Source organism: Leopardus geoffroyi, chromosome C1 (genome assembly GCF_018350155.1).
Source record: "Leopardus geoffroyi isolate Oge1 chromosome C1, O.geoffroyi_Oge1_pat1.0, whole genome shotgun sequence".
In the NCBI taxonomy this organism is placed as follows: domain Eukaryota; kingdom Metazoa; phylum Chordata; class Mammalia; order Carnivora; family Felidae; genus Leopardus; species Leopardus geoffroyi.
In genome coordinates, this window is record NC_059328.1 from 193,949,744 (window position 1) to 194,093,922 (window position 144,179).

General features: G+C 40.1%; 2 protein-coding genes and 1 non-coding gene across 13 annotated transcripts; 2 read left to right on the forward strand and 1 right to left on the reverse strand.

The window, feature by feature from the left end:
• Positions 1 to 13,405: 13,405 nt before the first annotated feature.
• IDH1 (isocitrate dehydrogenase (NADP(+)) 1) lies at positions 13,406 to 32,763 on the reverse strand. Of its 3 annotated transcripts, none has more exons than XM_045481009.1 (10): positions 32,562 to 32,763; positions 31,439 to 31,504; positions 28,449 to 28,633; positions 25,305 to 25,596; positions 22,640 to 22,745; positions 20,717 to 20,894; positions 19,543 to 19,694; positions 17,471 to 17,611; positions 15,971 to 16,133; positions 13,406 to 14,357 (listed from the first exon to the last, which is right to left on the reverse strand). In XM_045481009.1, the coding sequence occupies exons 3-10, from the start codon at positions 28,568 to 28,570 to the stop codon at positions 14,267 to 14,269; spliced, it is 1,245 nt and encodes a 414-aa protein (XP_045336965.1). In that variant the 5' UTR covers positions 28,571 to 28,633; positions 31,439 to 31,504; positions 32,562 to 32,763; the 3' UTR covers positions 13,406 to 14,266. The 3 variants fall into 3 exon arrangements, with proteins under 3 accessions (XP_045336965.1, XP_045336963.1, XP_045336964.1); XM_045481007.1 differs by having other exon boundaries at positions 32,613 to 32,733; XM_045481008.1 differs by lacking the exon at positions 32,562 to 32,763 and adding an exon at positions 31,674 to 31,954.
• LOC123600123 lies at positions 24,298 to 24,402 on the forward strand. Its single transcript, XR_006713502.1, has one exon. It is a non-coding gene; the product is annotated as a U6 spliceosomal RNA (small nuclear RNA).
• Positions 32,764 to 32,854: 91 nt separating the features above from the next.
• On the forward strand, positions 32,855 to 119,453 carry PIKFYVE (phosphoinositide kinase, FYVE-type zinc finger containing). Of its 9 annotated transcripts, none has more exons than XM_045481003.1 (43): positions 32,855 to 33,204; positions 42,415 to 42,595; positions 44,870 to 45,022; positions 45,286 to 45,321; positions 48,512 to 48,630; positions 49,338 to 49,509; positions 54,676 to 54,883; positions 57,068 to 57,157; positions 59,649 to 59,787; positions 61,078 to 61,235; positions 62,440 to 62,551; positions 63,483 to 63,630; positions 64,172 to 64,339; positions 72,508 to 72,567; positions 74,199 to 74,328; positions 74,745 to 74,925; positions 75,574 to 75,648; positions 77,597 to 77,704; positions 82,143 to 82,283; positions 82,893 to 83,019; positions 83,302 to 84,461; positions 88,014 to 88,114; positions 89,389 to 89,460; positions 90,118 to 90,289; positions 92,289 to 92,467; positions 94,069 to 94,182; positions 94,898 to 95,006; positions 95,117 to 95,271; positions 96,855 to 96,945; positions 99,932 to 99,992; positions 101,067 to 101,204; positions 102,276 to 102,396; positions 104,361 to 104,456; positions 106,160 to 106,243; positions 107,329 to 107,426; positions 109,171 to 109,335; positions 111,759 to 111,818; positions 112,484 to 112,660; positions 113,665 to 113,768; positions 114,760 to 114,888; positions 115,971 to 116,232; positions 116,637 to 116,711; positions 117,828 to 119,453. In XM_045481003.1, exons 2-43 carry the CDS (start codon positions 42,424 to 42,426, stop codon positions 117,941 to 117,943), a joined length of 6,336 nt encoding a protein of 2,111 aa, XP_045336959.1. In that variant the 5' UTR covers positions 32,855 to 33,204; positions 42,415 to 42,423; the 3' UTR covers positions 117,944 to 119,453. The 9 variants fall into 9 exon arrangements, with proteins under 9 accessions (XP_045336959.1, XP_045336962.1, XP_045336955.1 ...); XM_045480999.1 differs by lacking the exon at positions 32,855 to 33,204 and adding an exon at positions 38,866 to 38,972 and having other exon boundaries at positions 63,483 to 63,612; XM_045480998.1 differs by lacking the exon at positions 32,855 to 33,204 and adding an exon at positions 38,867 to 38,972.
• Positions 119,454 to 144,179: the final 24,726 nt, after the last annotated feature.

Below are 144,179 nucleotides of genomic sequence, written 5' to 3' on the forward strand. Positions count from 1 at the left end.
ATTTAAATTTTTTTTTTCAACGTTTATTTATTTTTTTTTGGGACAGAGAGAGACAGAGCATGAACGGGGGAGGGGCAGAGAGAGAGGGAGACACAGAATCGGAAACAGGCTCCAGGCTCTGAGCCATCAGCCCAGAGCCCGATGCGGGGCTCGAACTCCCGGACCGCGAGATCGTGACCTGGCTGAAGTCGGACGCTTAACCGACTGCGCCACCCAGGCGCCCCAATGTTGTGTATTTAAACAGTACTTATAACCTTATTCTTCAGTTAACTTTGTAATGATTTCATCCCCGTCACTGTGGCAAGAAACACAGGTCGTCACCCTAAAAATATGGGCTCTAAGTCAAACTACCTGGGTTTGAATTCTACCTTTGCCACTTACCATCTGTGGTGGCTTATATTTTCCCAGATGGCCACAACAGTTCTTCTGTCCCTTATGCTCGTCTTAGAAGGAGATCTCAACACGTCTTAGAAGGAGATCTCAACACGACTCTCATCAAGGTTGGGCGGGGTGGGGGAGGGGCCAGGCAGAGGGCGAGGGGGGAGATTTCTCCCCTTGAATCGGGACAGGACTGTAATTATTATAGAAGTGAAATTGTATGACTTCCAAGATGAGGCCTTAAAAGGCACACATGGACTATTACTCAGCAGTAAAAGGAACCATCAGCCCTAACTATTGATGTGTGCACAGTTGGATGGATCTAAAGGGCAGTATATGTACTGAAAAAAGTCAGTCTCAAGAGGTTACATACTATCTAATTTTATTGAGGTAACATTCTTAAAGTGATAAAACTATAGAGATCGAGAATGGGTGGTTGCCAGGGGACAACTATGGGGCTGGAGAGAGGTAGGAGAAACTATAAAGGGATACATGAGGGAGTCCTTTGGTGGACAGTTTTTTAGGTTGACTGTGGTGATTATATACATCGTAACATGAAATCAAATTGCACAGAACACAGACATACACGCATGTACACATGAGCACACGTAAAAACTGGTAAAACAGAGTAAGATCATAATCTAATTAATAGCATTGGGCAAATGTCAATTTCCGGGTTATGATACTGGTCCACAGTTAAAGAAAATCTCACTACTGGGGGAAACTGAGTGAAGGATTCATAGGACTCTATATTTGCAGCTTCCTGTTAATCTATAATAACTGAAAAAAATTTAAAGGCAGTACAGCTTAAAAATTTTTTTTCTTAACATTTATTCAGTTTTGAGAGGTGGGGGGCACAGAATGCTAGCAGGGGCGGGGCAGAGAGAGGGGAGACACAGAAACCGAAGCAGGCTCCAGGGTCCGAGCTGTCAACACAGAGCCCAATGTGGGGCTCAAACTCCCAAACTATGAGATCATGACCTGAGCTGAAGTCAGCACTTAACCCCCTGAATCACCCCGGCACCCCAAGGCAGTACGGCTTTTACCTGTTCTCTAGAGACGCTTGCTTTTAAAGCCCAGCTGGGATGCAATGGAGGAAGTCCAGGCAATGTGAAGAGGTCATGTGTGGGGTTCTTGATGATGACCTCATCTTAGGTCCTAGCCACCAGACACACGAGTGCGGGAACACAAGAAACGACTTCAGCCACAGCCACTGTCTGCAACTGCACAGCAGACCCCAAGCATGAATCCCTGAGAGCTGCCTAGCTGAGTCCAGTCGAGCTTTAGAACCAGGAGAGGTAACAATGAAGTAACTAATGTGGTCTTTACAAAAATGTTTATTCTGAGAGAGAATGCGGTGCGTGCACACGTGAGTAGGGAAGGCGCAGAGAGAAAGGGAGAGAGAGAATCCCAAGCTAACAGCACAAAGCCCTACTCAGCCTACAGGGGACTCACAAACTGCAAGATCATGACCTGAGCTAAAGTCAAGAGTCAGACGCTTAACTGACTGAGCCACCCAGGCGCCTCTAATCAATGTGGTTTTAGACCACTGTGTTTTGAGATAATTCACCATGCAACAAAAAGATGAGCAGAATACCATCAGTGTGATCTAGGCATGTCTGTGCCTCAGTTTCTTTATTTCTGAAATGAAGAAAATAGTAGTACCTGCACCACAGGGCTATTGCAAACATGAAACAAGTAAGACTCGAAGGCAGTGTTTAGTGAGATTGATAAATATTAGCTATGGTTATTATTACTGTGGATCCAAATTATAACAAAAGGGCAAGGAAGATATGAAATAGCCCATTTCGCTCTGGGTTAGCTCCAGAATGACACTAAATGACTCGTCCTCTCTTATCCCCAGAGATTGAGAGTGAACAGCGAGAACTTGGCAATAGAGTGGCTTCTATCTTGAGCACATCCTTAGATGACCTCTATCCTCTGGTTAGCCTGGGGGATAAATATAAATATAAATGATGGTTTTATTCAGTTATCCCCTCCCCCTCAGCCTCAGAGGAAGTAACTTTTTTCCTTCTATATGGATAGAAACCTTTAGAGCTAAAAGTGTTTGTGGGTGCTAATCTGTTCCTTGCGGTCAAGGGATGTTCTTTTATGGAAAATGTCTGCTGCTTGAACAACACTTGAACTATTTGGTAATACACAGCATTATGAAAGGCCTTACTAGCCCTTTGCCCGATATGTCATTTTGGTTAGAGAGGGAGGGAGCCAAAACATAAGAGACTCCTAAAAACTGAGAACAAACTGAGGGTTTATGGGGGGTGGGGGGTGGGCATTGAGGAGGGCACCTGTTGGGATGAGCACTAGGTGTTGTAGGGAAACCAATTTGAAAATAAATTTCATATTAAAAAAAAAAAAAAGAAAGGCCTTACTTCTTTTGTTTTCCAAGTTGAGCACAGGGTGTGCTAAATAAGATTATCTTTAAGGTGCCCGCTTCAGTATACCATTTATTTTAAAAGAATTACAATCCCACCCTACCCTTATCTCCTGGCTACATAGTTCCTGCCAGTTTCCCTATGGGTCAGGCCAGCAGACAGACAACTTTGGAGAGAAGAATCCGCAAAAAAGGGAGGCAGGATTGATAACGAGGAGCCTGGAGCCCGGGGTCCTGAGACCACCCTACCTAGGGAATCTGAATTTCCTTTCCAGGGCTAATGTCTGGTCAGAAAGTAAGGAGGGGCCGTTTCACCCAAGGGTGCTGACTGCAGCTGCCTGGGAGGGCAGGGGTGTGCTGTAGGAGCCCTCAGGAAGCATTTGGAAAAGTACTTAGACTTCAGACTTTGGAAAATGCCCAATCATTAATCCTTAGGTGGCAGTTCTTGCCCCTGATCTGTTTGTGTTTTTGGAGGTTACCTTGGAATCTGGATCCACTATAGCTAACTCAGGCCAGTCAATCTTGTCAGTAGTACTTAATCCCTAGATAGAAATGAGAGAAAATTGATGTGTGAGACTGAGGGGAAGTGGGGGGATGTGGAGACGAATAGTGGGGGAAGCAGAGGTCTAGACACACACACACACACACACACACACACACACACACAGATGATGGAACAGTTTCTGCATCACCAATTTGAACCCTGTGTATCTGAGTCATCACAAGCCAACATTAAAATATAACCTGGGTTTACTACATCTTCCTGCTGTAGTTGTCATGGTATTGATAATGTATTTACTGATGTATCTTTAAAAATTTTTTTTTAATGTTTATTTTTGAAAGAGAGAGAGAGACAGAGTGTGAGCAGGCAAGGGGTAGAGAGAGAGGGTAGAGAGAGAGGGAGACACAGAATCTGAAGCAGGCTTCAGGCTCCGAGCTGTCAGCACAGAGCCCGACGCGGGGCTCGAGACTGCGAATTATGAGATCATGACCTGTGCCAAAGTTGTATGCCCAACCGACTGAGCCACCCAGGCACCCCTCCTGCTGTATCTTTGATTAATGACCATTATCATTAAGGTTTTCACATCCAAAGTGGCCTTATTTTTTTTAATTTTTTAAAACATTTTTTAAAAACTTTAGTTATTTTGAGAAAGAGCATGCAAACAGGGGAGGGGCAGAGAGAGAGGGAAAGAGAGAAGCTCAGGCAGGCTCCACGCTATCAGTGCAGAGAGCCTGATGTGGGGCTTGATCTCACGAACAGTGAGATCATGACCTGAGCCGAGACCAAGAGTGAGATACTCAACAAACTGAGCCACCCAGATGCTCCCCAAAGTGGCTTTAAATGCAAATGTGCATTTTATCCAGGAGATTCGGGAGCGGGGGGGGGGATATCACAGAGTTGCCTGCAAATGAGGACAAATATCCCAACAGCTAGAGAATCAAGAACTCTTGACTTACAAATGACCCTGCTTTACAAAGGACCACAGCTGGCCCTGCCACTCTCCTGACCTATTGGGAGTTCTTAAAGGAATGACAGTGACACCAAATCCAGTTTATTATTTGAGAGAGTTTCTGGGTCCAGAAGTGGAAGAAAGGAAAGAAGTTGAAAACAGGTTGGAAAGTGGACCTTAGAGAATCTCCCACAAACAAAAGCTGCCGATGCCAGCAGGGGGGTAAATAATACACCTTAAATCGGATCCATCAGGAATTACTAATCATCATCATCATCCTCTTTTTAGAAAGAATGCTATTAGCCAACCAAAACCTTGTGTAAATTTACTCTAGCTGGTGGCCTTTTCCTAAACCCTTTCCATAGTTCTCGAATTTTCCCATTCATTACAACCACCTAAGATGTTTGTTAACCTGGAGATTCCTGGAGTGCTGCCTTCAGAGGCTAGTTCACTAGGTGGAGCCCAGGAATCTGCATTTGTATATCCCATTGGGAGTCTCCAATTAAATTCTCCAATTGAGTGTTCTGCCCATCCTGGTGAGTCCTCTATGGGCCTTTGGTTCATAATTTGGGAAATATTTTATCTAGATGCACGGAGAAAATGGTAGTTTGGCTTGTATTCTGCTACTTACTAGCTAACCCTGGGCACCTAAATTACTTTTATTCTCTGGGCTTCAGTTTCCTCGTGAGTAAAATGCAGTGAAAGATTGTGGTGGGAATGAATTAAAAATGCATGTAACAGACCTCACACACAAATGTGAATTCCCTCAACCTTTACCCCAGCTACAGACTGAAGATTTACTCCACTGCTTCTGCAAGAAATGGTGTTCTAGTTCCAAACAACTGATTTATCCAAACTTTTGAAACGTGGTCTGATTGCAAGCTTGCTACTTGAACCTGGGACAAGGTTAACCTTATTTATGGAATCCCATGTGTCCAGAAACAACTTACTTTCTCTTTTTTAAAAAAATGTTTATGTATGTATGTATGTATGTATAAATGTATTTATTTATTTTTAGAGAGAGTGAGCAAGCGAGCAAGCAGGGGGTGGGGCAGAGAAAGAGAAGAGAGAGAATTCCAAGCGGGCTCTGTGCCTGTCAATGCAGAGCCTGACACGGGGTTTGATCTCATCAACTGTGAGATCAGGACCTGAGCCGAAACCAAGAATCACCCAAACAACTGAGCCACGTAGGCATCCTGAAACAACTTATTTTCTAATGCTACAGATTGTCAGCATAAATGCTGAGGGCATTTATTTTGCAAAGAACTGTCTCTCTACTGCTTTTCCATAACTCGTTTCCATGGGGTATTTCCAATTATGCCTCCCCACCACTCCCACATGCCTGGAGTTTGTCACCCTCTCCCCCTCTCAGAACTCTGTAGGGATTCACTCTTTTCTTTGTATTTCTTTCCTAGTCCACCCTATCTCCCAAAATATTAACTGATTTATTTTCCATAAGGTTAACACATATACTTAAGACATAATCATGCCAATTGAGACTAAAAGTTCAAAAGTGCCTTGTCACTTTGTAGCCCACTGCCTAGGCCGGTGCCTGGCACACAGTGGGCCCTCAGATAGTTTTGTCGAATGAATGCATAAGTTTAGAGTTTCAGTAGGAGCCGGGGTTCTCTTAAGAGCTTTATTCACTTGCTCAGGTGATGCCCTTTACTTTGTTCCCACACCGATAATGATTTATTTCACTGCCTTTGTTCAAAGTCATTCCTAATCAGAGATGGCAGAGAACGTCAGTTCTGAAGATGAGAATGTTGTAAGCTTCATACACATGAGTGAAACATTTATTTAAAAACCTTGGGATGAGGGATACAGGAGTACTGATGCATAGGGGCACTTGCACCCCAATGTTTATAGCAGCACTCTCAACAATAGCCAAATTATGGAAAGAGCCTAAATGTCCATCAACTGATGAATGGATAAAGAAACTGTGGTTTATATACACAATGGAGTACTACATGGCAATGAGAAAGAACGAAATATGGCCCTTTGTAGCAACGTGGATGGAACTGGAGAGTGTGATGCTAAGTGAAATAAGCCATACAGAGAAAGACAGATACCATATGGTTTCACTCTTATGTGGATCCTGAGAAACTTAACAGAAACCCATGGGGGAGAGGAAGGAAAAAAAAAAAAAAAGAGGTTAGAGTGGGAGAGAGCCAAAGCATAAGAGACTCTTAAAAACTGAGAAAAAACTGAGGGTTGATGGGGGGTGGGAGGGAGGGGAGGGTGGGGGATGGGTATTGAGGAGGGCACCTTTTGGGATGAGCACTGGGTGTTGTATGGAAACCAATCTGACAATAAATTTCATATATTGAAAAAATAAAATAAAATAAAATGTTATTCAATTGCAAAAAAAATAAATAAAATAAAATAAAAACCTTGGGATGATCAAGAGTTGCCAGTGATTTTTTTTTTAGTTTATGTTCACCTCGATCTCTAACATCTGAGTGCCTACCCCTTTCTGTGTGAATTAGCTGTTCCCTTGACTTTGACACTGACCTACTCTGTCTTTCAGATTGTTCCTTCTTTGTCCTTCACAGATTTTTCTTCTGGCTTCCTAAACGTGGCCAGCCAGTGACCATCTATTGTTGTCCTTTTGCCCCTTTTTTCCTACAGTGGATCTGTTTGCAAGACTTCAACTATTGTCTGCGCCTCTGGCCCTGTCTTCAATCCTTCCTCAGATGCTGCTTGAAATTCCCCCGCTGGGTATCCTGTCTCCAATTCACTGTCCATGACTGAGCTTGTCTTTGGTTTGGAAGCAGCCATCTTCTTGAGACTTCTCTTTTTTGACGGTGGTCCCTTAAGTGACTCACTCATCCAGCCTCAGAAAAACAGATCTTTAGAATGCATTTTCTTCTTTTTATTTTGAAGACTATCAGTGAAATCTCTGCTGATTAGATAATGTAGAATCTAATATACTGCCACTCCAAAGACATGTAAAACAGCTTCTACCAAGATAGAAGATGTACTGAATGTTGTATATTGACTCTAAAAACACAGTTGAGGGGCGCCTGGGGAGCTCAGTCGGTTAAACACCCAACTTCAGCTCAGCTATGATCTCATGGTTTGTGGGTTCGAGCCCCACATCAGGCTCTGTGCTGACAGCTCAGGGCCTGGAGCCTGCTTAGGATTCTGTGTCTTCCCCTCTCTCTCTGCTGCTCCCCTGCTTGCACTCTGTCTCTTTCTCTCTCTCAAAAATAAATAAACATTAAAAGAAAAAAGATGAAAAACAAAGTTGATAAAGAGATTAAACAAAATGGTTCAGAGCTCTAGACTATATAATACTAATATGTTTACAATAGACATAAACTAAATAAGATAGATGCTGGATGTTTCATTGGGATATATCCATTGGCAGGTTTTTAGGCTGAACAGATTCTGGTAGCAAAGAAGGGAGTTCAACAGTAATCCAACTACCCTCAGAAATCATTCCAATTGAAAGTCATTCCTACATACAGATTCAACTATTCTCAAGTGTATCAGGGCTATTTGAATATATCAATCCACTGCCTTCCAGGCTCCATGACTTCCGATGAGAAATCAGCTGTTAATCTTGTTGAGGATCCCTTCCTTATGCATGACAAGTAGCTTCTCTCTTGCTTTCAAGATTTTCTCCTTGTCACTGACTTTTGATAGATTCTTCTTAACAGGCTGTGGTTATAGCTATTGCAGGACCAGATGACCTCACAGTTATTGCAGTGGCCTTATATCTTTAATGCGCGGCTTTGAACCATATGAGGTTTACATCAGAAAAAGCACACGGTATTAGCTGCATAAAAGAGAACCCACTGACCGGATCCTCCTATGCTATTTACATGCAAAATAGTTAGTGGCCTGCTATACCTCAAAGGTGACTGACACTTCATGTAATTAAAATAACCACCTGCAAACTATTTCAAGTGGAAAGCCTTACGTCTTCTGACTCTGAGAAGGCATCCCATGCGTGTCTTTGTTTCTTATGCAAGCACTAAAAGCATTCCAAATGTACTGAGAATCCAAATGGGTTACTGTCTCATGTACAATGCAAGCAGTAAGATTCAAATGCCACATCTGTATATAAAATCACTAGTGAGTCCACTGCTGGAGACTTTGAGAAAGCTGTGGCGTGCAACCATTTCCCAAAATTGGAGAATTGGATTAGGAGTAAATGTGTGGGCAGGGGAATTCCATCCTTTGTCTCAAATCTCCTCCCATGTTCAGCTTCGAGTTTATGAAGCAATTGCATCTGGCCTGACACCTTTCCAGCAACTGACTGAAGAAGTGAAGCATCACCAAACCAGGTGAGTTAGTCACAACTGTGCTAAAGGGCAAGGATTACAGCACTCATAGTCCAGATAAAGATATTGCTTGTCCTGCCATAGCTTTAGGAAATCTGGAGAATATGTTCATGGAAAATGAGACCCAAGTTAACTCCAAATAAGTTATAAAAGTCATCCCCATTTTAGTAGTAGAGAATCTTACTAAGACACTGTAACAAAGTCAGTGACTCAAAACCCAAACTGCTTGGCTCCTAGAACTAGGACAATGTGAGTACCTGGTATAGCCTGACCTGGAGGGAAGTACCCCCATCTAGAGGTTGTGGGTCTTTGGAGACACTGGTACACGAGAGATTGTCAGGATTAGAAGACATACTCCAATCTGTTTGTTGGGTGAATTGTGTTCAAAGGTATAAGAAAAAAAAGGCATATAAAGAATTTGATCCAGATGCCAGAACCAGATGAAAAACTTTGGCTGAGATCTAAGTTGTAAGTCTGTATGGAATAGTATAAGTAACTAATTTGCAGCAATGTGTAGGCTGCCTCAAACAATAAAAAGAGCCACATGATTGAAAAAAATAAAGTCACTGAGTAATTCTAGCAAATGGGGTGACTGCAACCAGAAGATATGGCACATTTTAAATGGGTGAAAGTAGCTCTACGGTATTAGAATCAGAGTTCAGAGTGAAGGTTAAATGTTTAGTTTCTATTGTACGATGTAAACATTTCAAGGCTTACTTGGGAAGATCACAGTATTAAAACCCTGTGGGACATGCCTGAAAGGCTCTTGAAGTAGGAAGGAAAGTAGGAGAAAAAAATTTCTAGGGATTTGAAAATAGGAAAATGGGATTCAGTTAGAAAATGTCTCTAAGCTTAGTCTCGGAACATGTAAATAGTGCACAAGCACCTTGCAAAACAGAGCAAGGCCCACCGGCAAGAGGGGAATTCTTAAAAAAAAAAAAATAACATTTATTTATTGTTGAGAGACAGAGCATGAGCAGGGGAGGGGCAGAGAGAGAGAGAGAGAGAGAGAATCTGAAGCAGGCTCCAGGCTCTGAGCTGTCAGCACAGAGCCCAAAGCAGGGCTTGAACCCACCAACCACAAGACCATGACCTGAGCCAAAGTCAGATGCTTAACAGAATGAGCCACCCAGGTGCCTCTAGGGTGAGATGAATTCTTATGCAGAGATCACATGAGCGCTTTACACCCAAATACTCCTAACAAGAAAGTGTCATGGATTCATCAAGGTGACAGAAGGAGGGTCCCAAAAGCCAACTAAGGATCCTCACACAGATCTCTTAATTCTTAGTGTGTGATCCAGATGAAATTACAGGGAAAGAGCACCTTCTTAGAGAGACACCTCATAGCTTGTGTTTGAAAAGGTTAGAGACAGTGTGACCAGCATATGTCACTCAGAGGCAAACCAGAGGCTTTGACAGGAGGGTAAGTGGACACTGGAGGAAAAGTTCTTGATTTGCCCCAGGAGAATCGGCCCTGTGCAATTTGTCCAAGAGATTCAGAACAGGTTTCCTAATATATTTGTTAACCTTCTTATTGTGAAATAAAGTTGATAGAGTTAACCACATAAAGCAAATAGTTTATTACAAGGCACTCTTGTAATTATCACCCATGTCAAGAAACAGGCACTGGAAGAACCCTTCAAGCTCTCCAAGTGCCTGTCACAATCATACTCTGCCCTTGCCCCCATTATTACCCAAGTGTGCATCCCACACACTATACTTTAGCCTTGATAACAGAATTTAAAAATATACCCATCTCCCCAAAGGATCCAGGAATTAGTGACCCTAGCACTCTACTGCCTTCATTTGCTTCTAACCCACACCTGTCCGTTAATGCTAGCATTAAATTGTTAAATAGGTCTCTAGCATCCAGAGAGCCATTTTGAAAATGACAGTATTCCAACACATGCTACAAAGCCAGTGGGGGTGGGGGTGCTGTGGGGTCGGGGGTAATGGAAAGGAAGGAAAGGACCAATACATTCTATTGGTAGAAAAGGAAGATCACATCTAAAGGCCCATCTCTGAGACAGTCTCTCAAGAAGTCTTCATACTGCATAGCGAGCCATATCAGTGTCTTTCTCTACTCAAGTGAATTGCTCGCAAAATGCTGTTACAATGCCAACAGGACCTGGTTTGACGAGATTGCCAATGGCCAAATCTGAGGCAATTTAAATATCAAAATATATTATGATAGTGTTAGATTATAACCCATTGAATAACATTTTATTTATTTATGGGCTCAGCCCATATTGATATGACTGAATGAATGTGTGTGTGTGCCTGGGTGGCTCAGTTCGTTAAACATCTGACTCTAGATCTTGGCTCAGGTCATAATCTCATAGTTTTGAGATCAAGCCCTGCATCAGGCTCTGGGCTGACAACATGGAGCCTGCTTGGGATTCTCTCTCCCTCTCTGCCCTCCCCCTGCTTGCATGCACACTCGCTCTCTCAAAATAAATAAGCTTAAAATAATAAGTGGGAAGAAGGGACAATTGCTCTTTACAAATGTAATATTTATAATATATATGACAATTACAGAACACATGATGGAGTTATAAAATCATCAATGGATGTTAAACTATGGGCACACTGTGAGAATGAACAGTATAGTTACATAGCATCTCCCTACATGTAACTTCTGCTCAAGAAGGGGAAAATAGTAAATTCACAGTGGAGAAGAAAGGCCAATGACTACCTTATCCTAATGAGCAAATCCAGCTTCACCAATATTGGGACAAACCAATATATGTCCTTCTCCCTTTTTCCCACTGTAGTCCACTGTGGATACTATTATCACTTCAATGGTATTTCTGCCAGAAATGCAGAACTTGAATCTAATTACAAGGCAACATCAGATAAACCCAAATTGAGGGACATTCTACAAAATAACTAGGCTGTACTCTTCAAAAATGTCAAGGTCTAGAAAGACAAAGGAAGGCTTAGGAACTGTCATAGGCAAAAGGAGGCTTAAGAGATGACAACTAAATGATATGATCCTGGATTGGACCTTCAAAGGAAACCTGTAAAGATTATTGGAGCAGTTGCTGAGATTTGAACAGGGACTGTATCGTATTATATTAATGTTACATTTCCGGACTTTGATAATCATATTGTGGTCACATTAAGAGAATGTCCTTGTTCTTAGGAAATACACACTGGATTATCTAAGAGTAAAGGGGCACAATGTCTTCAAATCCCTCTGAAATGGTTCAGAAAAAAAAAAAAAGTGTGTGTGTGTGTGTGTGTGTGTGTGTGTGTGTGTAGGAAGATGAGAAACAGAATAACAAGTGGTGCAAAAGTAAAAAATAGGCAAGAGATTACGGGACTTCCTCATACTATTTTTCTGAAAGTGTGAAATAATATCAAAATGAAAAGTTACAAACAATGCTATGCTGTCGCATACATTGAGTCTGAGATACCATCCAGAGTTATTCAAGTTTCTTGTTCCAGAGGAATTAGCAGTTTGGATGCTGTCTCCCTAATATTAAGAACAGGGACTATGAAATAAAATTTGATAGTAGACAGGTAATAAAAGTACAAAATTTTTATCAGTATTTGTATAAACACTCAAAGCCATTCTTAGTATTTTTTATATTAGTTTCCTATCTTACCTCCTGAACGGGAACAGACAAGACCCTTAATTTGGAAGAACTTTTCATGATAGAAATATTCAAGTGCAGGATGGGAAACCACTCGTCAGGAGTGACTTGGGAGGACTGTATGTATCTGGGAAAAGTACAGGGGAGCTGTGATTCTAACTGTGAAGATTAATTTTTAAGTATTCTCAGTTAAAATTCTACTTAAGAAACAGTGCTTGCAATTTAGGGAGTTTCAAAGTCTGGAACCCCTGCTTTCTGTCCCTGCATCCTGCCGCCTTCAGTGTTCTGCAAAGCCAACAGTCATTTTCCAGGTAAACGGTTCTGATCCTGATGTTGTTACAAAATAAATCATCAGCCTCTGGATGTATTGGTCAGCAGCTGTTCATTTGCTAATTATTTTAGGACATTAACTGGTTCATGGCCAAATACAGATCCTGATAGACAGACATGGGGGCGGGGCTTTGCAGCCATGATCACTCATCTGATCTTCAGGATGTTTGTGAGTGCTGGAGGGACTCATCCAATCCAATGTCATCACTCTGTTCCATGTGATGCGTTCTTCCTCCATCTAAACCTGCAAAAGGGCAGGTCTAGGAGAAAGAGCCCGAGCTTTGCTACAAGGATTCCTGGCTTCCAGGCCAAAATGGCCATTGATGTATCGTGTAAGCCTGATCAAAGCGCCTCTGGAGGCCTGTTTCCTTCCCCATAGTACATGGGTAATGCTGGGATGCTGACCAGCCTTTCTCCAGGTGGGAAACCTCCTTTCCCTCGTCCCCTGGGACCCACCAATCCCCATCCATTCTTTCCTCTTCTTGGAGACCCTGCTCCCTCCATCCCCAGTGCCATTGCCCCAGTTCAGAACCTCATCATTTCCCACCTGAAGTATTACAATACCCTTACAACTGGCCTTCCTTCCTTGATTGTGGCCACCACTCCCTCCTCCACTACTATCCGTTCTTCATAAAAGCTGTGCTATTTTTTTTAATTAAAATATGATCATGTCCCTCTCTGACTTCCTATTCACTTCACTGGCTTCCTATTAGCTTACATGATCATACCTATACTCCTTACCATGTGCCCAGACTTGATTCCCTAATATTCCAGTTACCCCTTTGTTCTGTCTTTGGTCTTCTTTCCCCTTCACGGTAGGATCTACCTCTTACTGTTCACATACCCATTTTCCCCACAGTAAACTCCTTCAGGGCAGAGACTTTTTAAGATCGAATTCCTGTGCTTAGGACTTAGCATGGTGCCTGGTACCTAAAATATACTCAGTAAATAAAAACCCAAGACTAGTCGTTAGCACTTGATTTTAATTAACATTAACAGTTCAGATGAAGAACAGACTAGAATAGTGTTTAATAATCAACTTCTGAAAAATCACATTTTATAGAAGGGAACTAAAACAGGCCAACAGAAGTCCAAAAAAGGTACAGCTTGTATTATTGCACTTGGAAGAAATACGCTGCTCAGGGTGGCAGAATACTCAGGCCACACAAGGCTGGGAGGATGAGACAAACACAGGGGACAACCCCCAGGTAGTATTTATTTTGGATTACAAATGCTCCGGTGGCCTCAAAAATATTTAACTTTTTCCAAACATTCAAGAAGAGCTCATTACAAAAGTGACTGTGGCATCTCCAACACGTTTTAGTCATACCTATGCTCTTCGTCCCAAATTACAGGCAAGTTTAACATAACAGCTCTACCTCCCGTAATGGGACATCTGAAACACCAAAACCACCCAGCGCCCGGGCCACGGAGAGTGGGGAAGGGAGTGAATTTTTACTTCACATATGTTTTAGGGAACGATACTATGACTAGAGGTTACCCTTGCAAGCACTCTTCATTTTGGTCATTTGTATGGGAACATGAGAAAAAGTGACAATGAGTACAAATGAGTATTAAAGTAATTCCTAGGCTACTAGTAGAAAATAAAATAAAATTTAAAAAAGTCCCTTGCCACGTTCACGAGGGTGGCCTAACCATATGTGTAAGAAAAAGGCTGTAAACTTATAGAAAAGATACACTCTGGCTTCTAAACAAATTACAAAATTGATTTTACCTTTACCCTTGAGTGTTATACAGGAAAATGTAAACCAGTGGACCTAGTTACCAAAAAAAACACATATCCTCCTTAGGTGAGGGACGGCCTTAAAGTTTGGCCTGAGCTAGTTTTATATTCAAGTTTTCTCCGAGTTTGTCCATGAACTCAAACGTATTCAAGTAGTCAGAACGCTGCACACTAATAAAGGAGGAAAAAGAAAAGAAGGTTAATTAGTTGGTCTGTGATCTGGGAGCAAGTAGAGGAAAAGTCCTAGAAATGCTACGTAGGTGACATTTTATTTATGTCTAGAAGAAAACTACTTAATATTAACAAGCTATAAATGTATGGCTGATGACTGTGCCCAAAGCAGATGGGGCTGACCCGGGCTATTGGCAGCAGGCCCGCACGCACCTTCATAGGATGTCTCCTGCCCTGAGTCTTTGGGGGTGAAACTATCAGAGAGGTTCAGTTCAGACTAATGCTTGGGAGACCGAAATCATCCCACTTGTTATTCCTCTTCTTAAAAATAACAAAACCACTGGCCGCAGTCACTTACTGGATAAGGCATGAGCCTCCTTAAAAAGAATAAAACCTATTCAGGGTACAGCCATGCTTTTATCTACATTCCCACAAATTGTTACATGTCCTGAAAAAAGGTTTAACGCTCTTATTTTTATCATTGTCTTACTTAAAAACAATGTATATATAAGGGACTGGCTAACATAACCATGCTGATAGGTGCCTATTTGAATAGGCTACAAAGATGGGGCGCCCACGTGGCTCAGTCAGTTAAGCATCTGACTTCGGCTCAGGTCATGAACTCACGGTTCGTGAGTTCGAGGCCCGTCTCGAGCCCTGTGCTGACAGCTCAGAGCCGGAGTCTGCTTTGGATTCTGTGCCTCCCTCTCTCTGTTCCTCCCCCGGCTCGCACTCTCTCTATCCCTCTCTCAAAAATAAAGATTAAAAAAATGTTTTTTTCAAGTAGGCTACAAAGGTCACAAACTGATAAGAACATTTGGAACACTGTCTTCCTGCTGGAAATTTAGGAAAGAAATAGTGACTGAGTGAATCTCCATCACTGAGGGATACTGACCTGAACTGAGATCTCTGAGCATGCATGGTGGGGACATGAAATGGGTGCTAAATTTTAGTAGGGTTTCCTGAAGTGAGTCATAGTGAGCAACTCTGAGGGAGAGGTTTCTCTGATTAGCAGCCAATCCAGCGGGGATATGGGTTACCATGTTCTCAGAAAAATCCTGGGCAATACATAGACCTTGAATATCTGACTGTTGGTTATGGATAATTATGAAAGGGACTATGACCAGTGGGCATCTAATACTTGTGCTGTTACTTTTCTTATCTGTAAATTGAAGAAAACAATAGCCTTGGAGGTCCCTTTCTTTCAACCGCCTATACTTTCTTGTTAAATAAAAACAGATCCTTGTCATCCAATAACTGTCAACTAGATCAGAGGTCAGCAAACTGCAGTTTGGCCCATGGACTCAATCCAGGCTACAGCCTGGTTTTGTACATAGTTTAATTGGAACACTGCCACATCCATTAGCTTCTGTGTCATTGGTGACTGTTTTCCTTCCACAGTGGCAAAGTTCAATAGCTGTATAGTTTTGAAAAGGCTCTATGTTCCACAAAGTCTGAAATGCTTACGGTAGACACTTTACATATAGTTTCTGTTGACCTCTGAACTAGGTAGTAAATAACAATTTGTATATTTCTGAAAAGCACTGATATTTTTGAGCCCAATAAAGATAAGTGGTAATTTGGCCACGGGGCTCAGGGTATCTCATACTTACTTGGGCAAACCTTTAATACAAGCAGCCAAGTCCTTGGTCATGAAACCAGCCTCAATGGTCTCAATACAGACTTCTTCCAAAGCCTTTGCAAAGAAGCTGAGCTCTTTATTGTTATCAAGCTTAGCTCTGTGGGCTAATCCTCTGGTCCAGGCAAAAATGGAAGCTAAAAAAGCAAAACAAAACAGCACTCAGACCAGACCAAGAGGGATTCCCAAATGTTTCACAATTCTCAAAAACAGAACAATTATTTTTTCTTTTTGTTTAGGTGACTGATTCCATTAGATGTTACCCACATAGGCTATAAGTTTTATAAGAATTGGAAATATTTTGGGGTGCCTGGGTGGCTCAGTCGGTTAAGCACCCAAATTCAGCTTAGGTAATGATCTTGTGCTTCATGATTTTGAGGCCTGCGTTGGGCTGAGAGATTTGGAGCCTGCTTCGGATTCTGTGTCTCCCTCTCTCTCTGCCCTCCCCGGCTCGTGCTCAGTCTCCCCATCTCTCTCAAAAATAAGCATTAAAAAAAAAAAAAAAAAGAGGGGCACTTGGGTGGCGCAGTCGGTTAAGCGTCCGACTTCAGCCAGGTCACGATCTCGCGGTCCGTGAGTTCGAGCCCCGCGTCAGGCTCTGGGCTGATGGCCCAGAGCCTGGAGCCTGTTTCCGATTCTGTGTCTCCCTCTCTCTCTGCCCCTCCCCCGTTCATGCTCTGTCTCTCTCTGTCCCAAAAATAAATAAACGTTGAAAAAAAAAAAAAAAAAAAGAATTGGAAATATTTTACTGAATAGAAACTTTAAAAAATGCCTGTCTTTTTGTAGAGATGTCTTGGGTTTTGTTAGAGCCTTAAAGCACATTTTCACAGTGTGCTTGTAGCACTTGAAGCTTAAGGGATTTACTAATTTGGAACAGGTTACAATCTCTTCTCTCTCTTGTCTATGTTGGCCTCCCTTCCTCTTTCCAAGCTGTAATCTCTTTTTAAAGTGCTGCCCTTGAAACCCAGTTAGAAGGAACTATCTGTGTGGCTTTTAGATTCTTAGCCATCTGGGATGTTTCGCTGTACCAAAGGAAAAGGAAAATGCTTGCTGACAACATTCTTCTCTGTAATGTACATTCTACCACAAAACGGAAAAGCATATACTACATTGTGTATATTTCAAGAAGCATATTCATGGGCGCCTGGGTGACTCAGTCGGTTAAGTGCCCAGCTCTTGATTTTGGCTCAGGTCAGGTTTGTGAGATTGAGCCCCGTACCGGGCTCTGTCCTGACAGTGTGGATCCTGCTTAGGATTCTCTTCCCCACCCCCACCTCCCCTCCTCTCTCTCAAAATAAATGAATAAATTAAAAAAAAAAAATAGCACATTCAAACAGCTCTTATTAGAACAGACCCGATGCTTGGTGAGGACTTTATATACAAAGCATTGGGTAGCCAAAGGAACATGTCTGATTTCCTTTAGAGATCTCCACTCTCTGGCTGGAAATCAACGTAGCACAAAACACAATCTTACCAATGGGATTGGTGGACGTCTCTTGTCCTTTCTGATACATGCGGTAGTGACGTGTTACAGTCCCATGGGCAGCCTCTGCTTCCACTGTCTTGCCGTCTGGACAAACCAGCACACTGGTCATCATGCCAAGGGAGCCATAACCTGTATGCGGCAGAGCGTGAAGTACTGGGTACAAGTGCGGGAAGAACACTGGGTCTCTCGGAGAGGAGAGGTCTCAGCAAAGCAAATAAACATAAGCATGTGTAGTCATCACCGATCCTTCTGCCTTTCAGAAAGACGGTCCCTGCTCCACACCCCAGGATCAGGGAGTCTGGAGGGGCTGCATTTCTTCCTCACTTATCTATCTCAGAAGCACCTGCCCCATGATGGAGAGCTCAGGGTCCACCTGCTTATACTGCACCCTAGTGCTGGGACTTCCTCGCTACTGGGGCTTGATTTTCTTATCTGTAAAATGGGAATAAAAGCACCTCCTTCATCGGGTTGTTGTGAGAATTAGATGAATATACATATATTTGTGAATATATGTGAAAAGACTATATATTAACATTCCTTAGAATAGTACCTGCCACAGAGTAAGAGCTCTCAGTATATTGCTGCTATTCGTATGTGCAGATGCTCTGCCGTTCTGGGAAAATAAAGACTAATGGGATTTGTGTCCTGCCATCTTTCTGCTCAGATTCACGGAGACTGGAAAGAACAGCAGGTTGAAAACAGGATGAGATGATCCAAGCACATCCCTCTTGCCCTTGCTGTCTGTAACAGCCCCACAAACAGTCCTACTCTGTCAGAGAAGGACATTGCTGCTTTTAAGTCCAGAAAATTGATTTTCCATGTTTTATTCATTTTTTTTTACCCTTGAATTCAAAGAACATTTTTCTCCATTTTTGCTACCTCCCAATAGCCTCTGTAGAGTTAATAATGCAAATGTATCATAGGCTGTTACTTTTGTTTTCTGGCTTGATAGTACACAAATAAACAGTGGTTTTGTTTGTTTGTTTGTTTTCTTTTAAACTCATCTTTGAGTATCGTTACAAACTTCTGCAAGGGATTAGTAGCTCCTTTCATATCATTGTGTTGGTCTGAGGCTTTAGTAGACTCTCAAATGTTTACTGGTTGGAGAAGGTCAGGAACCATATCCATAGTGAGTCTGTCGATCTTTAATACTAGGAGACACTCAGTACCACTGTCAAAACTGGAGACAAGAAATGGTGTGAGTCCAAAGTAGTTCATACTCTAGAAAAGAATGCACGTGAGGAAGGCCCTGCTGCCTTTTGACTGTTCAGCTGCACTGAGGTCACATTTATCTCTAGGCTCTGCTCCAGGTATCTCGTCAGTGCATTAATGGACAAAGCACTTCAGAAATCCTATTCCAAAGTCCTTTGAAATATCTTGACAACATCCCTCCAGAGACACTCTTCGCTGCTACAAGGACAGTTAGAAACAGTGGAGAGATTTGGGTCCCTTTCCAAGAAATCCAAGAAAACAAGGAACAGTTTCCCTTATCCACCGTGGAACCCTCGTAAAGCACCACTCCTTCCTCTATGTACTCAGCACAAAGGATTAGGAGGATGTGGAGAAACAGAAGGAGAGTAAAGAGAGTCGTCTAAGTCATTTATCGGACATCAAACTTCTCTTTAACTGGGTTCATCTACTGATTTTCAAACTGGTAGGAGATACTTAACTTTTCATAAGAGAAAAGAAAAAGTAGCACTTCCTGGGGAAAAGCAAACATAATTAAGGTTAACACGCCATTTATCAGGGAAGATTCGAGTTTGCCATGGGTAACTGAAATTGAAGGGCAACTTGGTACTGGAGCAATCGGGGCAGAGAGAGTTTCTGCCCATCTGGCCCTTCCCTCTGGCATGGAGCCCCCGGTTCTTGGAATTTCTGTGAACAGCCCGGGGGCTTCTCTGCTCAATTCCTTGTGTCAGCCGAGAAGATGGAACAGAATGGCCTGCACTGCTAACACTTTGTGATTTTACAAACAATGGGCTGCGAACTAGAGAACTATCCCGCATGACCAACATGATGCAGGCTGAGTTCCACCTCTACTTGGTCCTTCAGCTCCTTACCTTGGGCCACGGAGTCCGACTGCACATCGCCGTCATAGTTCTTACAGGCCCAGATGAAGCCCCCCTCGGATTTCATAGCTTGGGCCACCATGTCATCAATGAGCCTATGCTCATACCAAATATTTTGGGCCTCGAATTGGGATTTGTACTGCCTAAGAAGCAAGAGAGAAAAGGGAATTAAAAAGGAACTGGTTTTGGTAGGGACAGCACCTGCTTCTCTGAAGGGGGTGGGGATGGGGCTAGAAGCAGCATTTTTTAGTGGCAGCAGCACAGACTTGAGAAGCTGATAGACCTAAGCTCAAATCCTGCCCATTTTCTAGCTGTGATCCCCCAAGTCCCCTGCCTGTCAGAGCAATTTCACCTCCTTTGCAGAGATGTGAGAATGTCCCCAGCATTATTTTTAGTTTTCACTACACTGCTGATCAGATTCTAGAGACATAGCTTACTTTAAGAATGTAATAATGTATCTCTCGGGAAACTAGGACAGCTCCTGGAGTTGGTATGGATGGGTAGCAGAAGAGGAATTAAGATGTCTTAAGAAAGATACCTAAAATCCAAGCCCTGGCCTCAACACGTGCACCTGAAAGGGAGTTGTGCCATCTTAAAAGTTAACACATGCTCCCGTGTTGTTCAACCTGAAGCTGTTATAAAAATAGACTTGAGTTCAAATAGTCCCCGCAGAGCTCTAAATCACAACAGGCTTCAGAAAGAGTGAAAACGTGCCCAACTTAGAAACTCATATGTTTGAAAAATCAGAATTCTCTTTCTTTCTTTTTTTTAAAGATTTTATTTTTGAGTAATCTCTACACCCAACATGGAGATTGAACTCAATCCCGAGTTCAAGAGTTGCATGCTCCACCAACTGAGCCAGCCAGGTGCCCCGAAAAATTAGAACTTTCTATCAGTCACAGGGCACCTGCATTCAAATATTAAACAATTCTGGCTCTGAAAAAAATAAATGTGGGACCCTTATTTGAAAACATTTACCTTGTAAAAGCAACTCAGAAGTGCTTTTGTTTCATGTCTGTTAAATCTTAGTTTTGCCCTTAACTTTATGAGACAGAGATGGTTTTCATTCCATTTGTCCCAGAATCAAAGGGATAAGGATGCAAATTCTATACTACAAATGCCAGCTTATTGTAGAAAAAGGAAAAAAGGAAAGAACTGTAGTTACTTGTCATATATTTCCTGAAAGATGTCTTTAAAACGTCCATCATATTTCTTCAGAATAGTGTTTTTGGTGCTCAGATACAAAGGCCAACTCTTAGACAGAGCCATCTGGAAAGAACTGTGTGCAAAATCTTCAATCGACTTATCTTGATTGTACATCCCCATGGCAACACCACCACCTTCTGTTGGGGGGACACCAATGAGAGGAGAAAGGAGAAGGGTAAATGGGGTAGAGTTGTAACAAGTCCAAATCCACCTACCACCACCCAAGCACCCAATCCCCAGCTCCCGTGTCTGGGCCCAGGCTTCCAAAAGTCCCAGCCAGGCTTCAAACGTGAATATTCCATGAGTTCCTGGGGCAAGTGATTGGAACAAAGTCACCTGTCAGTAAGGACATTCTAACTTGTTTTGAAAGGGCAATAGAAGAGAGAAAAACATGGTCTATAGGATCCTGAAGATATCAAGATACGAAAAACTACTGATATGAACCAGAAATACACTCAAGAGGGGGTGAATATCTAGGCTGTCTTTCACACTTTTATTATTTTTTTAAGTTTATTTATTTTAAAAAAATTTTTTTTTTTTCAACGTTTATTCATTTTTGGGACAGAGAGAGACAGAGCATGAACGGGGGAGGGGCAGAGAGAGAGGGAGACACAGAATCGGAAACAGGCTCCAGGCTCTGAGCCATCAGCCCAGAGCCCGACGCGGGGCTCGAACTCACGGACCGCGAGATCGTGACCTGGCTGAAGTCGGACGCTTAACCGACTGCGCCACCCAGGCGCCCCAAGTTTATTTATTTTGAGAGAGAGAGAGAGAGGGAGCACGAGCAGGGGAGGGACAGAGAGAGAGAGAGAGAGAGAGAATCCCAAGCATTGACAGTGCAGAGCCTGATGCAGGGCTGAAACTCACGAACCGTGAGATCATGACCTGGGCCGAAATCAAGGGTCAGATGCTTAACTGACTGAGCCATCCAGGTGCCCCTGCGTTTCATACTTTTAAAATTTCATGTGTTTTAAACTCTAAGTGTGTGCTCCATCCTCAGCCATTGAAAAAAATTTGCATTTCAAATACTGAATGAGAATTCTCATAATTTCCTGGAGGACACTGAAGATTCATACCCCACTGGCAGAAATAATTATGTTACATGTAACCACTAGTGTTTCACAACTCTTTATTAGTTGAACTCTGTAATTACCGGAAAGTTAGAACTTGAATCTGTGCCACTGCCCAGGGCCAATTTAGCCTCAAAATGTGCAAGGCCAAATCCTGCAGGACTAGATTCTATTAAAATGATATTATTTAGAGGAGGCAACAAGAACACAGGCTAAGTAGGCTTTGAGCTTTTGTTTGTGTGAGTGCTTTCAACAACTTCAATAGTGGAGAAAGAGGGTTCTCTGTTCTTTCAGCAAACTTTGGGTGGCATTTGCCATAACGAACCTTTGAGACAGCAGGTGGGCAAGAAAAGGCAAAAGACAAACGTTCACTTAAACCGAATAAATACTCGGACCAAGAAGAAAATTCAGCACATCGATAATGCAACCATTTTCAATACAAACCCTACCAGAGCAAACAGGCAGATTACATGACAGGTGACATGGGATTATTAATGTCTGATTCATACAATTTATGCACAACAGATTCCTGCCAACCTTCCCTCCATGTTTTAAGAGAAGTGCAAGTATCTACCTGTCTTTGCCCACATGCGGTTCCAATTAAGTGGTTAGTCTCTCTTGTGTCTTTATTCCACACCGTGGGAAGGCACGGAAGTCAATTACTTCTCCATGCTAGATTTTGGGTCCTATAGAAATGTTGTAGATTCCAGGTTGTATTTTTGGCAGCCACATAACTAAGTTTTAAGAAACAGCAATGACGTTGTCTAAATGATCTGTAAAAAATGAAAAGAGGGAGCTCGCGACGGACCTACCTTCAAAGTTATGTACCAGGTATGTCATTTTTTTGGATCCATCACTTGACGTGTAGGTTATCTCTACTTTTCCAGGCCCAGGAACGACAAAATCAGTGGCTCTATACTGTGAAGGGGGTGGAAAAGGTATAAAGAAAATAAAATAGCCTTTCAAGAATTATAAGAAAAACAAAAATCACAGAATACAGAGCTGGAAGATACCTGGACAAAAAGGGCAGCGTGGCTCAACCTTCATATATTTGAGAGATGGGAAAAAAAAGGTCCAGAGCTTTCCCAAAGCAAGTTAATCCTAGCGTACGTTGAAAACCAGTATTTATTGGCTGCCTACCATGTACAGGGCAGTTTTCTGAGCATTGATAAAAAGAGGAGAATAACATCAAGCATTTTCTCTTAGGAAGCTTATAACCCAATAAAGACATACGGAAGTGAGAAGCAACATAAGAGCTTTCAAATGGCAGAAAAGGGACTTAGATAAGAAATGCAACACGATGACAGAGAGAGGGAAATGACCATGACCTGGAGGTCAGGGAAGTCTTCCCACAGGGGGGTGACAGCACACTAGCTACAACATTGATGGTGGCGAGACACAGCTAATGCTTTGTCCTCACTATACGACAGGCGCTTTAAGTGACTGACTACAATCATCTCATTTCATCTGAGTATTACATTGGTCCTACAAGGAAGGAACTGTGATATGGTAGAGAGAACACATCTAACACATCTAGGGTCTAAAGACTTGGGATCCGATCCTTAGACCCACAGGACTCAGTCTACTATAATTCATGGTTGTTATTACTACCAACACCAGTCCAGGATTTATCCAAAAGCAGCAGTGATTGCGGAAGTAGCTGTGACACTTTGGTGGCCCTCAGGAAAGGACCTTACGAGGACAGTCATCTTGCTCACCAGAGTGAGCTACTCTAGGGAAACACGTGCCCAGCCCATACTGGGCATCTGTCAACTTTTGCTGCACTGTACCTTCTTTGATGATTTAAATTAGAATAGTTTCACAGTCAGGTACCAGTCAACCCTACGTATAGAGTAACACTGACAACGGCTGGTAGAAGAGCTGTAAATATCTTTTCTGCCGAGAGTGTGTTTCTGCCATGTAAAGTCCTTCCCTATGGGTGGTCATTTATTCCCATTTCTCAAAAGGAAGTACATGGAGGCACCAAAGCACCACGGATACTTTGTAGAGGTTTATGTACAGTTAAATGATTAGGGTTGAATCAACGTGAGGCTTAGAATTTTCAATCTGGACTTTAATAGAGAATGACCATTCTTCCAAGTGACTGATACCAAAACAATTCAGACAGGCGGGAGGAGGGGGATGGGGGAGATGAAAAAGACACCGCTGCGCTCAGAAGAACTTAAGAGCAGTATTCCCAGGATTGGTGAGTTTGTAGCGCTGCGGTCTACATTTTCTCTCCGGGGCCTCCAGGAGGGACCTGTGAAAGGTTTGGCCAGGACGAAGGGGTAGTTTGAACCACAGGGTGGAGCAGAGTGAACTGACCCTCAAGGACTGACCCAGTGACTCTGTCCCCAGGAACAGAGTGGTCAGCCCTGGCCACACTGCTTTTGAGGATGGCTATGTCAAAGCCTCTGGATCTCAGTGTTCGAGGTTCTTGTTTGAAAGGCTCTTTCAAGACATAAGCTGTGCCTGCTTCGGCAGTACGTATACTAAAATTGGAACGATACGGAGAAGATTAGCACGGCCCCTGCGCGAGGATGACACACAAATTCGTGAAGCTTCCGTATTTTTACAGAGGGTTTCTGGAGGGGGATGGGCTAAATGGGTAAGGGGCACTAAGGAATTGACTCCTGAAATCATTGTTGCACGATATGCTAATTGGATGTAAATTTAAAACAACAACAACATAAATAAATAAAGCTAAAAAAAAAAAAAAAAGACATTAAGCTGCTTTTTATGAAAGACTGAAACCTCTCTTTCAGCACCGGGTTTGTTCAGTTGGCAATTTTTCTGTTTAACTTGGCAATGAGCCGACTTGTGTGAAAGTACAGAAACTATACTTTTGTCCCCCATGTAGGAAAAGGAATATTTTAAAGAGAATGCTTTCAACTACTGCATCAGTTTTTCTTTTTATGTATAAAGTCATGTTCAGTACAATCTTTGGTGGTTCTCAATCCTGCCTGCCTTCTGGAATCGCCTGGGAGCTTTAAAATGCCTGAAGCCCATGGAATGAATTCTGATTCAGTTGGTGTAGGGTAAAACTCATGCACTGGAATTAAAACAAAAAAACCACATTTGTTTAAAAAGCAAAACAAAACGAAAACTGAAAAACCCAGAAAGGGATCTTATTGCATAGCCAGGGCAAAGGGCCACTAAACTGGCTGAACCATGGGAAGGGACACAAAAATGGCAATATAATACCGTTTAAGTGCAAAAACAGATACAGGAAGAAAAAAACCCATCTGAAAAAAAATCACTTGTGTTGACACAGGTACCTATCTGTAAGTTTATCTATATTTAGGTATACCTAAATATGCCTAAATATACAGATATACACATACACATTTCTCAATTGGCATCTCGCTTGAAGGGACTAGACACCAAAAGAATAAAACAGAAAATCAGAACTTCTAGGCAGCCACAGGTCATGAAAAAAAAAAGCATGGAAAACCAAATCATGCCAACACGACTTACTTGATCCCCATAAGCATGACGACCTATGATGATAGGTTTTACCCAACCGCTCACAAGACGGGGGATATTTTTGCAGATGATAGCTTCCCTGAAGACAGTGCCGCCCAGAATATTTCGGATGGTGCCATTTGGTGACTTCCACATTTGCTTCAACTTGAACTCCTCAACCCTCTTCTCATCGGGGGTGATGGTAGCACATTTGACACCAACGTTGTACTTCTTTATAGCTTCTGCAGCATCCTTGGTGACCTGGTCGCCGGTGGCATCGCGATTCTCTATGCCTAAATCATAGCTGGGAGGGAAAAACCGTGAAGTGTAACTCTCCAGGCAAACTGATGAGTGATGGAGGTACTACGGTCTATGGTAACTCATTAGTTACCATTCTATCACCACGCACCATTCTATATAGGCATGGTGATGGCATGCGGAGCCTGCCCCGCAGAACGTGATGGCTCAAAACACACCCAAATCTGCCAACCTTTAGGGTCAGCGCACCCTGGACACAGGAGATGGTTGTCAACCAAACAAAGCACAAAGAGAGGCTAAGACTCTGGGCCTCACCTGCCTGTGGTGTGGGAAGACGTCTAGAAGGCACCTGAATAGAAAGCATTGTACTCTGGCCCTTTGTGTGCTCTTTACCATAAAGAGGCAATAATAGCACAGGAGCACACTTCCTTCCATAAAATTAGCATAAAAACAGAAGCCTAAGCACCTTATTTTTTCCTTGGTAAATATTGTGTGTAAAAATAAAGGGGTCAGAGGGTTTAAAGGATTTTTTGTATTCAAGTGCTGGGAGCTATACATGTGACAGCTCACTCAGAGAGTTATAGCTTAATATACACCAACTCCCAGGCCGCAGGTTATTCAGAACTGGAAAGAGTGCTGATTGTTCATCAGGCACAGAGAACAATTAAAGGCTTATCTAAAGTATGAAACAGTTTGTCAAAAACAGGAGAGACAAAACGGTGACATAACAATTCGTGTTGTTTTCTGAGGCTTTAAAAACGTTTTTCAGCTTTCAGAACTTGTGAAACCATTAACACTTTGTTTTTCAGTTCCTTTTAGTTTTTGTTTTCCTTTCCTTAGCTATCCCAACTTACAGTGTAAACGCCAAGGTAGCAATCTTAAGGTATTTCCAAATAAAAATTATTCCAAACTGCTTTGACCTTGGGTAATTCACGGAAGTCTAACAAATCCATGGACTCTCTTATCTTCTGACATAGGAAATGCTGAATGTTTACAAATGTCTAATCCTAACTCAACTAGGGACTGCAGTCAGCACTTTTCACGTTCGTAGGAACCATTTTTCATCAGCAGCATCTACCAGCAAAGTAGTGGAATTTTTGCTTCTCTTTTAATATTTCTAACAGAAAAGAATGAGTAAGTGGTCTGGACCCCTGTATAGCCTGCAGAAAACAAAACAAACAAATCACTCCACTCCCCTCAAAAAGAACCCATGATGTAATAACAATAGCAATTTTGAAACAACTTAAAACTTGTTTGAGCCTCCCAAAATTCTTTACTCTGCAGATAGTCACTGTTCTTCTAGGCATAATGACTGTCCTCAAAAAAACTTTTTTATAATGTTTATTCATTTTTGAGAGATGGAGACAGAGTATGAGTGGGGGAGGAGCAGAGAGAGAGAGAGAGAGAGAGAGAGAGGGAGACACAGAATTCGAAGCAGGTTCCAGGCTCTGAGCTGTCAGCAGAGAGCCTGATGCAGGGCTCGAACCCACGAATCGCTAGATCTGAGCCGAAGTCGAATGCTTAACCAACTGAGCCACCCAGGCGCTCCCATAATGACTGTCCTTTAAAAGTCCTTATGCCCCTAAGGCTAATGAGGCTTAAAGCTTCTTTGCAGCTATTATACAATTTGCAAGAACTCTGCAAATTCACTTATTGCCATGTCAAGTCCTGAAACAGGAGAGTGCTCATAAAATGCTTCTTTAACCCACTTGGATGATGTTTTTTATGCTTCATTTCCTGTATGCTTGGTGGACCTCTGCAGGTATTTGCTTCTTCTCATGGTTGCAATATAGACCTTATCAACGGCTGAGGCTTAGAATAATTAAAAAGGGTGTCTAGTGACACCACGTGAATGAAGTATCTACACCTAAGCAAACAACAGGTCCTCAGGATACAGTCTTATGAATAATTCCGGGTCAACGCAAACACACTTAGAAGTGCCAGCAGTCCGGCTGAACTGTGTCGGTCAACATTTTGCCATGCCAGGCTTCAGCCACGGCCCCGTTGGAAAAATTCTGTCTCTACCTTGTTCAAATGCACACAGAGCATGAGCAAGGTTATGAAAATCACAGGGAACAAAGCAGAAAGAATTCCACAGAGACTTTCATGCCTATTTCCAAACATGGTAAAGACAGGGCAAAGGCTCATATCTTTAGAACACGAAAGGTTTAAGGGATTGTCTACTGAAAGGTGGGGGTTGTGTTAGATAATTTCAAGGGTTCTTTCTGTGCTACAGTTGTGTGAAAAGGGCAAGAGCCAAGGAATGAACAGGGGGAGAGGTCCACTGACCAGTTAAGCAGAGTGATAGAAAACAGCGATAGAAAGGACAAAACTGTGTGAACTACATTTACTTTACTGTTCAGTAGAGACTGTACCTCTATTATTTTCCCTTCCGCTGATACCTTGTGCTACTCTTAACCACTGATTTATATAAATAGAAGAGGCTTAGAGCTGAGAATCTTTGTTCCCACCACGATTCTTTTCTGTGGAACAATGACAAGTCCAGTTTTTCTAGCAATATGTTAAAATTAAAACAGAAGAGGGGCGCCTGGGTGGCGCAGTTGGTTAAGCGTCCGACTTCAGCCAGGTCACGATCTCGCGGTCCGTGAGTTCGAGCCCCGCGTCGGGCTCTGGGCTGATGGCTCAGAGCCTGGAGCCTGTTTCCGATTCTGTGTCTCCCTCTCTCTCTGCCCCTCCCCCGTTCATGCTCTGTCTCTCTCTGTCCCCCAAAAAATAAATAAAAAAAACAAAAAAACAGAAGATTCATGCATAGGCATCCCTCCCTCAATAGTTTTATTCCTAAGATACAGCGCTAGCTCTGTGAAACAGCTAGTTATATCCTGAAATCACTTAGATTATGCTTTCTGAGCTTGCTGCTTAGAAGACTGATTCATTTACCTGTGTAGGTCCAGTTCCACGTAGGGAAAAATGAGTTTTTCTTTAATCAACTCCCAAATGATTCGTGTCATTTCATCTCCTTGCATCTCTACCACAGAACCGCCACGGATTTTTTGAGACATTTTGACTTCAAGAAACCTCTCAGAAGAACAAAAGATAGGACACAGGTCTTCTCCTTTATTTCACTATAGTATAAAAACAAATTCAAACATTTTGGTGACTCCTAAACACGAAACTGCATAAAAAACTAATAACAATATATTTACCATTAGAATTCAGCATGTTCTCTGTAAAAAGCACTGTTATGTGCTTCATGTGTGGTTTTTGAGCCAGCCCTCACAACCCTGTAAGCTGGAAATTATTTTCCCGCTTTGACAGAAGGAAAATAACTTTCTCAAGGCCGTCCCACTAGAGCATGGGGGAACCAGATTCTAACACGTCCTTAATGATGTAATCACCATTCCTGATGGGTCATCTTATAAAATGAGATTATTTCTGCAATACCATGTTTATTTGAATCCTTCCATCCAACTTCTCATTTTACTGTACCGTCAAAATGAGCAAAATGATAGGTGCTAGTATTTCCCCTCCTTTAAGAGGCTGTTTTATTTAAAAACAAAACAAAACAGGGGCACTTGGGTGGCTCAGTTGGTTGAGCGTCTGACTCTTGATTTTGGCTCAGGTCATGATCTCATAGTTTGTAGGATCAAGCCCCATGTCGGGCTCTGTGTTGACAGTGCAGAACCTGCTTGGGATTCTCTCTCTCTCTCTCTCTCTCTCTCTGCCCCTCCCCTGCTCATGCTCTCTCTTGCTCTCAAACAAATAAATACACATTAAAACAAACCAACCAAAATAAAACAACTATGGTTGAAGGGATTCAATGAGTTCTTTAAACCACGTTTAAGACTAAAAGTAAAATATGAAAAATTTCTGGTGGAATTATGTTTTCCTAGAGACAAAATGGATATTGGGGATGTCACACTAAATATAGAAGTGATTTCTCAATTCAGAAAAATCTGTATATAGAAGGGCTGCTGCCCAGGACCCAAGCATGTCCTGTCCTGTTCCTCAGTATCCTAACTCCTGGACTGTTCCTGGGCAAATGTAAGCTGCCAGAAGGTGGGACAGAGAAATGGAAATTTTCCAGGAAGAGAGGTCTTCCTGGGATGTGAGGGTAGCAAATGCAAATTAATCTGATTCCCAGAAGGAACAGGGTACACACTCTGGAAGAAGTCAAACTATGAGGCTTAACGGAAAACCGTGTCCTGGGTGTGTTTCCAGAGAGGAGGAGGGGCCCTGAGTCCACTGCAGGTAGGTATCTGTTCCCTTTCATGATGCTCTAATGGAAACTCTTTCCCCAGGACAATATAACTGAAAATTGCTTTTATCCTCTGAAGTTATCAATAAGACTGAGGCCTGAGAACTGTTTTAAGCAACTATTAGGTAAGGGGCTTATAAGTGGTATCACTTGACAAAGTTGAACTGAAGTAATTTGACCTTTTTTTTTTTTTTTTTTAGTTTCTTTATTTTTGAGAGAGAGAAAGCACAAGTGGGGGAGGGGCAGAGAGAGAGAGAGAGAGAGAGAGGGAATATCCCAAGCAGGCTCCACATTGCCAGCATGTAATTTACAAGTGTAATTTATAGTGGAGCTTTATATGATTCAGTCATGCTGAGCCCACTGCCACATCTGTCCTTGTATTTAAAACAAAACAAAACAAGAGGCAGCAAACTTATCTTAGTCTTGATACAGTTCCATGGCCACATTCCTACATAATATTGTATAAGAGTTATGACTTGGCTATTTTTCCTTAATGGCAAATACAATTGATAGGTCATATAGCATCCTTGAAATTTTGATACTGAGTAATTACATTTTTTTTTTTTTTCAACGTTTATTTATTTTTGGGACAGAGAGAGACAGAGCATGAACGGGGGAGGGGCAGAGAGAGAGGGAGACACAGAATCGGAAACAGGCTCCAGGCTCTGAGCCATCAGCCCAGAGCCTGACGCGGGGCTCGAACTCACGGACCGCGAGATCGTGACCTGGCTGAAGTCGGACGCTTAACCGACTGCGCCACCCAGGCGCCCCTGAGTAATTACATTTTTAAAACTACTTCCTTCTCAGTCAAAACAAACATTTACTGCAGTAATTTTTCTGTATCTTATAATGCATAACTGAAACATTTCAGGAGTTCCTCACATTATCCATTAAAATTTTACCACGTCCTAACTAAAAAAGTAAAGTCTTTTTGGGGTGCCTGCATGGCTCAGTAGGTTAAGTGTCCAACTCTTGATTTCAGCCCAGGTCATGATCTCATGGTTTGTGAGTTCCAGTCCCACATCAGGCTCTGCACTGACTGTGTGGAGCCTGCTTGGGGTTCTCTCTTTCTCTCTCTCAAAATAAATACATAAACTTAAAAAAAAAAAAAGGTAAAGTTTTTTTTGTAGACCATTGTTTCTTTCAAGGTCGGATAATATTTCTTTTAGACTTAAATTCCATGGGGGTAGGCTTCAGGCCCCACTGGATTCATTTCTCTAACCCTTGCTCCCCAGATTCTCCGTCTCCACCCAAACCCTGACTTCAGAAGGAAGGACTTTTCCAACAGGCCAGTTTAGTGACTCTGAAAGCAGCTGAATTCCCATCTCCTGACACACTTGTGTAATTGCACAAGATACACCTGGACTAATAACAGAGTAGTTTAAGGAGAAAGTTGCTTGAGCTTAATTTTCTTTTCATCAACCCCAAATTTTTAGCCACATTTTTTTTAAAAAGCAGAGTTCATGAACTACAATAATTTCTCGGCCAAAAATAGTCTCTTGCATAGAAGAGCTGCGCTGAAAGAAACAAGGAAGCAGTTGCAGTTTGTTGTTGGAAATATCCCTGACTCATTCCCTTGCAGTGCCTCCACCTACTCAAGACCTCCAGGACCAATTAAATGCAGCATTGCCACATCAAGAAGTACAGAAGGGGAGAACGTACTAATTCTTACCTTTACAACTTCTAATCACCCCAACTTCCTTCGATCTTGCAGACTCAGATGAGTGCAGTTTATTTCCTAAAACAAAACAAAAGAGGAATAGAAAAACTTAACGATCAAAATACGCCTGTCAGGAGGACTTAGCTGTTTTTAATACCGGCCAGACAGCCCAGTTTATCTGGTTTAAAGTACAGAGCTGAGTGTACCCAGTGGACCAAAGGCCAGTTTTAGGTGCGCGGGCACCTACCAAATAAAGGTTAAGAGCGCACAAATATCTCTGCCTGCCCACACACTGGAGGGCACGTCAGTGGGCGCGTCCCGGGTTCGTTGTCCCTTGGCTGGTCTTGGGGTTTGCACGTCCTTAGGTGACGCTGTGACCAGCAGGCTCTAGGCCTGCATGCGTCCTAGTGGCCGTTGTGCAAGAGGGCTGCAACCACGCTTGCTCCGCTCCTCTCTCCAGGTCTGCAAGCCCACCCCTTCCTTCTGCTGCGCAGGAACCTTTAAACCTCTGGCGGCAGGAGCATGCCGGGGGAACTGGAGATCCGCTTGGGGGCGGAGGGGTCTCCTCCACCTCCACTCCACCCCCTCCACGCCCCCGAGAGGACGCTTCCACTCTACCGCACTGCTAGTTCCAGCCACCTGAGTTCGCTGCACACGCCCAAGTCCATGGCTTCCACCTTTCTTTGCATGCAGCTCCCCACTGCCGCACGTTTTCTTCTCCCTAAACCCAAAACTTAGTCTTCCACGCATACTGGCATTCTCCCACCGCTCGATTTTCCTTTCTGCATGCAAACCCGGCCTTCTATGTGTCACTGCAAGCAACTCTGTGCCGCTCAATTTCACCTTTCCGAGACCAAGAGCGGGCCTTCTCCACATTCTGGCATCTAGGACCTTCTTCCCCACGTCTCTTTCCCATACACAGGGATCCAGCACCTTCCTCCTCCCCACGTCTCTTTCCCACTCCCAGCCTGGATTTTCCCCGCTTCCTTTCGACCAGGGCTCGCCGCTAAATTTCTCCCTCCAGACCCAAGATCTGAGCTTTCTTCCTTTTTTCCCCACTCCAGCCATTGGCGGGCTCTCAGAGCCTCCCCGCAAAAGCCAGGGGTCCGAGCTGCCCCTCGAAATCTGCGGTTACCTGCAGGAGAAGGTACGCGGGAGATAAGCCGGGGGCGCCACAGCCACTCACACGTTGAAGCTCACAAGGGTCTACACTGGTAATGTCTGCTGGGCCCCAGCTGTTTCGGCTTCTGACACCGCCTCCGCACCAACCCAGGAGGCGGCCGACAGGGCGGAGCCTTGGCACCAACACGCTTTTGTCCCCTCCCAGGCCCGCCCCCTCAGCCCACCCTCCCGGAGCCCCGCCCCCTCCACACCGCCAATCATCGCGCGCCGATCGCTCTGGGTGGGCAGGGCCGGGTCCCGGAACTTCTGGTGCGAGATCTGCTGCTGCTTTCTCTTCGCTCGCGGTGTGGGGAGGGGTCGCAGCGCCCCCTAGACTCGGCCCCGGAACCCGGCCGCGGAAGGACGTGAATGCCATTTGCAGTCCTGCGACCAGGGAGCGCCAGGGCTGTAGTCTAAGACCCACGCCGCCTAGGGCCTTGCGGAGTGAGTTTCCAGGTTCTCAGTGACTGCAAAGGAAAGACTTCCGGCGCTACTTGGGTGTGCGGTAGACCGGACCGAGCCTTTGGCAGAAGGAGGAGTGTGGGCGGGGGTAGGCAGTATGGGGTTGCTTTGGGGGCTTCTCGGAGCAACTAGAATGCAAAGAATTAAATACACAGGTAGGCATGCCACGGTAAATTTCCGCTACTACGTCTTCAGAACTTCTGTACCTATATTTCTAATTACTGCTAAGTACATACTATCAATAAGCCCAGGTGTCATTTGCATTAGAAGATAAATATAGGAGATTATTGTCTGGATTCCAGTGAAGTTGGAATAAAGATGTGAAGCCTTAGGAAACACTGGAATAAAAAAAATTCTGTCAGCTACAGGAATTATTTTTGTGTATTCCTTACTCTTGAAAACATGGGGGAGGGGCATTTTAGACAGTGATTTGTAGTGGTTGTAATGCTTGTATATTACTGCCCAGGATTCAGTGTCCCAAAACTTATTTTAAAAAATTTTCTCGGGGCGCCTGGGTGGCTCAGTCGATTTAAACAGCCCACTTTGGCTCAGGCTCAGATCATGATCTTGGGGTTGTGGTCCTTGGGTTCCAGCCCTGCGCTGGGTTCTGTGCAGACAGCTCTCTGTCCCTGCGTCGTTCTCTCTCTCTCTCTCTCTCAAAAATGAATAAACATTAAAAAATAAATAAATAATAAAACATTTTTTTCTCTAATATCGGATTACAATTACTCTGAAGATAAACCGGTATGAAGGTCATTACACAAGGTACATTTTGAACACTAGAGGGCACTGGTATTTTTCCCAAGAGAAAAGTAAAGGTGGGGGGGGAGGGGATACATAGCATTGCATGTGCTGATTTTTTAAAAAAATATTTTATTTTCAAGTAATCTCCACACCCAAGGTGGGACTCAAACTCACAACCCCTAGATCAGGAGTCACATGCTATGCCACTGAGCCAGCCAGTGCCCTGCACTTGATTTTTGAAGTGGATTAATGGAAAGTAGCTGTTACCTCCATTTATTCTTGTAGAAATGATTATAGAGGTATGTAAGCTTGTATTTTCATCTAGAATCTGAGACCCAAAGTCACCTGAGATTGTAAACTTACTCTCATTTTATATCAGGTTCACCCTTTGCCTACTACTAAAAGTATATTCTTTCTTGTTTCAGAAAGGATTTAAGGAAGCCTTCAAAATAACACAACATAGCACGATAAAACACATTGAATATATGTGAGGAAAACGAGGAAAAGATAGAATACATATAGGAAATTATACAGAACCAAGATGAATTGAATCACAAAATGTATTCCAGCAAATCCTAAACACTTCTAGAGATGGGCTGCAAATTTGGCTCTGAGCCACTGTGGGACACTTATGGATGGGAATCTCAGCATCCTAAAACAGTGTTTCCTAAGCCAATAACACAGGGACTCCTTTTTCATTGAAAATATTTTCTTGTAGATCCCTAGAATTGATTTTTTTACTGCATATATGTATATGCAAAACTAGGTATATATATGCTCCTTATGCTGATAGCTCTTATACAACTAAAAAATAAATTTATAGACAAAATGACTAGAAACAAAACTATAAGATAATACATTACCCATTGACAACATTAACTAAACGTAACACATGATGTTTGCTTACATTCTTGCTGTTTTGAATTTAGCTTGCCTATTCTGGGTGTCGTGTGAGAATTCATTTAGCACACCATTTTTCTGTTTTGTTAATATTGCATGCCTTGACATCATTTGTTTTTCACTTGGCCAATGAAAAAATCTGGATATTTTAATAGGAGCTGGTCCTATTTACTGTTGTACACACAAATAGAAACATGGGCTATGAAATTTCTGTCAGTATTTGGTTATGAGACACTCATCCAGATAACAGGATTGTCAGAAATAGTCTAAGGCATTTGTGTTTTCATTTTGATGATCTAAAAAAAAAAATGCAGTGAAACATTCTACCTTGTGGAAATTCACTTTATTGACATTTATTGGCCATGAAGATTATGGGAGAAAGGATAGTAAAGGTGATTTCTGGGCATGGGGTTTGGGTGACAGGGTGCCCTTCAACAAATACAGACAGAGTCACAGATTTTCATGAGTTGAGTTTAAGATGTGTTAAATCTGAGATGCCTGTGGGACAGCCAGATAGAGATGTTATGGAGGCATTTAGCTGCATCTGCAGTTCAGGAGGGGTGTCTGGGCTAGAGAGAAAAATCTGAGACTCTTTAGCATTGTTATGGGCTAAAGTGTGTGTCCTTCTTTCCCTCAAATTCGTATGTTGTAGCACTGATCCCTAGTACCTCAGAACGTGACTGTGTTGGGAAAGAGGACCTTTAAAGAGGTAATTAAGGTTAAGTGAAGTGATATTGGTGGACCCTAATCCAATCTGACTAGTGTTTTTTTTAAAGTTTATTTATTTTGAGGGGGGAGGGGCAGAGAGAGAGAGAGAGAGAGAGTGTGTGTATTAGAGCACGATCATAGAGCACTATCAGTGCAGAGCCTGGCATGGAGCTTGAACCCACAAACCATGAGATCATGACCTGAGCCAAAATCAAGAGTCAGACGTCAGATGCTTCACCAACTGAGCCACCCAGGTGCCCCTGGACTAGTGTCTTTATAAGAAGAGGAAGTTGGGACACATGTGCATGCACGGAGGGATGATCATGTCAAGAGGCTGCAAGAGGGTGGCCATTTATTTGCGAACAAGGACAGAGGCCTCAGGAGAAAGTAACCCTTGCAGGCACCTTGATCTTGGACTTCCAACCTCCAGAACTGTGAGAAGTAAATTTCTGTTGTTTAAGTCACCCGATCTGTGGCATTTTGGTATGGCAGCCCTAGCAAACGAACAAGCATGTGTTGATAGTCGAAGCCATAGAATTTAAGAGGTCATAAACTAGAAGTATACAGTAAGAAGAAAAGTCTACCTCAGTGAGAATTCTGTGGAATACTCAATACCTTTAACAGCTAAGTGGAGGAAAAGTGGCCCCCAAAAGACAATGGCAAGGATTATCTAGGAGGTGGTAGAAAAATCAGCACAGATTGATGGGAAATAAAGAGAAAGTTTCTAAAAAGGAGGGGGTACTACAGAGAGGGCAAGGAAGACAAAGCCTGAAATTAATTTTAGCAAGTGGGAAGACCTCACAAATGCACCTTAAGAAGCATAAATCTATCAGAATGATTCTGATAGAAGCCTTACTATAGAGGATTGAAGTTTGAAAGGGAGGTGAGGGAAGGGAGACAAAACTTTTTCAAGAAGATTGATCATGAAATGAAGAATGCTCTAGAAAGTCTTGGCATAATTTTTAATGATTGCCTAATTGCCCATCATTTGACTATATTACTTTCATGTTATTTGTGTTCATTGGAAATTTGTTTCCTTTTTATTTATTATTGTTTTGAATAATTGTGAAAAACATATTTAGCTATACTTTGTACTCGACTCCGTTCCTTAGGCACGACTGATAGAATTGTAATTGTTGGATCAAGGAGTATGAACATTTTAAAGGCACTTGTTAGATCTGTCAAAGCATTTTCTAGGAGGGATATACCTATTTATGTTTTCATGTGCAGTGAATGTGAGTGCCACTTTCATTACTTCCTAGCCATGAAAAAAATTTCATGATTTTTTTTTAAATGTTTATTTTTGAGAGAGAGAAGGAGAGGGAGCATGAGCAGGGGAGGGGCAGAGAGAGAGGGGGGACACAGAATCTGAAGCAGGCTCCAGGTTCTGAACTGTCATCACAGAGCCCGACGCGGGGCTCGAACTCATGAAATGTAAGATCATGACCTGAGCTGAAGTCAGAAGCTCAACCCACCGAGCTACCCAGGTGCCCCTGAATTTCATGATTTTTAAAAATATCTTTGTGTTCCTACTAAAGAGAATCAGGGATCCTTACAGAACTAATTTTAGATCAAGGATAGTTCAAGATGAGTCTGGCATATTTTATTGGGTAAAAAAGTAAGGAAGTGCTCAAAAAGTGATGAAGGCATGTCAAATGTACACAGGAGCTGCTTGAAGGGGCTCTCACTGGGCAAATTAGGGACAACTTGACTATCAAAAAGAGGGGTGGCAGTAATGAATTATAACAGTGTAAAAAAAACACAAGTCTGTACTGATACTGTTAAAAGATAAACTGAGGCATATTAAAATTTCTAAGAGTTTATTTGAGCAGGAATCGGACATTGCCAAATGCAAAATGATCGGAAGCACTCCACCGACAGGAGCTAGGGGAAAGACTTGTAGAGGCAGAAGCAAAGCAAGAACATTATTTGACTGACCACATTTTAGGCGGTTGCATATTTAGGAAAGCCTAGGTGGCTGTTGGTGATTGGTTGTCCTTAGGTTTCAAATTCATAACCTTTGACGCATTCTAGGCTTCGGTTTTGGTATACTTACAGAGGCTACTCAATCATTAGAACCATCTCATTCTGGGGCCTTCTAGGTTGGTTGAGCATCCCAGTCTTGATTTCTACTCAGGTCATGATCCCAGGGTCCTGGAATTGAGCCCCGAGTTCGGTTCTGCACTGGGGCCTGCTTGGGATTCTCTCTCTCACTTCATCAGCCCCTCCCCAACACATGGGCATTCTCTTTCTCTCTCCCTAAAAAAAAAAAGAAAAAAGTCTCAGACTAATGGCCTGATGGCCTCCTTGTTTAATGAATTGAACAATACGAATCAATATAAAAAGAAGAAAAGGAAAAGTTATTTTCAGTACACATACAACTAATACATAATACAGGAAGGAATATAAGCATAGTACCATCATAATAATAGACTCAGAATCATAAATATGTGGGAGGTTTGTTAGAGGTCACACCCAATAGCTTGTGCCTTTTGACTCAGGTGAGATTCTCTGCTGAGATCAATAGTGAAGGTAATGGGGCACGAGGAACGGTGTGATGTGGAACAGTAGTGACGGAGGGGCGAGGGGGGCAGACTACCCACTCTGAGGATGATTGCCGAGGGACCCAGCTGAAGATGGTGATCGGGATTTCCCCGTAGTGGTATCAGCCTTCAGGTTTTGACGCCATTCTCCATCCGCTGAGGAGGGCAACTCGAGGAAAACTGGGTAGGGATTTGCCAAAACTCTTGAGGAAAGGGCCTGGAGAATTGAATTAAAATAGCACCTCACTTTGGGTTTCATTAACTTTCTGACCTCCCTGCCAAGTCCCACCGTTGGGGTCAGCAGGTTTTGGCGTGTTGTCTTCAGCTAAGGGCACAACGCTCACAGCGGGACAAAAAAATGGATTAATGCTAGCCAGGCTGAGCAAGACCAGGCTCGGTAATTTTCTTGGCACCCAGTCTTGGCAACACACAACTTGAATGAAAACACTAGCTGTAGAGCTCCCATGACTTACTCTGGGTAAGGCGCTGTGCCAAAGGCTTTACGTGCCATGTTTTCCTTAATCTTCAAAAAAACTGTCCGTGAAGTGGGTATTGTTATCAGCCCCATTTTACAGTTAAGAGGGCAGGGGCCTAAGGAAGTTAGTAATTTGCTTAAGGTCACCTGGCCAGTTATTGACGGAGTCACTTAAGTGTGACAACCGTCGTCGCTCTCCTGAGTGTCAGTCCCTAGGAACGCTGAGCGCGGTAACATATTACGAGAGCCCATGTCATCGAACACATACGGTAACCGCGGTGGCCCAGCCAGCACCAGTCCGGTGACCCGACACGCGTGATGCTCACGCATGCAGTCGCCCTGCCTTCCTCTGGGAAGGAGGAGGCGGCCTAACCAGCCAAGCTGTCGAGGACGACTCTATCTGAACTCGACTCTTTTTGCCTGGGCGTCTGATCCAAACGTGGCGCGGACGGGAAGAAGAGGGCGGAGCCGGCGGCCGGGAGAATTGCGGATTGGAGAGAAGGAGGGACAGGGGGCGGAGCCTTCGGGGGAAGGGAGAAGCCGCATCAACCATGTAAGTGGCTTTGCTTCCTGCAGCAACCGCCGGCGGCCCGAGTACCCCCGTCGCTGCGCTCCGGAGCTGGCTTTCCGCGCCTGAACGGGGTGAAGCGGCGACCGGGGTGGAGGGTGGCCGGCGGGGCCCAGGCGGGAGGCGCAGGTAAGGGAGGGGGCCTGGCGCGCGGCCGGCTGGCGCTGAGAGTGAGGAAGAAGGCCGGTTTGGGGAGCTCCGGGGCCAGAGCCGAGGGGAAGGCTGAAGTGAAGGCGAGAGCTGAAGCTTCACCACCGTGGCTGGAGGCCGGACTGTGGCCGAGGCTGGGCAACGAAGGGCAGAGAACCGGTACCCGCAGCAAGCCGGCTCCCCGATTCCCCGGTTGCCCCTGGTCTGGGAGCCGGGTGCGGCTGTTCTTGAAGAGGTTTCCTTGGAAACATTTGAAGTTCTCTTGCCCCTCTCTTGTCCCACGCCTCTCAGCTTATTTCGGAGGTGCACAGTCCCGTTCCTCCTCCCTCTCTGATGGATCAGCTCCTAGTCTGTGTGTCAGAGGTGCATCCGTAGACTGAAAAAGAAAGTTCTTGAGCTGCAGAAAACGACACCAGTAGTGGGTTTTCAAATATGAACAGACCTCTTTAAAAATATTTGTTTCTTCTACTTGAGTCCATCCCATTACTACCTATGTTTCAAAGTCTCTTGAGGAGGAGACTTGATTTCCCATTTAGTATTTTACCTTTGCTTATAATGTTCCCAGCAAAAGGGTGAGGATGAAATGCGATGGATGTTTTTAGAGAATTAAGATATGTCCAATATAGAGATTATTTTTAAGATATTCAAGAAATATGAGAAGTGCTAGAATTCTGTAGAAAGCAAGTTATTTATGTTTATCTGAGATGTGTAGGTATGTGTTAAATTATCATTTATTGATTCAGTGCATACTCTGTTTTAAAACCAGAGGTAGTGGTTTGGTTTTGCACTCTCTTATTTCAAACTTATTTGAATCTCCTTTTCTGCCACTCCAAAATTTTCATTCTATCAGGATTCAATAATAACCTTAGTTGTTTGTTTGTTTGTTTTGGTTGGGTTTGGGCTTTTGACAAAGATTGGGCAGGTCGTCTGTTCTGTGGAGCAAAAACAACTTTCCCTTTTTCTTTTCCTGTGGGCTCCCATTTTCTGCTTTCTGGGAAGAGTAATGTGGATCACGTTGTGGTCTTCCTTTAGTGTTTCTGTTGGCATGTTGGTCAAAAATTGAACAAAATCTTTGTTGATGGAAACTGACAATTCTAGTATTCAGCTGGCCTGCATTATTAGATCTGTCTTGAGTATTTTTAAAAACTGTATTTAGAAATTATTCACTGATACTTGGATTTTTTCATCCACTATATTTTGAAATTGGCTAGTGGATCTGGCCTGTGTTCTACACGTAATACCTGATTAGCCTTCGCATTGGCTTCATCACCGAGATAGTGTGTGGTGGGGTAGCCTTGAAATAAGAGGCAAAGTACTGGCATTTGGAAGGCCAGGTTAATATTTCTAATTGCCTTTCAGCAAGGAGGCCTAGTTTACATCCCAGACAGTAATTAAGCTGCCAGAGAATAAGAGTTGTAAGGCAGTTTTTTCAAGATCCTGGTGTCATTATGAAATTGTTAAGATTAGCTATGTGATTGTGTTTATGTTTCAGAGACTGCACTTGCTGAGCGTTTTCATGGTAATTTTTATGCTCACATCTCCAAAGCTTATTAATAGTTTTGTGTATGGGTGACCCTCAGTAGTAACGCTGAGATTCTTCATGCAGATTGCTAACTCTGCTTCAGATGCTACTTATGTCACAGTAGAATGTGGACTGTTTTTCCAAGCCTGAGGGTGGTTGTTGCAATCACACAATCCTTTGTCTTTAGTACTCTTTTTTCTTCCCCTTTTTCTCCCCCCCCCCCCCCCCCCATTTTGAGTTGACACGAATTCGTTTAGCAGCTTGCTTCAGAATCTTTTATGCTGGAATATGGATTGTCATGATAATTTAGAATTGTTGACTATTCTCCCCAATAGAAGGTGGTATTGGAGACCCTTTCTGTCTCCCTCCATCTCCCTCACTCCCTCCCACCCTCTCCTCCTTTCTCCCTCCTTCCTCTCTCTTCTCCATCTCTCTCCTTCCTCCTTTTCCTCAACACTCCTTCCTCTTTTTCTTCCTCCTCTACTCCCCCCCCCATACCAATAAACATTTATTGCCAAATCATGTTCAAGTCCATGGTTTCATTTCTGCTTTAATCAATTAAATTATTAATCAGGAATTTAGATAGGCTGGAATTGAAGTCTGTGAAGAGCTACAATAATAACTTCGATCTAAAGAGGAATTCTGGGATAAAACTTGGGGTGTAATTACAGTTCTACCACTGACTCGTTGTGTGACCCTCAAGAAAGTCACTTTAGGTTCAGTGTGCATTGGTTGCCTCAAAGGCAAAGTGTAGTAAGGCCAGCTCTGTGCGCTTTCCAGGATTTTTGTAAAATTAAAACAAGGTGGTAGATACGATTTTGAAAGTGAAAAGCGTTTTGTGGGAGTGTGATGTCCTCTTTGTAAGATATAAGGTAGATGACAAAAATCAAAAGTCATCTGTAGTACTTTAATGACTATAGCTATGCATAGTTCATGGTTGTCATTAATTTGAAGTGTTAATACGGCAGAAAAGAGACATCAGTGTTTTTCTCTACTCTCCATCTGGTGACGTGCTTACCTTTACTGCTTTGGTTGAACTATCATTTTTGGTTATTTTACAAAAAAAAGCTCTTTAAGATCTTCATTTTAATGTCTATATGAGGTTATGCTAAAGGGAGAAAAACCAGATTCACGTGCCTAGGAGGAGAGATGACAGGAACAGCTTGTTGATTTGAATAGTTCTTGAGGAGATGAGGCACAGTTTGAAGAAATCTTTGAGGTTGTACAGAAGTGTCATTAAGGGATGACTGTTTCATCTTCTTTTCTTGGAAATATTTATGTTTTATATTTTTAAAAGAAAAATTGAAATAAATTAAAAATTTTTTGAGGAATTAATATGGTTGTGTAAAACGAGTTTTCCTTATAACTTTAAACAGCTGTCGAGTTATCTCTTTTTCCAAAAGAAATGTTAAAATGGAAAAGATATAAATTATGTGAAAATGCTTTTTATTTCTTTTTTCCTGCTCACATTTGTACCTTACCTCCAAATTACTAATAATTTTTATATTTTCTGTAGATTAAATAGCAATGTTGAAAATTAGATTGGCTGTGTAATCGTAGTTTCAGTTGTCTGACACCCTTCCTCATGATCTAGACTGCAGTGTTTTTAAGCCTTAATTTGCAATATATACTAGATTTATTTACTCTTTGGTTTCAGAGATCAGAGTTTTCAGAGTCAGATTTCCAGATATTTAGGTATGCTGTTTGGAATCAAATTTTGGGCTTCCTTAGGAACTCCTATCTTTTGTTTTTTAGACTCATGAAATGGCCACAGATGATAAGACTTCCCCAACATTGGACTCTGCTAATGATTTGCCTCGATCTCCTACTAGTCCTTCTCATCTCACACACTTTAAACCTTTGACTCCTGATCAGGACGAACCTCCTTTTAAATCAGCGTATAGTTCTTTTGTAAATCTCTTTCGATTTAACAAAGGTAAGACTTGTTCTTACGGATCAGAGAACCTGTAATTTTGATTTTCTAAAATTCTCTTGTTCAGCTCAGCTTTCATGCTGTGTCTTTGCAAGAATGTGAAATATCAACAAGGAGATAGCTTTAATTATCGGTCACTGGGGTTTGCTGCTCAAGAGAAGAAAGCTAGGATTTTCCCTGTAATCTTATTAGTTATTGGTAACTGAAGGTCTGAATTGAAAAATAATGTTCAAAGAGATCCCTCTTTGAAGGTAGCATTTTTTTTTCGTTTCTTAATATGTTTCAACTTTCTTAAGTTCACAGAATGGACTTTGTTTTTATGGGGGTAAATAGCCAAAAGATTTTAATTAAAGCCATAAAACTAGAAGACTCAGCACCTGGGAGGAAAGATTCCTATTTTTCCAAAATTGAAACTGTCAGCACGCTTCTTGACTTAAACCTGTTAGATTAAGATGTAAGTGTAATAATATCAAGTGAAAAGATACTTTTTACCTATTTATATAAGGAAATTTAACATCATGCAGGACTTTTATTTAATCAACAGTCTGTATTCCAAACAAATGCATTGCCCTCAAAACTCCCGGGATCAGGTCCAGGATTACATACTGCATATAGTTTTCATCTATCTTTTGTCTCCTATTCTCTGTCTTGTGAGATGGACAGTTTTGTAGAGAACACGCCAAATATTTTACAAAATGTTCCTTAATTGGGATCTTGCTTATTTTTATTTCTTTAATTGAAGTATAGCTGACGCCTAATGTTACATTAGTCTCAGGTGTACAGCATAGTGATTTTGACAAGTTATGCCCCACTCCCCCAAGTGTAGCTGTCATCTGTCACCATACAGCGTTACTGCAGTACCATTGACTATATTCCCTATGCTGTATCTTTTATATCCATGACTTGTTCATTCCATAACTAGAAGGGAAAAGGTACTTTTTAAGTGAGCTCTTTTGAAGTAAGGTATTTTTTACCTGGAAGAAAAATTTTAAAAAATAGGGGCGCCTTGGGTGGCTCATTCAGTTAAACATCTGACTCTCGACTTCAGCCTAAGTCATGATCTCACAGTTCCTGAGTTGGAGCCCTGCGTTGGGCTCCGCACTGACAGCATGGAGTCTGCTTGGGATTCTCGCTTTCTCTGCTGGTGTTTTCTTTCTCTGTCACTCAAAATAAGTAAATAAACATAAAAAAAAAAATTTTAAAAAAATGTGGCCTATTATCTCTGCTTTATATTTGGCTGTATTATTTGAAATGCATTAGAAAGTAATCCCTCTTGTAAGGAACTTGAGGGTTAATAGTTTAATTAGTTCAGAAGAAATTTTAATAGTATTAACAGACTTTTTTTTTTTTAAAGTTTGTTTGTTTATTTATTTATTTATTTATTCAGAGAGCAGGGGAGGGGCAGAGGAGAGAAGGAGAACGAGAATCCCAAGCAGGCTCAGCACTGTCAGCACAGAGCCTGACAGGGGGCTTGATCCCATGAACTGTGAGATCATGACCTGAGCCAAAACCAAAAGTTGGAACTGACTGAGCCAACCCAGGTGCCCCAGTCTTAACTGACTTTTATTAGTAGTCAATTTAAAGTTCTGTGAAATCTCCTCCTGTTAGTCCATTTTTAAGGTAATGACTTTTTAGAAAAATTTTATTGTTTGCTTTTAGATTTACAGAAAAATTGGGAAGATGGTACAGGATTCTCCTATACCCCCACACCCAGTTTTCCCTGTTATTAACATCTCACGTTAGTATAGTGCACTTATTACAATTAATGAACCATTATTGACACAGTATTATAAACTAAAGTATGTGTTGTATTCATTTTTCAGTTTCTACCTAAAGTCCTTTTTCTGTTCCAGGATCTCATGTGGGATTACACATTATATTTAGTCATCATAAGACAATAATCTTTTTGTTTATTCAGCAAATATTTATTGAGTACCTATTATCCACTATCACTGTTTTAATAGTGCATGGGATCTATCCCATAAACAAAGCAGATAAAAAAAATTTTCGCCTTTGTGTGAAGCTTACATTCTATTTCCTTTAATATGCTCAAGGTATTTCTAATGAAAAAGTGAAACAAACTGAAGATCACATGCCAAGGAAGAAATATTGGCCCATAATTTTGCCACTTTCTTGAATATCTTTTTTTTAAGCTAATTTTTAGTTATCATATATTACGTATATACATTATCTTCAGAACAGTTTTATCTATTCCTTCTCTTTGCTGAACTCTGAGTCTTAGTTTTGCAAATAATGCCAAGCTTTCCTTTGCTACAGAGCGAGTGGAAGGGGGCCAGGGAGAGCAGCCGTCTCTAAGTGGAAGTTGGACCAGCCCTCAGCTCCCTTCAAGAACACAGTCTGTGAGGTCACCTACACCTTATAAAAAACAGCTTAATGAGGAACTCCAGCGGCGATCTTCAGCAGTATTAGGTGAGACAGTGTTCTTATTTCATTCTTCTCTGTGTGTTAGATTTTTCCAGACATTGTGTTTCCCAGGTTATTTAGTGACTTAACTTTTCTGCTGTTTGGAATAGTCAGGTGCTCTTCAGGATTCATGAAACTGTTACCTAGATAGTGAAAGAATTTGTTGATACCTAAAAAAAAAAATTCTTAAGCATTTTGTTAAATTTTAACTTAGGCCAAGCACAGATATCTTGACTGTTTTTTTGATTAATTACTTGCTTGGGTTTCAGAAGAGAACAGTTTGCAACATCCCCAGGAGAATACAGGTTAGTTTCAACTTTGTGAATTAATTCTGCATCTGTTCTTGGGATGGCTAGTGTAATGTGGTGTGCATGCCTCTGGCTGCAGAACTCTCAACTCCGTTAGTGGGCTGCCCCTTGCTCTTGTCCTTCTGTCCTTGTTGGGATGCGGACTGTCATTGTGGCTGGATAAGCTGAGCTCTTGCCTGTTTGTTCTCTGTCCTGGTCTACTGTAGTCATCTCCTTCATTTTCATGCTTTTCTGATGAGTATAGGCTGGGGATCAGTGTCTGAATGAGAGACTAGACAAAGTCAGTTCTATGTTAGATTCTATGTTAGACTTCTATGTTAGTCAGTTTCTGTTAGATTTTTAAACTCAGCACAGTGGCTTGCCCAGCTCAAGGGGGCAAAAGAAAGGCAGTGAGAGGTGACATAATAGAGGAGGAGGGGGCAGCATTGGAAGTCAAGTGTCCCTGAACACCAGATCTTGTCTTGTCTGGCCAGTCTTCCCCGTGAGATCCTTGAGTGAAAAGTGGGCAGGCACAGGTAATGGTGGTTGGCGAGAGAGCTCTTCTAGCTAGTTCAGACTCAGTTTACGACCTCCTAAGGACTGGAGTGGGGCGGGCTGCATCACCACTGCAGGTTTCCCAGAGCAGTGAGCCTCTGCCTGGGTTACATCACCCATTTGGAAGGAAGAATCAGAAGGTGGGAAGTGGGGGAGAGAGAAAGGAGGCCATCCTTACTTTAACCTTTAAGCTCAGTAAGCTCCTTTGCTTTTGAACCTGACCTCTGGCAACACTACTGTTTTTGTGGAGGGGTCTGACTAAATCCTATGCTGAATTAAGCATAGAATTTCTTTATTTGTCAAATTGAGGAGTTGGGCTAGAATCTAATCTCTTAGGGGTTACAAACTGACAGCCTACCACACTTGTCGTGGTGTTTTGATGAACCTGAATTTAAATATCACAAGGTGGAGCTTGTAATGTCTAGTTTGCTGCAATCTCCACTACTCCTTACTTTCTTTTATCAACTCCGTTTGATTCTTTGATTCTACCTTAGCTGCTAGAAGCATTTAAGCTTCAGAAGCCTGAGACTGACCAATCAAGTTCATTTTTCTTTCTTTCTCTCTTTTTTTTAAATGTTTGCTTATTTTTGAGAGAGAGAGAGAGAGGGAGAAAACAAACATGAGCAGGGAGGGGCAGAGAGAGTGGGGGCCAGACGATCTGAAGCGGGCTCTGCACTGACAGCAGAGAGCCCCATGTGGGGCTTGGACTCACGAACTGTGAGATCATGCCCTGAGCTGAAGTTGGACACTTCACCAACTGAGCCACCCAGGTGTCCTCAAGTTCCTTTTTCTAACAAAAGGCTGCAATTCCACAATTTACTTGCTATGTGACTTTAGGAAAGTCATTTAATTATGCAGTATCCATTTTACAGGAGAAACAACTAAGGTTATTTAGGGCAGAGTGCTAGACCAGATTTCCTCTCAGATCTCTGTCACCTCCATCGGATACCTGTGATTCTGTTGGTTCCAGGAACAGTGCCGCTCTTCCTTCTCCGGTGAATGATGCTATTAGTACTCTCTTATACCTCTAAGCAGCTAGAAGGGGCTTCATGATTATTTGTTGTCCCTGCATGGGAGCACAGCTATTGGAATTCTAACAGCTTCGTCTGCCTCTTTTTTCAACTCAAATTACGGAGAGTTGCTTTTTATTATATTGTGATATTCAAAATTTTGGTCATTCTAATACTTGTACCTTTTATTCTAGTAACAACACATCTGAGTTATCTGCTGAAATTAGGGTAATACTATGTATAGAAAGGTAAAGTTTTTAAGTTTTCTAACAGGTACAGTTTCAATAATCACTTCTGTGATTCAGTTGTCTTTGGAGTTCTTTGTCAGTTTAGAGGCCAACCTCTCATTTCTTGGTAATCCTTTCTGTCCCATCCAGCCCAGACAAAGAACAGCTAAGGCAACTAGCAAATAAGTGAGTTTGAGAAGATTTAAGGTGGTGTATTTTCCATCCTGATCTGCCATAGGTTATTAGGTTAATGAGTTTAAGCTAACAGAGATGTCAGCCTTTTTGTCAAGCCACCTTTGCTTGACTTAGGTTTTGTAACTGCCAGAGCCAGGAACAGGCGGTAGCTTCAGTAGTAATCTGGCTGCAAAATGAAATAACATGACAGCTTTGGTGGGCACACCCGTTTTGGCTACAAAACTGAATTTGGGTTTGTTTTACTGTTGATAGGACTGGCATAAGTATTGCTATTTAAAGTGTAAGTGATCCCTTCCAGTTGGAGATGCAGGGTTAAGGAGGTGGCAGGAAAGGGTAGGATTGGAGTTCTAGCAATTCTTTGGCATTTTTATCTGTTTAGACTTGATGGAGGGACTTTTGTGGGTAAGTTACCACCCTGGATGTTCTGAACTCTGTCAGAGTCTTTGGGGGCTGTGTTATTAAACTTTCTGATCATCTGCTCAATGAGGCTTAGGTGGTTTGTGTGTAGACTGAACTGGACTGTTGCTTACTGTTTGACTATAGAGGCTAAGCTAGGTTAACTCACAGAGATTGCCTTTTCTTCTGCTAAATTTCTAGCCGGTATTGATTATGGCTTGGGACCAAAGAGCCCAATAAATCATTAATGAATTTTGGGGCCATTTAAGCAGTACATCTGGCAGAGGCCTCAAAACTCTCAGTGGTCTTATTAGACAGTGCTTGTGTTAGGTAGCCCTTACTTGCCTGTGAAGCAATGTTTTATGTGGTAGTAAGAAATACTTCCAACAGCCTCTTACCTTTATAAAGACTAGTTTGTTTTTTTTTTATTTTTAATGTTTGCTTATTTTTGAGAGAGAGGGAGACAGAGCACGAGCGGGGAAGGGGCAGAGGGAGAAGGAGACACAATCAAAAGCTGGCTCCAGGCTCTGAGCTGTCAGCACAGAGCCCGACACGGGGCTTGAACTCATGTACCGTGAGATCATGACCTGAGCCGAAGTTGGATGCTTAACCGACTGAGCCACCTAGGCACCCCCTATAAAGACTAGTTTTAACTCTCAATCCATATTACTGGCTGGGAGAACATAAATTTATGTTAATAGTAAAAGGCACTATACATCACATATATATCTTCATATATGCCTTGTTTTTGCGTAGACAGTAAGGACTAATAACAAGGTTGCTTTTTTTTTGCTTTTTTTTTTTTTTTCGGTAAATCTGACTCAGACACAAGAAGGAAAGCAGAGCCTGCCTTTGGAGGTCATGACCCTCGTACAGCTGTTCAGCTTCGAAGCCTCAGCACAGTATTAAAACGCCTCAAGGAAATCATGGAGGGGAAAAGCCAGGTACTTCAGAAGATCATTTATCAAATATTTCTATGGGCCTCATGACATACCCACTAAAACTGGCATAATGCCGTCTGAAAGAATGTCCAGTTAGTACTTCCTTCAGCTATGAATGTGTATTTTTACGTGTAAATTCTTAATTTTATAAATTTTTTTCTCCTTTATGGTTAGTGCTTTTTGTTTTAAGTTAGTGCTTTTCTGTTTAAGAGGTATTTATTTAGCCCACCGTCAGTGAATAGTCTTCCATAGTTTCTTCAAGAAACTTCATTATTCATGTGAAGTTTTGGGGTCAAGATTTATTTTTTTCTCATGGATGTCTAGATGGACCCAACACCAATTTTGGTTTTGAAAGACCATTCTTCACTGATGGCATTATAAATCTTGTCACGAGTCCACATAACATGTGTGTGGGTGTACCTGGGCTCTCTTTTCTGTTATATAGCTCCTGTCTTTTTCTATCCTTGAACTGATTTTCTGTCTAAAATTACCATAGTTTCAGAATAAATTTTGATGGCTGGTAATGTAAGTCCTTCAACTTTGTTTTTGTTTCAGATTGCCTTGGTCATTTTGGCCATTTCCATTCCCACATGAATTCTCAAAATGGTTTGTCAGTTTCTGCAAAAGAAACCTCGTAGGGTATTGATTAGCACTATATTTGTCGTTGCATCTTTTCATATTTTCGATTTCGCATATTTTTATTGTTATAGGATAGCGACCTGAAGCAATACTGGATGCCAGACAGCCAATGTAAAGAGTGCTACGACTGTAGTGAGAAATTTACAACCTTTAGGCGCAGACACCATTGCCGCTTGTGTGGGCAGATTTTTTGCAGTCGTTGCTGTAATCAAGAAATCCCTGGAAAATTTATGGGCTATACGGGTAAATGCATTTCATTGAAAGTTTTACAGTTTTTAAAGATCGTAACTGTAAGTCGTTATAATACAGGACCAATGTGAAGCCAGTTTTTATTTTGGAGCTTCATGTGTGAGACATGGGGGACACAAGTGAGGGAGATACAGCTTTGTTTTAAAGGACTTTACAGTCAAATAATAAAGTAGGTGGACATGTTCATAAATAACTAGGGTAAAAGATAGTGTGCCATAGGTGCTAGCAAAGACCATAGGAGTGTTAATAGTTGTTAGACAAGATGGTTAGGGGACATTACGAATGTATATTACCACGAGAGTTTTCATTTTACGAAGTGCAGATCTTCCTTGAGTTGTATGATACTGTGCTTTAGAAAATTGCATCTTACTCATGTTCTTTCATGAGTTGTAGCAATATGGAGATTTAAAATTATATGTTGAAGCAGAAAAAAATAATGATGTGTGGATTTATACAGTGATTTGGGAGTGCAAGGTGGACAGAAGTTTCCAAAAAGAGAAACCCTCTCGGCGTCTCTCAAATTATTTTTGTTACCATGCAGATCTTCCTCTTAGCTTTACTCATTTTTTTTCCCATCACTAAACTGCTACAGATTTCAGAGTTCAGTTGTCTCTCATCAGGATTATGGCTTTAGCCTTTAAAAGATTTTTTTTTTTACCTTTAGTTTTTTGCTTTGTCTAATTCCTTTTCCACATTCTGGTCATTATTCTTTGTTAAATGCTAATTTGATCATGTCAGGATATTCCCCTGCCTGAAACCCTTTCAGAGCGACCATTACCCTTAGGATAAAATCCAGTCTTGTTAATATGGTTGGTGTGTCAGTTTCCCAGGGCTGCCATAACAAAATACCACAAACTGAGTAGCTTACAACAACAGAAATTTACTTTCTCACAGTTCTGGAGGCCAGAACTACCATAATGGCTCTCACTCCACAGGTCAGGGAACTAATGTAGAGATTCTGCCATTTGCTGAGTATGTTTATTCCAATTATATATTTGAGAACTGAGGAATAATGACAGAATAACCACTGAACCCACTAGAAGATGGATCTCAGCTAAAATGCTGTTGATCAGCTGACCTCTGTAAGCCCCTACTCTGACTGGCAGACTACAGTAAAATGTTGGGTCCCTTGGAATTAGTGTCACTTAAGAGCCAAAGTCCAGTAACTTCCCCAAAGTTTGACTGTTAACCTTTTTCTCAATGCACAGTCACCCTGATAAAAGGCTGTAGGTCCCTTTGGGGAAGGCTGTATACATTTTTGGCAGTGTAGCAGAGTTCTTCCTCAAGGGGACCCAGCCTTCCTGCTTCATTCATGGAATTCTAGGTCTATAAATGGCTCAAGTCTGAGAATTGAGGGGCCATGACTGTTTTTGATTTAAGTTAGACTACTGTCCACTTGATCTAGAGTTCTTCTACAAATCAAGTAAGAATTTAGTGGACTGCCCATTGAATTTGCCTCTAGGAACACCATGATCAATGCCACAGGTCACTATAAGTCAGACTATTCTGATTGCTGCTTTGACTCTACTGTCTATTGTGGTACGCATGTCCACCTTGTCATTGGCGATGAAGTGCCATCACTTGGCCCCTGCCACCCTGGGATCTAATGGTCTCCGTTGCATTTAGGTTTTCCAATTCAGTGGCAGCAGTTTTCCCACTGTAATTTCTGACCTACAGAGAACAGTGACCACAAAGCTCTACAGGGATGCTGGGGCTCCCCTCACAAATTTATTTCTCATGGTCATGAAAGGCATAGGCTCCAGATCCTCCTGGGTGAGTGAGCAGGTCTTGCTCACTCTTGACATTATAATCCTCTCTTGACTTTATAATCTTCCTATTTCTTTGCATCCCTTCCTTCATTGTATACCAGGGCAGTTCTGGCCTTTCAGCTTCTTTTAGTATAGGCTGCTTTTGGTCCATGTTTCAGCCAGGCAACCAACCAACCAACCAACCAGACTCTTAGAGCCCTTTTTTTACCCCTCAAGCTATGATATTCCATCCAGAATCTTTGCTTAGTGGGCTCATATCAAAAATCAGCTTGGTCCTACTTTATGTTCTTTCCACTATTCTATATCTTTGATGTCTGCTTCCACACCTATTCCCTGAGTTTCTGTCCCTGTAAGTTTGAAAAATCATGTAGTTCTTTTGGAGTGTAGTGCACCTTCTCATGGGTCACACTATACCTTACCTTTCGGGGCTTGTGGGGACTTGAGTCATGTTATAACTCTAGAAGCAAAGAGGGTAGTGGGAGTGGGTCCTGAGGAGAATAAGCAGTGTTTGGTAAGGTAGCAAACTCAGGCCATTTTGGATTTCTCAGGCAAAGCAGGGTTAATCTCTGACAGGGTGTGAAGGCTAAGAAAGGCAAAGAAGACTCAGCAGAATTTTGGGGTTTAGTGTCCCCCGCTTCATCAGGATCTTTTCATATATCCCCATTCTACTTTTCAGGATTCCATTCCTTCTTAATCAGTGCCCTTATTTTAGTAGCAGTCATACTACAAGATTAATAATTCAGTGTGCGTTGTAATTTAGCCACTTGCAGGATGAAACTCTTAGTTTGATTTTCAGCTCTTTTGCTATAGGAGATAGTGGTTTCTTTCAGGGAAGACATAGGAACTTCTAGGTAATTTGTACAGTTCTTGACCTGGGAATTTGACTTCCTGAGGTCATCCTTTTCTTTCCCCCACTTTGTCTAGTGCAGTTAGGAGCAACCAGTCTATCTCATTATACCTGCTAAATTGACAAAAACCTTTTAAGATAGGAGGCCCACCCACTTTATGGAGGGTAATCTTAATGTCAGCAGATTGTGTACGTTAATCATATCTATAAAAACCCTTCGCAGCAACAACTAGACTACTATTTGACCAAACATAAAGTTGACACATAAAATTAACCAACCCATTGCGAATGGGATAAGACATGCTGGATGCAATTGTATGTTGTAGTCGTGAATAAACGTAAAGTACCCGGAATAATGTATGGCACATGGGAAGGGATGAATGAATATCGAACAGTTATTGGTGTAGTAGCAGTAATATCTCTGTATCTGTCATGTAAGTTCTTCATTAGATGTGCCTTTCACTGCAGCCGACTGAGTTCTTTGGCGTGAGAGCTGTCTCATCGATCTTTGTATCCCATCACATAACACAGGCATGTGTTCAGCAGGCACTTGCTGATAAAGATTCTTCATGAAATGAAAACTTTCAAGTTCAGGCTTGGCTGAACTGTGTTGGTCTGGTCATTTTTATTCTGATCGCTGACTGGTTAAGGGAGCTCTCCTTAGAGTAAGAAACAAACCAAGCCTTTGTTGTGGGAACTTAAAGACCTTTCTGCAGGATGTGATTTCACTTCCTTACTGCAATTCTACTTTGGTCAGCTGATGGTGGTATGTCCTAACACTGTCATTTATCCCAGACTGGAGGTCACTTTTGGTAGTCCTGTTTGCAGTGGATATATTTTTCTTTAGTTTTAATGCAACAAGTGGTATTTAATTTTGCTTAAAATATATGCATAACTTAACAAAAACTGAGCACTACATAGTTGTAGTCTTAAAATGAAAAAAAACCTAAAACACCATTTATTAATGTTTATTTATTTTTGAGGCAGGGAGAGAGCATGAGTGGGGGAGGGACAGAGAGAGAGGGTGGTACAGAATCTGAAGCAGGCTCCAGGCCCTGAGCTGACAGCACAGAGCCCGATGCGTGTCTTGAACTCACAAACCATGAGATCATGACCTGAGCCGAAGTCGGCCGCTTGACTGACTGAACCATCCAGGTGCCTCATAAAACACCATTTACTATACTTGGTAGTAATTATGGTAAAAACAGAGTACAGGTGCTTTTAAGAAATCTTTTGTTCCATGTCACTTCAGTTTTCTAATGCTAATGGTAAAAAATAATTAAGGTAGAATTGTTAAATAACATGTTATTTGTGAAGTTTAGTTATCTGACTTTTTTTTTTTTAGTACACTAAACTTACAAAATCAATCACATGAATAGTGGTTACAGAAAATCAGGGTAGAAATGAAAACATACTTGGGTGGGCTGTGTTCTAAAAAAATTTACAATGTACGAGAGTATTAAATTACCTTGTTTGTTCTCTGAAGAATATTTCATTTCCATACTAACGTTCATTATAAGAATTTCTGTAATAGTTTCACCTATGTGCTTCATACTGTGTGTAAGCCCGTTTTCTGTTTGTTTTTACAATGGTGCCCCCTTGTGGAGGCCCCTCTTAGGACTTCACAATGGAGACCTCCGTAATGCTTTCCTCTTTTCCTCTTTTCTTGCCGAGGAAAAATATGTTGTTTTCATTTGTATTGGTTATTTACTCTATTTGAATTTTTTTTTTCCTTGAGCCTACTGCCCCTTGTTTCACTTTTAGAATCTTGAAAAATACATTTTTTTTTTAAATACTCTTTTTTTTTTTTTTAAGTTTATTTGTTTTTTTTTTTTTTTTTTTAAAGTTTATTCATTTTTGGGACAGAGAGAGACAGAGCATGAATGGGGGAGGGGCAGAGAGAGAGGGAGACACAGAATCGGAAACAGGCTCCAGGCTCTGAGCCATCAGCCCAGAGCCCGACGCGGGGCTCGAACTCACGGACCGCGAGATCGTGACCTGGCTGAAGTCGGACGCTCAACCGACTGCGCCACCCAGGCGCCCCTAAGTTTATTTGTTTTTGACAGAAACAGAGTGCGAGCATGAGTCGGGGAGGGGCAGAGAGAGAGGGAGACACAGAATCTGAAGCAGGCTCCAGGCTTCGAGCTGTCAGCACAGAGCCTACGCGGGGCTCAAACTCACAAACTGCGAGATCATGACCTGGGCCAAAGTCGGACGCTTAACCGACTGAGCCACCCAGGCGCCCCGAAAAATACTCTTTTAAAAATAGAGTTTTCTAGTATCAGAGTGCTATTTTCTTAACTCATTAATAAATATTTGAGGTAATTTGGATGCGTGGGTGAATTTATCATAATGATGGTTTTTAAAATATATAAATGAGCCAACAAAATTATTTTGCATTTTTAAAACCTCTTTTTTGGTGGTCTTTACTTGAAGACGTTTTCCTGTTACTCGAGTAACTGTTAACCCAAGAATTTAATGTGTTGTGTTAAATTGTTATTGTTATCTTTTGAGTTAATTTTCTTTTTTTGTTTTCCCTCCTAGGGGACCTCCGAGCTTGCACATACTGTAGAAAAATAGCCTTAAGTTATGCTCATTCCACAGACAGTAATTCCATTGGGGAAGACTTGAATGCTCTTTCAGATTCCGCTTCCTCTGTGTCTGTACTTGATCCAAATGAACCTCGAACACCTGTTGGAAGTAGAAAAGCCAGCCGCAACATATTTTTGGAGGATGATTTTGCTTGGCAAAGGTACTATCACTTAACTACAATTTTATTTATATTTGAGAGCTACAGATAGTCTTGTGACCCATGAGAGCCTTCCGTTAATATTTATCTTCTTTTATTATTTCCTGCAAATTCCCCACCTTTTTCTTTGGCTTTCTTCAAAAGGATCACAGAATGTTTATCGTGATTATATTGACTAATTAGGATGTACGCTCTGCAAGAGGAGAGACTTTGTATCATTCTTGCTCACTGTTCTACCCACTGGCACCGAGAACAGTGTAAGGTGTATATACGATCTTGATAAAATATTATCTATTCTTGAATAGGCAACAGAAGTTATTGGGATTAATGATTTCTTTTTGTTTTTAAGTTTATTTATTTTGAGAGAGGGAGAGGGGGAGAGAGCACGAGCCGGGGAGAGGGAGAGAGAGAGAATCCCAAGCAGGCTTTGCGTTGTCATAAATCTTGAGATCATGACCTGAGCTCAGATCAGAAGTCAGGTGCTTAACCAACTGAACCACCCAGACGCGCCCTGAGATTAATTTCTAATGTAGCTTTCTTAGAGAAAGAGAATGCTCTTAAGGTTTGTTTTTATAATATGTGTAAATGGAATTATATTGCCTTCCTAAGGAACATTTCATGTTTTTCCATAGGTCTAAATATGCTACATCGCCTGCTAGTGAAGGATGTTATTAACTCTTAGAAGTTACCTGTAATTGTTTGAATTAGAATCATAAATTCATCAGTTTCTGATTGTTTTTTGTTAGCTAAGTTATATTCTTATGCGTAACACTAAATCTGGCCATGTCAAATAGCTTAGAGTTTTAATTAACTTCTTTCTTACAAGTTATTTTATCGATCACCCCTTAAAGGTATGAGGAATTAATACATAACTAATGAAGTTAAACAGAAGTCAAGAATTACTATATTATAGCTACATTCTATGTGTATGAATCTTAGGGACATAATGTGGAGCACAAAAGAAAGGCCCATATATAACAGTGATTATTTATGAGGTTCAAGAATATACAAAACCACACTGTCTAGGTGTACAAACGTGGCAAACTTAAAGAAAAGGAACAAAATGCTGTATACAAAATTTACAACCATAGTTTCATTCAGAGCCCAGAGGGGAACGGGATTGGGTAGGGGAATATAAGCACCTCGGAGTCAGTGCTAATGGTGCATTATTATTTGTGGCATCATGATTCTTTATACATTACATGTATTTTATAAATTTTAAAGATTCATTCTACATTTAATAGAACAATAAAAAAATGTAGGAATTCTCAGTTCTTGCTTGCGTTAGCTAGTAATGCCTTTTAGTTGTACCTGGCCCTATTGTGTGAGCCCAGAATTGGCAAGTGTCATCTAATAAACCAGATTTTGAAAGCTTCTTGAGAGATGTAGGATTAATGTCAAAGGTAGAATAATTTTAGTTCTGTGCTGATTGATGTTCATTCTCTTTTTGGTTTTCCCATCTCTGAGATAGGCACTGCTTTCTCCTTTTGACAGATGTAGAAGCTGAGGTTCAGAGAGATTGAGTGATGGACCCAAGTTCATACAGCTAGTCAGATGGAGAGCCTGCACTTGGACCTAGGTTTGTCCGATTCTGCAGTGCTATTCCAGCGGGTTATGGGGACTGAGAATAAAATACTTGAATTCAGGATTTCCCCCCAAGGTCACTTCAGTTTTGTGTATATGATTGATGAAGGAGTGCTGGGAGTACCCATCCAAGCAATGTAGTATTTTAAGGGCATACTATATACTTAAACTTCCAGTCTTTTGGCATTTGATGCACTTAATGTAAAAAAACATAGTTTCTACCTTAATTAAAATAAAATAAAACTGATGCATAATTTCAACATTGCAGGGGAAAACAATCGGCTTTTATTAAAAAAAATTTTTTTTTAATGTTTATTTTTGAGAGAAAGGGACACAGAGCGCAAGTAGGGGAGGGGCAGAGAGAGAGGAAGACAGAATCCAAAGCATGCTCCAGGCTCTGAGCTGTCAGCACAAAGCCTGATGAGGGGCTCCAACACACGAACCACGAGATCATGACCTGAGCGGGGCCGAAGTTGGGCGCCCAACCTACTGAGCTACCCAGGCGCCCCACAATCAGCCTTTAAATGTTAAAGCACTTCATTGAAATTGGATTTGCTTGTTACTGTCCCAAAGCATCTCCATATTTTTCTACTTTCTTTATAGTTTGATTCATCCAGACTCCTCAAATACTCCTCTTTCAACAAGGCTTGTATCTGTTCAAGAAGATGCTGGGAAATCTCCTGCTCGAAATAGGTAAGCTGCCAAATGAAAGCTTTATATTCTGTGTTTGAATTTTTCTTTTTTTCATAGTAATGAGAAGAACAAACAGATGAAAATGGGTGAGATTGATTGTTATACTTTCTTAGCTCTAAAAGCTGAATTAAACTGTTGTTTTCCCTTTGCTAGTTAGCTCTGGCTTGCATTCTCTTCAGTGTCTCTTTTCTAGTATTTTCCACTGGCTTCAGATCTTGGAACCCACAGCCTCCTCTGTCTTCTAGCTTAGCAGATGGCCTTATTTTCTATTTCATAGGGAAGAGAGGAGGTAACAGATGGGCACTTCCTTAACTCTTACCACCACTTACCAACTTGATTACATTTAGAGCTCATTTTTTTTTTTCTTTTCTACCTCTTGACCAAGCTAAATCTCCATTTGTATTCTGGATCCCATCCCTGCTCATTTTTTATTAATTATCCTATTGATGTTTGTACATTAATAGTCATTTTTCTGACTTCTTACCGTTAGCATTTAAACAAACTTAGGTCACCTGTTAAAAACAAACAAAAATTTCTCCTTTATGGTTCATCTCTAGGACCTATATTCTCAATTATTTCCTTTCTTCTTAGCCAAAGTCCTTGAAATAGTTGCCTGTAGTCATTCTATACCTGCAAACTTCCTCCTCAGTTTTCGCCTTACTAGATCTTACTAATGTTCACACCTCTTCACTGAAAATGCTTTCTTTTTTACAAGCTTAAGTGTTGACTAAGTAGTTATAAACTTGGAGAACTAGACATCTGAATGACTATGGTTTAACATACTTTCAATTTGTTCTTTCAACAAGTATCATTAAGTACCCATAAACTAGATAGTGGAATACAGCAGAGAGTCAAACACAAAAATTGAAAGCACAAATAAGCAATAAAACATAGGGGTAGAGGTTGAGATGTTAAATAGTGAGGTCAGGGAAGACCTCACTGAGAAGGTGACATTTGAGCAAAAACCCAAGGATGTGAGGGAATGAACCATGTGGAATGTTCACCATGTAGAAGAATGTACCGCAAAAACAGGAAACGACAAATTCCTAGAAGGAGCACACCTGGCAAAGGGTAACAAGAGGTCCTGTGTACCTGGACTACAGTGTTCTTACAGTTAAGTGTACGGACTTTGTCATTTACTCTGGGTGAAATGGGAAGCTACTGGAGAGTCTGTTTTAAAAAACTTAAAAAAGAATTTTTTTTTTTTTTAATGTTTATTTTTGAGAGAGGGAGAGAGAGAGAGAGAGAGCATGAGCGGGGAAAGGGCAATGAGAGAAGGAATTAGAGGATCTGAAGCGGGCTCTATGCTGACAGCAGAGAGCCCAATGCAGGGCTCAAACCCATGAATCCTGAGATCATGAACTGAGCAGAAGTTGGAGCTTAACCAACTGAGCCACCCAGGCGCTCCACCCCTTAAGTTATTTTAAAAGGATCTTTATCTTTGACCTGGGGAGAGCAGTTTTTCAGTTAGCACCTGGTTTTGAATGGCAGCCTTGTTATTAGCTGAGTTCTCTTCAATTACTTAATCTCTGATTCTTGATTTCTTTATATGTAGAATGGATTTACTAGTACCTACTCCATAGTGTGCCTGTGCAGATTAAATGAGTCATATAGTATCTAACTTACTGTAGATGCTCCTGCCTTTTTACCCTTTACATAGAAGCTAAAATTGGGGTTCAGATTTTCTAATTAGATGCTAACTAAATTTCTAGCTATAATTTTTTAATAAATAGAAGCTTGCTTGATGCTGTCGATATTCCACTTACAAATCATTTATCTGGTAACTTTGCCAAAAGACAAAATTAAGGATATTATGTCAATATAAGAGAGGAAACAAATTTTCACTCATTTTTTAATTGATCAAATTCAAAATATAATTGAAGATAACGTAGGTCTAATAAGAAGAAAGGAATTATTTTGGGGGGGTAACATTTGCTTAGTGGGGTTCAAAGTTAGTATTTTATCAGAACATTATAGATGTTCATCTAAAGTCACTCTTAGTTTATCAGTTATAACAAAAACTGTTTAGTCTGTAGGCCATAGTTTGCTGTCGCTGATCTGCAAGATTATTTTTGCATTTAGTCTGTGATTCTTTATATTTGTCAGCTAAAAAAACAAAAACAAACAAAAAAACCGCACACGAATTTTCAGCATTTTAACAAGAATTTGTATATGTTTTCTTTGAAATATTACTGATATATGAACTACATTTGCCATTACTCTCCTGTAATCTTTTCCATAGTGCCTTTCCTTTACACTTATTCTGAAGTAGTTTTAAACTAACATAGAAGTTGGAAATACAGTATAGAGAATTTTTAGATAACTCTTCTGTTAGCTTCTCCCAATGATAATATCATAAATAGCCATCATAACTGCATTTAAAAGTACCCTTAATGTTGGCAAGTAAGCATTTATTTAAAAATGAATTTTCGCTGTAATTGATCGATGAAGAATTTACAATTGTGTTTTCACTTTTTGTTTTTATTTCCAGATCAGCCAGCATTACTAACCTGTCACTAGATCGATCTGGCTCTCCCATGGTGTCTTCATATGAGACATCTGTCAGTCCCCAGGCTAACCGGACATACGTTAGGACAGAGACCACTGAGGATGAACGCAAAATTCTTCTGGTACTGGTCCAGTATCTTTGACCCATTGCTAGTTTGAGCATGAAGATTGTTTATTTTATTGATTTTTCTTTTTAAGAAACCTACAAAAAGCCACTTAGCATATAAGTTAATAGAGGAAATAAAGTTTTTATTATAATCACCTAAGAAAGTGGTTAAGCATTGCATGCTCATATATTTTTTTAATATTTGCTTGACCCCTTTCATCTGGTAAGATCAGAATTCAGGTATCTATATAATAAGAGTTCCACTTTTAGTTAGGTCCCAGATTGCTTTTAAACTTTGAAAGATGTTTTGCATACACATGAAATGCTTTGCGTACATTTACTATTGTATGTTTCTATGAGATAATAATCAGTTGTTTATTGAATTTATCTGTGTGTCAGATAACCGTGTTTAATCCTGGGAGTGACTTAAAGAAATGAGAATGGCTTCTGTTCTCAAGCTTACAATTCAGAAGGTAGAATTGAGGCTGATGGACAGGTCCTAAATAGTAAAACAAGTAATACTTTAATAATAAGAAATACAAAGATCCTTAGTAGTGAGGGAGTCAGGAAAGGCTTTCAACTGAAGGGCTTGACCCGGACCTTGAAGGATGGAATGGATTTAGGTAAGGCAATGAGGAAACTAAATCTTGTTTAAAGGTGTGACAGAGTATAGAGGTGAAAAGGAACATGACATTTTCCATGGACCAAAGTAGGGTTTACAAGTTAGGTGAGGTTGGGGGAGAGATTAAGTTAGAGTCTGTGGGCAGTGAGAATGGAAGTTACTTGGGGTCACCTGGTAGAACATGGTGAATTCAGCCTTTACAAGTTTAGATTTGAATCTGTAGGTGCTGGGAGTGTTTTTGAGCAGGGAGTAATGCACTGAAGGCCTTTCTTCAGGAAAATTCGCCAGACAGCTAGGTATAGGTGAGAATGGTGAGAAGCTGGTGGAGTGAAGGGCACAAGAAACAGATTAGTGTGACTGATGATTGTGTCCTCTCCCTTGCCCTGTCTCCAGCGAGGAGTATGCAGTGTTGTACTTAGATAACTAGGAGACTGATCATACACGCCATTGACTGAAAAAATTGATTAGAAATGGTGGTTTTTAAGAGAAAATGTTATGTTTGAAATTAGATGAGCTGAGTTCAAGCTGTTCCCCATGCACGTCATTTCTATTAAATCAAGGGAGTTAGCTCTGACAAATTTAAGTTGAATTTCCTTTTATGAGTCTAAAAATTACAGGAGAGAATTTGAAAAGGTATGTCATATCCTTCTCAGGAGTAATTATTTGCTTATAATGTGATTTTAGGACAGTGTTCAGTTAAAGGACCTGTGGAAGAAAATCTGCCATCACAGTAGTGGAATGGAGTTTCAGGATCACCGTTACTGGCTGAGAACGCATCCCAACTGCATTGTGGGAAAAGAATTAGTCAACTGGTTGATCCGAAATGGGCACATTGCTACAAGGTAATGTAATCTAAGAAAGACTTTTTGACATTTATTTATTTATTTATTTATTTATTTATTTATTTATTTATTTATAATGAGGCTATAACGTTGAGATATAAGTAAGAGGAGCAAATGTTATGTTTTGTGAAAAGGGTGCTATTTGTTTTTGCATTTGGTGCTTAGGGTGCTAATTAGTCACCCCTTCTCCCTCCTGGCTTTTAGATAGTAGCAGATAGATGCAAGGAGCCAAATGGGTCGCAATTTACCTTATTTACTAAAAGCAGAAGTTTGTAGTAATTCTCACAACACAAAGCTCTCTGATTAAGCAGGATTGGGGAATGTAGCTAGATATTAAAAGCACAGTGGATTCTCCTGCTACTGTTCCCTAATCTGGACATTACAACCTATCTTGGGAATTGAGTCCATAAGTCATGCCTGGAGTGTCCTAGCTCGCCTCATGATTCATTTGTGAAGAAGAGACAGGTCCTGTTACCTTTCAAGATATTACATCCCTAAGCTGTTCTACTTGATTAGATTAGCTGCTGCTCCTTTCCTGGGAAGAAACAAGTATGTAGGAAGAGAGAGTAAAAGGGTTAGCAGTGAAGCCCTGGGTTCCAGTTGTGCCTGTATTTCTCTTAGTTTTGTGCCTTTACTCAGTTTATTTAATCTCTCTGAGACTTAGAGCTCTCAATTCCAATGTGAGGAAAATATATGGTCCTGTGAAGAAGCCCTGATGATATTATTTCATAATATGGGCTAAAGAGCTTTATAAATTGCGAAATGCCTTATAAATAAAATGTGTTGTGTCTATTTCATGTATTTATGTGTATATATTTCATACCTATGTCTGTAATACGTGGTATTGTCATCTCATCAAGACTGTAAGCTCCTTGAGGGCAGGAACCATGTTATCCTTTTTTTTTTTATTCTAGTAAGTACAGAGGTATGCTCGCACTGAGCACTTGAGCACTTCATACGTGTTTGTTGTAAATAAAATTAGTTTTTGGTAGGCCTGCCTTATCAGCAGGTTCTCCTTTATTCTGGTATCTGGAAAAATCTTTTAATATAGCTCCAGGTCTTGCTTCTTTTACCCCTCACCTCTCCATGGACCGTCTGAGATTTCAACTGATTAGAGTGGAAAGAAAATTCATCTTGTGTCTCATCTTGTACCTGTGAAATTATCCTAACTTTTAAAAGTTTTAATTTTTTGGTCTTAATTCAGGGCACAAGCTATAGCAATCGGACAAGCCATGGTCGATGGACGTTGGCTGGACTGTGTCAGTCATCACGACCAGCTTTTCAGGGATGAGTATGCGCTGTACAGGCCATTGCAGGTAGTTTTCCGTGTCCGCCAGTGAGCACGTAGCTCGCTTGGGAAGTCTTTCTTGATCAGTGGGAATAAAAAGTAGTTGAATTACTCACAGATACATTTTCCTAACATGTTTTCTCTGTTGTTTGAAAGTTAAACACAGGTTTACTTGGTAGCAGTGGTATGAAAAACCAATTGGAATGAGACACTTTTCAATTGGTATGGCTTTTCTTAAGCTTGACCCTGTATTATCGTTGCCTGTTATTTACCTTTAATGGTTTTCAGTTTTACTGTGCCTGTGGTTTCAGGACTAAGAGAGAGTATATGTAATTAAACGATTGAAAAAATTTAGTATCACCCATGCAGTAGATTTTGACGCATTAGCAGTATTGTATAGCGATGGTAAAATGATGGGTGTGTATATGTCTTTTAATTAGGGAAGTGGAAATTATTTAAAATAGAACTTTTTAAGCAGATAAGCTTTCACTTTTGGTTTATGTTAATTTGTTGTGTATAATGTTTAGTCGTACCTTTGTGAGCTAAAAGTGGAAACTCAAAGGTCAGAAAAGACAAAGTTATGGTATTATTTGTTAAAATTTAACAGTTGCTTTCCAGAATATGTCCTAGCATTGACATAGGATTAGAATAAATTCTAAGCCATGTTCACTCTCAGGACTAAAAAGGATGAAATGAAACACTATAAAATCTGTATGTTATGTTCTGCTCATAATGTGCTGCCTAAATCTACTGATTAATGAGAATTATAATTTTAAGAGTGGAATTGTCGGCATAATGTTGGTTTGCAACTTAGTTTGTATTAATTAGCTTATTTTTACGTAAATCTCTTTAGTGGTTAGCTTTGTAGAAGTATTGGGCTAGTGTTTATTTGTAGTGTGACAGCCTCACAGCGTTGCCGTTGAAAGTGAATGACTTGGCTTTTGTCTTGATCTTTCCAGAGTACAGAATTTTCCGAGACCCCTTCTCCAGACAGTGACTCCGTGAACTCTGTGGAAGGACACTCTGAGCCATCGTGGTTTAAAGACATAAAGTTTGATGACAGTGACACGGAACAGATAGCTGAAGAAGGTGACGATAATTTGACTAGTGAGTTTAAACTTTCTAACATTTTAATTTTTATGACTCATTACTATGTATGTCTGATAAAATGAATGTTTTGTTTGTTTAGTTGAAAGAATCCTACTTTAAGTATTTTGGCTCCAACTAAACGTAAACATCTGATAGCAATCCTTGTTCTAGATACAGTATTTTCTTAAGAAACCAACTTGTTAGGCTACTGGCGTTTTCAGATTTTGCCATAGTCTCTAGTTTGCAGCAGCTTAAAAATAACTCTGAGCTAATAATATCGCAGCAGACAACTTTCTCACCTCTTCACTATGATATCAGACTTTCTCTCTGCAGAACCTCCAATATATTTCTCCATTTAAAAAATTCATTTTATATTTAATATGTTCAAATTTTATTAAGGCTACACAGAAGTACGTGAAAATACTGTATCCATTTTGGTATTGCACATTGGGCTTGTATATTAAAAAAACATTTTTCTCCTTTCCTCCAATACCCTGATGAAACCCGTTTTTACTCCCCTCCTCTCCCTATATTTCTTTCCCCTCCCCAACACTAAAAGATTCTGCCAGTCCTAGCAAGCGCACATCAGTCAGCAGTTTCCAGTCCACAGTGGACAGTGACTCAGCCGCGTCCATCAGCCTGAACGTGGAGCTGGACAACGTGAACTTCCATATCAAGAAGCCCTCCAAGTACCCACATGTGCCCCCTCACCCTGCTGACCAAAAAGGTAGGAGGTAGTCACCGTCTGGAATCCAAGCACAGGCTGGAGAGCTGGGCCGTAGGATCTCACGCCAGCCTGTCCTTCTGGCTTCGTCGGTCCCACACGGCGGAGGGGACATGGTGTGGGTTTTGTTCCACCCTTTCTCATTTTCCCCACACCCCCTCCCCACACTTTTTTTGCTCGGTTCCTTTTATTTCTCGTTTTCTCCCTCAGTACCACCACACCCAATTTAAATAAAGCTTGTAGTCTTTCAAAGGAACTACATCAGACTGCTCTTCCCTGTAGCATAATGTGCAACTTCCAAGGTGGCATTTCTTGGCATTTATAACATGGACGTTCTGCTCTATTCATTTCTCTTTCTTTTTTTAACGTTTTAAAGCCTATTTGCTTGTGCTGTTAACCAGTAATGTAGTATTTCACTAAACCCTTTCAGGTGCTTGAACTATATTCGGGGGCGGGGGGGATATTCACACATTCCAAAACATCTTTCTACTAGAATTTAAAATGCTTATTATGGAAAGAACAGACCGAGGATGCAAATTTATTTCCTGATATCGTTGTATTTTTTCCATGGTTTCTAACTGTGAAGAAGCTTCTCACAGATATTTGTTTGCAGGGAAGGATTGTGTTGATCATTCTCGCACGTGTACTTCCAGGCCACGTACTAGTTATTATTTCCCTTTGTTAATAAATATCATTCTTGTGTCCACTTCAGAAAAAATGCTTGTTATGTTTATGCCATATTTGTGAAAAAGTTTTCTTCTCTGAGTGATACAAAATGAATGCATTATTTTTAGCTGTCTTATTTGAAGCTGTATTCTACTGACTCACAAACAATAATGGCCATATTCAAAAGACACTTGGTATAAAAGGAAAAATAAGGTAAAGCATTGCTAAAATCCATTATGGCAGTACCTAAGAAATGAAATGCTTTTTTAAAATGGATGTTGAGGTTTACTCTTTTAGATATAATTAAAAGCCAAATTTGAGGTGCCTGGGTGGCTCAGTCGGTTAAGCATCTGACTTCAGCTCAGGTCATGATCTCATGGTTTTTGGGTTCGAGCCCTGCATCGGGCTCTGTGCTGACAGCTCAGGGCCTGGAGCCTACTTCAGATTCTGTGTCTCCCTCTCTCGCTGCCCTTCCCCCGCTCGTGCTCTGCCTCTCTCTCTCTCTCTCTCAAAAATAAATAAACATTAAAAGAATTTTTTTAAAGCCAAATTAAATTTTAGCCCTAAAGAGGCATTATGTAAAAGTAAATAAATTATGTAAAAGTAAAAAATACGTAAGTAAATAAATAATTGTGAGGTTTCATTATGTTGTAGTAACTAAAAATCATTATTATAAAGATGAAACAATTTGTTCTATGATTTCACCTGAGGTTTGGATTTTAACATTTAGCTCTCTGAAGTTGAATTGTTTCCTCAGATTGGAAATGCTTGTGTAATTCCTTGCTACTTCTTATTTTGAGTGTAAAAATATGGTCAGAAAAGAGAAATTTTTGAACCTAAACATCTATGCTAAAATAATTGGAAACAAACCCCCATTTCTACAACAAATTTCTCATGGTTGTCAATATTTTTTTTTCAAGTTTATTTATTTAGTTAGAGAGAGAGAGAGAGAGCATAAGCAGCTCCGTGCGGTCAGTGCAGAGCCTGACATGGGCTTGAACTCACTAACTGTGAGATCATGACCTAAGCCGATATTAAGAGTTGAGCGCTTAACTGACTGAGCCACCTACGTGCCCCTCATCGTTGTCAATATTAACCATTATCCTCAAGGAGTGGTAAAATAGTGTTTAAGAGTTACAGTAATAGGGGGGAAAAAGGGTAGCAAACCATAAGAGATTCTTAATGATAGAGAACAAACTGAGGGTTGGTGGGGGGAGGTGGGTGGAGGATGGGCTACATGGTGATGGACATTAAGGAGGACACTTGTTGTGATGAGCGTTCTGTGTTGTATGTGAGTGACAGATCACTAAATTCTACTGAAGCTCATATACGCTATATGTTAACTAACTAGAATTTAAATAAAAACTTGAAACAACAACAAAAAAGTTACATTAATAAAAATGTTTGTCTTATTCAAAAATAGAAGTTTAGAGAGGATGCGGTAAAAGAGGAGACCTGACTGGCATTGAACATGAGTAAGATACAGGTCTTTATGGGAATCATCAAAAATTATAAAAACGGTGGAGAGCATTTGGGCGAGTGTGAAAGGACAGTCCACTAGACACGGACATTTGGGTGACATGAATGGTAGTCTGGTCCCCTGGAGCACACTGGGTGATGCTTTTGTATTGGAAATGACAGGCGTGGGTCAGAGGTGGCATCTGTTGTGACAGAGGATAGCTCTTCTCTGGACGAGTGTGTTGGCAATGCAGTCTTGTTTTGCTGAAAGTAGAATGTGAAATACATGTTTGACTTGATGTTGATTTCACACCTTGGAAAGTTAAGGAAATTATGAAAACCATGAAGAAAGTGACCGGTCATTATAGATTTCATTATAGCAAAAGGTGGACTGCTGGGCAGTTAGACAATTTGCTTTAGATGCCTGACCTTGTAATGTTGGGAGAGGAATGAAATAAGAAACTTCGATAATGAAATTTGTACAGCATTTTTACAACCTCAAATTGTATCCCTAAGGAATTTTAAAGGGGAAGCATCTGCAGTTGAAAAAAATCACCATGAATCTTTTGCAACCTCTCTGCTCTCAACCCTTTAAAAAGATGGTCTGCAAAAGTTGTGAGAGATAACCTTTATATGAGGATGAATCTGAAAGTGGGGGCTAGCACTTAAAAAAAAAAGGGGGATAGTAGAAGTCTAAATTGCGCTGATGGATGGACTAAATGCCAAGGACATCTCAGAAAAGATTTGGTTTTTAATGTTTATTTTTTATTTTTTGGGGGGGAGGGGCGGGGGGGAGGGGTGGGGGGACGGGGCAGAGGATCCAAAGTGGGCTCCACGCTGACAGCAGAGAGCTGGATGTGGGGCTCACAAACCGTGAGATCATGACCTAAGCTGAAGTTGGATGCTCAACTGACTGAGCCACCCAGGTGCCCCTCAGAAAAGATTTTTAAAATTGTGGTGTTGGGGCGCCTGGGTGGCGCAGTCGGTTAAGCGTCTGACTTCAGCCAGGTCACGATCTCACGGTCCGCGAGTTCGAGCCCCACATCAGGCTCTGGGCTGATGGCTCAGAGCCTGGAGCCTGTTTCCGAGATTCTGTGTCTCCCTCTCTCTCTGCCCCTCCCCCGTTCATGCTCTGTCTCTCTCTGTCCCAAAAATGAATAAACGTTGAAAAAAAAAAAAGACCAAGGCTGCTTGGTATTCTTAAAATTGTGGTGTAAAGAAAGAAAAAATAATGCCAGTGATACGAGGAAGTTTATATAATATTAATTTAAGCTTCCCCCCTCGCCTCCATTGAGATAATCTTATCAGGAAAGAATTTACATGGTTAAAAGGAAAGTGAAGTCCAGATAATGAGAAGATAGGGAATGCCAGGTTTTTAAAAAAAATTTTTAAAGTTTATTTATTTTGAGAGAGCGAGAGAGAGCAAGCACAAACAAGGGAGAGGCAGAGAGGGAGGTAGTTGCGGAGTCCAACATGGGACTCCGTCCCACAGACTGCAAGATCATGGCCTGAGCTGAAAATAAAGAGTTGGATGATTAACGGACTGAACCACCTAGGTGCCCCAAGAATGCCTGGTTATTTTAGTCTTTTGTCAGGTTCGGTCAAAATATATACTAGATTATTTAAAGAATTTAGAGCTGTGATCATGGGGGCCAGAGTTCGTTATCTTAGAATTGTGGAGAAAAGGAGAGGGTGGAGAAAAGGATGACTGTAGTGACAGAGGCAATAAACTTTTGAAAAAGTAGGTTCTTGATTTGACATTAGAAGTTGGCAAAATTGGGGGCGCCTGGGTGGCTCAGTCGGTTGAGCGTCCGACTTCGGCTTAGGTCATGATCTCGCGGTCTGTGAGTTCAAGCCCCGTGTCGGGCTCTGTGCTGACAGCTCAGAGCCTGGAGCCTGTTTCAGATTCTGTGTGTCCCTCTCTCTCTGACCCTCCCCCGTTCATGCTCTGTCTCTCTCTGTCTCAAAAATAAATAAACGTTAAAAAATTTTTTTTTTAAAAAGTTGGCAAAATTGTAGAAAAATTTAATGAAAAGAATCTACTGTTGTATTTAGAAAGGGGAGTGGTGGTGAGTGGGCACCAGTGTTGGTTTACTATAATAAGTCTTTTCAAAACAACCCTATTTCCTTCTTTTATGGTAGTAGGAGATTGGTAGGTCAGGAGACTGTGGTGGATCCTGTTGTCTTTGATGTTAATAAGACATTTAATGGTCTCAATAACTGTGGACAAAGAGGACAGTTTTGCACTTATATACTAAGGAGGTAGTTATAGACAATAGTCATGTTTACCTGTTAATAGCACAGACTCGAGTCTATGAGTCTCTGTACAAAAAACACACATAAAGAGATTAGTGTGTTTGGCAAATGTAGGAACTTAAGGATGTCACTCTTAATATAACACATGGATTTGTACTTTAATGGTTGTGCCAGATATTGAAAGAGTAACCTGATACCAACAGAAAAGGGATGCTCATAGGTTATGCTGTAGGGCTGTCTGTCTGTATTCAGTTCTTGCTCAACAAGCTTGTTTTTTTTTGGTCAGCACTTTTAATGTTTTCCAGATTCACAAATTTTTAAAATATGGAAAGAATAACTAGCACATTGGATAGCAGAATTGAAATCTAAATATCTTTATTTTCTTAAGCAATCGACTGAGGCTAAGAAGATGAAATTTAACACCTTTAAACAAAAAATAATGTAATTAGGCTTAAAACATCTACTATTAATACTCTGGAGAAAGTTGTCCTTTTTTTAAAAAAAATTTTTTTAATGTTTATTATTTTTGAGAGACCAGAGAGAGCGTGAGCAGGGGAGGGGCAGAGAGAGAGGGAGACACAGAATCCGAAGCAGGCTCCAGGCTCTGAGCTGTCAGCACAGAGCCCAACGCAGGGCTCAAACTCATGAACCGTGAGATCATAACCTGAGCTGAAGTCAGATACTCAACCGACTGAGCCACCCAGGCACTCCGAAAGTTGTTCTTAATAGTTCGTGTGATGTTGTCTGAGAGAAGTTATATTTATTTTGTATATGGCTGAAGGAGAAGCTAGGTTCAGGAGTTAGGAGTAGTGAGCTCTTGCTGCCGGGCGCTGGGGGTGCCCAGGTGGTGTTGAATGTCCACCTTTCAGAGTTATTGAGGATCGATGCCTACATTGGATGAAAGGTTAGGTACCTTGGTGACTTCTAAGTTTCCTTTTAATTCTGAATCTGAAAAGAGAAATCTAGATTTGACATTTTAAACGAATGGTAAGGAATGTAAGGAATCCTTCAGCCTATTCAGTAAGAACAGAATAGAAGAGATTCAGCATCAGAAAGAAGGTAATTATTAAGGTCATTTAAAACTTAGAGAGTCTAAAATTTAAGGACTTTCTAGGTGTTTATGGACTTAATAAATGTTTCTGGCTTTCACAGTTCTCTCCTGTTAGTTTTTAGCATACTAACAAGAATTATCCTTTGTCTGCTTTTCTTGTGAAGTTGAAATACAGTATTGTGTTTCTTCTGCATTGTGGTTAAGATTAACACTGATTACCAGAAAGTAAATATCGTCAGAGTGAACTGGTAGTAAAGTGAAAGAATAAAACACTCCTCTGCCTCCCGTTTTCATTTCTCTAAAAATACAAATGGGAATGGGTGATTTTTAAGCTTTCCATTGAAGTTAAAGGTAATATTTATTAACTCTTTTCTTAGGAATCATCCTCTATCTTCTGAGGCTAAGGAAGTTTGGATTTCTAAAATTGATTGACATATCTGCACTTAAAAAACAATCTGTTTTTTTGTCTTATGTAAGCAAACCCCTCATTTTCATAAGCTCATAAAACTGAAACAGTGGGATCTTGTTTGATTAATTATTCACTGGTGGTAAAATTTGGAGAGTAGTACAATTAAAATACATTTTATTTTGTGTTGAAGCAGGATTCTGAACGAGTCTTGACAAGTTTGTGAGTAGAACCTAGAGAAGTGAAAATCATAGCTTCCATAAGCCTCTAGATCTAACTTCCCATTTACAGAACATAGCAAGTTAAACCGCCCCATGAGGAAGCATTCCGATCAGATCCGGAATATGGGACATTCTACAGGACTTTTGGCCTGGGTTCTTTCAAAATTTAATATCATGACTAAGTAAAAAGGGAGGGAGTTTGCTCTGTTCTAAAAGAGAATGAAGGGAATGCAATGTGTGAATCTTAGTGGATCCAGGTTTGAGGCAAAAAATTTATTAAAGCATTTTAGGAACAGGTAAATTCAAATGTGCACTAACTTGACAATATTAAGACATTGTCAATTTTTTTGAGTGTATAAATGGTATTGTGGCTATGAGAAGAATGCCCTTATGTTAAACATTTTTTTTAGTGTTTATTTTTTCAAATTATATCTTTTTTTTTTTTTTTCAATGTTTATTTATTTTTGGGACAGAGAGAGACAGAGCATGAACAGGGGAGGGGCAGAGAGAGAGGGAGACACAGAATCGGAAACAGGCTCCAGGCTCTGAGCCATCAGCCCAGAGCCTGACGTGGGGCTCGAACTCCCGGACCGCGAGATCGTGACCTGGCTGAAGTCGGACGCTTAACCGACTGCGCCACCCAGGCGCCCCTTTAGTGTTTATTTTTGAGAGAGAGAGAGGGAGAGCGAGCAGGGGAGGGACAGAGAGAGAGAGGGGGACAGAATCTGAAGCAGGCTTTGCGCTGTCAGTGCAAAGCCCGATGTGAACCCCTGAATTGTGAGATCATGAGCTGAGCTAAAGTCGGATGCTCAACCAACTGAGGCACCCAGGTGCCCCCAAGAATGCTCTTATTTTTAAGAGATGCACACTGGAGTATTAGTGGTCAAGTGTCATGATGTGTGTAATTTCAAATGGTTGGGGAAAAACATACATATATGTAGAAAGAAATCAGATGTGGTAAGTTAACAGTTGTTGAATCTGGGTGAAGGGTATACAGGATATTCTGTATGTTTGAAAATGATCACTCCTGGGGGGGGGGGTTAGGAAATATATATTACATGCGTACATATATATAAAAGTAAATGTATATGAAAAGTAAAGCTTGCAAAGCCAATATATTAGTTGAACAAACAGGTTGGCATTATTCATTCTGTGTGGGAGGTACAGAAATGAAGTATAACATCTATTTTTATTTGTCCACACACTTGATTTATTGTATTTGAGTTGGCACACATGAATTTTCTATGTAAAACTTTTTCTCTGCTTTCTTGTTCAAAGGATGATCATATTGGCTTATAAACATAATGACTTCTGAAGCTTGTTTGTTATAAGTGAAATCTATTTAAAAGGCTTAAAATACGTTGTGGTTTAGTTTGCATAGTAGAAAGAACCTAGAAAAGTTACAGGGGAAGTGAAGAATAAGTTTCACTTGTAAGAGAAGTATTTAATATTCTGAAAGTTCTAAAAGCACACAGCATGTGTTCAGTTACCTTCTGGCAACTATTTGGCAGTGTTTGGTTAGAATTTTGAAAAACTGAAACTCTAATTCAGAAACTCCTAGAAATCCTGATGAGTTATCTCTATTCCCGTCCAGTGTCACTTGTGTATTAATTTGCTTTATAGCTTGTAGTCTGAAATTAAAAACAAAACAAAACACCTTATATATTTTTTCAGGTGGCTTCTCTACCCAAGAACTACTTTGTGTATAGACAGAGTCATTATCTGTGAAATCATACAGCTGTTCATGAGAAAAATAGTGTAACTTTTTTGGCTTTTCATGCCTAAATTACTGAAGATCTCAATTTTCGTAAACTGGTTCAGCTTTGATAAGGGAAAAGCAATCTGTTAAAAGATTATCTGACTTTACTGCTTCAAGGTTCTTTTGAGTTATTATTCAAGTCTTTCAAGTCTGTTAAGTTTAGTATGAAGTGTGTGGAATAAGTCTAAAGATGCTTTTTAGCCTAACACTCTCTTGAATTGGCTGGGCAGTGTTGGGTTTAGTATGAGTAATACTTCGTGTGTAGGTGTGTTCTCTGTATAATTACGCTGGCAAGTTACAGTCATAAGTCTCTGCTTTTCTTCCCACTCTCTCTACTCTCTCCCTGGTATGCAGAGTATTTGATATCTGACAATGGAGGACAACAACTCTCAATAAGTGACGCCTTCATCAAAGGTAATTTTCTCAAAAGCTGTACACGGGATATTGTGTCTTGTTTGTGAGGATGTGCTTAGGGCCTAGCACACTGATTGGCACAGAGTAGGTACCGCAAATAAATTTGATTGTTTTAATATAATGGGAACACAGTTTTTGATATGTATGGTGACTCTGAGAATGTTGGGAGTGAAGAATATAAACTTGGACTTGGTTTGAGACAGGCTATCTGATCTGAAGGGTAATTGTTTAAAAGCTTTTAAATAGAATTTGCATTTTATTCTTTTAAAGGCATACATAGCTTATGCTTTCCAAATCATGAATATAATATTAAGTATTGACGTACATATCATCAAGGATTCTCAAACCTGTCAGAAAGCCTCCAAGGAGATCTCATCCAATTGAGGACGCTGCTTGCCCTGTGGAACTGGGAAGAGAAGTGGGCAGAGGAGATAAAGAACTGATTCTGCTGGTCCATATCTTGGGGATGGAAGGCAGTATGGAAGAGTACAGTCTTCTCTTACACCTTCCCTACTTAGCTTACTGTGGAGTACTGACATGCTTAATTAGTTCATAGCCCTCCACAGCCTAGACTTTAGACAGTGGGAGGGCTTCAAATAAAAGAGAAAAGGTGGGGCAGGCTGGTGCACGGGGGGCCATTCGCAGCTGATCTCAAAATTTAGCAGGGTTTCTATATTCACCTCTGAACACCTGGTTCAACCAGAAGTTGATAGGCCCGCTGTTTACATAATTAAAATGTACAGTTTTTGTTCCTTGCATGTGGACATGTTCTTTACTTTATAGTGCTGGACCATTATGTTGGAAGCTGTTTTGTTTGGTTGGTTGGCTTTAAAAGGGGGGAAGGATGAGAGAATTTTTGTAAACGTTTCCCACCTCTTTCCATTTATTCAGTCACATTTTTCAGTAGTTATATAGTGAGCATTTTTTTTTGCAAAACTTTTAATGTTACCTATTTATTGTTTAGATCCACTGTCATTATTTTTAAAAATTTAAAGATTTTACAAAATTTTACATAGATTGTTACCATGTTTTAATGTTTCTTTGTAGTTCATTTTTGGGTCTGACTTATAAAAATTTGGCTTAAAAAAAGGCCTTTGTTTTTTATATTGAGAAAGAAACACTATTAAGAATTGTCTGGATAAACTTTCTACACTGTCACATGCTGGTTCAGACGTATCAGAGCTGAGCTTTTCTCTTTCAAGTTCAGCACCCACACTATCACATGTTGTTCTGCCAGCATTCAGAGTTGTGCTGAATGTAGTTTTTAGTTTGCGTTATTATAAGGAAAGCTGGCCTCCTTTTTTAATGTCCCCAGCTGAATAAAAGGACTATAAAAAAATCTCATTTGCTTCTCAGAAGCCATATTTAAAATTGTTGGCTTAAGAGTCCTAGTCACTTATGTAAGTTTGCTTTCTGGTGTTCTGTCTCTGATTTTGGCTGTTATGAGTTGATGATCTAAGTCAGACTTAATTTTTTTATTTGTGTATTGACACATGTCCTTGCCTTTTTATACCAATAGTTTGAACTGACAGACTTTAAAAAATTTTAAAGGATAACTTGGCACTTTCTAAACCTGTAAGTATATGGTATAAAATGCAACAGCGAAATACAATTTCTTATTTTATACTTAGAATCCTTATTTAATCGTCGAGTTGAGGAAAAATCCAAAGAGCTGCCTTTCACACCTTTGGGTTGGCATCATAACAACCTGGAGCTGCTGAGGGAGGAGAATGGAGAGAAACAAGCCATGGAGAGGTTGCTGTAAGGCAGTGAGCTTTTTGATTTTAATTTTCCATTTTTATAATGTTCGGTGACTTGGTGGGCATATGCATAGTAGTTTTTCTTCCTCATGAAATCAAAAATACTAAAATTACTTAGGAAATAAAGCCTATTCTGATGAACTTTCTTGTAAGAGTCCTCAACTGTAATTGTCTGTGCCCACTGTAATTTATGGGGTAAAATTTCATTGAATTAAAGGGGTTATCTTAATTGAATATACTCACAGATTTCATTCATGTGCAAGATCATTAAGGCGCAGATAAAATAAGATTGACTCAAACAGATCTTCAAGCCCTAATTCCCATGCTTATTTCTTTGTAGAGTGCCTGTTGATTTTCAGAATTCTTGTCTCTGGCGGTATTAATTCTGCAAACTTCTTTCTTGTGACATTTTTGTAGCTCAGCTAATCATAACCACATGATGGCACTACTCCAACAGTTGCTCCATAATGAGTCATTGTCACCATCTTGGAGGGACATCATTGTATCACTGGTCTGCCAGGTTGTTCAGACAGTACGACCTGATGTCAAGAACCGGGATGATGACATGGACATCCGTCAGTTTGTCCATATTAAAAAAGTGAGTTCCGCTAATGCTTTTCTAATGCTAGGTGCTGATCGGTGGGCCTGGCAGTAATGTGGCTCTTAATGGTCATCTAAAGGGGGTTCTCGGTGAGGAGGGGAAGGTTTTTCTGCCTGATATGTTTATTAACAATGAACTCAGTGGTCATGGAAGCCACTCATAGGAAGTGAGAGGTGAATGGAAGGGGTGAGTTGGGCGTGGAGTGAATTGGGAAACCAAGCAAATACGGTTTCTTCCTTTCTTGCTTCCTTTTGCTTGATGTGTCGTCTCTGAGAAGACCTCTTCCCACAGATTACTGTCACTGTTCTGAGGAAAAGCAGTGGGTAATTGCTTTATTTAGCTGGTAATGGAGTCCTGTATGTATTTTTTGCCTATGACGTTTGACTTAGTAATGGTTTTACTTGCCAATTTGTTCGGTCAGATTAGTATTTTAGAGCACCAGCTAATACTGTAGAGAGTGGGAAATGGGTAAATAGACAGTCGTGCTAGATGCCATTAATTATTGGTTGAAAGGAAGAGCTATATTCTGGAACTTCTGTTCTGATTTGATTACATAATAGTTAAAATTAAAAATGGAACTAAATAATAACATCCAAACGACTGGATTCTAAGGATATATTATTGAGTTTTGTTTTATTTCATTAGATTCCAGGTGGAAAGAAGTTTGATTCTGTGGTTGTCAATGGATTTGTTTGTACCAAAAATATTGCACATAAAAAGGTAATGTGATCTTTTCCGACAGTGAAGGTCAGCAAACTATGATTGTGTACCAAGCCAACAAGTTGGGGTACTAACTTCTAATCATAGAAGAGAAGGAGAATGGATATCAAGGAGTAGTTTAGCAGTGTCTGCTATAGGGGTGAAATCTTGGAGGTTCAGGAAAGGTCTCCCAGAGCTGATGATGATTAGGATTTGGATAATAGGAACTCATCGGACAAAAGGAGGTAGGGGGAGGGTGGGTCAGGCTTCCAGACCAACAGAATGATAGGATACTGGTATCATTTCTCCCTTGACCCTGCCACATCTTAGGGAGACAAGGTTTCTCTAATAGCCTGGAGTCCTTCCAGAGGCCTAGAATTTTAAAACTTTGCTGTTTTAGGGCTGAGCTGCAGAATTATCACTGATATTCTGTTATCTTTCTTACCTTCTATCTCGGCCTTCAGGCCTGAGGTCTCTTTCTAGCACTAACACAAAGAAATGGGGTGAAATAACCTGGTGTGTTAAGGAATCTCTGAGATCCTAAGGTGCAAGATGAGAAAGGAGATGAGGTTGGAGGAAGCAGGCAAGGGCTTTGTATCCCAGTAGGGGCCTTGAACTTTATTCTGAAGGCCACTGATTCTCAAAGTGCATAGTACATTAGGGTCACCTGTGGACGTAGTTAAATATGTAGAGTCCTAAGCCCAACCCCTAGAAATTCTCATTCAGTATAAGGGAGTTGGTGGGGTGGGGAGGTGGGGTTGCTTTTAAAGTAGGCGTTCCAGATGTTTCCAGTGTCATTTGTTGCTCCTCACGTTTTGAGAAGCCATCAGTCTAGCAGTGCTCTCAAACTTGCTGTGCTTCTGAATCACTATGGGAGCTTACTGCAAATAGAGATAACCTGACCCCGCACCTCTGGGAATACTGATTTGGTTACTATGAGAGCTTAGGCAGATTTCTAGCCTGAACGACTAGGTGGGTGAACTGCAGTCCTATCTTCACTCTTTTCTAAGCAGAGACTAATTCATTTTTGGTAAAGGCATTAGGCTCCTGAAAATTATTAGTGACCATAGATAAATAAAAGTACGCTTGGATTTGAACTATTGTCAGTATTTATACACAGAATCTTATTAAACCAGGCACATTACCCATCAAAGTAGTAATTTAAGCCAAATGAAATGATCTGTGTTGAATTAAAAGGTAAGTATGTTGAGATTATCTCCAGAATTGAAAGTTATATGTGGGTGTGGTAGAAACATAGGCATGAATGACTGTCTTGCTCCACTGACCATATTTAGAGGTAGTCTTTAATTTGTAGTTGGTAAAAAATCCCTAAATGTAGTTCCCCAACTGATGAGTCACTGTTTCAAGATCATTTGCCAGTTTGGAGTTTACAATGAAACCTCCATTGCGGGACCCAGGCTCTTCTGCCTGTGGTTTTAGTTACATGGATAGGGTGTATTGTTGGAATCTGTGCTTCTGGATATGCTTTAAGGTTTTCCTTTTTAAACTTTTTACCCACTTTGGCTTGCCAGTTTATACTTTCTTGGAATCTATTCAGGGGGCATTTTCATTCTTTTCTCCCTCCTCTGTCCTTGAATTTTAGAAAGGTTAAGTTAGGCTTTCAAAGTTGCTGATTTCTATGAGTTTATAAAGTATCCTGTCTTTAAGCTCCTCTCCTCCATACCCAGGGCTTGATATCTTTTCTTGCAATATTAAAAAAACAAAAACCTTTTAAGAGAGTAGAGTATAGAGCCAAGTTTTTAGGAAGTCTGCATTGCTCTGAGCTCATTATTTGTTTTGAAAAAATATATAAGAGAATACCACAAAAGAACTAAATGAGAGTATTTCATTACAGATATAAGGAAATAATCTATTTAGGAGGAATTATAAACAGTGTGAGTTTAGTGATTAAAGGAGGTCTGTAACATAATAGACTTTAAAATCTTTTAACAAACTTCATCTTTTGTAGATGAATTCTTGTATTAAAAATCCCAAAATTCTTCTGTTGAAATGTTCCATCGAGTATCTCTACAGAGAAGAAACTAAATTTACCTGCATTGATCCTATTGTGCTTCAGGTAAGAACTTCTTACTGAAACAGTGATCTGGAGGGATGTTTGTGTACTGTAGTGCCTGCAAACACTTAGAACTCTTTCCAGCTGCTTAAATTGGAGGGGCAAAGAAACTCGATTGCATTTGTTTCATTAAAAACATTTTTTATAGGGGCGCCTGGGTGGTTCAGCTGGTTAACCATCTGACTCTTGATTCCGGCTCAGGTCATGATCTCATGGTAATGGGATCAAACCTCTTGTATGGCTCCACGCTGACAGCGCGGAGCCTGCTTGCGATTCTCTGTCTCTGCTCCTCCCCCGCCTGTGCTCCCTCCCCTCCCGCCCAATAAATAAATAAACTTAAAAAAAATTTTTTTTAATTTATTAAATCATTATAAAAGACATTTTTATTTATTACTTTGGAAGCTTACCAAAACCTCTGTCACTCCTCATTTTTTATTTATATTTATTATTTTTTAAATGCTTATTTATTTTGAGAGAGTGCATGCACTTGCAAGCGGGGGATGGGTCAGAGAGAGAAAGAGAGAGAGGAGAGAGAGAGAATCTTAAGCAGGCTCTGTGCTGACAGCACAGAGCCTGACACCGGGCATGATCTCACATGCTCACATGTGAGCATGAGGTCATGACCTGCACCGAAATCAAGAGTCAGATGCTTAACCAACTGAGACACTGAGGCACCCCTGTCATTCCTTATTTTTAGAGTTTCAAAGTGTTAAGGGGAACCTAGAACTTTTTGGGAATATACGGAAGAAAAAGTGAAAATCTGAATTCTGGCCTCTGTGCGCACTTGGGTTGTTGATTTACTTCAAGTATTTTTCTAACTTACCAGATTTCCCAGTGGCAATACCTGGCTTTTCATATAGTCTGTTCTACTAAAACACTTGTTTCTGGAACACCAGTTACCTTGTACACAGCTGGTAAAGGGGAGCAGGATCAGATAGAAGTTGTGTTGGTTTCTATGTGATTTTTCTTAGCTAAGGGGACCCAGCATGGCTGCAGTAGGATCATAACCCTCATAACCCTCAACTGGAAAGAAGAATCCGCCTCAGCTTGGCTGCTACCAAGGCAGGAACCCTTTTGGCTCTTTTTAAGAAATTCAGAGTGCTCTGCTGTTGGAAGGACTCTCTCCCTGGAGGGAAGCACCCCTAGCCCTGGGTGTTTCTTAATGGCTCCACTGCTCAGAGCTCCTTTTGTGGTTGTACTGTTGAAGTTGCTTTTGTACACTTAAAATGAGGCAGCCTGCAGCTGTGCTGAGCTACCCATTGGTGCTGTCCACATTCTCTCTCAAGGTACTGATTATTTTTGTTAGTGCGCTGGATATGAAGTTATATTGGTCTAAAAAGTTTTTTGCCCCGACTTCTTTTCTACCATAAATACTATTAGTTTTAATCAGCAGTTGTTCAAAATGGGAGGTTTTCAGGAATGTGTCTGTAATATTATAGTAGAAACACATTCAGTTCCAGAAACATTTAGAGAAACTTGAAAATTCGTGGGTGACAGGCACATTTTTCTGAGAGTGGTAGGAGCAGTCACTTTTGTACTGAATTCATAGACACCAACAGAAGAGACTTCGTTGTGGTTTATGGAACTCTGCTCTATTGCTTAATGAACTCTGTTACTTGGGGCTGTTTCCCCTTTAGAATTCAGTTATAAATAAGGGCAAATCAGGGGTTCTGCCTTTATCATACCCTCCCTACTAGCTCTGATGTACTGTGCCTTCTCAGTGGTGACATGAAATAAGGAATTAGGGGAAACACAATTACTGTTTGTGGAATCTCAGATTCTTTAATGCTGGGAATTTTCTTGATCTCAATGAAGCGGTCCATGGAAAACTTTTATAGGATCAGATCACAATTGCATTGATTGTAAGGCTTATCCTGATTGCATTTGTTAAAATGTATAAAATTATAGGTCTTGTAATTGATGAATTGGGTAGCTGAAATCCACAGGTAATTATTTACAGAACATTTATACTTAAATTTATTCACTCCATTTTAACTCCATTCTTGCAAGTAGGTTAACATACTAAAGTCTTTTTGTGTTAGAGAAGTTTTCTCTGGGCAAACATGTATCTAAGAGACATGATTTAATTCACATAACCTAAAGCATCTTGGTTGTGCTTTGAAACATAGTTTCTTATACCTCTAATACCTGCCCTATAGAAGTTTTTAGTTTGAATTAATATAAAGCATCAGCTTATTTTTTTCTCCTTTTTTGTTTGGTCCAATCAATGTGGAATAAGCAAAGAAGAAGCAGAAATTTTGGTTCATACAGGTGTACCTCAGAGATACTGCAAGTTCGGTTCCAGGCCACTGCAGTAAAGCCAGTATTGCGATAAAGCAACTTAGGTGACTTGTTTGGTCTCTCAGTGCATATAAAAGTTATGTTTACACCGTACTGTAGTCTTTTAAGTGTGCAAATAGCATTATATCTAAAAAAAAAAAATATATACATGAATTAAAAACACTTCACTGCTAAAAAATGCTGACCATCATCTGAGCTTTCAGTGAGTTGTTCAAAATCACTGATTACAGAGTACCATAACAGATATAGTAAGAATGAAAAAGTGTAAAATACTGCGAGAATTTCCAAAATGTGACACAGATATGAAATGAGTGAATGCTGTTGGAAAAATGGTGCCAATAGACTTGTTTGACACAGGGTTGCCACAGACCTTCAATTTGTAAAAAGTGCAGTACCTGCGAAGCACAGTGAAGCAAACTATAATAAACAAGGTATGCCTGTAATTAGAAAGAGGATGAGTGACAGAGGCCAAGCAGGTAATTACCCTGGGGCTTTACAGTGTCTTCACAAAGCTGGCACTACTGGTGAAATTATGATATTTGGAAGTTTTGGGTTTGAGAACAAACGGCTAAGAAAGAATTCTTGAGACATTTTCGGTGTAAAGAGGTGATTTTCTTACAGCGTGGGGAGAAAGAGGGAAACAGAGGCAAAAGAAATGTAACTGAGCAGAAAGAGCTGCACTGGGATTGGGAGGAGTGACTGATTATATACTTTTTAATTAGTGAGGGTTAGGGATAGCAGAAGTCTCGAAGGAATTTGAAAGCAAGACTTTCTGGACCTTGACGGGCTAGTTGCTGTTAAGATAAGGTTACATTTAGTCTTTAGTAAAACATAAACATTGAGGCGCTAAGGCAGCCCTGAGTTCCTTGAAGAAGGTCACACTCTGCATGTTCAGGTGTCAGTGTGCTGTAAGCTGTTAGGAAATTTAATTTAAGTTACAGTTCTTTTGCCTTTGTTTCCCTCATCACTACTAGGTCTGTTGGTGTGCCTCTGCTCCATTCCATGCTCATGGCCCACTTCCTGATACTCTGTCCTTGCTGGGCCTGGCCCAGGCCTCCTTTGAACGTGGTGCTTCATGTGCAGTCACGATAGCTGATTATAGTTGGGACTGAGAGGAAGTGTATTTGCCATCCCTGTGCCAAAGGCCAGAAATTAAAAAAAAAAAAAAATCAACTTATTATAGTTACACTTTTGAAGCTGTACAGATAAAATCATTGAAAATGCCATTAAATGACCATTTGGTAAGTAGAGTAGGAAATTAACACGTTTCAAGGGAAAAAATCCATTTAGTTAATAATTGGAGATGTTGAAAACGTACGATTTCTATCAGTAAACAGAAAACGGTAGAAATGTACTTCATAGTGGTGGGTTCATTGCAGGGAGTAGGCTCATCCATTGCTGGCGGCACTGACCATGAATACAGACTTGCTCAAAAGACACTTCGGGCGTGTGGAGCAGAAGTGACAGACATGCGCACACATTCAGGTGTCTCCTTTCTGGAGCCCATAAATTTTATGAAACAGTCAGTGATTTGTATTGTTTTAACTCTGGTCATTGTTGGTAGTATTCATTTGCTTTGAAAATAAGCCTTCGTCAAGAAATTGTATTAAGTGGTATGTTTTAGGTCTTTATAGCTGTTCTAAGTAGAAGATGATCTTCTGGGAGATTGAAATGAGGAAGAAGCTGAAATAGCATCTGTTAGAGTTATTTATTCCAATACCCAAAGAAGAGCTACTCTAGTTAATTTCAGAATGTAGTAGGGGGATTCTATATTTAAAGAATGAGAAATTGCTTTCATTGGGGAGTTAGGTTCACTGAGGTTAGGTTTGTTTGTTTTCTTTTAATCTCTAAGAGCAAACTAATTGGATTCTTGGCTTTCACATTATTAGTTATTAAGAATTGAAAATCCTTCAAAGTACGATTAGTGAGTCAGAAAATGGAATTTCTCCTAAAACCCTTTTTTATTAGCATAACCAACAGTTCAGATTTATGAATAATATTCTTGGTTGTGTTTGAAGTGACTTGCTTATAGACTTATTTGGAGATGAAGAGACTTAGTCAAACCCTCCTGATGTTTTAATATTTGTAGATCTTGAATTGAAGCAGGTATAATATTTTTGATGTTTTTTTTTTCCCTTAGGAAAGGGAATTCTTGAAGAATTATGTTCAGCGAATAGTTGATGTTCGACCTACATTGGTTCTAGTTGAAAAAACAGTGTCTCGGATTGCCCAAGACATGTTACTAGAACATGGCATTACTTTGGTCATTAATGTAAAATCAGTGAGTGTTCCTATTTTTCTATCATTAAAAAAAATCTCTGTTTTTAAATTTATATGCATCATATTGATATGCAGGGATCTTTGATTATCTGTTTGGTCTTCCATATATATTGAAAGTAGGACAGTAAGCACGACAGTCGTTTCTTTAAGACTAGAGAATCTCAGACTGGAGGAAAGGGTAATAAATTATATAGCACTCATTATAGTTGTAACACCAAAGATGTAATAGATAATTGGTAATGAGTAGTATTCGTTGAGCCTTTGTTTTGTTTGGGGAATTGTACGAGTAGAAGATGCTCTCTCTCCTGAAAAGTTACCCTCTTCAGAATAGAGGCAACTTCTAGGAAATTTCCCGTTTCCCCCAGTCCTGTGCATGATGCTCACATGTCTTTTAATAATGTTATTAATATGAGTCTGGATTGTTTTCATGGGAACATATTGATCACTGAGCAACTACTTATAGTGTAATCTAGAATCAAAAATTATTATATAATTAAAATTAAGAAAATTAATTGTGAAGTTTATGTCTAAATTTTTCCTATTTTCCAGATAAAATTTACTAAGAATTTTATTCTCTAATTTTGTAATAAAACGTTTTTCTGTGTTCTAGCAAGTTTTAGAACGAATCAGTCGGATGACCCAAGGTGATTTAGTAATGTCGATGGACCAGCTGCTTACAAAACCCCACCTGGGCACCTGTCACAAATTTTATATGCAGATCTTTCAGTTGCCTAATGGTGAGTGATCATTAGATAGATTGACCTGAGATTGGAGAATTGAAGAAATGAGTAAACTCATCAGTACTACAGTGTTTACTTTTTCCTAATTTCTAATAATCCATTAATAATGTTTAGTTATAATACTAACATCTATTAGCAGTGTTTGTTAAATGAGAATTGGTAACTGTGGTCTTACTTGAAAGTTTTTCTTTTGTAGAGGTCAAGATAATGAAATAATTCTGTCTGGGCTTGTGGAATGCCAACCATGTCTTCTTAAACTTTTTATATGTTTATTTGTAGAGCAAACCAAAACACTGATGTTTTTTGAAGGCTGTCCACAGCACCTGGGCTGTACAATCAAGCTTAGAGGAGGCTCTGATTATGAGCTGGCTCGAGTTAAAGAGATCCTAATATTTATGATCTGTGTAGCTTATCATTCTCAACTAGAAATCTCCTTCCTCATGGATGAATTTGCTATGCCTCCTACGTTAACACAAAACGCTTCCTTCCATTCTCTGATTGAGGGGCGGGAGGATGAAGGGACCCCACAAGAGCCGTTCAGTGGAAGTCCCCTCCCCCGGGAGCCTGACTTTCCTCCAGAATTTCTGCCCTCCGATGATAGCAGTTTGCTAGAATCAAGGATTGTGTTTGAGAAGGGTGACCAGGAGAATAGAAGCATTCCACAGGATGTTGCCTGTTTGAAGCATCAAGAGTATGCCACAACGGCTTGCCCCGCAGGGATCCCCTGTGCTCTCTTTCCGTCTGTCCCAGAATCGTTGTTGCCGCTCCATGTGGACGACCAGCAGGATGCTGTGGGCTTGGAGCAGCCAGAGGCTTTGCAGCACCCAGATGAGCTACAGGATCCCAAAAGCCAGATGAGAGCCTTTAGAGACCCTTTGCAGGATGACACTGGATTGTATGTTACTGAGGAGGTTACCTCTTCTGAAGATAAACGAAAGACTTATTCTTTGGCCTTTAAACAGGAATTGAAAGACGTGATCCTCTGTATCTCCCCAGTAATCACATTCCGGGAGCCCTTCCTTTTAACTGAAAAAGGGATGAGATGCTCTACTCGAGATTATTTCGCAGAGCAGGTTTACTGGTCTCCTCTCCTCAATAAAGAGTTCAAAGAAGTGGAAAGCAGGCGGAAGAAGCAGCTGCTTAGGGATCTCTCTGGTCTTCAAGGCATGAACGGAAGTGTTCAGGCCAAGGCTATTCAAGTCTTGCCCTCGCACGAGCTAGTGAGCACTAGAATTGCTGAGCATCTTGGGGATAGCCAGAGCTTGGGTAGAATGCTGGCTGATTATCGGGCCAGAGGAGGAAGAATTCAGCAAAAAAATGCAGACCCTTTTGCTCATTCAAAGGATGTACCTGGTACTTCAAGTGGCAGATCAGGAAGCAAAACTGATGGTGACGAGGAGAAAGGGTTGATTCCGAGTGATGCAGTGTGGTCAACAAAGGTGAGGCAGACCACTTTGGGAGCTTGTGCAAATTTAGAAAGTGTTGAAAAACTTGCTGTGGCAGGGTTAAAAAAAAAAACCCATGAATATGACAGATTGCCTGCAGATTTATTATGTATTTCTTCTTTTAGTTTCGGGTTTTTTTTTTTTTTTTTTTTTTTGCCCGGAGTCTGTTGGCTCATGTATTGCTTTCAAATGTATAAGGTAGGATGGGGCACCTGGGTGGCTCAGTTGGTTGAGCGTCTGACTCATGATTTTGGCTCAGGTCATGATCCCAGGGTCATCGGATAGAGCCCTGGGTCGGGCTCTGTCCTGGGTGTGGAGCCTGCTTGGGATTCTCTCTCTCCTTCTCTCTCTGTCCCTCCCCTGCTCGTTCTCTCTCCCTTTCTCTCTCTCTCGAAATAAATAAACACAAAAAAAAAAAGAGTATAAAGTAATGAAACTTGAGTTTTGAACGTTTCATGCTGAACTCATAATAAAGTAGGAAGAGCTTTGCCGTAGGGAGAAGGGTGGAGCCATGTAAAATTTGTGGCAGGGTAACTTGGGTGTGGTGTGATACATCCTTGATCCTTTTAATGATTATGAGGGAGAGCAAGATGCAGGTTACTATAGAAAATTGATGTGTTTTTAGAAAATGTCAGATTTATTTATTTAGCATAAAACACTTTGCATTATTTAACTATGATAGTGCCCTTTTTTTTTTTTTTTAATGTTTATTCATTTTTGAGAGACAGAGATAGAGTGTGAATGGGGGAGGGGCAGGGAGGGAGGGAGACAGAGAATACAAAGCAGGCTCCAGGCTCTGAGCTGTCAGTACAGAGCCTGACGTGGGACTTGAACTCATGAGGGACTTGAACTCACGTAGCATGAGATCATGACCTGAGCTGAAGTTGGACACGTAACCCACTGGGCCACCCAGGGGCCCTATGCCCTTATTCTTTTTAAACAGAAATTGAGGGGAAATTAAGATTTGCTTATGGACATACTGATGGTGGTTGTAATAAAACTAATGAAAACAGCCATCTCTAAATGAGGATATGAAGTTGTTTAATAGAATAAATAAGAAGATGTTTAATTTCACTGGTAGTTAGGGAAGTGCTAAATAATAATGGTATATACTATTTTCTGTTCGGTACATTATTTGTGAGATTGGCAAAAAAAGAAAGTGGTAAGAGTCATGGTTAACATGGTGTGGAAAAATAGCTATAATAAATTTTATGTAAATTTGTGTTTATATACATTTATGTAAATTTATAGAAAATGATAGGGAGATCTGTTTTAGTTTCTGTGTGTGTGTGTGTGTGTGTGTGTGTGTGTGTGTGTATGTATGTATGTGTATATACATACACACATACACATACCTATGGTCCAGGATTCCAATTTTTTAAAACTTTATATTTATCAAATTTTTATTTAAATTCTAGTTGGTTAACATGTAGTGTAATATTGGCTTCAGAAGTGATTAAGCACTGGGGCGCCTGGGTGGCGCAGTCGGTTAAGCGTCCGACTTCAGCCAGGTCACGATCTCGCGGTCCATGAGTTCGAGCCCCGCGTCGGGCTCTGGGCTGATGGCTCAGAGCCTGGAGCCTGTTTCCGATTCTGTGTCTCCCTCTCTCTCTGCCCCTCCCCCGTTCATGCTCTGTCTCTCTCTGTCCCAAAAATAAAAGAAATAAAAAAAAAAAAGTGATTAAGCACTTACATAGAACACCCAGTGCTCATCACAGGTGCCCTCCTTAATACCCGTCACCCATCTAACCCATCCCCACCCACCACCCCTCCATCAAACCCTAGTTTTGTCTCTGTCGTTAAGAGTGTCTTATGGTTTGTTTTGCTCACTCTTCCCGCCCTCCTTCCCATGTTTTCATCTGTTTTTCTTTTTAAATTCCACACATGAGTGAACTCATATGGTCTTTGTCTTTCTCTGACTTATTTTGCTTAGCATAATTCACTCTAGCTTTTCCATGTTGTTGCAATGGCAAGATTTCATTCATTTTGATGGCTGAGTAACATTCTCATTTTATATATATATATATACATACACACATATATATATACACACACATACATGTATACACACATATACACATACATACACACATATATATGTACATATATATAAATATATGTATGTGTATATATATGTATATATACCACATCTTCTTTATCCGTTTATCATTCGATGGACATTTGGGCTCTCTCCATAGTTTGGCTGTTAATAGTATTGCTATAAACATTGGGGTGCATGTGCCCTTTCAGATCTATATTTTTGTATCCTTTGGGTAAACATCTAGTAGTGTAATTGCTGGGTCGTAGGGTAGTTCTATTTTGAACTTTTTGAGGAACCTCCGTACTATTTTCCAGAGTGACTGCACCAGTTTGCATTCCCACGAACAGTGTGAGAGGGTTCCCCTTTTCCACATCCTTGTCAACACCTGTTGTTTCCTGTGTTGTTAATTGTAGCCATTCTCAGGATTCCCATCTTTTATAACCTATTCTGCAGATATAAGTAAGCATCTTATGTAAGGATGCTTACAGTTTGTAGGAATATATATGCGAGGATGTTTGCTGAAACCTTGCTTCTAGTTTTTTGCAATAAAAAGGATGAGTTGGGTCTCATTGAATAACCCAGGCAGAGCCTGTGATATATTTTCAAGGGTTTAAAAGCAAGTAGTGTTATATGCGGAATCCTCTCATTTTTATAAAAACACTATCACCTGTGTATTCTTATGTGGGTGTTTTTGTGTGTACGTGCGTGCGAGCTAGCAAAAAGAGGTCATGTTTTTAACTGTATAATGAAAGCAATCACTTTGGGAGGTAGGGTGGCCTCAACGGAGGAGAGGCTTTATGTACTTCATGAATTTCTTCACTTAACTCTGTACTATTTGATTTTTGACAGAGAGCACCTGTTGCCTTTGTAATGATCAAGAACAGGTATAAAGTATAAGTAAATAAATACCTGAGAGTTTTTCTCAGATTGATGTTATATCCAGCCATCAGTTCAGACTTTTTTTTTTAATGTTGATCTATTTTGAGAGAGTGCATGCGCTTGGGTACAAGCGTGAGCAAAGGAGGGGTGGGGGCGGAGGGGGAGAGAATCCCAGGCGGCTCCATGCTTCAGTGCAGAGCCTGACACGGGCCCAATCTCATGAGTCTGGGATCGTGACCTGAGATGAAATCAAGAACCTGATGCTCAACCAACTGAGCCATCCAGGTGCCCCAGTTCAGACTGTATCATATGGACTATTTAGTCAACTATTTACTTCCAAAATAATTTAATGCACTTTTATAAGTAAAAAAGAGTATTGAAGAAAACAAGCTATACATCTGTTTGTATTTTTAAGTTAGCTTAAGGTTTTTGCACTGGTTTGTCTCAAAAATGAGCTGCTCTTCTTCCTTATATTTAGTTTCTGGTAGTTTTCAGTCCTCTGTGGAACCCTTACAGTGAGGACTGGAGGCTTCACAAGTCAAGAGGAATGTGTTGGATATTAGAAGCTTGCGTTGGGGTTGGAGCGTGGTGCCACTTGGGGTGCTCATCCGTTTCTTCCCTTTCAGGTGGACTGTCTGAACCCTGTTAACCACCAGAGACTGTGCGTGCTCTTCAGCAGCTCTTCTGCCCAGTCCAGCAACGCCCCCAGTGCCTGTGTCAGCCCTTGGTAGGGTTTTCCTCTTGCACTGTTGCATTGTATTTAAGAACAGAATTCCAGCAACTTAAAAAAAAAAAAAAAAAAATCAGCCATTACGATCTGTTTTTAGGTTCATGGCATGCTGCTCGTTGTATATGAATTGAGAGAACTTTTAAACTTGTGAATTAAATATGAAATTTGTGTTGGTTCATGAGAAGTAAATGAAAGGTACCTTGAGTAAGAGTGAAAACGATGTGAGGGATGGAAGGACATTTGTACTTGTAAAAGGGAGAAAGTTGACACATAAGAGCTATTTTTTTTTTTTAAGATTTTTTATTTTTAAGTGATCTCTACACCCAACATGGGGCTCGAACTCACAACCCTGGAGATCAAGAGTCACACACTCTACTGACTGAGCCCACCAGGTGTGCCTGTAAAAGCTAGTTTTAAGCATTTTGATGATAATGTACAATTTAGGCAAGTTTTCCATAAGGCATCATTTTCAAAGAAGTGGTCAGTCTTTTGCCTTATTAACGGATTTTGTCCTAAAACTTAATTCTAAGTAGATTGATAGAAAAAGGCTAGTTATTGCATAGTTTTATCTTTAGTTTTAAAAGTACTCTGGAATGTAGCTGCTTGTTTGCAGAGCACCGTTTCCTTGACACAATGTGTTCTGTATTTAATCTTGGTCTCCAGAAACACTTATTGCTTCCAGTGAGACCGGGGATCCTTCTGGTTCCCGTATAGCTCTAGCGGACTGACTTGGGGCTGGGGAACCCACAGGAATTTTCTCTGGGGGTTTACGGACTCCTTAGGTCAAGGCTTGAATAAGGTTTAGGCTACAGCAGGGCTATAACCAAATTCTCTTATTTGTGGGCATTTATAAGTCAGGAATTGGCTCTCCCGGAAGAATATGAGCTGCTGCTGTTCTTGCTCAGTAAAGGTATGAGGACCAGAGAGCAAGAGACAGGAGTTCTGTTTTATGTGATAGAACAAAAGGGCTCTGTGAAGGAAGCTTTTGTCTCTTCCTGGCTCATATCTATTTTACTCATTTAATGTTATTGTTTATGCATCCTGATGTGGTTTGATAAGATGCTAATGGACTGGGAACGGATAAGGAGCTAGTCCAAAACCTGTTGTATCAGCTGAGGTCAAACCTGTTCCAGAAGAACAGCAAAATATTATCTAGTCTAATACTGCCTTCTAGTCACATCTAACAAGTAATCAGTTTGTAGTCTCATGAAGTATCTTTGCTGTGTGGCAATTCTTACGATATGTTCCTGAGAAATGTTGTCTTCTTTTAGGATTGTAACAATGGAATTTTATGGAAAGAATGATCTTACATTAGGCATATTTTTAGAGAGATACTGTTTCAGGTAAGAACAAATTTTCTCCTTATGTTTCATGTATGCTTTTCAGATGCCCAGGATTTCAACCTAAAACGTGAACATTAGTTGGAGCATTGTGTGGCCTTCACTCTGTATGCCATACAGAGAAGGAATTTATTTCACATTCAACTCCAGGATATCTTATCCAGTTTGTTCCTCAGTCTTTGTCTAATTACACTGCCATCCCTAAGACTTTATTTTAGGATGTTTATCTAGAGAGTGATTGAAATGAGAGGCAGGAGAAGCATGAGAACAGCTAGACCTGGGTTTGAGTCTTAGTGCTGTCACCTGCCTCTTAACATGATCAAGAGCAAGTGATTTTTACCAGCCCCCTTTACCGGGAATAACAAGCTCCAAATGTGTCATGGGCTTGACTAGGTAAAAAAATGAGTTGATATTTTAAAAATGCTAAGCAAATAGAAGGTGCTCAATAACTGGAAACTATCACTGAGCTGTAGCTGAAGACAGGATGCTCGGCTGCAGACTCCGAGCAGTGTGGGTGGCACCCCGTGCGGATCGTCCACTGGTCAGCGTGACTCCGGAGAGGATGCTGCTCTTTCTGGAGATGGGGTCCAGTTAGCCAGTATTCATTCTACATTGCTCCTCGGTTTCATGGTTAATGTGAGGACTTTCTTTTTGTCAAAGGCCTTCTTATCAGTGTCCTAGCATGTTCTGTGATACCCCCATGGTGCATCATATTCGGCGCTTTGTCCATGGCCAAGGCTGTGTGCAGATAATTCTGAAGGAGTTAGATTCTCCAGTACCTGGATATCAACATACAATTCTTACCTATTCCTGGTGCAGAATCTGCAAACAGGTAAACGTGCCCTGTTACTGTAAATTTCATACAACATTATTTCTTTTTTTATTTGCATAGTTCTTTTGGGAGGGGGTGGTCTGTATTACTTTGGATTTATTTGTCATTGGGCTCTCATTTATTTTATCTTCCAGTGCTGTGTATTCCATTTAGTGTTTGTTTATTGAAGGTTCCATTTTAGAATTTATCAGTCATTATACGAAATATAAATACCTTGTTTGGTAAAATTATGGAGATTATATTTTGACAACTCTCAATTATGCTTATTTATTCAGCACTTATTTAAGCACCATCTATGTGCCAGGGACTGTGTAAGGGCTTGGCATGGCGTCTGTCCTCTGGGGAGGAGAAAGACTTGTAACACAGTAATTACAGTACGCCAGGATGTTTGTGGCTATTTGAGCCTATATCAACATTTCTATCTTAAGAGATACAGCTGAGACCGTGTTTAAATTGATCTCTGCTGGTTTTCATGTGCCATGTGAAAAGGACCATTTTTGAGAAAAAGGAGCATGTGTTTTATTTCTTCTTTTCTTGTTTAACTCTGGAGGAAATACTTGGTGACAATATTATGCTTTCAGTATTTACTTTTTATCCAAATTATTTGCAGCAAGCTTATGCCAACTTTAACCTCATTGGCTTAGTTTGGAGTGTGTTTTCGGAAGACACATATGAGAATTACAGATAAAATAATAGTGTGACCTATGTCAGTATCAGTGGTTGAGGAAGCCAAAATCAGAGTCTTTTCCTTCTGCAGTAGCACACATATAGCCGTGAGATCATTTCTTGCAATGATCTTACTTTTTATGCTTGTTCTTACAGGAACAAGTATGGTTCCTGTTAGACAGCTGGTAATATTTTGTTGCGGAATATGTGAACTTCTATAGATTGAGCAGTGAATTAAATGAATAACTTAAATTTGATTTTTATATCTTGCATGCTTTGGTGTATATACTTCATTTTAAAACAAAAACTTCTGCCTTTAGGGCTATGTTAGAAAGGAAAAGGTAAACAGTTTTTGTTACACAAAGATGAAAGATTTCCATGTGTAAAAAAGTTATAATATGACCAAACAGTAATATACTTAATATTAAACTCCTGTAAGGCATGATAAAAAAAGGGCACAAAGCAGTTTCACACAAATGGCCAGTAGACGTATGCAAATACATTTGAGTTGTTAGTAGAGAAGTGTAAATAAAACCAGTGAAGTGCGGTTTTATTTTGTTTTGTTTTTAAGAAATCACATTTCAAAGATTTATAATTCCTGAGATTGGTAAGCAAGTGGGGAAATTGGTATTCTCAGATACTGTTGGAGATTGTGTAAACCAGTGCACCAGTTTTGGAAGACAGTGTGGCAAAAAGTCTCCAAGACCGCATAAATATTCATGCCATTTGACCTACCAACCCCCACTTTTCTTAATTTATTCCAAGGCAATAATTATGGATATTTGTAAGTGTGTGTGTGTGTGTGTGTGTGTGTGTGTGTGTGTGTGTATATATATATATATTCATCGGAGCATCATCAGAATAAAGAAAATCTTGTAATGTCTTAAATGTATATCAATAGGGATTGGTTTAATGTGTCCATATAATGGGATATTCTGTGGCCATTGAAATCAAGTTGTATAAGAGTATTTTATGTGGGAAAATATTTATGATACATTGTTAAGTAAAAATAATACAGGGTTATGAAACTAATTATAGGAAAGACTTTTTATTTACAAATATGCTGGCTGGGTACCTTCTATGAATTCATTGATGTGTATTTGTATGTATATACGTCATGAAAGTAAAAATACTAGCATATTGATGGTGGTGGGATCACCAATGATACTGCATGTCCAGCTATCCCTAACTCTATCCACTTTAAACCTTTCTTTCTTTTTCCAGTTTTCTGCAGTCAAAATATATTAGATTTGTACTAGAAAAGAAAAATTATTTTTTAAAAAAGAGATTCTCAGTATGTGGTTGCATAACAAGTGATTTATATGAATTTCAGGTAACACCAGTTGTTGCTCTTTCCAACGAGTCCTGGTCCATGTCATTTGCAAAATACCTTGAACTTAGGTTTTATGGGCACCAGTACACTCGCAGAGCCAATGCTGAGCCGTGTGGTCACTCCATCCACCATGATTATCACCAGTATTTCTCCTATAATCAGATGGTGGCATCTTTCAGGTAGGAAGGTGACCTTATACATAGTCACCTAGTCCCTAAAGGCTTTGTAACATTTCTTCTATAACTAGATTGAATTAATTTGTGGTGTGTGTTGTTCCCCACTCCCACCCTTGCAAATGCAGAGGGTCATACTCTGTGCTAAGAGCTTTCAGTGTTGTCATTTTATTTAATCCTTATTTTAAGAAATAGGTATTATTATTAACCTCACTTTTGAGCTTACAGGTCACCTAGAGAGCTGGCAAGGGATGAAGTTGTGATGTGAACTAGTAGATCTGCTGTACATGTTAATCTTAACCACTGTTTTACATGGAAGCATTGTCAGAATTTTTGTTGAGACATTAACTAGCATAAGGTTAATTGGATATTCCAGATAGAGCTAAAATCACCAGTTCAAAGAATGGGTCCACTGTGGTGCTAAATGATCTGAGAAAGCCTTCAGGTTCTGCCTTCAAAATATATCCAGAATCTGAACACTTGTTACCATCTCCGCCACTCCCACTCTGGACTGAGCCTCTGTTGCCTTTTGATAGATGATTGCAGTGGCCTCAACCAGTTTCCCTCTGGCCTTGCCCCCTGCAGTCTGATCTCACCAGCAGTCAAGTGATTTCCCTCAGTGAAAATCTGCTCAGGCCACTCCTCTGCTGTAGAGCCTTCTTCTGGGTGTCTGTTTCAGTGAGGGTGGAAGCCAGAGCCTATTTATGGGCCTGTGAGCTCCTGCAAGCTCTGACTGCTTAGTACCTCCTCTGGGTTCTCACCTCCTCCTCCTGTCCCCTCAGTGCAGCCTCATTCGTACCAGGGAGGATCCTGCTTGGGAGCCTGGTGCTTGCCCTTCCTTCTCTGAACCGCCTACTCCCCAGATATCTGCCTGCTTTTCCTTACTTCCTGGGTCTTTGTTCATATTTTACCTGAGCTGACTCCTCACCCCTAGCACTCCCTGTCTCCCTTTCCTGCTTTATTTTTCTCTGTAGCACTTACCATCTGCAATAATGTATATTTTAAGTATTTGTTTATTCCTGAATCTCCTTATTTCTGATTCATGAGGGCAGGAATTATGGCCCTTGTTGAATGCTGTATCCTCAGCATCTAAAATAACATCTGACACAAAATAGGCCTTCAGGAAATACTTAGAATTAGAGCTTATTTCCTTTGGGAGCAAGAGCTTTAACCGTGAACCTACTGTGTGGACAGGTTATAGCATTTATTAGACAACATAAACTCGTGGGTGGAAAGACTCTTAAGGGACTCATAAGAATAAAGACTGATGAGGAATCCTCAGGAGCTGGGAAAGTGATGTGCTCATGAGCTAATTGTAGAAAGGGATTCCTCTCATTCATAAAGTTTATTTCCCAGCCATTGTTTTTTATTAGCCTCAGGGGATAAATGATGACATCACAGTACAGTGAAGAAATAAACAAGACAAAAACCCTTCTAGAATTGGGGAGGGTATTATAATGGATGAAGTTGTCTTCAATATTTTTATAATTGTTGTAAAATGCTATTTTGCAGAAACTTTTTCTTATGCCTCATAGGATTTATGATTACCTCTACTCAAGATATTAAAGTATTTTTTACTTTTCTACTATTGTATTTTTTTCTCTCAGTTATTCTCCCATTCGGCTTCTTGAAGTATGTGTTCCACTCCCTAAGATATTCATTAAACGTCAGGCCCCATTAAAAGTGTCCCTTCTTCAGGATCTAAAGGACTTCTTTCAAAAGTAAGTTTTAGTTTCTTCGATCATCTTTTTTTACAGATTTAAAAAAAATTGTAAATATTTAAAAATGTCAGGTTTATTCACGTAGCTTTTTTTGAAATCATAAATATTTTTAAAGTTTTTATTTATTTACTTATTACTTTTTAATATAATTTATTGACAAATTGGTTTCCATACAACACCCAGTGCTCATCCCAACAAGTGCCCTCGTCAGTGCCCATCACCCACTCTCCCCTCTCCCCCACCCCCCCATCCACCCTCAGTTTGTTCTCAGTATCCAAGAGTCTCTTATTACGATTGGCCTCCCTCACTGTAACTTTGTTTTCCCCCCTTCCCCTCTCCCCTGGTCTTCTGTTAAGTTTCTCAAGATCTACCTATGAGTGAAAACATACGGTGTCTGTCTTTCTCTGACTTCTTTCACTTAGCATAATACCAACATAAATATTTTTCTAAATATATGTTGCATATATGCCTGTTACAAAAAAGAAGTAAGACTGCATAAAAGTATAAAAAAAAAAATCAAATCATCTTAGACATAAAAACTGTTAAGATTTTGATGTACATCCCTTTAGGTCTTTTTTGTTTTGCAGAATTGTATATGATTCTTAATTAGGTTAAATACAGTTAAAGTTTTGTGTGTGTGATTTTTCTTTTGATAAGAGATTAGAAGATTTAATTCCAACTTTTCTGAAGTGTTTAACATCCATGTTTTTATCAGAGTTTCACAGGTATATCTTGCTGTTGATGAAAGACTTGCATCTTTGAAAACCGATACGTTTAGCAAAACAAGAGAGGAAAAAATGGAAGATATCTTTGCACAAAAAGAGGTAATTCGTTTCTCTGACAGAAACTCAAAGGTTAACTGTTAACTGTTAATCAGAAGTTTCTTTTGGGGGTGTGTGTCCTCACCTGCCCGAATTGTTTCTGTTCTGTGTAGATGGAGGAAGGTGAGTTCAAGAACTGGGTGGAGAAGATGCAAGCCAGGCTCATGTCCTCCTCCGCGGACGCCCCACAGCAGCTGCAGTCTATCTTCGAGTCCCTCATTGCCAAGAAGCAGAGTCTGTGTGAGGTGCTTCAGGCTTGGAACAACAGGTATGCTTTGCGCGCCTGGGGCTTCTTTAATGTTCGTGCAAAATTTGCTCTGCCGTGACGTTTTTAATGTAAAGGCCTTTTGGATAATGGATGTTACATTTTGCTCTCAAGTTGTAGAAGTTTTTGTTTTTCTGTCACCACCCCCCCTTCACTATTTAAAATATATATGCTAGTCATGGGACACCTGGGTGGCTCAGTTGGTTAAGTGTCCGACTTTGGCTTAGGTCATGATCTCGTGGTTGGTGAGCTCAGGCCCCGCATCAGGTCAGGCTCTGTGCTGACAACCCAGAGCCTGGAGCCTGCTTCGGATTCTGTGTCTCCCTCTCTCTCTGCCCTCCCCCCCCGCCACGCTCTCCATCTCTCAAATATGAATAAATGTTAAAAAAATTTAAAAAAATATATATGCTTATCTTTAGGTAGTTTGTAAAGATAAAGAAACAAAGATGAGAGCAGCTTTCAGTGCTGTTTCAGATACTGAGGAGTGTGTGTGCTTATTGCATGTGATGTAACTGAATTAGTATTCCATGGAGTGATTATTGGTTTCTAGGCCAGGACTTTCAAGTATGTTATTTTTTTTTTCTTAATTTTTTTTTTTTTTTAACGTTTATTTATTTTTGAGACAGAGAGAGACAGAGCATGAATGGGGGAGGGTCAGAGAGAGGGAGACACAGAATCCGAAACAGGCTCCAGGCTCCGAGCTGTCAGCACAGAGCCCGACGCGGGGCTCGAACTCACGGACCACGAGATCATGACCTGAGCCGAAGTCGGCCGCTTAACCGACTGAGCCACCCAGGCGCCCCAAGTTATTATTATTATTTTTTTTAATGTTTGTTTATTTATTTTTGAGAGAGAGAGAGAGCACAAAGAGGGGAGTGGCAGAGAGAGGGGGAGAGAGAATCCGAAGCAGGCTCCAGGCTCTAGGCTGTCAGTACGGAGCCCGACGTGGGTCTCAAACCCACAGACTGTGAGATCATGACCTGAGCCGGTCGGACGTTTACCGACTGAGCCACCCAGGTGCCCCTCAAGTATGTTATTATTTATACCTTTATTTAAATGTTTATTTGGGGAGATATTTCCCTTTAATGCTTATTTAAAAGTCAAGTTGGATTATTATAGCATTTATTTATTGAGCACTTGCATTATGCTAAGCAATAAGTAAGGCACTAGGTGGACGTTTAATCTTTTTTTGGTCTTATGAATGCTACAGTGTGTATATACTGTTTCCATTTTACAGAGGGGGAAACAGTATCTCTAAGAGACCAAGGCATTTACCCAAGTTGTGTAGCTACTAATTCTCAGAGCTGGTTTGGAGCTCAGGTCTGTTGGTCACTCAAGCTAGTGTGTTTTGGTTACATTATGTTGTTTCTTATAATAACTTGCTGTTCTTTTATAACTATAGTCCTATCACTAACAGCTCTTGATTAGTTGATTAGAAAAAAACCAGAAACTTAGTTATACATAATTTTCATATCTATTGCAGTCAAAGTAGGAAATCTAATTGTTTTGGTTTCACAAAATTTGTAAATGTTATTCAGGATATTAGAAACAAACTATTCTCTTCCCCCCAACCCCTTTAATTATAGATTGCAGGACCTTTTCCAGCAGGAAAAGGGTAGAAAGCGACCTTCAGTTCCTCCAAGTCCTGGAAGACTGAGACAGGGGGAAGAAAGCAAGGTAATGAAATGTAGTCTTTGGTCTTCCATTGATATAAATATTATAGTTAATTTCATTTAAGACGCTCACAAGTAGTAATTTAATATGTAGATTTAATAATACTAAATAGTTTTTCATTTTGCAGTTGTGAGGTTTCCAAGAGACATGACCTGGATGAATTTTTTATCTTGCTTGAAATAAAATTGTTATAATTCGTTCGTTTCAAACATTTGTCAAAAGCTACTGTCTATGGGCTTCACTGGAGAGAGCATCATGGTTGCAGTAGGTCTCTAAAGGAGAGATTTTGGATGTCCTGAGTGTATAATAGAGTCCTAATTTATTTTAATATGTAGTTTTGTGTGTTCTTTATTTCTGTGCTTAAGTGGGAAGTTTTTCTTGAGGGTTAGTTTTGCACATTGATTTCATTGGCTTTTCCTAACTGTATTAGTTTTCTCTTGTTACATAACAAATGAACACAAACTTTGTGGCCTAAAACACAAATTTATCTTTATGGAGGTCAGGAGTCTGGCACGGTGTGGCTGGGATCTCTGCTCAGTCTCACATAGCTCCAGACAAGATTTGGTTCAGGGCCGTTATCTGAGGCTCAGGGTCATCTTCCAGGGTCATCCAGGCTGTTGGTAAAATTTAGTTCCTAGTTGCTTTAGGACTGAGGTCTCACTTTTGCTGCTGGCAGTTGACCAGAGCCCAGTCTCAACTCCTAGAGGCTGCTTGCTTTCCTTGCCGTGAGCCCCTTTTCATCTTCACGAAACCTTCAACAATGCATGGAATCCTCATGCTTCAGATTCCTTAGTTCCTCTTCTCTGACCTTTAGACACAGATTTGAAAGGACTTGTGTGATCAGTCACTGCCTGGATAATCTCTCCCCATTTGAAGGTTAACCGATTTGGGACCTTGAATACATGTGCAAAATCCCTTCACAGCAGTATTTAGATTAGTGTGTGAATAACAGTGGATGGGGGATGTGTATACGGGGGGGGGGGGGGGGGGGGGCGGGCTGGGCGCGGGCAGGATTCTCCGGGGCCATCTTAGAATTCTGCCTATCATACTGAGTAACCATATTTTCAGATAAGTTAGTATCTGTTAGTATAGTATAAGGACTTAATACGATGAGGGACTTTGAAAGAATTTTTTTTTTTTGTACAAGTGTGTAATAATATCTGTAGAGAAGTATTTTCATGGAATGATAAATTCAAGTGCCTTAGATCTTTGTGTTGTTTAGAAGTACATAAATGAATTCTTCCTTTTTGTCTCACAGCTGTGTAGGAATTACTTTCCCTTAAAGTTAGGTGAGAGTAAGAGTGAGGGTTACTGAAGTTGGTTTGTACATTAGTATTTGCAAAGTAATCTGGGGCTATTAATGGCTAACACAGACTGTTAATGGCCTTCCCATTTGCCCACAGAAGAAACTGCAAAGCTAGTTGTGTAAGACCTTTGATTATAATATGTACATGCAGAATTAAAAATACAGAATCATTTAGTAGATGATCATCTTTTTGAAGACTTGAAAGTTGATTTGAAAGTCTGTAGCACTTGCCTGTATTTTCACTTGATAACTAGTTTTTGAATACTTTAGGCACTATTCTAGGTTCAAGACGTATAGCTATGAACAAAGGCCGTAGTTACTATCCTTGTGGAACATTTGTCTGATTAGGAGGAGACTGATAATAAACCAGTGGACAATAAGCTTTTTTAAAAAATGGGAAAAAGGCTACGAAGAAAAAAATAAGGGAGATGGAGAGTATTGCTAAGGGAGTGGGTGGTGGTGGGTTATTTTATATAGGGTAGCCGGGGGTCTCTCTGGAATGGTGAGCAAATCTAAGAATGTTCTAAATAGCCATCTAAGAAATGACTTTGTAAACAAATTGTACACAGGATTTATAGTGATTCTAAATATATTTCACCTATGCGTAATGGGACTTGAGTAAGTCCAGTGGAAAATAAAAGATTACTAAATTTAATGGGTAATCCTAAGTAGTTCTTAGATGCTTTAATGCTAGGAAGTGAGCCACTGTTTAGAGCACTGTTCACAGAGTGTAGTTAAAGGACTCCTGAGGGTTTAAGTTCCTTCCAAGGTCTCTGCAAGATTTCCCTTTTTCAATTACGTATCTGTGTGAGGCTAGATTTTCTTTATATTGTTCAGTCATGATAATATAGCTCAATAGATGAAGTGCAGAAGCCAGAGATAATATCTAGCTGTCTGCTAGACATTAAAGTATTTGTAAAAGTGTCAAACAATGCCACTTTTACCAATTTTTTGATAGGTATTTTTTAATTAAATGTTTACATTAACATGTAGGGGTTTATTATTTTTAAAATGAACTAATAAATGTATATTCTAAAACTTTCTCCGTTTTAATTTTTTAAAAAAAGTTTATTTATTTATTTCGAGAGAGAGGGAGAGAGAGAGAGCAAGGGAGGGTCAGAGAGAGAGAGAGAGGGAGAGAGAGAATTCCAAGTAGATTCCACACTGTCACCAAAGAGCCCGACTCAGGGCTCAAACTCACAAACCGTGAGATCATGACCTGAGCTGAAAGCAGGAGTCAGATCCTTAATCGAATGAGCCACCCAGGTGTCCCAGTTTTCATTTCTAATGAGGTAAAAATCAAAAGCTATAGCTCACATAAACAAAAGCTGAGTATCTTAATTCTTAAGAGGTTTAAGATAAGGGGCGCTTGGTGGCTCAGTTGGTTAAGCATCTGACCCTCGTAAGTAAGTATCTGATTCTTGGTTTTGGCTCAGGTCACAATCTCATGGTTCGTGGGTTTGAGCCCTGCATCAGGCTCTGTGCTGGTGGTATGGAGCATGGTTGGGATTCTCTGCCTCTTTCTCTGCCCCCTCCCCTTGTGCTCTTTCTCTTTCTCTCTCAAAATAAATAAATTAATTAAAAAAAAAAAGAAATTAGACAAAAAAAGAGGCTTAAGGTTAGAAAATTTTAAAAATGTGATTTTAATGTTTCCTTAAGAGTAAGGTATTTACTTCTCTGCAGATAAGCGCAATGGATGCGGCTCCACGAAATATTTCTCCAGGACTTCAAAATGGAGAAAAAGGTGGGTCCTTGACTCTGTAATCACTTGCCACTGGATTTAAAGAGATTCCTTAGTCTAGAAGTTGTTTCCGTGGCTAATTTTGAGAAGATTTTCTGATGCAGTTGTTACAGACTTTTTTCTCCCTTCCTGTATTATAGCACTGTCAGTGTATCTTAGAGTATATTGCAAGAAGATCAATGAGGAGGTAGAAATAACACGATCTGTTAGGGGAAGAGCAAAGAAAAGAAAGAAATTGAATTTTTGTTTTGCTTGTTCCCAAGTCAGCAGGTTTCACTGCAGAAATATTAGAAAGTTTAATTTCTGTTTTCATGTCACTAAAATCTTTTTCTAGACCTAAGCTGTCTTTCACAGTATTTCGTTGAATAACTTGGTGCCATCCTAGAAAATTTGTAGGGACATTTACTTGGATCGTCTTTGTGGAATGTGAGCTCAACTCATAATTCTTGATATTTTTCTATTATGATTCAGTAAACTTTCCCCCTGAGAATGAGCACGTGATTTTTTTCTTCCAATGGTGTCTTGATTTTATTCCCTATTAAGTTGAATGAACTGAGATTTAGGTAACCAGTTATGGTCTAGTCATAAAGAATATTGATAGGAATCAGACTTGGGTGGCCAGCCACAGTGCTGTCACTAAGAGCTGACTGAGGTCAAGTCATGTAACCTGTTTGGATATTTGTATCTATGTCTATTAAAAAAAAATTTTTTTAAAGTTTATTTATTTATTTTGAGAGAGAGAGAGCATGAGCAGAGGAGGGGCAGAGAAAGGGAGAGAGAATCCCAAGCAGGTTCTGCACTGTCAGCGCAGAGCCTGATGCAGGGCTTGAACCCACAGACCCACGGGATCATGACCTGAGCCAAAACCAAGAGTTGGAGGTTTAACCGACTGAGCCACCCAGGCGCCCCTGTATCTATTTCTAAAATGTGTGCTAAAATGGCCTAAGTCATTTTTAGGAAGCTAAAATTCTTTGGTTTAGGAGGCAGAATTATGAGTTAGCATTTAAAAAATATTCCTATTAGGTAGACATGGGCTCAGCGTTTTTGAATGACTCACTGAAGTCTGTTTTTCTTTAGAGGACCGCTTCCTGACCACCCTGTCCAGCCAGAGCCCCGCCAGCTCGGCGCATCTGCAGCTGCCTACCCCGCCGGAAGCCCTGCCTGAGCAGCTGGCGGGAGCGCCCCCTGAGCTCGATACAGCCAGCAGTTCCGAAGGTACAGTTGAAGTCATTTTTACTGTACTTCATCCGAAAGAGAACACTGTGAATGCTTTGATACGACCCTTTCTTATCTCTTAGAGTTTGTACGTTTTATCTTTCCTGGAAATGCTATTTTAGTTCCAGCTTTTTACCATATCACTTCTTCAGTTGGCGCTCCTTGACATAGGAATATCTAAGGAGCAGAATGTTATTCTGCTTCATCTGTTTTCTGGGAATATTACTTTCTTGAGTCCCACAAAGCGCATGGTTTTTGCCTTGTAAGAAAATAAGAGAAATTGCAGCCATTTCTCCCACAACAACTGTTTATTTCACTAATGGCAAATTTATGCCTCGTTTCTCTCTTTCCTTGCTTTCTGTTCAAAGCAGTAACTACTTAAGTAGTGTAAACTTTAAAAATGACTTATAGTTTTTAATTTTTTTAAAAGTTCACTTATTTTCAGAGAGAGAGAGAACAAGTGTGTGACTGGGGGAGGAGCAGAGAGAGAGAGAGAGAGAGAGAAAGAGAGAGAAGAGAAGCCCAAGCAGGCTGCATGCTGTGAGCGCAGAGCCCAATTCAGGCCTCGTGGCCTGTGAACTTGAGATCATGACTTGAGCTGAAATCAAGAGTAGGATGCTTAACTGACCGAACCACCCAGGTGCCCCCAAAATAACTTTTAAACTGCAGTTAAACTCCGATGTCACAGCCACAGTGCATAGAACTGAGTTGAAGTGATAATAAGAAGAGCCGTGGCTGCGTTCACGAATGCTCAGGCAGTAATTTCATCATGGCTGCTGCCCGGCCCCTGCAATGATAAAGCATCGATTATGGGATGGTTCCAATTTCAGAGAGGGTGAAATGTAAAACAGTGTGATCTTTGGAGTCAGTGCTATGTATGCTTCACTATTGTTTCCTCTTTCATCCCCAAAGAGTCCTTATTCCTAGGTCAGAAATTTTGTACCATAATTGGTAATTATGGTGTGAATATATGTCTGTATTCCAAAACTGGCAAGAAATAATGTTGATACTTTATACTGTTTTTTACTTGTTCTGAATATTAACTTATAAGTTGAATATTTTTTATCCTAGATGTGTTTGATGGACATTTGCTGGGATCCACAGACAGCCAGGTGAAAGAAAAATCAACCATGAAAGCCATCTTTGCAAATTTGCTTCCAGGAAATAGCTACAACCCTATTCCATTTCCGTTGTAAGTACTGTAAAAGTCAGTGGCTATTGTTGGTTTGTTTTGTTTTCACTTACTTTTGAACACCTCGTTCCAAATATTTATCCTTTACGTATTTAAATATATTTATTTAACATTATGCATACTTCTCAAATTATATTTCCATCATAGTAAAAGAAGTGTCTTTTGGTATAATGTAATTTATAGAATTATTATATAGCAACCATCATCATATAGTAGATGAATGGGTGAGAAAAACATTAATGTTGCTTAATGCTCAAGATTACTAGTTCTGAAAATAATTGTGTATACCTATATATAAATATTATATCTATCTATCATCTATCTATCTATCTATCTATCTATCTATCTATCTATCTATCTATATTAAAGACATACTGCTACATCTATTGATCCCATGGTCATAAAAACATACTGCTGGTTGTGTATGAAGATGACAGTACTGACTCATAACTTTCTAGGACATGGTACTTTTCGGTCAATGAATTACAATGACCTGTACAAGTTTTCATGTGATCTTGTTTGTACTGGGCTCACTGAGTAGGAAAGAAAACAGGTTGGCTGTGAGTTTTTTCCCCACTGGTTGATCTGTGTAGCCATCAGATGCTGCTCCTGTATGCTGCTGCAAGTGCATCCAAAAGGTGGACATTTGTTCATAAGACCTTTGTTCTTAACTTTGTATTAATTTATTAGTCAATATTTAAATGTACTGAGTGCCAGTTCTCGTGCCCCAGGATGTAGAACAAGATTAATAAGGAAAATCACTGCTCTTGGGAGCTCACTGTCTCAGGGAGGAGACAAGTAGAGATTTACACTACAGTCTGTGAAAGTCCCTGTTTTCTCTGCTTCAGACTTGACTTAGTTTCTTGACTAGGTTGTTGTTCCTCCTATTGTATGACCTTTGTCCATGCCCTCACTTTCTTCTTTTGTCATTACTCTGAATTCGTTTTCAGGGAAACTTTAGACTGTCCCCACTAGCTCCCTGCCTCAGCCGGATTAGGTCTCCTTGTTACATGCTCTCATGATTCCCTCGTGGCGCTTACCACAGATAGTGATTGTATTTATTTGCAGGATTATTTGATGCTTTCACATCTTGTTCATGTTAGGTGCTTAGTAATGGTTTTTCTTTTCTTTTTTTTTTAATTTTTTTTTTTTTAACATTTATTTATCTTTTTGAGAGACAGAGACAGAACGTGAGTGGGAGAGAGGCAGAGAGAGAGAGGGAGACACAGAATCTGAAACAGGCTCCAGGCTCTGAGCTGTCAGCACAGAGTCTGACACGGGGCTTGAACTCACGAACCGCGAGATCATGACCTGAGCTGAAGTCAGAGGCTTAACCGACTGAGCCACCCAGGCGCCCCAGTAATAGTTTTTCTTAATATTGTGTTTCTGGCACAGCAAATAGCTGTTAACACGAATGAATGAATGCCTCCCTAGAAGCTTTAGGGTAGAGGTCAGGGGATCAAGATTTGGGTTAAAATGGAGTCACACCATTGAGTTTCCATTTGATAAATAGGAGAATGGCTGTGTTATATTATCTCTTGTTGGACTAATACTAGACTTGGAGCTGTGTTCATCTCAAAAAGTATTTATAATGGATAGCAGAAGTGTGGAAGATTTTGTTCTACTATAAGCCTGAACAAAAAGTCTTGTAGAAACTGTGTTATATTATTTCCTCTTGGAAATGTGGAAAGCATTGTATAGAGTAACTATTCCGGAACCCTCCGATTTGAAAACCAATCTGACAATTTCCAATTACCTTTAAAAACTTTCTGTTGATAACATTTTCCTTGGCTGTTTGGTTAAATTCTACATACATTTTGGCTTACTTAGTTATATTCTTGTAATTATGCAGTATTTACCTAACTTAAAATTGTCATGAGATTTACTTATAATGTGTTAGTGGTTTGTGTAGATGATTTTCTGCTAATTTTGTTCTTCTTTATTTATTTGAAAATTTTGAACAGTGATCCAGATAAACACTACTTAATGTATGAACACGAACGAGTACCCATTGCTGTTTGTGAGAAGGAGCCCAGCTCCATCATTGCTTTTGCTCTCAGGTATTATTCATGGGACTTTTCACCTGTGATTAGATCTTTATATTTTATGTATATTTACTAACCATCTTATTGTTGAGATCTTTTATAGAGAGTAGGGAAGAATGGTTAAATATAAACAAAAATACATATTCTTAGGGCACAATAGCTTGTTCTCTTTGTGTATGAAAGTGTATTCTGTACCCAGATAATAACAGGATGATTCTTAAGCAAGCTTCTACCTAGTAAATTGACTAGGCAAGTTATTTACTCACCTTTATATCCTCTAAACATTCTCTGTTCTACTGTGTATCCCTTCCTTACATTTACTTACTGATATACTAGAATGTCTTATGTCATCTGAGTTCCTTTTTATGCTCTTCCTTTCCTTCTTGCTTCCCACACGTAGCAGGTAGTTTCCTTACTAGAGTAATGCCGTTCCTATGCCTTAACCCACTTACATGCCCACAGTTATCATGTGTTTTAAACAAGCATTCCTCTATAAAAGTATTTATATCTTCTGTCTAAAAAGACAGCACTTTTAATTTAATTTAATTTAATTTATTTATTTATAATGTTTTTAATGTTTACTTATCTCTGAGAGAGAGAGAGAGAGGGATAGACAGAGCACAAGGTGGGGAGGGGCAGAGAGAGAGAGAGAGAGAGAGAGAGAATCCAAAACAGGCTCCAGGCTCTGGGCTGTCAGCACAGAGCTGGGAGATCATGACCTGAGCCGAAGTCAGACACTTAACCCGCTGAGCCACCCAGGCGCCCCTAAAAAGACAGCACAGACAATATCTTGGTAGTGACAGAACTTAGTTTAAGTATAATCTAAGATGTTTAATTAAAATTTTTTTTCTGTTGGAAGATATTGAAATTTAAAATTTTCTTTTTATATATTATTTACAAGAAGGCTGCTTATTCAACAAATACTTAAATGTCTATAAGATGTGGTATACTAGGTATTGGATATGTAGAAGTAAACAAGGTAGATTTATATGCGTTAGCATTTATTAGAGTTTACACGTTTGGGTAATGAGGAATTTCTTTCCTTTAGGAGATTCCATATGACAATTTTTTTTTTTTTTTTTTTTTTTTTGCCTTTTGGCCTTTATGAAGTTAGTATTTGCTTCTTACTTTATTGCTTAGTCTTGCTACATTAATAGAAAGGTAAGAAAGCCAACTAAATAAAAAATTCCTATTGTACTGTTAGGAATGGAGTATATTAGTAGAAGTCACTTTCTTCTAATGTCTTGGAAAAATAATACATGCTTATCTTGTTCCCTGACATCCATCTAAATCAGGGCTCCCAGACTGCTAGTCTAAGAGTTGAATTTTTTTTCTTAAAGTTTAGTACCTCTAAGTAGAAAAACATTCTCATGTCCCTTTTCACAGTTAACACTAAAGTCTGAAGTTTTATACTTTAAATTACCTGTTGTATTCCTGAAGTTATTTGGCCTAAATATTGATACGAAGGCTTTCACAGTCACCGTTTAGGATATTGATACTGGTTGGTGTGTTGGTTCGTATTTTGCAGTATTATCTGTGAAGATGACCTTCTTCATGAAGCTTCTACTTGATAACTTTTGTTAGTTGACTCAAACGTGTTTAGTTATGGGTACACAAAACGATTGTATTTCTGTAATGCAGAGCTTATTCTAAAGTATATGATTTATTTTGAAGAGAAGTTTAATGTTTAACATGTTGCAACCTATTTCTACCCTAAGTTGTAAAGAATACCGAAATGCCTTAGAGGAATTATCCAAAGCGACTCAGCGGAACAGTGCCGAAGAAGGGCTTCCAACAAATAGGTAATCTGTGATTGAGTAGAATTTATTTAATTTGGCTATATGTCATCATTTTTTTAGTTTTTTATTTTTATTTTTATTAAGTTTATTTTGAGAGACAGAATGCGAATGGGGAAGGGGCAGAGAGAGAGGAAGACACAGAATCAGAGGCAGGCTTTAGGCTCTGAGGTGTCAGCACAGAGCCCGACATGGGGCTTGAACTCAAGAAGTGTGAGATCGTGACCTGAGCTGAAATCAGAGGCTTAACCCACCGAGGCGCTCAGGCGCCCCTATGTCATCATTTTTTAAATGCTCATACTTCAGTTTTATTGTAATATATTATCAGCATGAAAGTTTCTAGGATACCGACAGTGGCACTCAAACTTTAGCCAACAATTGACAGAACAAAATTCAAGTATAGCAAAAGGCCTTCAGCGGTGCTTTTAGATAGTAGTTTTCTGATCATGGCCATAGAAGTTCAGTGTATATTGCAGATTTAAACTTTCAGCATTTCAAATTCTCCTTATTGTTTTTATTTAAATAATAGTAACTTGTGAAATTAGTAACCCACTGCTTTACTTTGTAATTTAAACTACTTGTGAATTTTCCATAATAATTAAACGTTCTAATAGTTTAAAAACAACCCCCCCCCAAAACTGGTTCTTTTAATATGTTCAGTATTTTACACATGTAGACAGAAATTGTCGTAGGCTCATTATTTTGTTATTGAAATAGGTTTTTGACTTTCACTAATGTGACACAATTTGATCTGATTTATTAATGTGGTAACTAGACTGAGGAATACGAAATTGGTATTTGCTGTAATTGTTTGACGTACAGGTGCTAATATAGCTCTAATGGACTTGGGGAAAATATTATAAAAGACTCTGCTGTCATATATTTTCCGTATACTTTCATAGTTACAACATTTTGCTTCAGAGGAAGATCTTTCTTCTGTGTTATAACCTGTGTTTGTATGACTTATGAATTGAATTTTGGATACTGTGGGTGGGGTTAGGTGGGGAGTCAATTAATGTAGGAACCATTTTCTGTGTGACTAGTATGAATCTAACTTTTCCTTTTTTTTTTTTTTTTTTTTTTTTTTTCAGTACTTTGGACAGCCGACCAAAGAGCAGCAGCCCTATTAGATTACCTGAGGTCAGCGGAGGACAGACAAACCGTACAGCAGAAGCAGAACCACAGCCAAGTAAGATTATACATAGAGGAGTAGTTATTATTAGTTTTATTTATAATTATGGTTTGAAGAAGAAAACATTAAATAAGAAATAGCATCTGGCAAGAATTTATTACTTCTGGTCTTTACAGTATTATACATGTTAATAAATTTTTGTATGTCCTCTTTTATACATACTTTGCTTTCATTTGATCTTTACCTGATTATTGGATTTGAAACTTCTAGAAACTCATAGGTCTCTGCAAGAAGAAGCAGAATCTGCCTTAGAGTTTTCAGTTTGAAGTATACAAGCTAAGAGTGGCTTTAAAAAACTTAAACTTTTGTGTTTTGAAACTTGAAAAAGTTTTTACAGTATTGTTAGCATTGTGAAAAGAACTTTTCATGTGTCATGTCCTTTAATCCCCATAATAACTACTAAGAGTTACTGTATATATCCTCAGTTTTTAGAAAGTTAAACTTAAGTACCTCGCTCAAGATTACAGAAGTAGCTGGAAGGTGGAATTTGAGCATGGCTCTCTTTGGCTTTGTCAGGAATCTATTCACTACAAATAGCAGAAGACTCAAGTGACTACTGGGGCTTAACCAAATAACAGTTTATTTTTCTAAAAAAGCAACATCCGGAGGCAGGCAGTTGCTGGCATTGGTTCAGTTAGTCAGCATTGTCATGACAGTAGAGGGGGTAGTTTCTTTATGATTCTCTTAAATTTTCCTCATGATCAGAATGTTCCGGTTCATGTCTCCATTTGAGGCAGAGAGAAGGGAAGTAGGTATAAGCTGCAGCTGTTTCCTGTGATGAGGAATGCAGAGGCTTCCCCTGTGGTCTCATTGGCTAGTGAGGAATCTCATGACCACCCCTTCCTGGAAGGGACAACAGCGCTGTCCTGATTGCTTATACAAATCGTGATTCGTTTTCTGGGGTTCTCCACATTGCCACCCCAACCAGAATTGCAGTTCTTTCAGCAAGGAACAAGGTGGGCTTGGATATTAAGGAGGCCATAATGGGGTCTGCCACCCTAAACTAATAAGCACTTTATGAATGACATTTTATGTGGATTTTATAGATGGTAAATTGAACAAGATTGGAATCATATATGCTAAGCTCGGAGATGATACATAGATGATATATATGTATATACCAAATTCAAAACTAGGAATAAAATTACAGAGTGAGCTAGGGCGCCTGGGTGGCTCAGTCGGTTGAATGTCCAACTCTTGATTTTGGCTCAGATCATGATCTCATGGTTGGTGGGATTGAGCCCCTGCCCTCCCTCCCCCCCGCCCCCCCGCCTCCGGGATCTGTACTGATGGTGCAGAGCCTGCGTGGGATTCTCTATTTCTATTTCTCCCTCTCTGTCTCTTCCTCTCCCCCCACCCCAAGTAAATACATTAAAAAAAGGTATGTAAGCTTTGGCCATCTTATACTAATTTCTGAAAAATGCTAAAAAAAATCTTGTATTTCGCTGTGTTAAAATATAGGAACACAAATGGTACAGAGATATTACCTTTAACTCTGAATTCTGTTTTTCTGTAGAATTTCTCATTTTGATATATAGCTACCTGAACATTGCCCTTCTTTTATGTTTCTGATAATAAAAGTGCTTGACTAACCACCTCCCCCCCCAAACCCATAAAACATATGGAATAATGTTATTACCTTCGTGTAATGGGTTCTTGCTAAGAAAGGAATGAGTTGAAAATCGTTTTTTTCTTTTCACCTGTAGTGACCTGTACTTAATATGTTACCTTTTATTTTTAGCCAAAAAGACTTCTGGAATGCTGTCCTTCTTCCGAGGGACAGCAGGGAAAAGCCCTGATCTCTCTTCCCAGAAAAGAGAGACCTTACGTGGAGCAGACAGTGCTTACTACCAGGTTGGGCAGACGGGCAAGGAGGGGACGGAGAATCAAGGTGCTGAGTCTCAAGGTGTGTTAAAGGAAACCAAATGAGCTTATTTCAGCTGCTTGTGTTCTTTCTAGCCTTAAGTAGATAATTCTTACTGCTGAAACTCAGACATTCGCTGCCTTCTCATGCCTCAGTATGGCAGAGTGGAAAAAGCATGGTGCTGATAGAGGCCAGATGTTATTGCTGTCACTTACTATGTGGTAGAATCAGAAATCCTTAGTTTCCATACCTGTAAAGTGGCAAAAGCAATGTCTTCTGAGGCTTACTAGGACTGAGTGACATTACACACGTAAAACATGTAAGTCACAGTATATATTCAAATGTTTTCACTCCACTACCCCCTTAGACATTTCCTTTCTTTTCCAGTCTCTATAGGGTTGAGGGCATTGATGTCTGCCTTCGTTTTGATATTTTAAAATATGTCTACTTGATTGTGTTTGGATATGAGGTTAGACCAGGCATAGGCAAATCAGGCTCACCTGTTTTTGTAAGTAAAGTTGTATTGGAACATAAGCACACCCATTCATTTACTTATTGTCTGGCTGCTTTCGTGTTATATTGAAAAATTGAATAGTTTAGATTGAATAAAATACTTACCATCTGGCCCTTACAGAAATAGTTCGGTGACCCTGGGTTAGATCATGAATTAGTAGTCTACAAGATAGCATAATATATTTTCATTAGTACGTAAGCTATCTGTTTAGGATTCTGTAGGCTTCTGTTGGGCTGTAATCCTTGGAAGACATTGGTGCTTAGAAAACTAATTTTGAAATGTGAGACATAGAGGATTATTTCTTCTAACTATTAAAGTATGTTCCAAACTTGCAATAATTAGAGTAGATCTAGACACACAAATCAAATATAAAAAATTGCTCTGAGGTAGACACTAGTATATTTTATGTATTGTATATATATCTTAGTGTATAACAAAGAAATCATCCGGGAATGCAAGCTGGTGCAGCCACCCTGGAAAACAGTATGGAAAACTAAAAATAGAACTACCCTACCACCCAGGAATTGCACTACTAGGCATTTTTCCAAGGGATACAGGAGTGCTGTTTCGAAGGGACACATGCACCCCCATGTTTATAGCAGCACTATCAACAATAGCCAAAGTATGGAAAGAGCCCAAATGCCCATCAATGGATGAATGGATAAAGAAGATGTGGGATATATATACAATGGAGTATTACTTGGCAATCAAAAAAAATGAAATCTTGCCATTTGCAGCTACGTGGATGGAACTGGAGGGTATTACGCTAAGTGAAATTAGTCAGAGAGAGACAAAAATTGTATGACTCCACTCATATGAGGACTTTAAGAGACAAACCAGATGAATATAAGGAAAGGGAAACAAAAATAATATCAAAACAGGGAGGGGGACTAAACAGAAGAGACTCATAAATATGGAGAACAAACAGAGGGTTACTGGCGGGGTTGTGGGAGGGGGGACGGGCTAAATGGGTAAGGGGCATTAAGGAATCTACTCCTGAAATCATTGCTTCACTGTATGCTAACTAATTTGGATGTAAATTTTAAAAAATAAAGAACAAAATAAAATAAATACAAAAACACTAACTTTAAAAGATATATTCTCCCCTATGTTTATCGCAGCATTATTTACAATAGCCAAATTATGGAAGTAGCTCAGTGTTCATCAACAGATGAATGGATAAAGAAGTAGCATCTATACCATTTATATATGTATATATTGCAACAACATGGATGAATGTAGAGGCTATCATCCTAAGTGAAATAAGTCAGAGAAAGTCAAGTACCATATGATTTCACTCACATGTGGAATTTAAGAAAACAAATGAAGAAAGAAAGAAAGAAAAAAGACAAACATTCTTAACTATAGAGAACAAACTGATGGTTACCAGAAGGGAGGTGGGTGTGAGGATGGGTGAAATAGGAGAGGGGGATTAAAGAGTGTATTTATCATGATGAGCACTGTGTAATGTAATTGTTGAATCACTATATTGTACAACTGAAACTAATATAACACTATATATTAACTACACTGGAATTAAAATTAAAAAAAGATTATCCATCAAAAAAAAAAAGCATCTCAGGCTATTGGAGAAGCATTATTCTACACACAGGGAAGACAGTCATAAACTGAGAAAGAAGTAATGGAAACTTGATGTAAGAGCGGAGTTAGTATATTACTATCAGAGGCATCAAATACAAGAAAAAGTATTCTTCAACCTGAATTTCTCTATTTTTCATATGAAAATTGATGTTTCAAAAGGTACCTATATTTTTGTAATAGTCTACACAAGCTTAATTGTACACGTAATACTTGCTTGAGAGTGATTTGACCAGGATAACAGGGGGTTGACTTGTTAGTTTTTATTATTATGTCGGGGGTGCGGGGGGGACAAAATGAACTGGTAACCCATTTAAAACTTTGGCTTAACTAATGATATTAAACCTTGTAGATGAGGTAGATGGAGGAGATACACAAAAGAAACAACTCATAAATCCTCACGTGGAGCTACGTAAGTAAGAGATAAAATACTGATGGTGCAGGGACGGGGACTGTAATTGAGAAAACTGTTATTTAAGGCTTCTAGTTTTATACTAGATAAATATCCTGTTTCTTAGAATAAATATTAAGTCTGTGTCCTGACATAAGCTTTATTTAATCTAGATTTAGTTTATAAAATAAACATTATTTAGTTTATAAAGAAACTTAGTTTAAATTATAATTTAATTTATAATGATTTGATTTCTAACGTTTAAGTAATTATTATGTAGTCTAGAGCTATAGCCGTGACCAGGTGTCTAGCATTTTGTGTGTGTGTGTGTGTGTGTGTGTGTGTGTGTGTGTGTGTGCGCGCCAAAACGTATCATCCAGAATATGTAGTAAAATTTAAGATGTAAAAGCACAATGAGGAAAATACAGTAACCTATAAAGTTAGAAATGGGTCTTATTTTATGTTTGATTTTTCTGTAAGGTCATAAGGTGTTTTTTAATTTTCCTTGAGGGTTACTTTAACAGAACTGTGATAAACAGGGATGTAGATGTGGCGTGAGAAATGCTGTCATGAAGAAAACCAAATGGTCGCATTTGTTGGTGGTGGGAGTGAGCAAGAAGGAAGAGAGATTTTTGGCTCATAAAAGCCCCCCACCCCCCTTTTATCTTTAACACTTCTGTTTATAGAATTTTCTGACGCGAACGCCAAGTTTTACTGTCGGCTCTACTATGCGGGAGAGTTTCATAAGATGCGTGAGGTGATTCTGGGGAGCAGTGAAGAAGATTTCATTCGTTCTCTTTCCCACTCGTCGCCCTGGCAGGCCCGTGGGGGCAAATCAGGAGCTGCCTTCTATGCCACGGAAGGGAAGTCTTTTTATCTTCTACTGACTGAGTAGTAGCTATCTTTTGCCCTCAGATAATTTAGGACTCACTTAAATTGAGGTTGTATGATACTGCCAGTCGTCAAGCAAGGGTTTCTTTTTTTATGGTTGAAAGGATGTAATAATTTTTAAGAGTGTACATATGTGTGGTGTGTATTTAGAAACAGACATTGATCCGATCCTTGCTAAACTCTGATCTGGTTCTGACTTCTCCAAATGTAAATAGTAACAGAATTTCTAGAAGAGTCAAAAGGGGGTACCTCAGAGCTGGTGAGAGAAAGATAAAAATACAAGTACTTAACTTGAAAATCGGAAGCCCAGGTTCTTCACCTGCAGAGGTTTACAGAAGGTGATGACCGTTTGTACTTTATGTTCCGTTCTCCATACCCTGAGAGCAAAATTATTTGAGAAAATGCCGCAGAAGGAATGTTGCTTGATACAAGCCTTCATAACTGTGACTTACTGCACTGTTAACAAAGGAGTTTATAAAATTTTACTTAGTAGTTAGCACTCAGTAAGTAGTTTTACTTAGTATCTAGTTATGAATTTAGGTGTGGTTCTTGACTACATAAATCCTCAGGAACCTGTTGAGCCCTCAATTACTTGAGAACTATATTCTTTTTATTTATTTATTTATTTATTTGTTTGTTTGTTTGTTTGTTTGTTTATTTATTTTTGAGAGACTGAGAGAGGGAGACAGAGGATCCGAAGTGGGCTCTATGCTGACAGCCGAGAGCCTGCTGCGGGGCTCGAACTCACGAACTGTGAGATCATGACCTGAGCTCACGTCAGATGCTTAACCGACTGAGCCACCCCAGGCGCCCCATTGAGAACTATATTCTGATTAAAATTTTCTCTTGACATTAGAAAATATCCCTTAAAGCTATGAAGCAAACAAATCATTTGGGATCTTTGGAATGATTTATTATAGATTACCTCAGGAAATACTGTGACTGAATAAACGCATATGACACTTCTACCTTTTAGATGATAGATTCATTTTGAAGCAGATGCCTCGTCTGGAAGTCCAGTCTTTCCTCGACTTTGCACCACACTACTTCAATTATATTACAAATGCTGTTCAACAAAAGGTAGAAATCCCAAACCTTGGTCCTTAATTAGAGTTTTCTGGGCTTTTTCACATCCTGAGAATTCATCCCAATGGCAGTCTTTTCCATGCTAAAATAGGGACAGGACATGACTAGATCTCTGTTATGTTATTAAAGTGTGAGAGAATGTAGTCATTTCAAACCCTCTTTCCTACCTTTGCCAGCCAGGAACCAAGAGATCTTGAGCAGGTTGCATTTAGTGTGTGTGTGTGTGTGTGTGTGTAGAAACATTAAGATTGAATGCTAATGACTGCACATTAGAATTTGTAATTTTGTTAAGACAGAAACTAGAAGTGTTTGTTAAGACAGGTGTATGGATCCTTAGGTAGAGAGAGAGGCAACCAGTGGTTCAGGTTTGCTCACTTGACATTTAGCCATGATCTTCCCAGTGAGTGTATAAGGGAGTCACATAGATTGTTTTTCACTTATGGTTTATTGCATATTTTAGGGGAAATTATATGTCCTAGTAAAATTTGTGATCTTGAGAAATTGTAAAGCCTTATCCTTTGGGCGAATATTAAGGATCATTAATGTTTTTATTGGCATTGCTGTTTTACTTTTCACTTGCTTCTGAGATTCAAGGGTTTAAGTTTCTTTCAAGGCCCTCTGGTCCTGTTTTTTTTTTTTTTTTTTTTTTTTAATCTTTAACGTTTATTTATTTTTGAGATAGAGAGAGACAGAGCATGAACAGGGGAGGGGCAGAGAGAGAGGGAGACACAGAATCTGAAACAGGCTCCAGGCTCTGAGCTGTCAGCACAGAGCCCGACGCGGGGCTCGAACTCACGGACCGTGAGATCGTGACCTGAGCCGAAGTTGGATGCTTAACCCACCAAGCCACCCAGGCGCCCCCTCTGGTCCTGTTAATAGAACATTAGTTTGGATATTACATGGATAATCCAGATATGGGTATTAAATTACAAATAATTATTTTTGATAAGAGTTGACTTCCATTTTTTTTTTTTTTCTTGATCAGAGGCCCACTGCATTGGCCAAAATTCTTGGAGTTTACAGAATTGGTTATAAGAATTCTCAGAACAATACTGAGAAGAAGTTAGATCTTCTTGTCATGGAAAATCTTTTCTATGGGAGAAAGATGGCACAGGTAAGGATATTGAATTATGCAAGCCACTTAGCTACTGGAAACTTTGGCACTTCTGGTTCCTGATTATAAGGAGTTAGAGAATAACATCTTATTTAATAGTATTAAGCCTTTGTTGCTAGGCCAATTTTAACTTTGGAATTGTTGAACCCTGTAGGAAAGAATAAAGAGGAATATTGTAGATGGGTCCTAAAATTTAACCTTTCCAATATCCTAGAAACACAGAATTACAGAATTAGAAGGCAGATCTGTTTCCATCTCTGTTTTAAAGATGAAGAAACTAAGACCCAGAAAAATTTAACTTTTTGACAGTCACACAGATACTACCAGAACTCAAGTTGTTTTAGATTCTAGAAAAGTACCTTTCAAGAGTGTTGGTCCTTGAACTGTTTGTCCCTAGTCTGGTGAGGTAAGGAGCTTATACTAGAATATAATTCAATGCACTGCTTTCTTCATTGAGAGTGTGGTGTTTTGCTGAACGAACAGTGTGCTTAATGATGCAACTGTTTCACATTCTAGCACTAGCTCCTTATGTTGTCATGAGCCAGCGACAATTGACTAGCATTAGTCTGCAGAATACACTTCATGTTGCACTGATCTAGGACCTAAGTCCCCTGACCTTTGAGTGTGTGGCTTTTACTACCCCAAAATTTCTAGAGACCTGCTGTTGCTTCTACATTGCCGTAAGTATTGCATAGGGTTTTGGTATCAAAGCTGTAAGTTTCCTAAGACTGTTTGCATCTGTATTTTAACTGCTTTACGATTCAGTGATATACTTTTGGAGTTATTTGTTAATGTTTCTTAAAGTTGATTAAGTGTGTTAGTGTATTTCTGAAATGTTTGAGTAGTTGACTACCTAGGTATTAATTTTCAATGATGAATCATATCACCATTTATTTTATGTATTGAGCAGTTATAATGCATGCATTTAATGGCTTCTGTAAGTTATGATTAAGTTTTAAAATTAAATTTAACAGTGTATATAATGGTATGGGCTGTAAAGAGTCTTTCTGCATTTCCAACTTAATTACATTAATTCATTGCACAACTCATGCATAAATAACAGAGAATTTCCTTTCTGCTAGGTTTTTGATTTGAAGGGTTCACTTAGGAATAGAAATGTAAAAACTGATACTGGGAAAGAGAGCTGTGATGTAGTCCTGCTGGATGAAAATCTCTTAAAGATGGTTCGAGACAACCCCCTGTATATCCGTTCTCATTCCAAAGCCGTGCTGAGAGCCTCGATCCGTAGTGATTCCCACTTCCTTTCTAGCCACCTCATTATAGATTATTCTTTGCTGGTTGGACGAGATGATACCAGCAATGAGCTGGTAGTCGGAATTATAGGTAAGTCAGCAAGCATACCTTCTAGTTCATGATTGAAGCCAGAGTATATTTGAAGATTATACTCAGCCTGGTCTCGTAATAGCTTGTTAAATATTTTCACCAACTTACACTTGAAAATTCACAATCAATAGCTTTTAAATTCTAGTTACCTTCTATTCAGTGTCCTCATTTTCATTTTCATTATCTTTACCAAAAACAATCTGTATTGAAAAAGTTACTTGTAAATGAAGCGCTGTGAAGTTGTAATGAGGATTGAATGAATTAATATGGAGACAAACCTTGGGGACAGCACCTGGCAGTATTGTTAGCACTCAGTAAACATGGTAGAAGTAATAGTAATTCCTGTCGTTATTTTCTCACACTTACTAACGTAGCTTTACTGCCAATATTGCCTCCTGTAACAGATTATATTCGAACATTTACATGGGACAAAAAGCTTGAGATGGTTGTGAAATCAACAGGAATTTTAGGGGGACAAGGTGAGCAGAATTTTTGTTTATTCTTTAAACTGTTCTTCTGCCTTCCTTATCAGCTAACATTTAAAAAATGGATACTTTTTTGGGGCACCTGGGTGGCCTCAGTTGGTTGAGCATCTGACTCTTTTTTTAAAAAAAAAAAACTTTTCTAACGTTTATTTATATTTGAGAGACAAAGCACGAGCAGGGAGGGGCAGAGAGAGAGGGAAACACGGAATCGGAAGCCGGCTCCAGGCTCCAGGCTCTGAGCTGTCAGCACAGTGCCTGATGCGGGGCTCGAATTCCCGAACCATGAGACCTTGACCTGAGCCGAAGTCGGATGCTCAACTGACTGAGCCACCCAAACGCCCCAAGCATCTGACTCTTGATTTCGGCTCAGGTCATGATCCCAGGGTTGTAGGATCAAGTCCTGTGGCAGGCTCTGTGCTGAGCATGGATGGAGCCTCCTTAAGGTTCTCTCCCTCTCCCTCCCTCTGTCTCTCGCTCTCTCTCTTCCTCTTTCTTCCTCTCTCTCTCCCTCTCTCCCCACCCCCCACTGCCTCCCTCCCTCCCTTTCTCTTCCCGCTCCTCTCCCTGCTCATGCTCGCTCTTTCTCTAAAATAAAAAAAAATTAAAAAATTAAAAAAAACCCCAGAAATAAAAAGTGGGTACTTTTTTAAATTCTAAAAAAGTAAGTGGTTATCTCTGATTTTATCATTTCCCAGATGATCAAATAATAAAGGGAATTGCGTAGGTGGGGGAATAATTGGTTTTAAATTTGTGTTAAGTTGCCAAGGGTTCTCAAGTTGAGAAGTTACCCAAAAAAGGCCATAGATTCTGAATAAGAGGTTGTCTCTAATTAACGCTTCAATCTTCAAAGTTCTCTGAGCACTGCCAGCTCCATTTGTGCTTTCATACATTTCGCATCTCTAGGCAAGAGCCAGTCTTTTAAAATGGAACCCCCTAGAAGGAAGGACCTGTTGCATGTCACGGGGCACAGTGAACACCCCTCTGTCCTTTCTGAGACTGCTGTGGTGTGTGTGTCTTTATGGCAGTTTTCATGAAAGAACATAGCTGTTCAGATCAGTTGTTGATCAACTATGTAACAGCTTTTTCCCTTTGCTCTTTTCATAATCTCAGGTAAAATGCCCACCGTGGTCTCTCCAGAGTTGTACAGGACTAGATTTTGTGAAGCAATGGACAAGTACTTCCTGATGGTACCAGACCACTGGACAGGCTTAGGTCTGAACTGCTGACATAGACCATGAGTGAAAAGGTGCCTGGAACAAAGGACCAAAAATAAGCTACATGTTTTATTTCTTCATCACATTCTCCACAGTATGCCAAGGCCTTTCCGTTCTGTGGTTGTGTGGGCTCCGTGTACCTGAAGTGTTAAAACTCCATGGATTTGCACTTTGGTTTTGATACCTACAAATTAGCTGTCCTTAGGCGGGGAGGTTGCATGAACATTTTTCCACTTAAGCGGGAATATAGACCCATTTCAAAGGATTAAAGACAAATGTGTGGTCAGAGATGAGATAGGGTAAAAAACGGGTTGTCAGACTTGTTAACAATCCTGTTAAGAAAATAACGTCTCCTAGATTGTGAGTTTCCTGGCATCATGTTGGACGTATTCTTTACTTAGAAAGCATTTGTAGAGCTGGTGACTTTGTGTTTCTTATGTGACAATGTAATGTTATGCATTATCAGAATTTATGAAATCTTTAAAAAATTCCAAATTATACTATTAATGGCCAGTCAAACAGATTGACACAATCTGTTCTTGTTTTATTGAAGAATTTGACTTAAATTGGGAACCCTGTTGTGTGTTCTTATCTTGCTCTGGTTTTCAGTATGCTTGATGTTTTTTAGGTTCTCTCTTCTCTGTGGATGACAGGAGACTATAGCTATTAACAGGAAGCCTTCTTTTGGAGCTGTTTTTTAAGCTTGTTTGTAACTTTTTTGCAATTAATATGTTCAACTACACTTATCTGCACCTGCTCATCTTGTAGGTTTTCCTCCACTTTCAGGGAAACAGTAAATGAGTCTATAGTGACTAAATTCCCAAAGGGAGAATTACTAAGGATTTTTTTAATGTAAAAAATGAATTAGACCTTATCCAAGAAATTGGTGAGAGGTAGGCACTTGCTTGTTTTTTGTAAAGGTAAAGTGTCTTTTTCAATACAGATAGCAATTTCAGTGGCATCTATAAAACTAAGAGGTTTCTAGTGTGGACATCCCTGTTTCTTAAGTTTCTGTGCCAGTTTCTAGGCCAGTTCTGATTATTGAGAAATGTTAAGAGATAAAATATTTGTAGTAAGGAACTTCTTGTTTAATAGAGTTTTGTTTGTTTTAAAATATGATCAGATAGAGTACTAAACTAACTATCTTTGGGGAAATAACAGAACGCCAAATATTTCCTCGTGGCTTCTTTCCCTAACAAGGATACTTGGGGGATTTATAAAGTTTTATATAAAGTTCTATTCTTTTCAGGCTTTCCTGTAAGAGCACATTTCTATTGTAACTTTCACAAAACAAGAAAAAGGAATCTGGGTACATTCCGGTTACGTTACAGAGACTTATAAGTATGTGAAATAGGAACATTTTGGAAAGTTTGCTTTAGAGAATGAAAACATTGGTGTTTGGTGTTTGGTGCTTATTGGAAACGTGGTTTCTTTTGAACTAGAAACATGTTGGCCAAGGACTTAAAACTGATGATAAGCTTAAAAAAAAAAAACCCAAAAACCTGGGTGTGCCTTTTGAAAACACACAGAACACTGGTGGTTTTAGAGGAGAAAAGGACTGTGCCCTGCAAGAGAAACATTGGAACATTGTTAACTTCTTGTGAGTCCAGGAACAATGGATCGTGCATCTCATTCTGAATGTAAACACGTTTTGTCTCTGTTCTTTTTTTCTGTCAGGATACTTGGGAGTATTTATCTTGTCCGTTTCCTGCACCCCCAGTCATGCACACCTCCACGAGGTATCTTCCCTCAGCTGTAATCAGGTCGTTTCTCAGTTTTAGTCTCAACACTATGTGTATGTGTAGCTTGGATCCTTCACTGGAATAACTCCTGATAATAATATGTCACGTTGATTTTGTTTGGCTTGCTCATGACTTGAAAGATTATTTTTTAAAGCACTGCTGCCTTTTAGATAATTCTGTGGCTAAAAAAATTCCAGGATAATATAATCTTGAAGCAATACTTGCTGCCTTGCAAGGGTGACCTGTCCTTTTAAAACTGTCTTAATGCAAGGGAAATTAATTTGTCATGAGTGGTAGAACTATATCCTCAGCCCTTGCTGCTTTTGTTGAGGCCACTACCATATATGTACACACACACACACATATATATATACATATATATACATATATATATGTATATATATATGTATATATATATATATATGTATATATATATAAGGTGTTTCAAATAGCATGCTCTTCAGTGGTAAGCATTGAATGACTGCTCGCCTCTCTTGAATTCCCTTTCGAGGCTTGGAGGATGTCAATGTTGGAAAGTTACGACTGAGGAAGATGCCAGAGTACTTTCTTCCTTAGAATAAAATATGAATCCTAAGAATAACTGATAGTAGCACAAGAAAACTATGTGAATGTGTTGCATTGTATAAAAATACTATTTATAAATGTGAAGGTTGTTGATGCCATCAAAACTTCATGGAAAAATAAAAAGGATTTCCTTTTTTCTTATCCAAGCCTGAGAAAGATAAGGGGAACCAGCTATTGCAAGCCCTTTTGTAGTCTGTTGAATAATTTCAATTTCTAGACATTTACAATTTCCTACAAAATATGCTGCTTATAATTTTTTTCTTGATCCAGTTGTGAGTGCTTTTCTAGCCTTGGCTTTTATTGGGTTTTGTAAATAGGGTCGTATTGGTTTTGGTGGCATCAGTGTCTCCTTGGCATTTTACCCATTAGCAGTGGGCTTGTATAAAACTGCCAAGGAAAAGTAACCTACCTGTAGAAAGTTTGCTTAGCTAGCAGAGTCAAACTGTTGTGAATGAGCCTGGTGGGGAAACAGGTCAGGCCATTCATTATTCCTCAAGTGTTAACATACTGACTTATGCAGTATTCAGACCATCTAGTGCAATGCCTTTTTGTTTGTTTGTTTTTGTAACACGGGTGCAGTGTATTATAGAAAAATAAAGATTACAATCATGAGCAGTTTTATTAATGCTGCTGTGCTCTTTTTGTAAAAAATGTACATTATGCCTTTTGACAGGTTTAATTTTAACTAGAGAAATGACATTGTAAATCACAATATCCTCTTTTAATTTAATATGAAAAATTCAATTAACAATATTGAAAGTACTTACTGTATTATATTGTATATATTTCTCTACCTTGGTTCTAGCTGTTTTTATATGATTGACATGTTATTTAAGAGATAAAACTGCCTTGACCTTTTGGAGACATACTATAAATAAAGAAGACTTACAATAAACTGAGAATCAACTTCAGTTTGTTTTGAATTGGCTTCAGGAAATTAACAAGGGGAGATGGAGTTTGGGGCCCAAATCTCGCTCCTCGTCCCTCGCCCCTCGCCCCTGGCCTCTGGCCTCTGGCCTCAAAGCGTTGCCTTCTGTTCATTCTCTTCCCCATCATTTTTCCCCCTGGAGAATTTAAGTCTTTCACTAGTAAATAGCCCTTCCTTCTTAAGTCTCAGAAAGGGGGTCTTAAACCTGTGTGTTTGCGTCTACCACGAATGGCCTCGCCTCTTCTGTCCTCCTCCTGGTCTTCATGTGTTTCCGTTTTCCTGGCGGGACGCTCAGGAAAGCCAGGGAGGGCCGAATTCGCCTCTCTGGCAGGCTCTCAGCTGTTGGCTGCTCGCAGACGTGTTCAGACACGACCCGCCTGCCTGCGGTGGATCCGCTGTGCTGCAAGCTCGCAGCTGTGGAAGCGCGCTCCTCTTCACCGTGCCTGGGCTCCCCCGGGGCACAGCGTCGCCGCCTGGCGGCCGCCGCCTCGGCTCCTGCGGCCCCGCCTCTGCCCTGCGGGTAAAGAGACAGTGCAGGCACCTGGCAGCCAGAGCTCTGTTCCCACTTACCTGAAGGAAGTGTCTTGTGTTGGAAATTCATTTCTTGTACAATTCCTGGGTCAGTGCTTAACAAAGTTAAGATTGTTAACCCACGTTTAAAAACTGTGGTTAAGACAATCCCAAATGTATCATCTTCACCGCCTTTAAGTTTATACTTTAGTGGTGTTAACTATACTCACGTTGCACATTATACCGCCAGCACGTACTCATCTTGCAGGCCTGCAACCGTATCCATTTAACAACTCTTCCTGCTCACCCTGGTCTCTCGTGACCATCCTGCTTTCTGTTCCCGTTAATCTGACCACTTCGGGTACTTTACGAGAAATCAGACAGGATTTGTCTCTCTGGGGCCGGCTTATGTTGCTTAGCGTCCTATCCTCAAGATTCATTCATGTTGTAGCATTTCCTCCCTCTGTTAAGTTAAATGCTATTCCAGGTTGAATGATACTCCATTGTATGTAGGCACCACCTTTCTTTTTTCATCATCAGTGCACCTTTGAAATTGCTTCTGCCTCTTGGCTGCTGTGAATAATGCTATCACGAACATGGAAATTCAAATGTATGTGCAAGATTCTTTTAAAAACTTCTTTTAGATAAATATGGAGAAGTGGGATTGCTGGATCACAAGGCAATTCTATTTTTTTTAAATGTTTTGAGGAACCTCCACACTGTTTCCCCTAGCAGCCGTACTGTTTTACGGTCCCACCCACTGTATACAAGGGTACCAATTTCTTCACATCCTTTTTTAACACTTAGAAACTTATTTTGATGGTAGCCATCCTAATGAGTGTGACATAATATCTCATGTGCTTTTTCTAAGTTTTTTCTTTTTTAATTTTTGTTTTTAAATTTCTTTATTTTTGAGAGTCAGAGCACGAGCAGGGGAGGTGCAGAGAGAGAGGGAGACACAGAATCCGAAGCAAGCTTCAGGCTCTGAGCTGTCAGCACAGAGCCCGATGTGGGGCTTGAACTTACGGACCACAAGATAATGTCCTGAGCCGAACTTGGATGCTTAACCAGCTGAGCTACCCAGGTGCCCCTCTAAGTTTTGTTTTAAATTTATTTTATTATTAATTTTTGAGGGAGAGCGGCGGGTGTGTGTGTGTGTGTGTGCGTATATGTGCACATTTGTGAGTTGGGGAGGGGCAGAGAGGGAGAGAGAGAATTCCAGGCAGGCTCTGCACTATCAGGGCAGAGCCCAATGCAGGGCTGGAACTCATGAACCGTGAGATCATGACCTGAGGAAATCAGACACTTAACCCACTGAGCCACCCAGGAGCCCCTCATTGTGGTTTTGATTTGCATTCCTCTCATGATGAGTGATGTTGAACATGTTTTCATATGCTTGTGGATCATTTGTACATTATCTTTGGAGAAATGTCTAGTCAAGTCCTTTTGCCATTTTTAATTGGACTCCTTGACTTTTTTTGTTGTTGGGTTGTAGGAGTTCTCACATGTTGTGGATGTTAACCCCTTACCAGACATATGATTTGTTAGTATTGTCTCTCATCCCATAGACTGCCATTTCAGTCTGTTGATTGTGTCCTTTGATATGCAAACATTTTTAAGTTTGATGTAGTCCTGTTTGTCTCCTTTTGCTTGTGCTTTTGGTGTCATAACCAATAAATCTTTGCCAAATTCAGTATCTTGAAGCTTTCCCCCTGTTTTCTTCTAGCTTCACAGTTTTAGGTCTTAATGTTTAGGTCTTATCAACCCTTTTGAGCTTTTTTATATGGTGTAAAATAAGGGTTCAACTTCACTCTTTTGCATGTGGATATCCGGTTTCTTAATACCATTTGTTGAAGAGACTGTCTTTTCCCCATTAAGTGATTTTGGCACCCTTATCGAAGATCACTTGGCTATATAAGCAAGGGTTTATTTCTGACCTCTTTATTGTATCCCATGTATTTATGTATCTGTCCCTAGGCCAGTACCACGCTGTTTGCTTCCTGTGGCTTTGTAATATATTTTGAAGTAAGAAAGTGTGAGATCTCCAACTTTATTTTTCTTTTTCAAAGTTCTTTTGGCTATTTGAGGTCCCTTGAGATTCCAAATGTGTTTTAGGATGAAATTTTCTATTTTTACGTTAAAAAAATGCCATTGTCGTTTTGATAGGGATTATGTTGAATCTGTAGATAGGGATTATGTTGAATCTGCTTTGAGTAATATGGATATCTTTTTTTTTTCTTTTTAAAAATATTTATTTATTTTGAGAGAGAGAGAGGGTGCAAGTGAGTGTGAGTTGGGGAGGGGCAGAGAGAGATATAGAGAATCCCAAGCAGGCTCCAGGCTGTCAGCGCAGAGCCTGATGCAGAGCTTGATCTCATGAACCGTGAGCTCATGACCTGAGCTGAAATCAAGAATTGGACGCTTCACCAACTGAGCCACCCCAGGCTCCCCTGGACATCTTAACTATATTAAATCTTCCAACCTGTGATCATAAGATGTCTTTCCCCTTTTTTTGCTGCCTTTAATTTCTTTCCCCAGTGTTTTGTAGCTTTCAGAGTACAAGGCTTTCACTTTTTGGTTAGGTTTATTCTTAGTATTTTATTCTTTTCGATGCTGTTATAAATGAACTTGTTTTGTTAATTGCCTTTTCAGGTTGTTCATTGTTAGTGTGTAGAAGCACAACTGATTTTAGTGTGTTGATTTCATATCCTGCAATTCTCCTGAATTTATTTTAACATGTTTTGTGTGTGTATATACTCTTCAGGGTTTTTTACATATAAGATGATGTCAATTGCAAATAGATCTTTTTATTTCTTCCCTTTTAATTAACATGCTTTTCTTTTGCTTTCTTGCCTAATTGCTCTGGCCAGGGCTTCAGTACTATTTTGGATATAAATGGTGAATGTGCACATTCTTGCCTTGTTTCTGACCTTAGAGGAAAAGGTTTCAGGGATGCTAGCTGTGGACTCTTCATATATGACCTTTATTATGTTGAGGTAGCTCTTTATTTGCAGTTTGTTGACTGTTTTCATCATGAAAGTGTGTTCAGTATTGTCAAATGCTTTTTCTGCATCGATTGAAATGGTTAAGTGGTTTTTATTCATTCTATTAATGTGGTATAGTGCGTTGATTGATTTTTGCGTTAATTAAAGCATCCTTGCCTCCTGAGGATAAATCCCATTTAGTCCTGGTGTCTGATCCTTTTAGTGTACTGTTAAATTCAGTTTGCTAGTATTTTGTTGAGGATTTTTGCATCTATATTATCAGGGATAGTGGCCTATAGCTTTTTTTTTTTTTTTTTTTCTTGTTATGTCTTTCTTGGGCTTTGACATCAGGGTAATGCTGGCCTTATAAAATCAGTTTGGGAGTATTTTCATTTCTTCAGTTTTTAGGAAGTGTTGGTATAGGATTGGCATTACTTCTTTGAATCATTGGTAGAATTCAGCAGTGAAGCCGTCTGGTCCTGGATTTTCTTTGTTGGGAGGTTTTTGATTATTGATTCAATCTCTTTACCATTTATAGGTCTGTTCAGACTCTCTTTGATTCAGTGTTGGTAGATGATATATTTCTAGGAAATTACCATTTCTTGTAGATTACCCAGTTTTTTGGCCTATGATTGTTCATAGTATTCGCTTATGATCCTTTTCATTTCTGTGACATTAGTTGTAATGCCCCTCCTTTCATTTGTGATTTTACATATTTGAGTCTTTTTTCTTGTTTTCTTAATCCCGCTGAGGGATTGTCAATTTTGTTGATCTTTCCCAAAACCCAACCCTTTTGTTTTTTTCTTAACAATTTTTTTTCATGGTTATTTAATTTGGAGAGAGAGCAAGAGAGAGACAGAGCGTGAGCAGAGGTGGAGTAGAGAGAGAGGGAGACACAGAATCCGAAGCAGGCTCCAGGCTCTGAGCTGTCAGTGTAGAGTCCGATGCGGGGCTTGAACTCAAACTGTGAGATCATAACCTGAACTGAAGTCAGATGTTTAACCGAATGAGCCACCAAGGCACCCCTGTGGGGTTTTTTCTATTCTCTACTTTATCTCTGTTGTCAATCCTTATTTCCTTCCATCTGCCAATTTTGGGTTTAGTTGTTCTTTTTCTAGTTCGTTGAGATGTAAAGCTATGTTGTTGATGTGAGACCTTCCTTTTTCGGTGTACATGTTCATGCCTGTGAACTTCCCTCTTCATTCTGCTTTCACTACATCCCGTAAGTTTTGGTATGTTGTGTCTGCCTGTGGATTTGTCTCAAGATATTTTCTAATCTCCCTTGTGATTTCTTCCTTGAACTTGTGGTTGTTCAAGTGCATGCTGTTTATTAATTCTTGTGTATTTATGAATTTTCCAGTTTCCTTACTGCTGTTGATGTGTAGTTTTATTCCATCGTGGTTGATAAGGATACTTGGTATGATTCCAATCTTAACAATTTGTGCCCAAAAGAGAACTTCTGTTCTAGAACATGTATTCTGATGTCTTCGGTTAAAACAAAAGAGAAGGTAGATATCCAAGGAAAGTGTTTTGAAATTGAATGTCATGGAGTGAGAAACTGACTAAATTACCAGTTGTTAACCCAGGAATTTTCCCCAGTGTCTTCACCTATTGAAAGAAGTTTCTTTTCCTTTTTTTAAAATCTCTATTCCTGATTAAAAAAAAATTTTTTTTTAACATTTATTTATTTTTGAGAAAGAGAGACAGAGCATGAGTGGGAGAGGGGTAGAGAGAGGGGGAGACACAGAATCTGAAGCAGGCTCCAGGCTCTGAGCTGTCAACACAGAACCTGACACAGGGCTCAAACCCACGAACCATGAGATCATGACCTGAGCTGAAGCTGGAGGCTTTAACCGACTGACACCCAGGCGCCCCTCTATTCCTGATTTTTAAAACTGAAAACAAAAGTTATGAGATGATAATTTTACTGTAGTAAATGTCCTTTAATGCATCCTTGGAGTTAGCTGTCTTGAATTTGGCTCTGATTGGTTATTATTTACTGACTGATTACATTTAAAATTTTCAAGTTTGTCAGAATATGTGTAACAGGGCTGAGAAAACTTTTAACTTTATAAATTCTCACCTTTAAGACATTGATTGCACTTATATGGCTCTTAGCAAGGTATCATAAAAGCTGCCCCTGCTTTTATGGTTGAGGGAGGAAGGTATTTTCAGGGAGTTGGCTAGGGTTAGAAATGAACCCAAATGAGGTTGCAATGGTGAGGAGAGGCCAGTAGAGGGCTCTGAAGTACTTGGTTCTAAGATTTCTGAATTCTTTCTTTAGAGCAATAGGAAACCCCTGAGACAAGGGGACCCAAGTCCCAAAAATCTTTACCAGAGTCCCAAGTGCCTTCTAAGCTACTTTTTGACAAGAGTCTGTTATATCTTAGAATATGTAGTTTTCAGATGGAGGTGTAAGTTAGAAATAGTTTAATATTTTCTACTCAGAATTGTAATTCTTTTTTTCAAATGAAGGTAGCATTAAAAGCTTTTCATTTGAAAGAGCACGTATTTGATAAATTTGCTGTCCATACACCACTGAAATAGAGTCATAAGTACAAATGAGTGACTATCAGAAAAAGGACATTAGGAAAATCTCACAATATGAACTTTAATTAGTAAGAATATCAGTATTGGTTCATTGTGACAATCGCCCCTTAGTAAATGTAAGATATCAATAGTAGGGGAAGCTGGGGGTATGGAAACTGTCTATACTACCTTTGTAATTATTTTTCTGAAACAAAAAAACAAAAAAATCCAAAACAAATAAGTGATGATATTGTAGATAGGAATAACCTCACTTTAGAGATGTGATCTTAATGAAATTAAATGGGGAGGGGAGGTCTTTTTGTCTTTTATTGCTATTATCCTATTAAAATACTTTCTTCCTTCCCCAATTCAAAGAACCAACTGTTCTTTAGAAGGATATAGGCAAGTGGAAAGAGAATACACTTCCATTTCTGATGGCTTCTTCCCACCGTCTTGCCGTGGGCAGTTTCCTTGTGTAGGTAAGAACAGTGCTGTGCTGGGTACCTATCATCTGCGGATCTCTGGGGCTCTCTCGCTGCGAGGCCCTCTCCCTTCCAGACTCTGTCCCATGAACTCAGCTGCCTTAGGTCTTCCCCCAAGGACTAGAACAGGATCCTCCTCAGTTGCCCCTTTCTCTGCTTTGACCTAAAAGCTTTTTGAGCATAATCTGGGATAAACTGGGCTCAACCTCATTTGTTTCTCACCTCTCAAGGATCCGCTGTCCTATATCAAATGTTTTCACTCATATGTGGATCTTGAGAAACTTAACATGGGGGAAGGGAAGGGGAAAAAAAAAAGTTACAGAGAGGGAGGGAGGCCAACCATAAGAGACTCTTAAATAGAACAAACTGAGGGTGGATGGGGGAAGTATGGGAGAGGGGAAAATGGGTGATGGGCATTGAGGAGGGTACTTGTTGGGATGAGCCCTGGGTGTTGTATGTAAGCCAATTTGACAATAAATTATATTCATAAAAAAACATTCAATATGTTTAAAAATTCTAAATAAATGGTTTAAAAACAAAAAAGGATCCACTTTTTTTTTCCTTTTCCTTTGCTGGCTGATAACCAGTTTTGAAAAACATTGTTCTGTGTATTTTTCCTGGTTTTCATGATGGCTTCAGAAAATCTGGACCCTCCTACCTCACTTTGGTGGAAGCAGGAGCCCAAAGCAGATGGAATTTATAAAGATTATATCTAAGTGCTGTGTTGAAATTGATACAATGTTCCTCTGTCAAAGTAAAAAGTAATACCCTATTTATGACTGTTTTAAAAATGATTTAAAAAAACCCTATCTCTTCTAATTGAAGTCCTATTATCTGCAACAAATTAAAATAGAGAGATAATAATGTAACTAGGAGAGAAGATTTAAATTCAGTGTGCAATTATATGCCTTGAGGTACCAGCAGATAATTGTCATCCTGGACACAGGTACGCATTATCACCTGGGCAGAGCATGTTCCAGGGAGCAAAGAACCCTGAGCCAGATTCCTGGTGTTGCCACCATGTCTGCCTTTTAGCTTCTCATCTTGAAAATGCTGGGGAACTTCAAGGTTGTTTAAGAATATACAGGCATAACTAATTGCTCTGTAGCTTATTGGCCACAGACCTTGGTAGGTACCTCTAGATTTTTCCACAGAGAATTTCATGGGCATTTCTATTGCTAACGTGCCGCGTGATCGGAGAGAAACCCATCTGGCAGTTCCAGCCAGCCCCCCCCCCCCCATACTCTGATTGTCATCATTGCCTACGGTAATATCACATAAAGTGCCAAACTACAACATACCATTAAGGAAGTGCTCCGTAGGAGAGACCAGCTCAAACTGCTAGCGGGAGAGAACACCCTGATTTTCTAGAAGTGATTCCTGTAGCAACATCTGTTTCAACTGGTTTCACACCACCAGTGTAGAGGGGCCCTCTTTTATCTTCTCTGTGCCCACCTCTAAAGACCCATCGGCGGAAATTGGAGAGATTTTGCTCTTTATATCAGAGATCTTGCCTTTTCCTTCTGCCTTTCAGAAGTGAATGCATTGTAAGTAATGCTAAATAAAGTGGATGTGATGGCTCTGAGAGATCCAAGCTCTTCAATTGTAACAGAAGGTGGACACTCACCACCTTCGTCTTAGTCCAAGCCTGGAAGCTGCTGTCCGGTACATTCTGTCTGGCGGCTGCAGGAGTGGGACTTTTATCTGCTAGTCCCCATGAACGTGGTGTGTGCAATTCACAATAGTGAATCAGCCACACATTTCTGTTGTCTGCTGCTGGTAATTAATACTTTCGCTCGTTCAGTCAAGAAACTTGCACGGAACATGTACTTTGGACTGGTTCCTGCTGCTGCGGAGATAAGAGTCCCCACTCTCAGTCTCAAGGAGCTTACAGTTCAGTGGTGGAAATGGATATAAAACAAATAACCAGATGATTACTTGGGGTAAAGTCGGATAAATGTCTGTTTTGTTAATGGAGGTGAACTTTATTCTCTGGGAATGTTTATTCAATTGGCTACGTGCAAATTTGCCGATTTGAAGTATGCTATGTTTAAGTGACTTGAGAAGAGATTTGTTTTTACTATTTTTTAAAATGACTTTATTTTTTTTAGAGAGAGAAAGAGTGCATGTGTGCAAGTGGAGAAGGGACAGCGAGAGAGGAGGAGAGAGAGAGAGGAGAGAGGATCCCAAGCAGGCTCCGCTCTGTGAGACCAGAGCCTGACGTGGGGCTTGAACTCATGAACTGTAAGATCGTGACCTGAGCTGAAATCAAGAGTCGGATGTTTAATCAACTGAGCCACCAAGCACCCCTTACTTTTTTAATTTTATTTATTTATTTTTTTTAATTTTTTTTTTTCAACGTTTATTCATTTTTGGGACAGAGAGAGACAGAGCATGAACGGGGGAGGGGCAGAGAGAGAGGGAGACACAGAATCGGAAACAGGCTCCAGGCTCTGAGCCATCAGCCCAGAGCCCGACGCGGGGCTCGAACTCACGGACCGCGAGATCGTGACCTGGCTGAAGTCGGACGCTTAACCGACTGCGCCACCCAGGCGCCCCACTTTTTTAATTTTAGACAATGTTAGTTACAAAAATATTTTATTTTTTTCTTGAAGATGTACACTTGAGGCAGTTTTCCTTGTAAAGTATTGCGTTTCCCCATGTAAATGTCAAGGAAGAGAAAGCTTAACACGAACAGCTAATTTTAAGCATCTGTCATGGAACCTGTGTTGCTCAGTGAGGAAGGTTCTCTAGGCTAACGCAGGAGGATAACTCAAAACCCTTGTGAAGATGCCTAAGTGTCCCTGTGAAGGCAGGGACCTTTCTTTGCTTCTTGTGTCCTCCAAAGCAGTTCTCTGCATAGCTGAACTGGAGACAAGGCCGTGGCACTCTCAGGACAGAGCGCTAATTATGCAACCACGGTTTCTTCCGTGTGAACTCCCCTGGTTTGACTTGGTTTTTATCATGACCCTTATTGGCTGACCCAACACTTCTTTATGCCCCAAGCAACTCTCCAAATAGGCTACATGTACAGAGTCCACCAGCCTAGGAGATGATCTAGTTTGAGGAGTCTGCCCAGTAGAAAGACTCCACGTTGGATGGTACCCAGTGGATTCAGTCAGATTCTCTTCTTTGGTCATTTTGATTTGCAGAGGACGCAGTGGAAGCAGGGACTGTGTGTAAGCTGAGGCAGCAGAGGGGGAAACGGAGAGGGCGTCTGGGTCATGAATATAGTGGGCTCAGTAGAGGAGGGGGTGAGAGAAAGCTGGCTTCTGAGGCGCTGACTGGATGTTGTGTCTCGAGCACTTGTTCGAGTTGTCTGAGCGGCCACTCGCTCGTGAATAAGGATGACTTTTCTAGCTCCGCAAGCCCATAAAGATCCTACGGTTTCCTTTCTTTCTGGCATGTGCATAACAGATGCCCATCAGATGAGGTGGGCATTGCCTACTCCTCATAGTCTGTAAGAGGCTAACACGATATTTAGGCAGTGATAATTCTAAAAGGAATTATTAATGCTTCCATTACCATATTACACATTGTAACAACATGCCGACCTCGCTGTCCTATTCACATTTAGCCTTATGCTGACTCTGTGTTTGCAAATCAGTAATGCTTGCATTTTTGCCAATATAATAAGAGTGTTAAACTGTATTGCTTGAAATACTGTGATTTTAATGTAAGCTAGCACTTTAAAAAGTATTACAAAATGAACCAGGTAAGCCCGAGAAAGGATTTTATTATCCGTCTTATTTTAGAATAGTTTTATTTTATTAAAAAATATTTTTTAATATTTTTATTTATTTTTGAGAGAGACAGAGACAGAATGCGAATGGGTTAGGGCAGAGAGAGAGGGAGACACAGAAGCAGAAGCAGGCTCCAGGCTCTGAGCTGTCAGCACAGAGCCCGACCCGGGGCTCGAACTCACGAGCTGTGAGATCATGACCTGAGCCGAAGTCGGACACTCAACTGACTGAGCCACCCAGGCGCCCCTAGAATAGTTTTATTTATTTATTTATTTATTAAAAAAAAATTTTTTTTTTCAACGTTTATTTATTTTTGGGACAGAGAGAGACAGAGCATGAACGGGGGAGGGGCAGAGAGAGAGGGAGACACAGAATCGAAACCGGCTCCAGGCTCTGAGCCATCAGCCCAGAGCCTGACGCGGGGCTCGAACTCACAGACCGCGAGATCGTGACCTGGCTGAAGTCGGACGCTTAACCGACTGCGCCACCCAGGCGCCCCAAGAATAGTTTTATTTAAATCAAAATGCCTGCTGTTCTGTTTTAATGCATTTTGTACATGTAAATAAAATCAGGACTGGGGGCACCTGGGTGACTTAGTTAAGCGTTCGACTTTGGCTCAGGTGATAATCTCCTGGCTTGTGGGTTCAAGTCCCATATCAGGCTCTGTACTGACAGCGTAGAGTCTGGAGCCTGCTTTGGATTCTGTGTCTTCATCTCTCTCTGCCCTGGTCCCTGCTCTCTCTCTCTCTCTCCCTCCCTCTCTCTGTCTCAAAAATAAACATTAAAAAAATTTAAATCAGGACTGGAAAATCTGATGATTTTCATCAGATAGGAAAATGCTTTTGTAACACTTGTCCTTGTTTGAAATTGAAATTTCATCTTTCTGTTAGAATTGATCAGCAGAAGCTCAGGTACAATCAGTAAATTGATCTGTAAAAGAGTACCCGCGGGGTTTTAACTATTATCTTTGGAATTGCTTCCCAGCCCACACAGGCAATTAAGTAAGAGTAAGAAAAAAAGGAAACACTCATCTGAATCCTCTATTAAAGTCTAGGTTCCACTCTAAGACACAACATTTTATTTTTTGATCTCATAATATTTAGCATATGTGTTGGTCATATTCACATGTATGGGCTCTGTTTTCTGCAGTATTCCAATTCTCCTTCTATCTTTCCTTATTATGCACTCCCATTCCCTCCCACCTCCTTGTGAATAAAAATGCCTCTTTCAAATATCTAAATTACATTTCATTTCATTGATAACTACCTTTAGTTCAGCACCTAACGCCTCCTCTCTCAGGAACTTGAGAACATGTGCTTTTTTTTTTTTTTTTTTTAATGTAGTATCCATGAACATAAAACCAGGAATTCAGAGTAAAATGAGGGAAAATTCAGTTATTCAGCTATATTTGGTCTCCTAGACAGAGCTGGTATCCTTCCTTAGTGCTAAAGATTGACTTGAGCTCTAACAGAATTCAGATCTCTTTTAATTTAAGTATAGAGCCAACTCAGTGGCCATGACATTCAAGGGTTTCCAGGTAGAATTGACTTTGCAAGACATCTGATAATGTATGTGCTTTCCCTAGTCCCCACTGCTCTGTGAATTTAAAAACATTTAGCAAACATTTAAAAATGATCAACCCAGGCTTTTCATATGCAAATGTTATAAAAATTAAAAAATATATAAGTCTATATACTGGAAATATAGTGGCCTTTTCATGAAAGTTTAAGAATTTCATAATGACATGGAAAAATACAGGAAGGCAGGGTGCCTGGGTGGCTCAGTTGAGTGTCTGATTTCGGTTCAGGGCATGATCTCACGGTTCGTGGGTTCCAGCCCTGCATTGGACTCACTGCAGTGCGGAGCCCTCTTGGGATCCTCTATCCCTCCCCTCTCCCCTGCCACCCCTTCCCCACTCACACACACACACTCTCTCTCTCTTTCTCAAAAATAAACAAACATTAAAAAAAAATACAGGAAGGCAAGAAGGTAGCCAAATTATTAAGAGTTGTTGCTAGATTTGTATTGGGCTCCTGCTAAATTAGCTTAAATCCTGAAATCACAGGCAAGCATTTACAACTAAGTTAAGACTATGGATGTTCTAAATAGAGCCCAATCTATCATTGTGTAAATTTTGGCATTTCTCTTTTTTGTTTGGTATCTTGTTTTTGATTCATCTAGTTGTCAAATCTTTACTTACTGAAAATAATGACTCACATATAAGGAAGACCCTCTTCTGCAATGAAGAGTTATTTCTGTTCCAATAAAATTCAATAATAGCTACTTCCTCTCAAACAGGAGTAATGCTAGCAGCACATTATAGAGACACCTGTTCTCAGCTATTCTCTTTGGATTCTAACCAGTTGTTACTACAAAGGATGTAAAAGATTCCTTTGGTGCAATCAAGATTTTTGTTCTAACCAACCATCGGCTTCATAAATCATTAAGATAGTTTCCATCTTAAATTAGAGGTACAATCACGGCCTATTTATATTAATCAAAGTGTATAATTATTTTGTTGTTTTCCTAGAAAACAATTTTGTGTTCGTTTGCTGTTTGTTTGCTAGCATAATATTACAGACCTGTATAGCCTACCTTTAGTAATTTCTCTATTCTGTAGACATAAACATAAACCTGTCTAGAGGATAGTAAAATTACTGAAGGTAGGTTCTACAGTATAATATTATGCTAGCAAACAAATTGCAAGTGAATGTAAAATTGTTTTCCGGGAGGGAGGGGGGAAGTCTTGTTTAACTTATGACATCGACCCAAGTAACTGTGTTCTATTTGTTCCCAAACCAGTCTTGAAAGGAGAATTTGGTCTCCATTAAGCTTGAGCAGAATACTTCCAGTAATGATTGTACAGCCTCCATTTTCATGAAGTCAGCATCATAGAAAATTGATTAGGCATATTAAATATTTCCAGGCTTTAATAAAATAACAAACGTGAATGGTGTTAAAGTCAGTACAATGAAAATCTTCAGAAAAATATGGTTTACTTGATAATAAAGCATTAGAAAGGATGTCTCCTTTCATTTTTCTAACTACTTTCTTCTTAAGCTAAACTTGGATTGAAATTTTTTTTTTTTTTTCCGAAGGAGGCACCATAACATGATGGGACCAGATGGCATGATGGGATGCCAGGTTTGGTAGGGAGGAGGGGACAGCACCCCTGGGTTTCGATTTCAGCACCCACCACAGACGAATGCTGTGGCCTTGGCAAGTCACTTACCTTCACTGAGCCTTGGTTTACTTGTTTATAAAATGGGGGCAATAATAGCTACCTTATTAAGTAAATACGTAGGAGTGGAATTGCTAGGTCCTGTGGTTAAGTATATGTTTATAACGAGAAGGAGTTACCAAACTGTTTTTTTACAATGGTTTTACCACACGTGATTTTTAAAAGAAGTCATAGATTAGCTATTTTGATGCTGTATGTCCACCACCTTAGAGAATCAAATAGCCTCCCGATCAGTGTGGGAAATTGTGTGGGAAATGCATGGAGAGTGTGGATGGACGAAGCAGGTGCGCAGGAAACTTGGGCTGGAAAGTTTTGCTTTAATTTCCTTATCCCGCTGCATTCCAGAGTCAGATCTCTACTCACAAGCAGACGGATTCTTCAGCCTTCAGGCCCTTTTCTGCTCTAGTAACTGAATCATCAGATGGAGGCAGGAAGAGCGTAAGCTCTTCCAGGGAAATTTTGGATGGCTGTACAGGTCACCCCAGCTGCCAACTCAGCTGGACATTTATTAGCTCAGTGCTGACTAGTATTCTGTTACTGTCTGAGGTTCGCTTCCTGCTGTTGGTGTGTGCCCGGGTCATAAGGCTGGGTCCTCAGCAGTGACTCCACGCCAAGCTCCTTGCTGTACCGCCCCTTGCCGTCCCCTTGGGAGACCTGGGGCTTCGGCTTATCATTATTATTAGTCTCTTCTGCCCAAGAACTGCACCTACACGCTAATCAGTTCCCTCTTTCTGTTTCACCCTGATGGGCAGACCTAGGGATGTATGGAAACCTTTCTGCGGTAAAACTGTTAGGTTGTCTAGAAATTCATCAGTGAGAAAAATACCTGAAGGGAAGTAGTCAGAAGCTGTAAGGTGCTAAATATTTTTCTTTCTTTTAAGTGTAATGTTTATCAATTGATTTTTAAACCTTGGGCAGAAATTTGTCAGAGAGTACGGATGTGAAATGAAGGTGTGTCTGTGTTGGTTTGCAGCCTCGGGAGTTCCCTATCTGAATCTGAACCTGGCCCCCGTGCATGGGATACAAGAAGACACTGAAGAAAGGGGCAGACCACTTCACGTTGGTAGGTGGCAGTTTTGATACTCGAGGAAACTTACATAGGGGGCTTCTCTTGGGCAGTTGCAAGATGAGTGGATCTCTACAGCCTGGCCCCCCGCTCCCCACTCTCACCGTGCCCACCAGAATCTTAAAAGTTTATATAGAGGCCTTAAGTGGGTTCGGTCGTGTATACCACCCAAATGCTCTCAACCACACATTATTCTCTCAAGGTTGCATCCTTGAAATGGCTCCAGCTATGGGAATGGGGGGCAGAGTGTACATTTCAAGGATATGAGAGATGGTGAGTTTTGTGGGTCCAGCTTGCATGTCAGCCGGTGGTCATGTGGTCTCAATGACCTCCTCCAACGATTTGCTGTCTCTGTTGAACTGCTCACTGGTCACTACGAAGAGAAATTTAGGGGAGTGGTGTTCACAGCTGAAGAGAGATAACAGTATCAGGGACCCCATGGCACTTTAGAATATGTAAGGAATTCCTTATATTTTCTGCTAGAATTACTGCAAAAGGTAGAAATGCTTAGATTCTTCTGAAACTCATACCTCATGCTGTGATGACTCTAACACCTCTAAAGCTTGATTTTATTCTGGCCACATTGTGCAGCATAGAAAACACGGTTACTTTTAACCTCTTTACCTAAAATTTTTTCTGACCTATAAATGATCCCAGGAAAAGAATCTAGAAATACAACGTTCCACTGAAGTAATGAACCGGGAACATGTAGCTTGCCAACAGCTAAACTTGAGCATGATTATATGAGTGTGAGGACTGGTGTTCATCATCCCTGTGAAAACGGGTTGCTGTCACTTCCCTGCTGAGCCCCGGGGCGCATCCCAGTCCCATACTGAGTCTCAGGGGGGACGCACATGTTCGGGGCAAGACTGATCTCCTCCATGGTGAATGACTATTTGCCACGATGAAGGTAGTATTCTGAGAGGAGCAAATGGAGGGTGAGACATGGGAAAAAGTCAGGCTTTTCCATCTAATTAGGACCCTTTCTGTGTCAGCTAATAGTAAGGAATGAATGTTTCCACCTAACATTTACTGTGAAAACTAGCTGTCCAAACCAGAGAGCATCTGACCAAGCAATTGCACGTGTCGCATGGAAATAAATGCACAAACCTGTTAGCAGAGTGAGCTCTGTGTGGGGCACACAGGTATGAGCAGGTGTTTTGGTTCAGGTAGGGCTTGGCCAGGTGCTTGACCAGGGTTTGGATTGGTGGGAAGAAAGGGTCGGTGTCTCATGCCAAAACCCAGCCATGCCAGTGGATTTGAGGACAAATGAGTAGTTATTTGTGTCAGAAAACCCAGTAAAAGTAGGGCATGATGATATGGAATCCTTGAAAGTAGGGAGGCTCGATAATCCAGTTTGAGGCATGTTGACGAGGGGCTCTGGAGATCTGAAGAGAGACCTGTGAAAGCTTTTTCAAAGTCTGAAGTTGGTCAGCAGAATGAGTAAACCGCAAACATCTGCCCCTTCTGTTGCCTCTCCCACAAGGAATAGCACCCCTGCTAACAACTTGGTGTAAAGACAGTTGTTGATTCAGTGCTACTGCTGAGTCCCAGTTTCTTTATTTACACACACACACACACACACACACACACACACACACACACCACACACACACGTTTTTCTCTTGAGAATGTTTCTTTTAGATGAATTGTTTTTTAATTAAAAAGTGACATAGTCCCATAAAAGAACAAAGCAGTTAGGTGCTCACCTCCAAAGGAGAGATTATTGTTATGTCTGTATGGCAAACGGATTCCGGTTGAGAGTTTTGGACTGAAATAAAAGAGCGTAAGCGAAAACAGCAGGAACATTTGAAAACCACACATCTCTCTTCCGGCACTCCCTTCCTAGAACAGAAATAAAAGACGTGTGCTTTAAAATATTGGATAGTGAGGGGCGCCTGGGTGGCGCAGTCGGTTAAGCGTCCGACTTCAGCCAGGTCACGATCTCGCGGTCCGGGAGTTCGAGCCCCGCGTCAGGCTCTGGGCTGATGGCTCAGAGCCTGGAGCCTGTTTCCGATTCTGTGTCTCCCTCTCTCTCTGCCCCTCCCCCGTTCATGCTCTGTCTCTCTCTGTCCCAAAAATAAATAAACGTTAAAATATTGGATAGTGAAATTTTATTTGTACTTGCCGTTCTCCCAAGTTACAATCACTACCTGATAGTGTTAATACTTTTGTTTAGTACCCTTCTTTAAAAAATACAGGGGAAGTGACCTGTTCCAAGAAACGGTGTCCTTTAACTCAATTGTGTGTGTGCTGTGATTATTTTTAAAGTGGCCTATTGAGTAAAGGATATGAACAGGTCACTTATAAAACAAGCAGTAAATGTGGCTAATAAACGTGTTAAAAAACGTTCCTTCACTAATACTCAAAGAAATGCAAATTAAAATAATGACATGCCATTTTTGCCTGTCAAATTAATATTTCTGAAAATTGTTGCATAAATTTTATGGCTAGGATTGCAAGCCAACACATTTTGGGCAATGGAGGCACATAATAAAAACTCTAAAGACGTTCCTGTGCTTTGACCCAGCATTCCTACTTCTAGACTTTGCTCTGTGGTCATCTGGGAGAAAGCCTGATGAGGTCCAGAGGTGTCAGAGCAAAGCAGTCCTTCCCTCCCCTGGGCTGTAATCTTTTTTTGCAGTGGTTGATCCTCTAATTTTCAGTAATACCAGTCAAGCTCCTAAGTCAGATCTTTTTATAGGACTCTGGATTTGAAGTCGAATCAGGCTCTTAAATGTGCTGTGGCTTCTCCCGGCTTCATTGTAAAAAACCTCTGAAGAGCTAGACACAGAAGATAAAAAAACAAAAACAAAAAACAAACCAACAAGAATCCTTGACAAATAATTTATTGCCAAAATTACTAAATACTTGGTCGATAGAGCGAAACGGAGGAAAAACTGTAAAGAAGCTTTCTCTTATTGGGGCGCCTGGGTGGCGCAGTCGGTTAAGCGTCCGACTTCAGCCAGGTCACGATCTCGCGGTCCGTGAGTTCGAGCCCCGCATCAGGCTCTGGGCTGATGTCTCGGAGCCTGGAGCCTGTTTCCGATTCTGTGTCTCCCTCTCTCTCTGCCCCTCCCCGGTTCATGCTCTGTCTCTCTCTGTCCCAAAGATGAATAAACGTTGAAAAAAAAAAATTTAAAAAAAAAGAAGCTTTCTCTTATTAAACAAAACAACTCTACCCATTTGAAACACACGTGAAGAAACCGACCACCCTTTTGCCTTGACTCAGAGACCCAAATTTCTGGGCGTTCATTTTCACCAGATTCTGTGAGTAATGACTTTTAGCAGCTAGATCACTGTTCCCCCACTCGTGATTCTCCTGTGTCTCTCTCTTCAGATACAGAAAGTTCCCGAAAATATTTGAATCATCAAATCTTTGATTCATTTCATATATCTGGCACAAAGAGGTGTTCTCATTATCTTATGCCAGAGAGAGTGAGATTTAGACTTATGTTCGTTGTTGTATTCATCTTCTGGACATATGAATTAAGCCCTGATGAGTTGTACTCACTTAACTCACATTGATATGTGTATACATATATGACATTGTATTTGTATTGTGATGTATTTAGATGGAGGTACACACAGATGATGATACAAGTAGATGTAGGCATAGTATTGACATAGATACAGCACAACTGTGTAATTACATGTGTATTTCATATACATCTAGACTGTATCCACGCCAATACCTTATTGAGTTGTGAGGCATAATTAAGTTGATACATGTGAAGCTCTTAGCATAGCACTTGGCACATTGCAATCAATAATAGTTAGAGAAAGAGTGAGAGACTGAAAGATAGGTGCAGAGAGAGGCAGGGAGAGACAGACACAGAGAGAACCTGCTAATAAATGTAATTGATTTGGTCATATCTTAGTTTAGGCTGCTGCAATAAAATATGGAATGAATGGCTTACACAACAGACATTTCTCAGTTCTGGAGGCTGGGAGGTCCAAGATCACGGTGCTGGAAGATTTGGTTCCTTCTTCCTGGTTTGTAGGTGGCCACCTTTTTGCTGTATCTTCACATGGAGGATATCTATCTGTTTACCAATGTATCATGTATCTATCTATCTATCTATCTATCTATCTATCTATCTATCTAATCTAATCTGTCTATCTACGGATATCAGCTTTCTTGTGTCTAAGAGCTAATCTCATCATGGGGGCTCCACCTTCATGACCTAATTAGCTCCTGAAGGCTCCACCTCCAAATACATCACATTGGGGGTTACATATAAGTTTTGGGGAGACCAAACATTCAAGCCCGTAGCAGATAAGGCTTTAATTTTAAGGTTAAATGGCAATTTGTAGTCTATGTTCTCTCTTTAAAAAAAATTCTTCTACTTTTCAGTTCTTGAACTTCCATAGGCAAAGGAACAACAGTTTGACTAAATGTTTCTGCTTTTTGAGATCTGGATTGTCATTTGGACTACTATAATCATGAGCATCCTATAGTCTTATATTTGCAGAGATGGCACCTTGTATTTTTAAAACAGTTTTACATGTTGTGTCAAATTTGGTTTCTCATGAAACGTTCTATGAGGTAGAAAAGACGTATATATTTATTTCACAGATGAGCTTCCGGTGGAGTCCAGGGTGCGTTCGATTACACAGCTAGAACATAGTGGTGCTAAATCCTAAATAAACAGGCCTTTGTCCCAATGCACATTTGTGTGTCCCCATCCCATGAGGCAGTACATTGCACCCTCAAAGGAACACCCTCCTGAAAGTCTCTACCCTATTCTACTCTTTGTCCCCACCTTCCTGATTGCTGAAGCCCCTGACTACTGTTCTAGTTCCTTTAGAAAAGGGCCTCAGAAATGAGGAGTCACTTAATTACATTAGAACTTTATCCCCCTCTTAAAAGTGTGGCTCCATTCTTTGCAATTAGATGATCATTTTCCATAATGAAAATGACTGAGGCAAAATATCGCTCAGGTGCTTTTGCTTCTTTATTCTGCCATCATACCGTTATTACCTAGAGGATGTCACACTATTGAAATCTTTTCACTTGACTGTTCTCTGAAGGGGAATTAACGACATCTGTCTCGGTCACTAATTACATCATTGCAACAACTCTGATCCAGACGTCCCTCCCCACCCCCTCACCCCTTCATTTTACAAAGAACAGGAAACCGGTGGACAGGTGTTAAATAACTTCTCCCAGGATCACAGATGACTCCGGCAGTGGCAGAACCTGGATGTGGGTGCAGGGCTATCCCACTCAAAGTCAGTCCCCCAATACCATGCCATGCTTCCTCAGAACATAGGCTACACGGCTGGGGATGGAGGCCATGAGTGAACTCGTAACAGTTGAAGACTTCACCCTTCAGTCTGCGTTGGTCCCAACACCATCGAAGCTACAATTCCACATATGATTTCTGTAAGGTGTTGCCTTGGGTGATGTTCCAGGCCATTGCTCAACACTGTCTGTCATAGATAGCTTTTCTTCTGTTGCGTCCACTCCTGGGTTCCATTCCATCAAGGCTTGAAATAACCTGTTAGATCGTATTTATCTTCCTATCTACCTACTACTATGTGGGTACATAGCTATTATAAATCCTGAAGTCCTCTATCTTTGCATAAAATGCATCATTATAAATTGTGTGCTTTGAATGTCCAAGTAATAGTAAATTCTCTGCTACAGACATGTTGACATAAGAATCGCATTATTTAGGCAAAATGGAAATGGTGTACTAAACACGACTTTTGAAAGAAAGCTGTCAAGGGATGCCTGGGTGGCCCAGTTGGTTAAGCGTCCGACTTCAGCTCAGGTCATGATCTCATGGTTCGTGAGTTTGAGCCCTGCATCGGGCTCATCAGTACAGAGCCCAGAGCCTGCTTCAGATTCTGTGTCTCCCTCTTTCTCTGCCCCTCCCCTGTTCACGCTCTGTCTCTCAAAAATGAGTAAACATTAAAAAAAAATTTTTTTTTAAAGAAGAAAGAAAGCTGTCAAAGACCATGGCCAAACTATTAGGAGAAGATACTGCAACTCACTGCTCAATATCCTTAAATTTCTGCTTCTCTTGATGTTCGGTTGAAATTCTACCCCCAGCAGCTTCAAATGCAATTTTAGAGGAGAGAATACAAACCCAGGGTCTGGTACCCAGTCTGGTACTCATGGATATAACCAGCAAAATCCTGTAGCACAGACTCCTTGGAGCATAGCACACACTTAGAAAAGCAATGGAAGATTATTTGAACATTTCATGAATATGTTGAATTGAATAAAGTAGCCTTAGCATCAACATCCTTGCCCCCTTCTTAGAATCAAGAGATTCTGATTAATAATTATAGGGTGTTCATAATGGAGATGGTCTCATTATATCTGAATTTAAGCATTAGAGAATATTACACATTCAAGATGTTAGAAAAGACTAAATTTCTATTAGGCTATTTTCCATTACTAAGAATGTTAGAAATATGCCATGCTTTTTACAGCGGTACATTAAAAGCAAGCACACACATGATTTATTAGGAAAAAAATCTCTAAATAGATTGTCTATACTCCTTAGTGTAGGTCTACAGCATTATGCACCATTTCATTAAAATTCTTCTCATTATTTTTAGCTCTTGCCAATTGTTCTGCTTAATTAACTCAATCAATTGTGGATTACTGCCAGTTCTGTTTGCAGAAACCATGGCAGTTTATTAACTCTCATAAATGCCAAAAGATAGCAGAAGCACTGGAGGACTGATAATTAAATGCATCTTTTAATTTCTAGCCTACAAATACAATTTAGCGCATGTTAGTTTGCAGGTTGTCAATGGAAAGCAGGTTGACTCTGGAGTGGCACTTTGCTCAAAGTCTAAGCTGTATGTGGCCCATGAGGAGAAGTTAGTGTATCAGGGTTAAGGTGACTCTGGCTAACATAGTGTTCTCAACACTGATGTATTTGTTTGTTTCTTAGAGAGGGAGAGAAAGTGTGAGCACTAGAGGAAGAGAGAGAATCTTAAGCAGACTCCACGCCCAGTGTGGAGTCCGATGCGGGGCTCTGAGTCATGACCCCGAGATCATGACCAGAGCTGAAATCGAGTCGGACACTCAACAGACAGAGCCACCCACGTGCCTCTAACATTGATGTTTTATTGCAAATCATCAAAGAGAAAATTTTTAAGATTCTTGAAAGAAGATTTTTTTAAAAAATAGCTATATTGCGATAATCTAGAATAGCCATCAGCACATAGTAGGTGTTAAAGAAATATTTGTTGGAAAGATGAACACGTTGCTTTTAGTCCTGTCTTTGAGAGGGTACTAATATTTTTCTTGGTCTCCAAATACCATGTACCAGAAAATAGTTGTTGAAAGTAAATATTTTTTATCCAATGAATAATAATCATTGTAATACATGTGATTTATGACTAGAAAGCAATTTATTCATCCAGTCTAAAAATAATGCTCAACAATAGAAACTTAATTTTTGGGGTCTTTGTTTCTTAAGATTCTTTAAGCCATAGAAATCTTGGAAAACACTGAATTTACCACCCTAAGCACTTCATTCAAAGATACTAGTTTCTTTTTCTTTTAGAATGATGTATTTTAAGTTTCAGTGCACATGTATCTTCATTATCTTTCTTGAAATGGTAATGTTTACTTAATTTTTAATATGTAGCATTTAGGTCCCACACTTAGCACTCCTTGGTATTGTCTAGAAGGATCTGTTGCCGGATGGCCGTGAAAGCCAAACACGTCCTGTGCAAAAAATGGACTGACAAATTCACTGTGGGTTTATAGAAATGCTTGGTTGGAAGTGTTTGTTTGTTGCAGCTAGATCAGTGTTCCACCCATTTCCAATTACCATGGTGATTTAGTGGATGGGTTAGATGTATGTCCTTAGACATAGAGCCTGAAAAAAGGAAGAAAGCATTCAAAAAGAAAAGCTTTTTAAGGCTCATGATATCATTATTAAGGGAGTCCTTTTAGAGCCAGTATATGAGGTATATGGACGTGGTTTAGGAACATAATTAGACTGTTCTGTTAAAAATATTTAAGGGGACTTCTCTCTTCCCCAAAGTTATTATATTACTAATTAATTTGCTACCTTGATTTTGTGCCATTTGATACATACCTGGAACAATTTGGTTCTTAAGGCAGAGAAGAGTTGTCTCATTGACCTATGTCCCTGTGATAACATAGCAAAAGCTTGAATTATCACATTACACCGTCTTGAATACTAGCTCTTAACCAGCACTAAACTTGACTAATGATTCAAAAGATCAGGCAAACACCAGGCACAAATAAAATAGTCTTTTCTTGGAGAAGTCTGAGACCATTCAGTATGGCTTTTAAAATGGCCCTACTCTCATGCAGTAGGAGGAGCTTTGGTTTAGATGTAATAGACACGACTCTTCCTAAGCAGCATATGTAGAAACATTGTTCAAACAAAGGGAGTAATTTGGGTTAGGGAACATCTCTTCTTCATATCCCATTG

Excerpts from the sequence above, each read along its gene's own strand:
- IDH1 (XM_045481009.1), bottom strand. The coding sequence starts at position 28,570 with ATGTCTCAAAAAATCCGTGGCGGTTCTGTGGTAGAGATGCAAGGAGAT. Across the intron at positions 19,695-20,716 it reads TTTCAGGAAATATATGACAA|GCAGTACAAATCCCAATTCG; the intron begins GTAACTACAGTT and ends CTTGCTTCTTAG. Across the intron at positions 14,358-15,970 it reads TGTATTAAAGGTTTGCCCAA|TGTGCAGCGTTCTGACTACT; the intron begins GTAAGTATGAGA and ends CTCCTTTATTAG.
- PIKFYVE (XM_045481003.1), top strand. The coding sequence starts at position 42,424 with ATGGCCACAGATGATAAGACTTCCCCAACATTGGACTCTGCTAATGAT. Across the intron at positions 96,946-99,931 it reads GACAGGGGGAAGAAAGCAAG|ATAAGCGCAATGGATGCGGC; the intron begins GTAATGAAATGT and ends ACTTCTCTGCAG. Across the intron at positions 104,457-106,159 it reads ATCATTGCTTTTGCTCTCAG|TTGTAAAGAATACCGAAATG; the intron begins GTATTATTCATG and ends TTCTACCCTAAG.